Source organism: Lissotriton helveticus, chromosome 10 (genome assembly GCF_964261635.1).
Source record: "Lissotriton helveticus chromosome 10, aLisHel1.1, whole genome shotgun sequence".
Classification (NCBI taxonomy): Eukaryota; Metazoa; Chordata; class Amphibia; order Caudata; family Salamandridae; genus Lissotriton; species Lissotriton helveticus.
Genome location: NC_136071.1, coordinates 837,579,199 through 837,723,377, shown reverse-complemented (window position 1 = coordinate 837,723,377; position 144,179 = coordinate 837,579,199).

Genomic DNA, 144,179 nt, shown 5'->3' with positions numbered 1-144,179 from the left:
TTTATAATGGCAACTTGTAGTGGCAAGGTCAGTGACTGGAGGAGCTCATTAACTAGCTGACCATGTTGTATCTTTGCACCATGTGACGTAAGAAACCCACGTTCACGCCACAATCTCCCAAAACTGTGAGCCACACAAAAGGCGTATTGGCTGTCAGTGTACACATTCACTCGCTTTCCTTTCGCTAACACACATGCTCTGGTAAGCGCAATTAGCTCTGCAGCTTGTGCAGAATTATGGGAAATGCGCGCAGTCTCTATAATGGTGTGTAATGTCGTTACGGCATATGCTGCAGTCGTATCACCATTCGGCAGCTTGAAACATGAACCATCAACCCATAAAGTATCATTGCATTCAGGAAGGGGAGTGTCCTACTCTCCCTTTTGTCTCTTCTTCTGTCCTAAAGCAGCAGTCATGTTTATCAATCTCGTCTGTTCCTGTCGGAATGGGTAATAACGTTGCGGGATTCAGTGTATCGCACCTCTTTATGTGGATGTGACTTGCTTGCAGCGTAAGTTCGTAACTGGATAGTCGAGCGCTAGTAAGGTGTTGTGTCTTCGTCCTGTTTAGTAAAATGTCTACTGCATGCGGAACCATAACGATCAGAGTATTATTCATGACTAATCCAGCGGACTGTCGGATGCAGACAGCTGCTGCGGCGGTAGCCCTCAGACAACTTGGTAGGGCTTTAGCCACAGGGTCTAGAGTTGCCGAAAAATACGCGCATGGGCGCTGTCTGTCCCCAAAATGTTGTGTTAAAACTGATAATGCACAACCTTCCTTCTCGTGGACATATAATGTAAAAGGCTTACTGTAGTTGGGGTTTCCCAACACAGGAGCCGAACATAATGCATCACGCAACTTGTGAAAACTCGTCTGGCAATCTTCAGACCAAAGCATAGGATTTGGCGTGTCTTTACAGAGTAGTGCCAGCAAGGGTTTAGCTAGTAGTGAGAAATTCGGTATCCATTGTCTACAGTACGATGTAATGCCCAAGAAGGCTCGAACCTCTCTCTGTGTCCTTGGGGCACTTAGTTCTGCGATTGCCTGTATTCTTTCTGGTGTCAGTCTCCTTCCCTCCTTCGACAAGATGTGACCTAAGTAGGTTACTTCTTGTCGGCAAAATTGTAATTTGGAAAGAGAGACTTTGTGCTTCATGTCACATAAGTGATGCAATAATGATAACGTAGCTTTCTTGCTAATCTCTTCAGTGTCTGCAGCGATCAGTAGATCGTCTACATACTGAATCAGAGTTGAACCATTTGGTAAAACAATCGTGTCTAGTTGTGTTTTCAGGGCCTGACTGAATATTGATGGGCTTTCGCAGTAGCCTTGAGGAGCGCACTTGAAGCGGAAACTTCGTCCTCCTAAATTAAATCCGAAAATATCTCTACTCTCCTCAGCAATCGGGATACTGAAGAAAGCGTTCTTCAGGTCAATCACCGAGAACCAATTTGCTGAAGCTGGAACCATCGTCAATAAAGCAGTAATGTCGGGGACAACTGGAAACTGTGGGATAACTATCTTGTTCACTTCTCTGAGGTCGATCACGAACCTATACACAGGGGGTTGTGAAGGATCAGTACGTTTTAAGACGGGCAAAACTGGACTGTTACAAACATTTCCTGTTGTTTCTTCGATGACGTCTTTATCAATCAGGTCATAAACGATCGTCAATAACGCCTTTTCACATTCGCTAGATATTTTGTATTGGGGAATACGTTGCAACCTAATGTTGGCTTTCAACGTTATGACATACGGTGCTATCTCCAAACGACCTACATCATTAGAACCACTTGCCCAGAGTGCATCAGGAAGACACGACAATTCAGTTGCAATATTTTCTTTCGACACATACATTGGAGAAATGACTTTCTTACCGAAAGTAAGTTGTACTCCTAATGGTGAACAGTACAAAGTCAGATATAACCTTTTCAGCAAATCCAATCCTAACAAATTTTCACCACAACCTGTTGTAAGAATGAGGGGTGCCTCTAATTCGCATGGGCCAATAGAAAGAGATACAGGACTGGAGATCGGGTTTCTAACAGGGGCGCCAGAGAAACCTACTGAGACATTCATTTCGCCAGACAAAGGTGCGCCAGGAAGTTTCGAGTGCATGATAGAACTTTTTGTAGCACCAGTATCCAGCAGAAATGGCTCTGACACTCCTGAGGCTATTACCTCGACATAAGGTCCATTCTGATCTACTGGAACTGAAACAACTCCCTCTCTTTGTCCATGGCTGTCCTAGCAATCATTACCCTCGTACTCGTATTCATGTTCGGTGTAATAGTCGTCGGCATAGTACTGAGCTGACCTGGTCGACGCATTATTCTGTTGGTCGAAGCTGTTCATCGAATTCTGAGGTGTAAAAGAAGTTGTATTCTGCGTGGAATTTCCACGGCCCCTACCTCTAGGGGCATGTTGAACACCTCTTCCCCTTACACCCGAAGCACCGCTCAAACGTCGCGCAAGAGCCGGACAATTACTTTTAAAGTGACCCTCTTCCTTGCAATATGCACATTGATTTGGGCCATAAGCAATACGCTGGTGGGAAAACTCGTTTCCTTGCGCGTTTCTCGAATACTGATGTTGCGGTTGATAACTGGGCTGACTAGCCGTGCGAGGCGGATAGGCTTGCTGGAGAAGAACTTTAGTTTTTAAATCTTTTGTCTTTCTGTCTACTTTATCTAGCTCGTCTTTGCGCCTATTTTCATAGTACTGGGCCGTAGCTAAAATTTGAGCTGACGTAGAGACAGCCCAAGCACTCTCTGAATCTTTCAATTTATTACATAGTTCAGGGATTAAATTATGTACGAACTTGTCTACAAACAATCTTTGACCACCCTCGGTAGCCATATCCTGACCACTATGATCGGTGAAAGTCTCCTCAAATCTTGTGAAAAAGTCAGACACATTCTCATCTTTCTTCTGCTTGCACGCAGATAGCTTGTCCCAGTTCACGCGTACTTCAGGCATTATTGTTTTCATGTATGCAATAATTCTACCGGGAAGTTCAGCTATTAACGGCTCAGGTTTAGAACCACCAATTTGTCTAGCATCTATAACGGCAATGTTCGCCCATGAGTCACCCAGTTCTTGGGCATGGTTCGTATGGCGTATTTTGCTCCATAGAGGATGTGGGACAACGTTCCCAAACAGCATGTCTATGTCCGCTAAATTCATTATACATGAGCTTGCAGTTTGCGATAACTCCTTATAATACCCAGTCGGGTTTTTACGAGGATCAGGCAATGTCTGCTTGAGCGCCAAGACTTCGGATCGTTTCCAGGGGACATGTACCCATACACGCTGGAAATGAGGCAGAATTGGCGGTACTACATTTGCATCGCCTTCCCTCCAAACCGGAGGAACCTCTCTCATGGGGTACTGTCTCGCTCTTTTCCTATCTGATACGTCGTCTTCGTATAAAGATCTAGAGACGTTTCCTTTACTCCTATAAGAGAGTAATAACTCTATCGCTTTCTCAACATCTCTGCCTGTAATCATGCCTTCGTGGAACTTAAAGCGTGTACGCCATAGTTCGTTCATTGTGTATGTGGGATCATTTGTCTCCAAATCTTCGCCCAGATATACACACATTTCTTTGAATACGTATCTCTGAGTGGGTGCATTCCATTGACGGAAAACTTCCATAACAGACTGAACATCATATCTAACAGTATCCGTAATCCATTTACGGGCTAGTTCATTTAGCACTTTTCTTTCCTCGTAATCAGGCAGTTGACTACGTAACTGTCTATCTTCTGTTTTTGGGGTCGTCTTAGGCGACCCGAAGAAAGGTGAAAGCAGACCAGTGACGGTACCTGTCACTCTTTGTCTAATAGAAGGAGAAGCTTGCGGAGGAGCAAGTACATCGGAAAAAACAGGCTGAGGCAAAGAAGAAGTAGAGGCAATAGTAGAGGAAGTTGAAGTAGTAGCAGACGTGGTATCATAGACAATAGCTGGAGCTGTAGGCAAAGTCGTAGAAGTAGATGGGGTAGGTAGCAAAGATGGCGGCCCTAGAGAGGGCTGCGCCGGAGAAGTAGGAACCAGCTGAACAGTAGCTGGCGTGTGTGCAAAAGCTGTGTTTCGTGCGCCGGGGCGTGGTATAGAAAAACGCTTTGGCGTTGTAGTAGCGTCTAACGCATACGGTGGAGGTGAGCTTAATAAGTGGGACATTAATGGATCTTTCTCGGATCTTTCCTCTTCACCTTGTCCCTTATTTGGTAACATCGGGTAGCATTTATCTACTGCTAGTTTCTTGCTCCTAAGTATTTGTTCGCTTTCTTGCTCTTCCTCGTTATCCCTGTATGCAACGGCAGCTTGCACCATCGACATACCTCTTTTATTCTTTTTCGCTAACTTTATTTCTTTCTGTTTGGCTTCTTTGCGCCATAAGCGAAAAGAATCAAACATCGCCGGCCGGGCTTTTGTCTTAAATAACTTGACCTCTAGGTTATCTAATATTTCTGAGTCGAAACTACCATATTGGGGCCATTTTAAAACACCATCCTTGCGGGTGTATTTTATCCACACTTCATTATATGTGATAGGGCCTACGCCGTGCTTTACGTAGAGCTCATATGTTGGAGTTCCAATCGGAGGAACCGGACAGGAATCCTCTAATCGGGAGTCCTTACTATAACCAAGACAAAACAAGTTTCCAAGTCTGCTAAAACCAGGCATCTTTGCTCACTAGTCTAGCTTCAAACTTCAAAGGATTATCTGTTACGATATTTCTCGTGAATTCACAAGTCCTTCGGCTTTGGGGCTTGCAAGTACCAAATCAAGGCGTATCTCAAGGATACCAAAAAACTAAGGACAAACTAAGGACTGGGAGACGCTCCACTTATACTTAACTGAAGTATTTGAAGATCGGTGACGTCGCTAGAAGACTCGTCTATTGTTTCGCTCTACCAAGGATCACTGGGTCCAAAACAAGGCGATAGTCAGGGCAGCAGTCCTTCGTAGCCGTCGGGACGCGGGGAACCTCGCAGCAAAGACCTTCGGAACCACGTCGACATACAGGGGTCGCTGAAGTGGCTGGCCGTCCTCCGGAATTTTCACACGAAGCTCCTCACGAACATCTGGCTTGGACCGTCGCCGCTTGATATCGCCCCGAGTTGGGCGCCAACTGAGGTAACGGGTTTTTAGGAACCCGTTTGGTGCCAGGGGATAACACCCGAAGACCTCTGAGTTCTCCCTGTTCCGGACCACAGAAACACGGAGTCTTCTAGTCGAGTCAGAGATCGAGTTTTATTGATAGCTACCAAGTAACAGGTGTCCTAGAAGCACGACAAACACGGGTCATGCGTTCTCAGGAGACTGTTCGTTTTTACAGAACCAGCCTTCTCCTTATATACAGAAATAATAGCTGCGAGCGAGAATTCTTGAGTTTATGATATGGCTATACACATATTTCTACAATAATACAAAAGAGCGAAGTCATGTAGGCAAGCCCGTATTTTAGATGTCCAATGTGTGATAGATTACTCTGCCAAGCCCGGAACTCCCATCAGATATCGATGAAACCCTAATAAAGGAAGGCACCTCCTAGTCATAAAACTGGCCATAAACAGGGAACAGGACAGGTGTGTGTTTGTAGAAAGCATGGTTTGTATGTAGTGAATGGTTTGGGGAATGTTATGTATCGATGCTATCGCATTTGGCCACTGGGCGAAGGGCTGCCCAGACAGGTTTGGCTAAAGGCAATGGAGTCGGTTGGGATAGGTCAGGGGGAAGTCAGGGAAGGAGGACGTGTCCTTTTAGATCAAGCTCGACCTTTAATTGACTTATCATGAGGGCAAGACGTAAGATGGATGCTGTTCACAAAATGGAGTCTAAGGGGTTGGGACGGAAACTACGATTTGGGGGTGTTGCCGACCCTCGATTATGACGCAAATGCATGGGAATGATGCCCTAATCATTATCGGTTCGCTGACACCAAATTCGTCATGGTACGTTGATATTTTGTGACACGGGTATTGGACCTCGATATCGGGATGACAACAGGGTCCAGATTTTCAGAACCACAACCCCCCAGGATGTGTTCAGCTATGTGCTGGCCATCCGCAACCAGACAAAGCGCTTCAGGAAGCTCGCTCAAGAGAACCTGGAGGCTAGCCAGAAGGAAATGAAAAGATGGTACGACCAGAACACCACTCTGGTTGAGTTCCACCCTGGTCAGAAAGTGTGGGTGATGGCGCCGGTAGAGCCTTGTGCGCTCCGTGACTAGTGGACCGGGCCATATGAGGTGGTAGAGCGCAAGAGCGAAGTTACCTATCTGGTTAACATGAAGACTCCCAGGCAGCCCCTGAGAGTGTTGCACGTGAACCGCCTCAAACCCCACTTTGAGAGGTCTGAGGTGACTATGCTCATGGCTACAGATGCTGGAGGGGAAGAGGATAGTGATCCTCTCCCTGACCTCCTGGCAACCAAGGAGCAAGACGGGTCAGTGGATGGTGTGGTCCTCTCGCCCACCCTGACCCCAGAACAGCAGAGGGACTGTCGCCAGGTCTTGGGTCAGTTCGCCCCCCTGTTCTCCCTGACCCCAGGTGTCACCAACTGGTGCGTCCACGATGTGGACACTGGAGATAGTCTGCCGGTGAAAGAAAAGTTTTACAGGGTGGCTGACAAGGTCAGAGCTAGCATCAAGGAAGAAGTTTCCAAGATGTTGGCTCTAGGGGTAATTGAGCCCTCCAGCAGCCCCTGGGCTAGTCCAGTGGTCTTAGTTCCTAAGAAAGCTGCTATGCCTGGTGGCCCCCCAGAACTCCGTTTCTGCGTGGACTACCGTGGGCTCAATGCGGTCACCAAGACTGACGCACACCCCATCCCCAGAGCTGATGAGCTTGTGGATCGGTTGGGAGCTGCCCAGTACCTGAGCACCTTTGATTTGACTTCAGGGTACTGGCAGATTGCCTTAACTGAGGCGGCCAAGGAGAGGTCAGCATTTTCAACGCCAGAGGGGCACTTCCAGTTTCGTGTCATGCCCTTTGGGTTGAAAAATTCCCCAGCCACATTCCAGAGACTGGTCAACCAGGTATTAGCAGGGCTGGAGGAATTCAGCGCAGCATATCTGGATGACATTGCTGTGTTCAGCTCCACTTGGGAGGAACACCTGCAACACCTGTTTGAAGTGTTGAAGACTCTGCAGAAGGCAGGCCTCACTATCAAGGCCAGTAAGTGCCAGATAGGGCAGGGATCAGTGGTGTACTTGGGACACCAGGTGGGGAGCGGCCAGGTGGCGCCCCTACAGGCAAAGATTGATACCATTCTGGCTTGGGAACCCCCAAGACCCAGACTGAGGTGAGAGCCTTTCTAGGTCTCACCGGGTATTACAGACGGTTTGTCAAAGGATATGGCACCATTGTGGCCCCTTTGACAGAACTGACATCTAGAAATCAGCCCAGGAAAGTGATTTGGACCGAGGCCTGTCAAACTGCTTTTGATGCCCTCAAAACTGCCATGTGCACAGCACCGGTGCTTAAGGCACCTGACTTTTCCAGTGAGTTCATTATGCAAACTGACGCTTCAGAGCAAGGCGTGGGAGCAGTACTCTCACAAATCAACGATGAGGGCGGAGACCAACCAGTGGCTTTTATTAGTAGGAGGCTACTCCCCAGGGAACAGAGATGGAGTGCAATTGAAAGGGAAGCTTTTGCTGTGGTCTGGGCTCTGAAGAAGCTGAGGCCCTACCTGTTTGGGACTCACTTCCGTGTTCAGACAGACCACAGGCCCAGATGGTTAATGCAGATGAGGGGTGAGAACCCAAAACTGTTGAGGTGGTCCATCTCCCTACAGGGAATGGACTTTACGGTGGAGCACCGCCCTGGTACAGAACACGCCAACGCTAATGGTCTGTCCAGATTCTTCCGCCTTAGTGATGAGGACTCCCAAGAGGTTGGGTAGTTCTCCCCACTTTCAGCTAGAGGGGACACGTGTTAGACCTGACACCCTTGGCGTGGTTTTCCCCAATCTTTTTGCCTCTGCCTCCTGTATTTTTGATGCTGTGCTGGATTTCGTTTTTGCTGGTTTAGATGCTTTGGACACTCTGCCACTGCTGATCAGTGCCAGAGTGTAAGTGTTCCCTATGTAAATTGTCATATTGATTGGGTATACCTGATTGGCATATTTGTATCACCATGAAGTCCCTAGTAAAGTGCACTGTGTGTGCCAGGGTTGGTGATGATAGATGCTACTAGTGGGCCTGCTGCGCTGAATGCGCCACCCACATCAGTAGCCCTAAAATGGTGTCTCAGGCATGCCACAGCAGTGTCTGTGTGCAGTCAGTGAACTGCCATGTCCTCCTGGCCAGTGTCCCCACTGGCTGGGCCTAACCCTTCCCTTTATGTACACATTTGTCACCCCTATGGAAGGCTCAAGGTACCCCCCTGGGCAGGGTGCAGTGTATAGGAAAGGTAGAGCATGTACTAGTGCAGGTAACATGCTCTGGTAGTGAGCAGCAGCCATTTTGTGTGCTCACTGCTGCAAGGTTATCTTGCTCTATAGACTAACATGGGGGAGGCTGGTCCCAATGGATACCAGCCTATCTTCTCATAGGAACAAGATGGGACATAAGTGATTGATATCCCTGAACTCAGAATTTAATAACACATCTTTTAGGAAAGGTTGTTTTTAAATTCTGTGTTTGAGAACAGTACTTTTAGAAAGTTGCTGTTCTCTTGTCTAACCCTTCTGTGTGCCTGGGTCTGCTTGTGGATTGACTGTCTGGTTTGAGGGTGACAGGGGCTGGGGAGCCCCCAGAAGGTTGTCTGAGTCAGCCCGTGCTTGAATGACTGCATCTGCAACTAGGGAAGTGGGCGGAGATAGCACCTGGGAGTGAATAGGGCTGTGCCTGCCTGTCACAATGCTGGCTCCACCTCCTGCTGGGCGACTGTCACCTCTGCCCCTCACACTGAAAGGAAGAAGGAAGCCAGGAAAGCCCCAGTGCTCCAGCAACACCCAGAACTGGTTTAGGCCGGGCTCAGGGCCCACTTGCACAAAGACTTCAAAGAACTTCAAAGACTTTTAGGGGTATAAGAGAAGGACCCCTGACAAAAGAAAATTAGATTCTACAATCAAGAGGAACCTCTGCTGGAAGAAGGACCGCTGAAGAACTAAAGGAAGATTGCCTTGCTGTGTGCTCTAAGGGCTGACCTATTCTGCTGACAAACTGAAGCTGAGGAGAAGAGGGACTTTGCTGTGTGCTGTGACCCTGCTTGCTTGATCTCCAGAGACTTTGCTGTGTGCTGTGTCTCCTAACTGAATCTCCAAGGGCCTAAGAAGAGATGGCCTCCTGTTTTGGAACCCAGGGTTAAAAGGTTCCTAAGCATTGCCAAATTGCTGAGGAGATCGTGTGGTGTTTTGCCCCAACGCGTGTTTCTGATTGCCAGCTGTGGGAAAAGATCGCTGTGCTCATCGGCACAGATTCAGGGGCGAGCGGAGGCCCGTGGTACCTCCCTGCGTCCAGAATCCCCCCTGACTATCTGCTGGCTGGAAACGGTCCAGCCGCGACCTGTGGCCCCCAAAATCTCTTGCCGCCAAATCACCGCCGTGGCCCGGGGCCAGAAACACCCTCCAAAGTTGCCGTCCTTGACCGTAGCTGCGGTAGTGAAGATCGAAGCCGCCGCGCTCCCATTGGCCCAGAAGAATGAGCCCCCTCAGTGATCGCCGCGCTAGGATTGGCCTAGCGCCGCCGCGTCATCACTGAGGCTGCATCCCGATTGGCCGATTGTGCTTGTGTCAGGAAGGGCCTGTCCCGGGAGCCGCACTGCTATTGGCTGACTCCCGGGCGTCTGAGGAGGCTCGTCGTGAAGGCCGCAACAGGATTGGTCCACGTGACCGGGACCCCAGAGGCAGCCGCCGAGAGCCGTGTTGCGAGCGCCAAAGCCGGGGAAGACGGACCCGACCTCGCCGAGGGAGCAACGTGAGTGCCTTCTGCCCCTGGCCTGTTTGTCCCTGCTCGGAGCGCCGAGCTAGTTCCCCGCCACTCCCCGAGGATCTGAGAGCGGGCGGAGGGCTGCTGGGACCGGCCGGGGCTGGGAGCGAGTCTGTTCTGCTCGGCACGGCGGTACCTGAATAACCAACGGTGATACGCGCTAGCATTGCTCGGGCCCATTAAATCGATGGGCTCATCATTGAGGAGATAAACACGCTGGCATTGCTTTGTTTAACCATTGAAGGGCTGAATTGAGAATAAATCAGTATTATTAGTTTTAACACTGATTTAAGAGAGACTTGAGACTATATTTTATATTAGGACATTCCTGACAAGAATAAGTGCAACCATCAAGACTACATGCAACCGTGAGAAAGAGCTATCATCGTATAATTGCTGATTTTTACTGCATAAACTAGATAAAGTTATATTTTTATAAATATACTTACCTGTGTGTTCTCAGTTTGTGGTGGATTGGGGATCATTGTTTGTGTTAAGTGCATTTATTATACACATTGCCTTGGGGATAAGCCTGTCTGCTCGAGCCAATCTACCAGAGGGTGAGCAGGGGTTATCTACTGTGTGTATTCCTTCACCCTGACTAGAAGCAAGGGTCCCTACTTGGTCTAAGGTACTTACCTCTGCTAATTAGAGACCCCCAGATCTAACAGTATGTTTTATCTTTATTGATCAATTGTGTACTACTCTTATTGATTGTTAGCATATGCCACTTTATTGCGAACTTTGCACATGCATTATAAAGGTAAATCGTACTCTACTATGTGTATTTTGCCTAAGAAGGAGTACTACTTGTCTGTACTTGGCATCTGATGACTTAGGATTTGATGTTGATTCTGTTGGGCTAAATACTTTTTCCCCATCTTGGATTTATTTTGTACACGTAATGTTATGTTTTATGTCTTGTAATTTTGTTGCTACATGGTCATATATTTATATACCGAATAAAGCATTTTGAATGACTTTTGTTTTCAATTTCTTCCAACACAACATATACCCATTCTGGAGCTGTGTACTTTTTGTTTGGAAATCTTATTCTTCTTGTTTTCCATACTGATTCTTTTTCAGAGTCACTTTGTTCTGTTTGACTTGATATTTCATTTATTTGCTCTGGACTTTTCTCTTTTAGTGTGTATTTCAGTCTTTTCACTCCTTTTGGCCACTTATCACCTTTTCTTGCTTTCTTAACTTGAACTGCTTCTTCACCTTCATTGTCAAGTTTGCAAGTTCTCTTATTCAGTTCTTTTCTTTGTTGTATTTGCTCTTGATTTTCTTCAGTCACTTTCTCTTTTTCCTTCTCAACATCAGTATTTTGAGACCCAACATCTGGTGCCCACTTTATTCAACTTGTGCTTGGTTCTTCTTCAGCTTTTTCTGAATCTGCAACCTAGATTCTATAGCTTTATGAACTTCAACTTCTAATTCTTTTCTTTTCTTTACTAGTTGCTTCTCTTCTTCTTGTCTTTCAGCGGACTTGGGACTCTTCTTGTATGACTCGCATATATCCAGTTTGGCAAGCCACCACACTTTACTGCTGTCATTGTCACCAGTATAATCTGGTATGGTCCATGTCATCTGGGCTCCACACATGACTTCCTCACGTGTTTCTTCACCAGAACCCACTCGCCTGGACTCAAATCATGTACTTGTTCAGGCTGAGTAGTTGTTGCAATTTCTCCAACCTGATGAGACACAAAACGCACCACATCAGCCAATCCTTTGCAATAATGAAGCACTAAGTCATCAGTAATATTCATCAGTTTGTTTGGTGGTACAATTGCTTGTCTCATTGCTCTCCCCATTAAAACTTCATGAGGACTCAATCAAGTCTTTTTATCAGGAATGCTTCTAAGACTCATCAATACCAAGGGTAAAGCATCTGGCCATTTCAGTGTTGTGGACGCACACACTTTGATAGTGTGGATTCAATAGTGCCGTTAATTTGCTTAACCATGCCTGATGCTTCTGGTCGATAGGCACAATGCAGCTTTTGCTCAATTTGTAATACTGCACAAATCATCAAAATTATTTCATTATTGAAGTGTGTTCCCCTATCTGCTTCTAAAGAGACTGGAAATCCGAACAGTGGAATTATCTCTTTTAAAAGCAATTTAGCAACAGTTCAACTGTCATGCCTTCTTTTTGGATAAGCCTCTTCCCAACGAGAAACAAACAAACAACAACCAACACATATTTTAGTCCATTACAAGAGGGAAGCTCAATAAAAATCTAGCTGCAACCTGGTAAATGGTCCTGCTGCTTTTCCAATTCAACCCCAACTAACAATTGTCTTTCTACCAGGATTTTGCTGCTGGTTCACTACCCATCTCTTTCATAGGCTCTCTGCAATGAACCGGAATTTCGGGTTAAACTATGAGTGATTGAAGAGTTTAATCTTAGCATTTCTTCCAATATGTGCAATTCCATGGTACATCCTTGCCATCTGGGAGAATAAACAATCTGGAATTACTGGTCTCCCATCAACATACACCCACACTTCATCTTCTGCCCTTTTTTCACAACCTGATTTTATCCAAATTTGTTTTTCTGCCTCATTTGCTTCATCCTGTAACTGTCTAATCTCATGCCATGTTTCCAAAGAGGAAAACATCAAGTGGCAATTTGTATCTTTCTTCTACACCCCTCTGTTAATTGCAATTCAATTTTGTGCGCAGAAACGAGCCACTTGGTCAGCATATCTATTCCAATTTGTCACATAGTCATTTTCTGACTTGTGTGCTGAACATTTTACCACTGCAATCCTTTTGGACAATTGTAATGCATTCAAGAAATCTGTCACATTTTTACTATTCCTGACTTGGGATCCTGAAGAAGTCATTAATGAGAATTTGCCTAGCTTTAGCGCTGGTAAGTTCCAATTCTATTAAGGACTCGGAGGCGAGGATTATGCCTTGCTTTCTTCACTTTATTTCCACAGCAGCAAGAAAAAACATATAAAACTACTTTTCCCATGAACACTTGGGAAAAAACAGGAAACTGAACCATAAGTCCTTCGTTAGTCTCTACACTCCTGCAGCACCCATCATGCTTTGCAGCTGCCTCCTCTTCCTCTTTCTTCGCGCGAAGCCCATGTTCCGGCAGTCTCACGCATCCTGTTTTGGACCATCATTCCCTGCAAGAAAACTCACAGTCAGACTCCGACCGTCTTGAGAATAACAAGGTACGTAACAGCGAATGCATACAGATCAATAGCATTTGCAACATCAAGAATTCCGTGAACAGGCTACTTACATTCCGTACGGGGAGGGTCCACTTCGAGGAAGTCATTGGGGGGGATAATCCTCGCCTCCGAGTCCTTAATAGAATTGGAACTTACCAGCGCTAAAGCTAGGCAAATTCTCATTCTATGGCAGGACCGGAGGCTTCGGATTATGCCAGTTCAAAGCTTATCGACAACCAGCCGAGCCACTTCCGTTACTGGCTTAAAATAGAACCTCTTGAACGTGGAGTCCGCGGACCAATCTGCGGCCCTCATCAGGTCCTCCAACCGAGCCCCTAGGGCAAAAGCCTTCGAGGCCATAGCTCCTCTTGCTGAGTGAGCACCAAATTTCTTTGTATCAATCCCCGCCTCCTGCATCACCCAACGCGCGAAGCCCATGTTCCGGCAGTCTCACGCATCCTGTTTTGGACCATCATTCCCTGCAAGAAAACTCACAGTCAGACTCCGACCGTCTTGAGAATAACAAGGTACGTAACAGCGAATGCATACAGATCAATAGCATTTGCAACATCAAGAATTCCGTGAACAGGTTACTTACATTCCGTACGGGGAGGGTCCACTTCGAGGAAGTCATTGGGGGGGGGGGTAATCCTCGCCTCCGAGTCCTTAATAGAATTGGAACTTACCAGCGCTAAAGCTAGGCAAATTCTCATTCTATGGCAGGACCGGAGGCTTCGGATTATGCCAGTTCAAAGCTTATCGACAACCAGCCGAGCCACTTCCGTTACTGGCTTAAAATAGAACCTCTTGAACGTGGAGTCCGTGGACCAATCTGCGGCCCTCATCAGGTCCTCCAACCGAGCCCCTAGGGCAAAAGCCTTCGAGGCCATAGCTCCTCTTTCTGAGTGAGCACCAAATTTCTTTGTATCAATCCCCGCTTCCTGCATCACCCAATGGACCCATCTGGCGATTGTTGGGGAAGAAACAGCCTTGTACGGTTTTCGTAGGGCAATAAGAAGTTGTCTCTCACCCGGAGGGCGAGTATCATCAGTCATCTCTTCATATGCACGGAGGCACTGCACTACACACAGCTTGGGGGATTCTGGGAAAGCCGGATATGAAATAACCCTCGTGAGAGTCTTAGTTCTCCTGCTCACTGTAAAGGACACCCCTTCCGGGGAAAACAACCTGGCCGTAACATCAAGCGCTCGTACATCCGAGACCCGCCTGCAGGAAATCAAACACAGTAGCATCGCTAACTTAGCAGTAAGCTCTTTGCGAGACAAAAACCTGTTTGGCTGCCAGGAAAGAAACAAATTCAGAACCCTGTTCACGTCCCACAGGATGGAATACCGCGGCTCGGGCAGCAGCGAGAGGCGAATCCCCCTCAAAAGTCTGCAAACCAAAGGGTGCTCTCCAATCGGAGAACCCTGCACCGGGTCATGCCCCGCCGAGATGGCCGAACGGAAGGTATTGATTGACCTATAGCCTAATCCTTCTTCCACCAAGGTGGCCAGGAAGTTTAGGACATGGACTACATCTGCCTTCACGGGATTGAAACTCCGTCGCATACACCAGCGATGCCACCTATGCCACGCTGAACGGTATCTCCTGGTGGTGCTATCCGCCCAGGCCTTACAGAGCAGGTCCTCTGCCTTTCCCGAAAGGCCTGGGAGAGACCAGCGACGCCAGAGATCCTCCATACCATCAGTCTCAATGAGCCCTCCTGAACCAACCGGTGGGGATTCCCGTCCGGATTGAGGAGAATATGAGGAGAGTGGGGGAGTAGGATTGGAAAATCCCAGGAAAGTTCCAGAAGAACTGGAAACCAAACTTGAGACCTCCACCACGGCGTGATCAGCACCACCTGCGCCGATTGGCGGCGCAGCAACGCTGATACCCGCGTTATCATTAAAAATGGAGGAAACGCATAACCCTGCTCGCCCGACCAGTCCTGGAGGAACGCATCCATCGCCTCCGCCGATGGGACTGGGCGCCAACTGAAATACCTCGGTAACTGGTGGTCCAGCCGCGATGCGAACAGGTCCACTGAAAACGGACCTCAACGGTCCATCAGCTGGGAGAACACCAGCGGATCCAGCTTCCATACGCTGGCATCCAGTAGGTGCCGGGAGTGCCAGTCGGCCACCTCGTTCTGACGGCCCGGCAAATACTCCGCCGTGACTGAAACTTGCCGTTCCAGGCAGAAGTGGAAAAAGTCCCTCGCGAGATCCGCCAGCATCTTGGATCTGGTGCCACCCAGATGGTTGATGTATCGGACCGCGGACACGTTGTCCATCCGCAGGAGGACACACGATTGGACACGATCCTTGGTCCAACATTGGACCACAAAGGAACCCGCCATCAACTCCAAGCAGTTGATATGTAACGACTGCTCGAGGGCAAACCAGGCGCCGCCCGGGGAGAACTCTCCTCACCTGGCTCCCCAACCCGAACGATTGGCGTCCGACTCTATCACGATGTCTGGGGCGGAGCCAAATATCGCACGACCATTCCAGGCCTCCATGTGCGTCAGCCACCATCGCATCTCGTCCCTCACGTCTTCCGACAGCAGAATCAGCTGAGAGTATGTCAGACCTTTCCTGAGATGATACGCTTTTAAGCGTTGCATGGCCCGGTAGTGTAGCGGGCCTGGGAAGATGGCCTGAATCGAGGATGACAACAGGCCTACTAACCTCGCTAGATGACGCAGCGATATCAGCGGTTTTGCCAGAGTCTGGCGCAACTCGTGTCGAATTTTCGATATCTTCCTGGCGGGAAAACTTAACGAGGCCAAAACCGAGTCGATGTTGAACCCGAGAAAGGTTGCGCACTGGGTCAGGAGTAGGAGAGACTTTTTCTTGTTGATAACGAATCCTAGACCCTGCAACAGGTTCACCGCGAACTGCATCTGGGACGCTAGCCATTTCGGACAGTGGTCCATGAAGAGCATATCGTCCAAGTACACTATCATTCGGACCCCGCGCGACCGCAAAGCCTCCACCACCGGGCGCAGCACTTTTGTGAAACACCACGGCACTGAGGAGAGCCCGAAGGGCAGCGTGGTCAATTCATAGACCTGTCCGTCCCACCTGAACTGGAGGAAACGACGGTGTGGAGGGAAGATCAGGATCGCCAGATAGGTGTCTTTTAAGTCGAGCCTGGCCATCCAGTCGGACGGCCGCAGCACATCCCTCAGGAGGTGAATCCCCTCCATTTTGAAATGGCGGTAAACCAGCCACTCGTTGAACTCCTTCAGATTGATAACCGGACGGCGGCCTCCGTCGACTTTGTCGACCAAAAAGATATTGCTGAGGAAGCCGTCCAGATGCTTGCATGCGCAACAAATCGCCCCTTTGTGAAGGAGGGCGGAAACCTCTTTGCGCACCAATTCTGCATCGCGCTGAGAGAACATAATGGGGCAAGGACGCTGGGGCTGCTGCGGACAGCCATGGAACTCCAGCTGGAAGCCCTGAACCGTCTGTAGTACCCAGGAGTCGTTGGTAAGGGAAACCCATGCTGGGAGAAACTGCGCCAGGTGCCCCCCTACCCTCAAACTCGCAGAGAGAAGCACACTCATCTCGTCCACCCTCTTGTTGACCTCTGTGCCCCCCACGGCCTCGGAACTTCTGACCTCTCGTGGGGTAGAAATTATTGAAGCGGGAGTTATCCTGTCCTTGCCCGCATCCGGAGCCTTGACCTCTGTCTGAGGGACTGCCTCGACCGAACGAGCAGCCCCTGCCTCGTCCGGCCCTCTCAAAAACCCGAGGGGCAAAAACTTTCTTAATATTGGACTGGGCCCGGTCCAGAGACGTGAAGGGAGCCACAAATTTACCGAGCTCCTTAATAAAGGGATCCCCGAATAAACCTCCCTGCGCCACCGCGCCAGCCTCCGAAGAGGTCACCCAATTTAGGATCAATTTTAATTAACAGTGACCTCCTTCTCTCTGTGGAGAGGGCACAGTTGGCATTGCCTAGGAATATAATGGCGCGCTGCGCCCAGTTAGACAAGACTTCCGGAGAAATTAGGTCCCCCGATACCTTGGCCTCCTCTGCCATGTCAAGTATTTTGGTCATGGGGCCCACTGCGTCCAGAAGTTTGTCCTGGCAAGAATGCCAGGACCTGTCTATACCCTTCCGGGGATCTTTAACAAACTTAGCTAGGAAAGTGACCATTTTTAGGTCAATGTCCGGGGTCATCGCCACCTTCCCTTCCAGGGAGGGGCGGGGGCACTCTGCCCTAAGGCGGCTACGCGCGTCCTTGTCCACCGGTCTCCGCAGACGGTTCGCCACATAGAGGGCCACCTTATCCCCTGGAACCCGTTCTGAGGACCGGGGATGGACAATGTTATCCGGGTCCAACATGTCCGAAGGACCCACGGAGGGGGACGGTTGGGATGGAAGCCACGACCTAGAAGAGCAGGCCTCTTCCTCTGAGTCCAGGGAGTCGTCATCCTGCAGTGGCTCCGGGGACATAGTGCGAGGAGTAGGAGGTGGGACTTCCCCAGGGAGGGCGGGAGTGGGTAGGGGTTCTTCAGTCACCCTAAAGGCGTGCCTAACCCTATCAAAGGCCACCGGGTCAATCCCCTCAGTACATGGTTTCTTAGGTGGGGGGGGGGACCGCTGACGGGGAAGGATCCGGTGCCGGGGCAGGCGCTGGAATGAGGGCCGCGATCTTTGCGTACGCCTCCTCCAAACGCGCCGAGAGGCATTGCTCCAGGGGCGCTATCGCCTGATCCACCGCCTTGTAGATAGAATCATCGACCGCCTGGTAGAAGTCGTCATCCCAGGAGGCATAATGTAGAGGGTCCTCCTCCGTATACTGGCCTGACTCCCCCTGCATACTGAGGTAAGTTGGGCTCTACAGGTAAGGGAGGTACGGCACAGCCGCTTGCAAAAACCCCTGGGGGTACACTGTGGGACTGGGGCAACCCAGGAGATATGGTGGCACAAAGGTACTAATGTCGGGACTAGCCCAGGGGATGCAGCAGCCCTCTATGTACCAGGGCACCACCCAGTCAAGCGTCCCCTTGCGCCACACACCAGCGCTTTTTTCGACCCCTCAGGGTGTTCGTCCACACAATACAACCCACTCTGGGCGTCACAGAAAATATGGGGAAACCTAATTTATCCGGTGCCGGGGCAGGCGCTGGAATGAGGGCCGCGATCTTTGCGTACGCCTCCTCCAAACGCGCCGAGAGGCATTGCTCCAGGGGCGCTATCGCCTGATCCACCGCCTTGTAGATAGAATCATCGACCGCCTGGTAGAAGTCGTCATCCCAGGAGGCATAATGTAGAGGGTCCTCCTCCGTATACTGGCCTGACTCCCCCTGCATACTGAGGTAAGTTGGGCTCTACAGGTAAGGGAGGTACGGCACAGCCGCTTGCAAAAACCCCTGGGGGTACACTGTGGGACTGGGGCAACCCAGGAGATATGGTGGCACAAAGGTACTAATGTCGGGACTAGCCCAGGGGATGCAGCAGCCCTCTATGTACCAGGGCACCACCCAGTCAAGCGTCCCCTTGCGCCACACACCAGCGCTTTTTTCGACCCCTCAGGGTGTTCGTCCACACAATACAACCCACTCTGGGCGTCACAGAAAATATGGGGAAACCTAATTTACGACCCCGTAGGGTGTCAACACCGGGTGGCCAGGGTCAGTGTCAAAACCTGCGCAAACGCGGTAAAAAAACGCGTTTAAAACGCGAATTCCAGAGCACTTACAAGCAGAGAGAACACTGCCCCCTTGTGGCGCCAGAGGCACACCGCACTCTGCTGGGCCAAAAATCGCGTTAGGATCGCAAAAGCATCCCGCGATTACCAGGGGAACCTGTAGGGGTTCAAAATCACCAGCGCTAATCAAAAAAGACAAACGCTACCCACAGACACCCCCAAAACACAGGAGAGAATGGAAAAAACACTTAACTTGCTGCTGAGCAGCAAAGAAAGAGGAAGAGGAGGCAGCTGCAAAGCATGATGGGTGCTGCAGGAGCATAGAGACTAACGAAGGACTTATGGTTCAGTTTCCTGTTTTTTCCCAAGTGTTCATGGGAAAAGTAGTTTTATATGTTTTTTCTTGCTGCTAAGGAAATAAAGTGAAGAAAGCAAGGCATAATCCGAAGCCTCCGGTCCTGCCATAGAATCCATGTTACATCCACACCCTTCCAAAATTGTAAACCACCATAAAACCATATTGACTATCAGTGAATATGGTCACTCTCATATTTTTGCCAATTATACATGCTCGAGTCAGAGAAATTAGTTCAGAAGTTTGAGTACAAGTTATCCCCTTTAGGCAGGATGCTTCAAGAACCATAGCCACTGTGCATACAGAATAAGCAGCACTCAATGCTCCTTTTTCATCTCTCAAACAAGATCCCTCCACAAACATCACACTGTCTGACTCTTCTAGAGGAGTATCTTTAATGTCAGGTCTCGGCTTTGTGCACAATTCTATCACATCCAAACAATCCTGATCTGCTTCATCTTTCCCCTCTTCACAACTTGAACTCAACAACAAAGTTGCTGGATTCAATGTTGTACATCTTGTCACTGTCACATTTTCAGCACACAAAATCACTCTTTTATATCTAGTCAATCTGCTGTACATCATATACTGTGTCTGAGTTCTTGTTAACAGGATCTCAACAGAGTGTGGCAGAAATACTTTCACTAGATGTCCTGTAACAATTGTTTCACTCTGCTCAAGACTCACACAAGTAGCAGCCACTGCTTTTAAACAGCCTGGTAATGCTGCGGCCACTGAATCCTAAGTAGCAGAAAAATATGCCACTGGACAATGTGCCATTCCATCTCACAACAGAACAATGTATAATATGGCATTCCTAATGCAGGTGCTCGACAAAGACTGTCTCGCAAATCAATAAAAGCTTTCATACACTATTTGTCCAACTCAATTGGATCAACCACATCTTTATGAGTCATCCTATGTAGAGGTTTTGCAATCTGTGAAAACCCATTGACCATTTTCTGCAGTATCCAACCAAACCCAAAAACATTTGAACTTCTTTTTGAGTCTTAGGAGGACCCATTTGCAAAATCACATTAATTCAGTCTTGTGTTACCTTTTTAACTCCTTTGTCAATTTTGTGTCCCACATATTGAACTTCTTTTTTTACAAAATTGTAACTTTGCTGGTGACACTTTGTGCCCACCTTATGCCAAATGATTTACTAAGGCAATTGTATCTGTCACACTGGCCTCTCGTGTTTTTGATGCCACAAGGAGGTCATCAATGTACTGCACTAACACTGAATTCTCTGGCATGATCAACGACTCCAAACACTTTTTCAATATCCGATTAAAAATCAAAGAACTCTCTGTATACACTTGAGGAACTCAGCACCATGCCAAAACACGGTCTCCGAACCAGAAGGCAAATAAATATTGGCTATCCAGATGTAAAGGTACCAAGCAAAATCAAGAAAGATCAAATACTGTGTTCCGTTCCGCATCACAAGGAATTTGATATAGAATCACTGCTAGGTTTGGCTCTATTGGGCAGCAAGGTACTACAATCTTATTCATTTTCCTCAAATCTTGCACTATTCTATATTTTCCGCTTGGTTTCTTATTCCCCATAATAGGTAAATTACAAGGAATACTTAGTATTTCTTTTAAAATACCTTGCTCAATCATGTTATCAATTACAGGAATTACTCCTGCAGTGCTCTCAGGACTCATCCTGTACTGAGGCTGTTTGGATATATGACACCTGGTTTAACTGTAACTTGTATAGGATCCACAACCTTCATCAGACCAATGTCTTTTCCTGTAAAATCCCACACATCAGCTCTTACTACATTTCTCAACTCTGCAGGTAAATCTTCTGCTGTAAGTAATGAATACATGTCATTCACTTCTGTCCCTTGCTTGGCTAACATCATTTTAAAAACAAAATCCTCATCTGGTGTTCGAAAAGCAATTTCATCTGGTGTACAATAAATGGTGCAGTTCATTTTACACAAGTCCCAACCTAAAAGGTTCACTGGACTCGTATCACATACCACAAATCAATGCATGTCTCTGAATTTTCCAATATGAACTTCTATTGGTTTTGTGATTGGAGTCTTTATATATTTATTTGAAACTCCCACAACTTGGATAGTTTTTCCTGAGAGTGGTAGGTTTGGAATTTCTGCTGCTCTCACAGTAGAATTGATAGCACCAGTGTCCACAGGAATATAATATCATTACCTTCCACTTTCCCTTCAACAAAAGGACCGGATTGAAATACTTCTGGAGATGCACCAAGCATGTACTCTTCCTCCCCCCTCAGGCACCGTCAATGAGATGAGTCTGAGTCATTCTCTGAAAATTGCAACAAATATTGTGTAACCACTTGCACATTTTGATTCTTACCAACTTGTTCACTCGCGTGAAATCCAGTATTCGCACTGTATCACTGTACTTGAGCTTTCACATTATTTGGCATAGGAGCTTGAGGCACCTGTACTTGTTGTGTCTGTGGTGTAACTACCTGCTGCTGTTGTTGCTTCACAACCACCTCATTCTGCATCTGTAGATAGAAATTTTGATGTATTCCATTATTTTTCAGTAAAGAGCTACACTCGTTCCACCCATGTCCAAACTTTCCACACGTATAACACGGATATTTCTTTTTCAAATCATCTCTACTCATCTTATCCCTACCTCTAGCTCCATTTGGTACTTGACCATTCTGATTTTGTCCTTTCATCTGAAAATCTGTTTGAGAACCATTGTTTCCATCTTTCTGCTCTGCCACTTTCACCTGTGCCCACATCATTTTCTCTTTCAACTTTTTATGCCTTGTTTCAATATCCATAATCGCCGACTGTGCTGTGTGAGACTGGTGAAGAAATCCTTTAGCTATCAACTAACAGATTCAATTCAATTCAATTCAATATCAACTTTATTCGGTAGTTTTGTAAAACACCATAAAAGTTCAGAAAAGCTAAAAACACAATTACAATTTTGTCAGAAAAAATTAAAAAATTGTTGGATGTACATTTTGTTAAAAAGAATACATAAAAGTGACAAGTGCATCTCAGTTTCATTAGCGCAAATTTTTACCACATGTGCAAAGACGTACAGTTTTTCTGTTATCTCAGTCCCTTCGTTAATATGTAAGAGCGATGTCGTTCGAAGTTATAAATTTGTGCGATGACGTATACAAAATTTAAGGTAAGATACAATCGCTTTGGCATAATTTTCATTTTCAAGGTACTGTAGTGCCAGATACGCTGGGCGACATTGACGAAAACCCCAGAACTTCAAAATGGGGAGTATCCAGCGCTTCCGGGGCTCAGTAAAGAATTTGCAGAATAGCATTGTGTGTATCGTTGATTGGGGGGACACCAAATCACAAGGGCACATAGATGCGGTAGATGTCCTGACATTTTGCTCAGGAAATGCAACTAATAAATGGAACAGGTCGAGTCTAAAGCGGGTAAGCAGCATTCTTTCAAACTGTGTTATTTTAAAATTCAGGTAGAGTTCAGCAGAGAACACAGTTTGGACTAGCAAGGAGTGTTGGACTGATGGCTTATGGACCTCGGATAGTAAGCGTAGCTGACGTAGGTGAATTAAACACTCCCTTTTTAAGTTCTTTTTTGGGATTTCCTCTATCAGCGATGGGTGGTCAAAGTACTTCCTATATCCAAGATCTGTTAATAACGCTTTGACGTATGACAGCCATTTGATTTTCTTAGCGTGGTCTAGCGTTAAAATGTCTTGAATAATCGTCCTAGTCAGATGACATTGCTCGGTAGCCCATATTCTGCGCCACAACATTATTGGTTGTAGTTTTATAATGTCTGTGATGTAATCAATGCCCAGCTCAATGTGGCAGGCATAGGTGGAACAGGTTTTGGGCACCGCCAGCAAATATCTCAGGAAAGAGTTCTCTATTGTTTGTATTGAGTCCACATTTATAAAACCCCAGATCCCCGCCCCGTATGTTGCAGTACTTACACATTTTGCATTATATATTTGCACTAGTTCTTTAATTGGTCTCTGCCCCAATCTCTGCGAGAAGGTTTTTAGCGAAGATGTCTCTCGGAGGAAAACCAGTTTTCTTGCATTAATGGCTGGGGTCCATTTGAATTTTTCGTCAATGACGATCCCTAAATAGGGATAGGTTTTAGTCCTATCCAGGCGTTCGCCCTGCACCATTATCTTCCTATATCTTGCATTTCTTTTCTCCCCTGCGTGCATAGTATACGTTTTTTTTGCGTTTAGTTTCAGGTTTAGACTTGCCATAAAATCACAGTATCTGTTCAGGGCCCTTTGTAATTCATTTGGTGTTCTTGCTAAAATAACAGCATCGTCGGCATATAAGAGTGCTGGTATCTGCCGACGAGCTGTTAACGGGAGGTCCTTGCTGCCTTGTAGCATGGCAGCCTCTAAGCCATTCGTATAGAGGGTGAATAGAAAGGGGGCCAGTACGCACCCCTGCCTGACCCCCTTTTCCACCCTAAAAGAGTTAGTGAGCTCACCCTTTGTCCCGAATCTTACCCTGCCTGTGGTACCTGTATATAGTTCACGGAGGAAATCCACAATTGGCGTAGGAACACCCATTTTCAAGATTGTAATCCACAGCGTTGAGTGTACCACGCAGTCAAATGCTGCGGAAAGATCGACATAGGCCATATGAAATGAGGACCCTTTGGCATCCAGATATTTGCTCGCCAGTAGGGACAGGTTTAGGGCCTGATCAACTGTTCCTAGTCCCTCCCGGAAGCCATATTGTAGGTCTGAAATAATTTTGTGGTCGGTGGCCCATTCCTGGAGGCGGTCAAGGAGTATTCGTCCTGCCATTTTGCCTAGTGAGTCCAGGAGGGAGATCGGCCTGTAGCATGTTGGACTATTTCGATCTCCTTTCTTAAAAATAGGTACCAGCGTTGATGTTTTCCAAGACTCCAAAATGCCTGCTTCGATGGTAGCATTCAGGACGTTGGTTAGTAACGGGGTCCAGAGATCTGGGAGATGTTTAAAAACGTCAACCGGAACGCCGTCCGGTCCTGGTGCTTTCGCTGATTTTGAGGAATTTAGAGCTTTTTGGACCTCTTCGTGGGAAAAGTGAAGATTTAACGGATAGGCAATGTGTGGCAGGAGTTCAAGCTGGTCTGTGTCTTCAGTCGGATCTTTTGCAAAGACTTTAGTAAAATGGCTCACCCATTCATGTTGACTTATGGCTACATCAATTGATGGAGAGTTGGCTTTCTCTGTTAGGAAAGGGGAACGAACTATCTGCCAGAACAAGGCACTGTTATTTAGCTCCGAGCTTTGGGTCAGTTTTGACCATAGTTCAGCTTTTACTTCCTTTTTCCTGTTGTTTATGGCGGCTGTATACTCCTTTTTGAGTCTGATGATTTCGACTCTGTCCCTGTGATCACTATTCAGAGCTTCCTTTAGGCGTGTAGATGCTTTGGTGCATGCTGAATCAAACCATCCTTTCTTTGGTTGGGGCCTTTGTTTGTGCTTTTTGGTTAGTTCTTTTTGTATGGTTGTTGTAATTGAGAGGAAGCTTACTATAGTTTCACTAGGGTGGATGGTGGGGTCCAAGCAATTTATAATATCCGTTTGGTTATTTGTGACTATTTTTTTTGTTATTATTTCTTTGTCAATATTGCCCCACTTCAATGTAAAGCCGTTCAAAGAGCCTAGTTCTAGATCACTTTGATTTAGAGCGGTCAAAATGTCATATGGTTTATTCTTAGTTATTTCAGCAAGAACCATAGTAATGGGAGAGTGGTCACTTAGAGGATTGTTAAGGACCTTGAAATCTTCTACGGTAAATCCTATGGGTGATGAGATCAGTATGAAGTCAATTAGGCTTGTTAGACCTCTTCCGTTAAATGTGGGCTGAAATTGAACAGGTGGATTCTTTATTTCGTTAGCGAAACTTAGTTTTAGTTCAGCCATGATTTCATTCATTATTTCCCCCCCATTAGAATGTGTGAAATGCGTGAGATTTGTATCGGGCTCGTCACTAATACCGCATTTATTGTTATCACTATTGCTGCATAGATGTAGATTGAAATCTCCGCCCCAGATTGTTGTGCATGTCTTTTTGATGTGATTAGTTCGTTGCTCTTGTATTATTGCGGAGATCTCTGGGAGTAGCGTACTCATATCGGAGTTGGAGAGATTGTTATAAAAGTTTGTAATAAAGTATAATCTTTGTTTAGTGACCTTTACCGCTATGATCTGAAAATTTGTATCTAGAGTTATGGGGATTATCTCCTCCACCGGAAGGGTATTTTTGATGTAGGTAACTAAGCCTCCGCTATTTCTGCCAGAGGTTGATTTCGTCGCAGGTGACCAAAAAGTTTTAAAGCCTAGTATGTGTATAGGCCTTATGGCCCACGTCTCCTGAAGACAGGTACACCCGCTCAAGTTGATCTGGCCTAGGAAATCAGGGTCAGTCGTCTTTGCGGAAAGACCTGCGATGTTCCAGAAAGTAAAATGAATCTGCAAAATTTCTGAGATAGAGTCAACAGGATTGCCTTTATTAGCCCTCCGTTCAATGATTTCCTGATTGGTTTGGGTCGCTGTTATAGTTGTGATGACTTCATGATTGATTTTTGGACACTCGGGTTTACTAGGAGAAAGAGGGAGATGCGTTGGAGTTGTTACAAGGATAGGATATGAGTTAAGTGATGAGGTTGGGTCCGTTTTGGGTGATTGTGAGAGTTCCCTGGTGGTATAGGGATTGGGAAGTCAATCGTTAAAATCTAAGCCTGAAAAGGCATTAAATCTGTTATATGTTGGAATGTTAAAAGGAGTAGCTAGCGGGGGAACTGGTTGTCTCCATCGATTGTCTCCATTCTCTTGACAGGGGGTTTCAGAAAGATAAGGATGGGTGGGTGGCGGTATGGGCGTTTGGCTCTGATGCCACTGTACCGAGCCTGTTGGGTATAGGAACTTAGTGTTCTGGTAGGGGATGGAAGGATAAGAGATAGTAGGATAAGGTCTTTCTGAGAAAAGATTCGTAGGGGCAGGCGGGATGTTGGAAGTTGTATTTAATAGATGTCTATAGAAATAGCCTAACGGGAGAAGGGTTGTGTTAAATTCCCATGTAGAGGGTGGTGGTGCCTTAGCTAATGTCTTTTCGGCCCACTGGGGGTTTCTGAAAGTGATAGCTACACAATCCCCCTCAAATTTTTTACGTAAGGGGCCTATCCAACCTACTCTTTGCGTGTGGGAAATTTCCCCTGCACATTCTATTGGGAAGTTAGAATTCAGGCTCAACCAATGAAGTACCTTGTTTTTCAGAGATGTTGTTGTTTCACTCTGATCTTGTTTAAGTGTTGGGACGTTTACCAATACAAGGACGTAGGCTCCGCATTCGGGTGGAAGGGTGATGCGTGCCGGTATCTGTCTAAACTTATATGGTTGTTCGTATGGTATCTTTGGTTGCTGAGATTTTGCGTTAGGCTGATTGAGTTGTGTGGGTTTTTGTAATGATTTCTGTGATCCTTTCTGAGATGGTTTGCGGGTGCTCACCGGTTGTTGGTTAGTTGATTGGGTGTTTATGTTAGTAGTAGGTGATGTAGTATTGGGCGTGGAAGGTTTGCTTGCAGCGGTTGTACTGTTGCTGTGGGGATTTTGTTTCGGGAGAGTTATTGGCGTCGGTATAGATTTCTTGACTGTGGCTGTCTTAGAATGGGTGGCAGTCGTGGGAGCCAAAGGAGCTAAGGTGGTAGTGGGTGGTGTAAGATGACTAGTATTGTTGATTAGTCTTGCCATCTGTTTTTCGATGTTGTTTAGGGTTCGCTCTATTGGTGTTAATTGAGTTTTTATAAGGTCCTTAATTATATCTAGTACTTGTGAGTTAAGCTCAAGATAGTTTGAGTTGGTAGCGCCATGACCCCTGTGATCGTCATCAGACGGTACAGCTGCAACAGAGGGGTCGTCCGCGTTTACCGATGATGAGTAGCTTGCATTATTCCGGAAATTATTACGGGGCGTCTTTTTGGACCTTGTGCGCCTTGGTATATTTTTTTGCTTAATCTTGTTCTTAACTGCTGGTCTTGTACTATCTTGATTAAGAAAAGGACCCTCCCTTATCTCCTTATCAATTATTGTTGGAGGAGCTGCTATTAGAAGTAAGGACTGGGTTAAGGATTGTGACCCGGTCGGGGTTAGTAGGGGAGTTTGGGTTATTTGGGTGGGACTAATCACCAAAGTTGGTGTTTTTTCAAGATCGTCCAGGGTATCTTCTCCAAGTGATATATGGGTGACAGATAGGTCAACGCTTGTTGGTATAGTGTGGAGTTCTGCACGGATTTCGCGCAATAATGGAACGTTTGTTTCCTGTTGAGTGGGTGTTTTAGCTAGGGCAAAAAGGCCCATTGAAGATCTACGTGCTGCTGCGAGGTCCTGGGAGACGCGTCTCTCTAGGAGCACTATCCCCTGATTGATCGCGTCATTAGCTTTATTGATGAATTGGTCAATCGGCCCAATTATGGGACCCGCTCCTTGTGCTGTTTTATTCCTCATTGCCCTAGTTGTCATAGTGGCACTATAGCACAGATGTAGTTGTAGGTATTATGATCTAACCGGGACCAAGTTACAAGATGGATAGCGGTGTGTAAGTGGGGGTGTAAATGGGTTGGCCCAGACCAGACTTTCCCAGGCTTGAACGGGCCCGCCCTTGGCCCGGGCTTAGCTCCGCGCTCAGCCCCGCGCGCGTCCTGCGTTGCGCGTCTCTGATGTTGCTGAAATACTCCCGGTTATAGAGGGGGCGTGGCACTGGGAGGGGGCGCGGCTCGCCAGGGAAGAGGACACAGCTGAGGTTGTTAGAAGCTGCTCCTCGCAGTCCCGGGGCCGCGCCTCTCGCCTCCTCTGCGGCCTCGCGCTGGTAACTCCTTTCACCGGCTGATGGCTCCTAATGAAAACTGGTAACTGCTACTCCGGTAGCACAGGCAGGATTTGGGCAATGCAAACAGACTCCTCTCGGCGAGTGGCACCCGCGAAGCGGGGGCCACGAGGAGTAAAGAACTCTTCGGTGGGGGCGGGCACTGGGAGGGGGCGCGGCTCGCCAGGGAAGAGGACACAGCTGAGGTTGTTAGAAGCTGCTCCTCGCAGTCCCGGGGCCGCGCCTCTCGCCTCCTCTGCGGCCTCGCGCTGGTAACTCCTTTCACCGGCTGATGGCTCCTAATGAAAACTGGTAACTGCTACTCCGGTAGCACAGGCAGGATTTGGGCAATGCAAACAGACTCCTCTCGGCGAGTGGCACCTAACTAACAGATTCATTACTGGTTCCTATACTGAGAGATCATAAAGAGCGTTGCTGATTCTCTATTCAAGTGACTGTAAATAACTGTTCCCTCCTTTCGACATATACACATTTTTAAAACTGGATTTATCCAACCACTTAAATACCATTGCTGCAGTTGTCGAGCATTAATAAGATCTTCACTTAATTAATAGGGTTTTTTTAAACAACGTTCTCCATGTCCTGAAGATGGTCTAGTGGACAAGAGCCAGAATTAGACCGAAAAGTCGACTTTGACACCTATTCTCTACTCAAACAAAAGAGAAGCAATAGTAGTTTTGTATACATTGCGTAGATTGCCTGAGAAAGATTTCTATGAAAAAGTATTCATAATTGTGACTGTGAAAGATTTTTACAGTTTATGCCAACACTACTTCTAGTTACATTGAGCTGTTTTTTTTATATGTACCCTACACAAATGAATTTTGAAATGATACTAAACTTTGTTTGAATATACACACCCGTGTTTCTTCCCTTTTTTTCTTTTCTAATTTTATGTCGTTTTGATGTTTGATTCATCGATAAATATACGTCATTTTTTGTGATTGATTTCTTTGATTGCTCTTGTTGTAAGATGCTTGAATAAGAGGACCTAGAGAGAGCAAGTGCATTAAGGGAAACTAAAAGCTTTTGGGAGATAATAAATCGGCCCCTGTTCTCTGAGGACTCAAGGGCTATGGATATTTTAATACCAAGATTTATGTGGGAATCCCATTACACTAAAATATTTAACCCGAATGGCATTACTAATCTGGAAACAAGTCAGGAGGTCCCATTTAACAAATTATCTGCTGAACTTCTGAGCACCTCGCTCCTTGAGAACAAGGTGGAGGAGGCCCTCAAAAAAGGCATATCCCTAAAAGCCCCAGGCCCGGATGGGGTGCCACTTGATTTATTTAAGAGCGACCTTCAACTTTAGGCACCCCTTCTGACTAATGTCTTCAGAGCAGTAATAACTGTCTCAATCCCAGGATCATGGAAAGAGGCCATAGTGGTCCCAGTGTGTAAACAGGGAAATAAGGAAGATCCTGCCTGTTATAGGTCCATTTCTTTAATTGACTCCATGGTCAAGGTGTTGGGGAGGGTGATCTTAGCGCGCCTTGACACATGGGCAGACTCTGAAGGAATGATATCTCAAACCCAATATGGATTTTGAAGAGGCATGGGGACAAATAAACAGTCCCTAAACATTGCACTGATCATGGGCAAGTACATGAAGACAAGGAAGGGGTCCTTACACCTTGCCTTCATGGACTTGTCCAATGCTTTTGACACTGTCAATAGGGGTAAACTGTGGGCCATGATGGGGGACATGGGCTTTGAGGAACCCCTGGTCACTTTATTACGTAGGCTGCATGCATCCACCACGGTGTCCATACGATATGGTCCAGGGGGTGAAAGAACAAGGCCCATTGTCTCCACGGAGGGAGTACGTCAGGGGTGTATGTTGCCCCCTTTCTTTTTTTTTTTTAGTTTCTTTATTCGTGACTGTGACAAGTATTACATTGTACGTTCAATCAATGTACATTCTATCAGTCTTTTCACTTTTACTTAACTTTAACTGTCGGCGTAGTAACATTCATACATTTTCATTTCATCTCGTCTATTATCTACCAAATTATCTGTCTGCTTCAACATTTATCATTTGCATTCAAATTACGGTATCGCCAGTGTATTAAACTGTCCCCCAACCTCTTCCCTCCCCCTCCCTGTCTCCTGGCCTTACCCTGCGTACACTCTGCATTCTCGGTATATTGACTTTATTCTGTTCATAGAATTTTCAGTCTCTTGGCTTGGTTGACCTGTGCATCTTGCATTTGCCTCTACATGCGCTATCATTCTGCCTTCCGTGTGAGCGATCATGTGTTGTTTCCCTGTGACATCCCTAGGTCTACACCCTCCACCTCTATCAATATTCGGTCCCATTCTAGCGCTACAGGGTATTTACGGAGTCCCTTCTCCTCTTCCCTACGCAGGGCCGCAGATTCCGCTTTGCCCCATTTTACCAAGTCAGAGCGCCATATTTCTACATTCGGGGGTCTGGCCGATTTCCACCTCATAGTTATAACCCTGAGTGCCAACAAGAGGGCTAAATCTAATAGTTTCAGTTGTGCTTTACAGGCCTTGGGTCTCTTCCTGTGTCCTATCAGGCAGGGTAGTGCCCTCTCAGGGATCTGCATGGCTGTGACAGTGTGTAGTGTGTTTCTGATCGTCACCCAGTAATTGCGTATTCTCGGGCACGTCCACATCATATGGAGGATGCCAGCTTCGTCCTCCTGACATCTAGGGCAGTTGTGGGGGGAGTCAGGGAACATCCTGTGGAGTCTTTGGGGGGTGAGATACGCCCTGTGTAAGATCATGGCCTGTATGAATTTGAATTTAATGTTTCTGGACACTCTCCTGTGGTGTCCTAGGACAGTCTTCCATTCCCCGTCCGTTATGGCCTCCCCTGTGTCCATAGCCCAGGCCTCCCTGAGTGTGGTGAGGGGCAAAGCTGCGTGTTCCCTAATGCCCACATAGAGCCATCTTACTAGGTGTCCCCCCGTCCCCATATAGTGGAGGAGGTGTACCAGTTCATGTTGTTCTGGCTTGGTGCGTTGTGGAGCCCACGTACATCGTACATAGTGGGTCACCGAGGCGTGTGGAAGGTACATTCGTAGTGGGGCTCCCGTGGACTGTGCAAAGGAGACATGATCCAGTAGAGTATCGTCCCCGAACAGGTCACCCACTCTATCCACCCCGGCGTCCGTCCAGGGTTGTAACCTGCGTTGTGTCAGACTTCCCTGCAGTGTTGGGAGCCCCAGGAGGGGAATGTTGTCTGCGTAGGGAATGGACCCTGCTGTGTACGCCAATGCCTTTCGCCAGCACCGCAAAGCAGAGAGTAACAGGGGGTGGCAATCTCTGGGGATCTTGGCAGCGGGCAACAGAAGGGAGTGTAGTTCTCCGCGCGCCAGTCTGTCTGTCGTGAAAGCGATCTCGTGTAGGTTCCTACCTGCCACCCAGCGTGTCAGCCATTGGAGTTGGCTTGCATAATAATAACCTCGTAAGTCTGGCACGCCTAGGCCTTCCTGTCTGGTATTCAACTGTAGTTTCTTGAGGCTTATGCGGCGTCTTCCCGAACCCCATATGAGGGTGACTAATAACGTGTTCAGTGTGGCAAAAATTTGCTGTGGAGTAGAACCGGTAAGTTTATAAAGTAGTACAGTATCCGGGGAAGTAGGACCATCTTTGAAATCGCCACCCTTCCCATGACAGACAGAGGCAGGGATGTCCAGAAGTTCACACTACCTCGAAGACCATTGATCATCCTCCGTACGTTACCCTCAATCTGGTCTTCCTGACTTCGGTATACATTAATGCCCAGGTATTTAAATGTGGTCGGCGCTATTTGGATCTCATAGGTACCAAACTGTACATGGGAAGGTCTTTGTCCTTCCCGGAAGTAGAAGCCCAGGGACTTCACCGGGTTTATGGCCAAGCCAGAGATATTCTCAAACCGTTCAAATATAGTTGCTAAATGCGAATGATCTCCATGCAGATCTAGGAGGAATACTAATATATCGTCGGCATATATGGAGATCAAATTATGGGTTCCTCCAACTGATATGCCCGCCTCCGCCGCTCTAGCTCGGAGTGCAATTGCCAGAGGCTCAAGTGTGAGCACGAATAGTAACGGCGACAGCGGGCAACCCTGCCGGGTGCCCCTATGGACATCATAGCTGTCCGAGGTACACCTGCCCATGCGTGCTCTAGCTGTTGGGTTCGTATACAGCAAACGAATCCACTTTACCCGGGCATCCGGGAAGCCGAAGCGCCGTAGGGCTTCAAAAATAAAGTCCCATGTCAGGGAGTCAAATGCTTGCCGGAGGTTCAGGGCAATGCAACCGGCGTGTGGTAGATCCTGTGGCGTGGCCGACATGAGGGCGTGGAGTTGTCTCGTATACTGGGAGGTGCTCCTCTCTGGGAGAAAGCCACATTGGTCTGTATGAATCAAGCCTGGAAGATGGGCTTGTATACGCAGGGCGATAACTTTGCTAAGGATTTTGTACTCCGTGGGGAGCATGGAGAGGGGTCTATAGTTACTTACATCAAGGGCGTCCCTGCCGGGTTTCGGAATGGATATTACCAAAGCCTGCATGGTCGTGACCGGTAGATGACCGACTTCATAAGCAGTTTTGTATATTTTCTCTAGGATGGGTGCTAGTGTTTCAGAGTAAGTTTGGTAAAATTCCCCAGGCAGTCCGTCCATGCCAGGAGTCTTGCCCCGGTTAAGTGTGTGGATAGCCACTTTTATTTCCTGCTGCGTTATGGGACTGGCTAGGGCAGTCTGTACCTCCCGGGTCAGGGTAGGAATTGTCAGTCCCCGTAGAAATTCCATCATATCATCCTCAGCGCTCTCGGGGGGGGGGCATATAGCCGCTCCAGATGAACCTTAAACACAGTGTTGATTTCCAGTTGTGTGTTTACCTCCCTGCCTGTTACATCTCGGATACTCGTAATTACGGGGCTATCAGGAGTGTCCCGGATCAGGCGAGCTAGTAGGGCTCCAGACCTATCCGCTTCCGCCTGCTGGCGTCACAGATAGTCTCCATAATCCATAACCCTCAAGTTTTCCAGGAGTTCTGCGTGTTCAATATTACATAATTGTAAGTCTCCTTTGCGCCCACGGTCTATTCCTGCCTCCGTCTCTAGCTCCTTCAGGCGGTTCTCCACCTCGCAGAGTTTTCCATGAATTTCTTGCCGGGCCCCCACCAATCGGCCAATTGTGTCTCCCCTTATCACAGCCTTCATAGCATCCCACTCTATCAGATTCGAGGACGTGGAGTCCCAGTTTTCCCTGAAATAGTTATTTAGCGCGTCAGCAAGGTGTGTGCGGAATGGACCATCTTCTAGTAGTGAGGGGTTGAGCCTCCAGGTGGGCACTGGTTAGGGTATCTTTCCCCAGTGTAGATCAAGTGTTAGAGGTCTATGGTCCGAAAATGTTTTAGCGAGATAGTCTGAGGACGTACACTTGGCCGTTAAGGAGTTAGTACAAATAAATCTGTCTAGGCGGGTGTGTAGGTTATGCATTGGGGAGTAGTATGAATACTCTTTATGTGTTGGGTGTAATGCACGCCATACATCTGTCATTCCCCATCCCTGAAGCCACGTCCCAAATGAGTCAGACATTTTGTGTACCCCTGTCGCCTGGAGGGGAGGGTGCGATCTGTCTAGGTCCACATCCAGTATCATGTTCCAATCTCCCCCCAATATCCAGGGGACGTCTATCCAGTCCGTCAGAGCCCGTCCTATGGTTGCAAGGAACCTGTCCTGATCAAAGTTCGGGGCGTAGATACTACCCAAGACTATCGGTGTACCGTCTCGTGTGCCCCTCACCAGGATATAACGTCCTTGGTCGTCCACCCTCCTCTCCAGTTCCACGAAAGGGGTACCATATCGCACCCATATTGTGCTATCTGGAGAAGGCGGAGTACGTTGTGGAGAATACAGTTCCTCTCCATCTTTTCCGCAGTGTGTGTATCTCGGACTGTGTTAGGTGAGATTCCTGTAGGAATACTATGTGCGCTTGTTGCCGAATCAAAAAGGCGTGTATTCTGTGACGTTTTTGTACTGCCCCTAGCCCACGTACATTCCAGGTAACCAGCCTATATTCCCTTTCTTGTCAGCCATATCCAAATACAGGTGTCACAATGGGTATCTTTTCATGGTGCAACGTGTATATTATCTGTGCTAGCCAGGAGACGGCTCCCACTCCTTCCCAAACACGAACTCTAGAGGCGCAGCCTCGGAACTGTGCTGTGCCGAACAATAAAATGCAAAACGTAACCAAACAATCTACGGTGCATACGCTTTTGGGGGGTCGGCTAAGCATGAGTCGTGTCCAAAGAGCCATACTCGCCTGCGCTGCCGGCTCAACGGTACCGCCGGGAGAGTTAGTATATAATCATCCATTACAAGTAGCAGTTTATTTTGGGGGGGGGGGGCCTTTCCCTGCCCCCACGATATTGTGCCTCTGTGCTTCGCAGGAGTGTGGGGTGTGAAGACCCACACCCGCCGTCAGTACACAGCAAACATAATGTGGGTACATCGAGCCTCAGCATACCAATATTTAAACACGTTCGTTTACCCCCTCTATGGGTCCCCCCACCCCCTCCAGGCCCCGGCTGCTCATTCATTATAGAATAGAAAGGATATCAATATATCTTGAAGTCTCAGGTCTCATCCATTTCCGGAGTTATTCCTGGGCATTGTCTAGAATTTCATCTGCCGCTCTAGGTGTTACTGTCGGGAACAATACTATACTGTGTTCCGAGTCCGAATGCACTGTGCTGTCTTTAGTGTCCGTATTGATTGTCCCATGTTCCTCTCTAAAAGAGCCCACCATTGCGACTGCATCTTCTTGTCCTTTCTTCTGTTGGTAGGCATTAGGTTTACGCCGGTTAGGTTCCGTACTCCGTGCACTGGACATGTCCCCCATGTGATCTGATCCATCCTTGGATCTGTTGACCGATGAGCCTTGGGTCGGTTCCGGGGTCTCTTCGATGTCCATCACTTCCAACCACTGCTCCACGTCCGTGGGGCTCTCAAAGAAGTGAGTTTTATTGTCATGAATCACCTTGAGGCGGGCAGGAAATAACAGGGCGTAGCGGAGTTTGGCTCTCTGTAGTCTCTTTTTAACCTCATAGTAGGAGGACCTCTGTTTCTGCACCAGGTTGGTATAGTCGGGGTACAATGAGATACGTTTGTTTTCATACTCGATGAGGGATTTTATTCGGGCCTGTCGAAGCAGCACGTCTCTGTCGCGATACTTGAGAATTTAAACAATCACCGGCCGTGGTGGTTGCCCCGGTCTCGGTTGGCCAGTGGGGATCCTGTGTGCTCTCTCCACACAGAAGAACGGAGACAGGCCCTCCGTGGCTACGTTGTCTCGGAACCACTGCTCCATGAATTCCGTCGCATGGGTCCCCTCACTGCGTTCCGGAAGTCCAATGACGCGGATGTTATTGCGTCGATTGCGGCCTTCGGCATCCTCTACCTGTTCCATAAGAGATTTTACTTGGTGTTGAATTTGTTGGATGGAGTCGGTGTGTTCCGCCACCGTCGGGGCGAGGTCCGTCAGCGTTGTCCCGTACTCTTGAACTTTGTCCACCAGTTTGTCGTGGTCGGCTTTTAACAGTGAGAGATTAGTGGTAAGGGTGCCCACTTGTGTCTCCATCGCGGTCCTGGAGTCCCTGATTTCCTTGAGTATCAGATCCAATTTGTCCATTTGCTGTGCAACAGAGAGTGTAGAGTTCAGTGGCAGTGGTGTGGATCCTCCCGGGCCTATATCCAGAGAAGGTCCCGCAGTTGTCCCCTCCTTGCCGTCCACAGCTTTCATGCCCTTTCGGACCATGGTTCTTGTCTGTAGGCCCACACAGTGTCCAGGACTATGGCGCAGGGCAGGCGCCCGTCACCTCCTATGCCACTTCCACTCGAGTCCTGTCTCAGCACTGCGTTCCCTCAAGTCTTCGGCGGGTAAACAGCCCCTCTACAGGGGTCCAGTCAGGCCTCCACTCCGCGTGAGCTCGCAGGCCGCACTCACCACCCTCCACCTCAATAGCGCACCAGGAACCAGCCCGTGGGGTGTGTAGCCAACCTTCACCGTCTCCTCATTTCCAGGTTGGGCGGTTGTGTGCTTCCTGCCCAGGGCGGCAATGGCGATCTTCTTCGCGCCTGGGCCCGCCACTTAGGCCCGTTCACGTGTCCACGCTAGGTTTGACTCCGGTCATCCCTGTCTCTTACCCCTGGTGTGGCGCCACTCAGGGCTGGCGGCCTCTGTTCCTTCTTTCGCCCAGGGTAGTGTCAGTGGCCTTCCCCGCACCCTTGCCCACCACTCAGGCCGTCGTCACTTGTCCAGCTATGCCGTCTCAGCCTCTATTTTCAGCAGTGTCAGTGGGGAGGAGGGAAGGCGGAGGGGGCCAGGTCCTTTCCCTCCACCGCGTCGCCGTGCTTCTCCCACCCGCCGCCGCTCCACCGGGTCTCCGGTCAGGAATGCAGGCGCGGCCCCGGGGCCTCCCTCAGCCGGAGCTCACCTCATCAGGCCAGATCGTCCTCCGGAGCGTCCGCTCCCAGGCTAGCGAGATCCCTTCGCCGGAGTGCAGGATGATTCCGTCTCGTACACTCTCGTCTCCGACTGCGGCAGGGTAGCAAGTCAGGCAAGTGCGCCGTAGCAGCCTCCTGGCACCGCGCCGGACAGCGTCCAGCAATCCGGATATGGTCCGCACTCAAGGCCCCGGCTTGCAGCTTGGGTTAGGCCTCGGGCGTCTCCTCTCCGTACGCCGTGTAACCCCGACACCTGGGACCCTCAAACTTTCGCAGAGTCGACCGGAGCACCACAGCAACAGATTCCGACCTTTAATCGGCACAGAGCAATCCCCTATCACGGCTGTCAGGGTGTCTTCTCCCCCGGCGGCACCGGAGCTCTAGCAGACTCCGTCCGCCATGTTGGCCTGCTAGCCACGCCCCCTCATGTTGCCCCCTTTCTCTTCCTCTTATACACCAACGTCCTTGAATCTGCCCTGAAAGATCAGGAGTTAGATCTGCCAAGAATAGGGAGGAAACCAATCCCGCTGTTGTCATATGCGGATAACACGGTTTCAATAGCCTTAACTGCTAACAGCCTGCAGAAGTCACTGAATGTTTTTAATGAATTTATGTCAGCTCTGGACCTAAAGGTAAATTTGAATAAATCTAATATTATGGTATGTGGCCCTAATCAGACCAAATCAAGAAAGTTTATGGTAAACAATAAGAAAATTTACAAGGTTTTAAATTTTAAATATTTGGATAATGTTTTTAATGACAAATTGAATTGGGAACAGCTCATTACATCCAGGGTGCAGAACACTAGCCGTGCAGTGGAGGGCCTCTTCAGCTTTGCGAGTTAATTGGGCCATAAGCCGGTAGTGGAACTGATAACTTTATATAGATCAAAATGGTTGTCTATTGCCACTTATGTGGCGGGAGTATGGGGACACTACAAAAGTTTGAAACTCCAAATATTAGAGAATAAGTTTCTAAGGAGACTACTAATGACTCCCCAAAGCGCACCTTCAGTATTCTGTCACACTGAGGTAAGGGTTGATTTCATTGCGAATCAGATTAACATTGCCCCTCTAATACTCTGGGCAAAAGTTTGGCTGTCGGAAGATTTAATGTTAACAAAAGAGATTGTCAGGGAATGCATGATGTTGGATAATGCTGAGGCTATCCCATGGCTCAGTTATGTAAAAGGAAAATTCAGAGAAATAGGCCTTTGGAATTACTATGACAATCCAGATAACGTAGACCCAAACGTGAAACAAATCATTAAAAATGCATATCGTAATGAGCATGATAAACACTGGAGGATAGTAGGGCTGCAACCCTACATCAACCAGCGCTCTTTGCATCCCTAATTTTACCTGTCTTTCACCATCAACGCACATTTTAGATTTTTTCTGACCAGATTCCAGCTTAGCACTTTGCACTTTTTAATGGCCTTCCCTAAGCATGCCGGTTGGTGCAATAACCTCTCTCCCTGCAGTGTGACAATTCAACAAAACAAAGCACCTTGCACCTTATTCTATTTTGTGCACTGTATAGGGAACCAAGGACCCGGTTCCTGATTCCTTTTTTAAAAAAAAGCTTGTCTGTGCGACTATCAGGAGGGTTTTAATCTTTTATTATCCTTATCGAATGAAGCAATTTGTACTGTAGTTATACATTTTATTAGGAATGCTTTCGTAATAAGGAAATGGTATGAATCATAAACAAAACTGACGTCTCCTGCTTAAATTTGTAGACTTTTAGAGTTTTGTATTTTTTTTAACTTTATTTAGCATTTCCACATACATTTATCAATTCCATTAACCAAGTTTCAGTATGTAGATACATCTCAATATGTAAGTTACAGTTTAGGTAGAAGGCAATTCAATACAAGCAGTCATGATAGGACATTAAAGAGAAAAAAAAGAAAACACAATATAACATTTTTCATATCGTACCCCCACCGTATCTTCAGAGCATGCAATGGATCCATAGATATGTCGAACTCAACCAGTATTTCATGCATATACCTCAAATCAAACCCATTCTCCAACTCGCATACATTGCACTGCAAATAGCAGGGAAGGCATGTGTAGAGTTTTGTATTTTAAAGATTTTATGAGAAATTGTGGTTTATTTGAGTCAAATGACATTTTATTGCATTAAGTCAAGACAAAATATCTACATATATTGTATATGATTGTTCTACTGTAATGGTTTATTTAATCAAATAAAGTTATTTGATGATGATGAACTTACCTTTATATTACATAGAAGAATTGAGTAATTTTTTTAATTAATCCCTTGTAGGCATATGTACCTGCGTATTGTTTCAATATCATCACTACAATATTTAGCATATCTCAGAATCTCATCAACTGTTTTACTCTGCCTACAAATCAAATGTTGCTGAATCATGTTACTAATTTCAGGTTTTAATCCAAACGCAAACTTATATACAAAATGTCCCATAACTTTGTCACTTATGCTTTCAAAACCACTATACTGTTTAAACACCTGTAACAACCTTTCATAATAGGCATGTACTGATTCTTTAGGTTTTTGTTTTGTCCTGTCAATTTTAACCTAATCTGTTTCTTTTGGAGAAATCTCACTCTTCAAGTAAGTCATTTCTTGATTATATTTTTTCATCACTTCCTCTGAAGGTGCGCCTGTTTTCACATCCTTGGATATTCTTCTTTTGGCCAATCAACAGTAATTTTACCCTCAGTCCATAAATCAGCTGGAACTAAAATCTCAAACAAACAATCTAACTCTTTCACCAAAACGTTTGAAACTTTTACAAACCTCTCTACCTGTTTGTATCACTCGACAGGTTTCTCCTTCAACGTAGGAAAACCATTTGTAAAGGATAATATATCCTGCCTTGTCCAAGGAACTTGAACATATCCACCACCTGGAACTTCTCTCATTGCACATACTTTTTCAGCCTGTCCTGTTTCCCTTAAGGGAAATAAAGACACATTTTTACCACTTGCAAGCATTTCTTCCTTCTTTGTCTCCCATTTACCTTCCCATTGATCAAGATCACCCCATTTCTTCAAGATATTCATTAATTCTTTTATTTGTAATCGTTTGCCAGACATATTCAAACTCTCTAAATCTTTGTCAGTAAAATCTTTGCTTTCCATGTAATATTTTTACATAAAAACAACAACTCTTCATATCGATACTTACTCAACCTTTCTGGACTGATTGTACCAATGATAATTTTTCCAGATCCACTCTCAGTCTAGCTATATCTATTCTCGATTGAGACATATTATTTTCCATTCCTCTTATCCAGTCATCTAACTCCTCTGGCGATGGACCCACTGAACTCCCTGATACTGGAATCATTACTCTATCATTCTGCACTATCTTCTTTGGATCCATCTGTACACTTCTCTTGGGTGTTTTAGTTATCTTCTTACCCACTGGAAGATCTATCAATTAAGTATTCATCTCAACTTGTTCTGATCCACTTACATTCCTAACATTATTCACAGGAAATGTCAATGCATGTACTCTCGATATATTCTGACTCTCACCATACAATGGAACTATAGGACCAATTGTCACTGGTACTGATAATGCTTCTGCATTCAGACTCATTTGACTAATTATCTGAGTTAATTCTTCTCTTGCTTTATTCAACATATCAATCTCACTCCCTTGCAACACTCGAGTACCTGATGAAACTTGTGAAGCTACTGGAACTTGTGTAACTTGTGAAATTTGTGGAGCTTGTAGAGTTTGTGGAACCTGTATTTCAATTAGTGGTGCATTTGGAATTGTTTCCCCTGAACACTCTTGATATGGTGAAGGTCTTTTCAATAATATTTCATCCATTAACTCCTCACCAATCTCATTTGAGTCTATTTCTAATTCTGAAGTCTCTGTGTTATTCTTTTTCTCTTTACATTTCCCCACTGCCTTATCTTCAGCAACTATTACTGGATATAATTCATCTGCACTCACATCTCTCCCCCATCTTTTCTTACGTTCATCCCATCTAGCCTCAGAATACATAAATATTATATTTCTATATTTTAAACCATCCCTGTCTCTCTCTCGTTTGTATTCCTCATGTTCCCATTCCTTAACTGCTTCATACTGCAGAGGTGTAGGATTTGGTTTTAACGAATTCATTCATCCTCTCAAGTTCTCAAAAATCCTTACATTAAATGTACCATGCTCTGAAAATGCTAAAACTCCATCATCTTCCGTATAACTCGACCATTTCTCTTACCATTTACAAGTATGATACCCACGTTCAAACATCATAACAGAAGCAGGTGTTCTTGGAGGAGGAATAGGAAGTCACTCTGACCTCACTATTAGCTTGACCTTTTTGAAAAAATCTTGTATCTTTTTTATCGTACTCATTTTTCAACTCTTTTACGCTAAAATATCACAGTAAACTAAATAAAATTCTTCCGTAATTCTGCTTATTCTATTTGCTAGCAGTCGACCAATACCAGCGCGTCTCACAACTAATCCACCAGTCAGAGCTCACTACATATCTACTATTCTAATCAATAGTAACACAGCTCCAGTAGCTTCACAAGTTTCATCAGGTACTCGAGTGTTGCAAGGGAATGAGATTGATATGTTGAATAAAGCAAGAGAAGAATTAACTCAGAGAATTAGTTAAATGAGTCTGAATGCAGAAGCTTTATCAGTACCAGTAACAATTGGTCCTATAGTTGCATTGTATGGTGAGAGTCAGAATATATCAAGAGTACATGCATTGACATTTCCTGTGAATAATGTTAGGAATGTAAGTGGATCAGAACAAGTTGAGATGAATACTTAATTGATAGATCTTCCAGTGGGTGAGAAGATAACTGAAACACCTAAGAGAAGTGTACAGATGGATCCTAAGAAGATAGTGCAGAATGATAGAGGAATGACTCCAGTATCAGGGAGTTCAGTGGGTCCATCGCCAGCGGAGTTAGATGACTGGATAAGAGGAATAGAAAATAATATGTCTCAATCGAGAATAGATGTAGCTAGACTGAGAGTGGATCTGGAAGAAATTATCATTGGTACAATCAGTCCAGAAAGGTTGAGTAAGTATCGATATGAAGAGTTGTTGTTTTTATGTAAAAATATTACATGGAAAGCAAAGATTCTACATGAGAAGTTGGCATAACTGCACAAGAATACGGAGATGACATTTGAAATCTAAGGTTTTGCAGAAAATGTATAGACTGGATTTTACTGACAAAGATTTAGAGAGTTTGAATATGTCTGGCAAACGATTGCAAATAAAAGAATTAATGAATACCTTGAAGAAATGGGGTGATCTAGATCGATGGAAAGGTAGATGGGCCAGAAAGAAGGAAGAAATGCTTGCAAGTAGTAAAAATGTGTCTTTATTTCCCTTAAGGGAAACAGGACAGGCTGAAAGAGTATGTCCAATGAGAGAAGTTCCAGGTGGTGGATATGTTCGCGTTCCTTGGACAAGGCAGGATATATTATCCTTTACAAATGGTTTTCCTAGGTTGAGGGAGAAACCTGTTGAGTGGTACAAACAGGTAGAGAGGTTTGTAAAAGTTTCAAAAGTTTTGTTGAAACATTTAGATGGTTTGTTTGAGATTGTGGTGTAAAATTACTGTTGATAGGCCAAAAGGAGAATATCTCAGAGATGTGAAAACAGGGGCACCTTCAGGAGAAGTGATGAAAAAATATGATCAAGAAATGACTCACTTGAAGAGTAGGATTTCTCCAAAAGAAACAGATTGGGTTAAAGTTGACAGGGCAACACAAGAACCTAAAGAATCAGTACATGCCTATTATGAAAGGTTGTTACAGGTGTTTAAACAGTATAGTGGTTTTGAAAGCATAACTGACAAAGATATTGGACATTTTGTATATAGCTTTGTTTCTGGATTAAAACCTGAAATTAGTAACATGATTCAGCAACATTTGATTTGTTGGCAGAGTAAAACAGTTGATGAGATTCTGAGATATGCTAAATATTGTAGTGATGACATTGAATCAAGGCATAAAAAGTTGAAAGATAAAATGATGTGGGCACAGGTGAAAGTGGCAGAGCTGAAATATGGAAACAATGGTACTTAAACAGATTTTCAGCTGAAAGGACAACATCAGAATGGTCAAGTACCAAATGGAGTTAGAGGTAGGGGTAAGATGAGTAGAGATGATTTGAAAAAGAAATATCCTTGTCATGCGTGCGGAAAGTTTGGACATTGGAGGAATGAGTGTAGATCGTTACTGAAAAAATAATGGAATAAATCAAAATGTCAATCCGCAGAGGAATAATGAGGTGGTTGTGAAGCAACAACAGCAAGTAGTTACACCATAGACACAACAAGTACAGGTACCTCAAGCTCCTATGCCAAATAATGTGAAAGCTCAAGTACAGAGATACAGTGTGAATACTGGATTTCACGCGAGTGAACAAGTTGGTAAGAATCAAAATGTGCAAGTGGTTTCACAATATTTGTTGCAATGTTCAGAGAATTACTCAGACTCATCTCAATGACGGTGCCCGAAGGGTGAGGAAGAGTGCGTGCTTGGCGCATCTCTAGAGGTAGATCAATTAGGTCCTTTTGTTGAAGGGAAAGTGGAAGGTAATGATATTACATTTCTTGTGGACACTGGTGCTACCCATTCGACTGTGAGAGCAGCAGAAATTCCAAAGCCACCCCTCTCGGGAGAAACTATCCAAGTTGAGGGATTTATAAATAAATATATAAAGACTCCTATCACAAAACTAATAGAAGTTCATATTGGAAAATTCAGAGACATGCATCGATTTGTCCAGTGAATCTTTTGGTTGAGACTTGTTGTGTAAAATAAACTGCAACATTTATTGTACACCAGATGGAATTGCTTTTCAAACACCAGATGAGGATTTTGTTTTTAAAATGATGTTAGCGAAGCAAGGGACAGAAGTGAATGACCTATATTCATTACTTACAGAAGAAGATTTACCTGCAGAGTTAAGAAATGTAGTAAGATCTGATGTGTGGGATTTTACAGAAAAAGACATTGGTCTGATGAAGGATGTGGATCCTATACAAGTTACAGTTAAACCAGGTGCCATATATCAAAACACACCTCATGAGTCCTGACATCACAGCAGGAGTAATTCCTGTAATTGATCAAATGAGTGAGTAAGGTATTTTAAAAGAAATGCTAAGTAGTCCTTGTAATTCCCTTATTATGGGGATTAAGAAACCTAGCGAAAAATATAGAATAGTGCAAGATTTGAGAAAAATTAATAAGAGTGTATTACCTTCCTGCCCAATAGTGCCAAATGTAGCAGTGATTCCTTGTCAAATTCCTTGTGATGCGGAATGGTACGCAGTAATTGAAATGTGTCAAGCATTTTTCTCAATACCTTTACATCCGGATAGCCAATATTTATTTGCCTTCCGCTTCGGAGACCGTGTTTTGGCATGGTGCTGAGTTCCTCAAGGGTATACAGAGAGTTCTTCGATTTTTAATCCGATATTGAAAAAGTGTTTGGAGTCGTTGATCATGCCAGAGAATTCAGTGTTAGTGCAGTACATTGATGACCTGCTTGTGGCATCAAAAACACGAGAGGTCAGTGTGACAGATACAATTGCCGTAGTAAATTATTTGGCATAAGGTTGGCACAAAATGTCACCAGCAAAGTTACAATTTTGTAAAAAAAGAAGTTCAATATTTGGGACACAAAGTTGAGAAAGGAGTTATGAAGGTAACACAAGACCGCATTAATGTGATTTTGCAAATGGGTCCTCCTAAGACTCAAAAGAAAGTTTGAATGTTTTTGGGTATGGTTGGATACTTCAGACAATGGATCAATGGGTTTTTACTGATTGCAAAACCTCTACAGAGGTTGACTCATAAAGATGTGGTTGATCCAATTGAGTTGGACGAAGAGTATATAAAAGCTTTTATTGAATTGCGAGACAGTCTTTGTCAAGCACCTGCATTAGGAATGCCATATTATACAAAAGATTTTGCATTGTTCTGTCGTGAGAGAGATGGGTGTGCATTATCAGTCCTAACACAAAGACATGGAATGGCACGTCATCCAGTGGCATATTTTTCTGCTACTTTGAATTCAGTGGCCGCAGCATTAGCATACTGTTTAAAAGCAGTGGCTGCTACTTCTGTGAGTCTTGAGCAGAGTGAAACAATTGTTATGGGACATCCAGTGAAAGTATTTTTGCCACACTGTGTTGATAATCTGTTAACAAGAACTCGGGCTCAGCATATGACGTACAGCAGATAGACTAGATATGAAAGAGTGATTTGGGTGCTGAAAATGTGACACTGACAGATGTACAACATTGAATCCGGCAACTTCGTTGCTGAGTTCAAGTTGTGAAAAGGTGAAAGATTAAGCAGATCATAATTATTTGGATGTGACAGAATTATTCATGAATCCTAGACCTGACATTAAAGATACTCCACTAGAAGAGTCAGGCAGTGTGATGATTGTGGATGGATCTTGTTTGAGAGACGAAAAAGGATCATTAAATGCTGCTTATTCAGTATGCACAGCGGCTATGGTTCTTGAAGCATCTTGCCTAAAGGTGATAAATTCTGCTCAAATTTCTGACTAATTGCTCTGACTCGAGCATGTGTAATTGGCAAAAATGTGAGAGTAACCATATTCACTGATAGTCCATATGGTTTTGGGATTGTTCATGATTTTGGACAGTTGTGGATGCAACATGGATTTCTGACTTCTTCAGGATTCCCAATCAGGAATAGTAAAAATGTGACAGATTTACTGAATGCATTACAATTGCCCAAAAGGATTGCAGTGGTAAAATGTTCAGCAGACAAGTCGGGAAATGACTATGTGACAAATGGAAATAGATATGCTGACCAAGTGGCTCATTTCTGTGCACAAAATTCAATTGCAATCAACAGAGGGGTGGAGAAGAACGATACAAATTGCCACTTGATGTTTTCCTCTTTGGAAACATGGTATGAGATTAGACAGTTAGAGAAAGTAGCAAATGAGGAAGAAAAACAAATTTGGATAAAATCAGGTTGTGAAAAGAGGGCAGGAGATGAAGTGTGGGTGTATGATGATGGGAGACCAGTCATGCCAGATTGTTTACTCTCCCAGATGGCAAGGATGTACCATGGAATTGCACATATTGGAAGAGATGCTATGATTAGACTTTTCAAGCAATCATGGTTTAACCCAAAATTCTGGGTCATTGCAGAGAGTCTATGCCAGAGATGTGTAGTGTGCCAGCAGCAAAAACATGGTAGAAAGACAGTTGTTAGTTGGTGTCGAATTGGAAAAGCAGCAGAACCATTTACCAGGTGCAGCTAGATTTTTATTGAGCTTCCCCCTTGTAATGTACTAAAATATTTGTTGGTTGTTGTTTGTTCGTTTTTTCATTGGGTAAAGGCTTATCCAACAAGAAGGAATGACAGTTTAACTGTTGTTAAATTGCTTTTAGGAGAGATCATTTCACGGTTTGGATTTCCAGTCTCTTTAGAAACAGATAGAGGAACACACTTCAATAATGAAATAATTCGGATGATTTGCGTATCATTACAAATTGAGCAAAAGCTGCATTGTGCCTATCGACCAGAAGCATCAGATGTGGTCGAGCAACGTTAATGCACTATTAACTCCAGACTATCAAAAATGTGAGCGTCTACAACACTGAAATGGTCAGATGCTTTACCCTTGGAATTGATGAGTCTTAGAACCATTCCTGATAAAAAAAAGACTGGATTGAGTCCTCATGAAGTTTTAACCGCATGCGTGCGGGCGGAATTCCGCTCGTACGCTGAGATATGCGAAACCGCATGTTACGTGACGAGCTGGGCTCGTCATCAGCGTAGCAGGAGGCTACCTCATGACGAGCCCAGCTCGTCATCAGCGTCGAAGGGGTTAATAGGGAGAGCAATGAGACAAGCAATTGAACCAGCAAACAAACTGATGAATATTACTGATGACCTAGTGCTTGATTGTTGCAAAGGGTTGGCTGACTGGTGCATTCTGTGTATCATCAGGTTGGAGAAATTGCAAACAACTCAGCCAGAACAAGCACATGATTTGAGTCCAGCTGAGTGGGATCTGGTGAAGAAACACGTGAGGAAGTCGTGTTTGGAGCCCAGATGGCATAGACCATACCAGATTATACTGGTGACAATGACAGCTGTAAAGTGTGGTGGCTTGCCGAACTGGATACATGCGAGTCATACAAGAAGAGTCCCAAGTCTGCTTGAAAGACAAGAAGAAGAGCAGCAACTGGTAAAGAATAGAAAAGAACTAGAAGTTGAAGTTGAAGTTGAAGTTAATGAAGCTATAGAATCAAGGTTGTAGATTCAGAAAAAGCTGAAAAAGAACCAAGCACAAGTCGAATAAAGTGGCCACCAGTTATTGCATCTCAAAAGACTGCTGTTGAGAAAGGAAAAAGAGAATGTGACTGAAGAAAATCAAGATCAAGTGCAACAACGAAAATAACTGAATAAGAGAACTTGCAAACTTGACAATGAAGGTGAAGAAGCAGTTCAAGTTAAGAAAGCAAGATAAGGTGATAAGTAGCCAAAAGGAGTGAAAAGACTGAAATACACTCTAAAGAAAAAAGGCCAGAGCAAATAAATGAAATATCAAGTCAAACAGAACAAAGTGACTCAGAAGAAGAATCAGTATGGAAAACAAAAAGAATAAGATTTCCAAACAAAAAGTACACAGCTCCAGAATGGACATAAGTTGTGGTGGAAGAAATTGAAAACAAAAGTCAAAAAGAAATAGAAGCTGGTGCAGATCAGAATGATCAAAGCAAACAAAAAAAAAACCTTAAAAAAGAATTGTGAAAAATAAGGTGTTACAAATTCTGTGAAGATTATTTTGAAAGTTTTCCAAAAGATTTGAAAAAAGAAGATATATATATATATATATATATATATATATATATATATTACCTACTGGCGGTCGCCAGTAGGTATATATAGTTAGGATTTTTTCTCTATGGGTTTTTTGAAAATTCTATGTCTAATAACTTTGGCGTTTGTGGACGGAATTGGCTGAAATTTTCAGGAAAATGGCACATTTTGTTTCTGAGCAGCCCTTGAAAATTTGGGGGGGGTTCGTCCAGTGGGGGCCGAGAAAAAAGGGGGGTCCCAAAACGTGTTTTTAACATTGAGTTTTCCATAGGGCGGTTGGCCTCACTTTTAGCCCGAACGGCTGAATGGATTTGCACGAAACTTGGCAAAATTGTAGGGACTGGTAGCCCGATGTGCCTTTTGTAGGTCTCAATATATGTGCTCCAGTGGATTTTGAGAAATTAACGTTTAAAAAAAGATATATATCTGTAACAGCGGACCGGGCAGCGTCCCAGGACGCGTACTTTTCGCGCAACGGAGCTTTGTGAAGCGAAGCTGATTGGTTCTCCGGCGTCTGTCAACATTCCAAACAGTCCGTAGCGGCCGCCATCTTGTCTCTCGGTAGGATCGAGAGACAAGAGGAGGCGAAAGCGAAGGGGCAAATGACCATAAGGGGGAATAGTAGATCCTCGCTGACCCCCTAGGTTTGATGTGGAGGTTTTAAAAGGGCCCCGCGGGGCAAAAAAAAATAATAATAATAATAATCGAACGGCTGAATGGATTTGCACGAAACTTGGTAAAATATTAGGGACTGGTAGCCCGATGTGCCTTTGCTAGGTCTCAATATATGTGCTCCAGTGGATTTTGAGAAATTAACGTTCAAAAAAAGATATATATCTGTAACAGCGCTCCGCTTCGCGTACTTTTCGCGTTACGGAGCTTTGCGAAGCTGATTGGTTCTCCGGCGTCTGTCAACATTCCAAACAGTCCGTAGCGGCCGCCATCTTGTCTCTCGGTAGGATTGAGAGACAAGAGGAGGCCAAAGCGAAGGGGGAAATGACCATAAGGGGGCATAGTAGATCCTTCCTGACCTCTTAGGTTTGATGTACCATTTTGCCAAGTTTGGTGTAATTCCGTTCAGCCATTCAGGCTGTAGACGTATGTAAATGTCCTATGGAAAATTGCATGGGGAAAACACATTTGAAAGTGTTGAAATTTAGAACCAATTAAAATGTTACTTTGGTTTTGTATTTGTGTGTGATGAAAGTTAATTGGTTATGTATATATGTCAAATGAGAGGAAACCACAGCCATTTTGTGATACTACTGTCTGAGGTACATTTGTGAGGAATTTTTGGTGGTGAATTTCTGGTGTTTGATTTACACAGTACTAACACTTTTCCTACTTTTAAAAAGGTGAGTTGTTAATTTGTAAGGGGAACTATGTTGTACACTTGAAGATAATTTGAAAAATGTTTTCTGTTATTTATTTGCAGTCCTTCTGTTATACTAAATACTTGATAAAGTTAGTTTTATATTATGTATTACTAAAAACGATAAATGAAAGTGATTATTTTTTTCTGCAATTTACAGCAAGCAATTTCAAAATAAAATGGCTCACAATGAAGAGACCGTGGCAATTTCTTTTGAATTGTCCACTACATTGATTGAAATTGAGAGCACCAATAATGAAATATTGTCACAAGGAGGACATGACTTGTATGATTCCATTAGATTGATTGAAATGGACAGCACCAAGAATGAAATATTGTCACAAGGAGATGACTTGAATGATTCCACTACATTGATTGAAATTGAGAGCACCAATAATGAAATATTGTCACAAGGAGGAGATGGCTTGTATGATTCCATTAGATTGATTGAAATGGACAGCACCAATAATGAAATATTGTCACAAGGAGGAGATGACTTGAATGATTCCACTACATTGATTGAAATTGAGAGCACCAATAATGAAATATTGTCACGAGGAGATGACTTGAATGATTCCACTACATTGATTGAAATTGACAGCACCAATAATGAAATATTGTCAGAAGGAGGAGATGACTTGAATGATTTTTTTGATCAATCTCTTGATGGCGAATTTATCGAGTGTTTGGAGACCATAGAGTTGCAAGAATCATCATTGCAGACTTTTAATGAGGAGATTCCAGATGAGATGATTGAAGAGGAAATTACTGATGAGGACATGTTAGTAGTTGTTTCAAATTTAGAAAATTCTGAAGAATAAATTTATATTTAGAAATCAAAAATTGTTTGAGACATTATTTATTTTTATTTTTAATTTATGAGGTTGTAGCGAAGTGATTGTAGTATAAAATGAGACTTATAGTATAGAGTGCAACATTTTTATGTTACATGGTAAGTTTACTCATATTTACTTCCCTTCTGCCACTATATTATCTCCAATGTGTATTTGACATGTCTTCTTCATCTCCGGCCTCCTTTCTCTCACTGTGTGTCTCCGATGTATCTTATCGCTGGTATTTTAAGTAATTACAGAAGAGAGTAAAATAAAATAGTTCGGAACGTGAAAAGGGGGCAAAGTAGAGTACTCCTCACCCCCTAGGCCTTTTTAGGCGGTCCCAAAAGGATCAGTTTCTGCTTTCCTGAGAGATTATGGTATGAGTTCCATATACCACAATAACTTGCATTACAACATGCAAGATATCTATCTCCTATTACCAACTTTTGGAGATATTCGCGCTAAGCGCGAATATCTCCAAAAAGTAACACCTGCCCTGAGCAGTTCTTAGCCATGTTATCCAATGGGAGGTGGATAACATGGCTAAGAGCATTAGCTCGGTAATGTATGAATATCGCTGAGTTTTTAGCGATATTCATGCATTGCGGCCGTTTATTATCGCATTTGTGATAAACCTTGATAATAGCAAGGTTTATCTTCGATAATTTCTGACGATGCTTAGCGGTAAAAAATTCGTTGGTAAGCATCGTTAGCGATAAATATCGCTTAACTTTGGTAATATGCCCCAACGTCTGTTAACGTTCGATTCGAAGGAAATGAGGAAGTGTTGAAAAACATTGTCTGCGCCATCTTGCCTTTTTTGAAATGCCACACTTTTGTCGTGCACGGCAGCCATTTTAGATGTCTTGACCAGACCCACTCTCTGCACGCTGTCGATTCGTAGCATGGCTCCTCACCCTCGCAAGCATCTTCCCCAGGCACTGGTCACCCCCGCTCTCTGTCTTATGCATGGGCAATAAACCTCCCCCCATCTGCGCTGCTCTTCCCTGAGAATCACACTGTGCCCGCCCGACACCTCCCTTTCGCCCTATTCACTACCGCACCCTCTGACACTCCTTTTCCTCTGTGTCCGATTGTGCAGGCCGGTCCTAGGCTATCAGCTAGCCCTGCAGATGTAGTTTATGGCCCCAGCTGTAAAGAATCACCCCTCTTCAAAGGAGTTATAGTAGATCAAGGCCCACACCCGATGAGATCCGTCACACCACACGTGTTCCTACTATCTGAAAACTATCCTGTATTGTGATTGGGGAGGGGACCAAGCCTGAAGCGGAAGATTCCAGGAATGACTCTTTGTACATCAAAGTTTTTACAATTATGTGTCACATAATAAATATATAGCACTCCAACAAAGTAGTAGGAATATAAAACTTTAATAACATATAAATATATACAACAAAACAAAAACAGTAAAAACATTTAAACAACGAAGAGACCGTGGCAATTTCTTTTGAATTATCCAATAGATTTATTGAAATTGACAGCACCAATAATGAAATATTCTTGTCAGTAGCGGTCTGTTGTGCGAATAGTTCCAAGGCAGCAGAACGCGCTGAAATCTGGATGTCACGAAGGTGATGTCTAGCAAGTTGCCGCCCAGCAAATAACGGCGTGGGGCGCCGCGGGGGTGAGTGAGTCCAGTAGGCACCACAGCTATTCTTACCGGCATTGCAGAATTACTGCTGGGGACAATGCCTGTGCTGGAGCAGGGTCACAGCAGAAACAAAAAGGATTCTGTTGAAGATGTTGTTGGTTTTCAATTTGAAAACAGTTCTGGTGTCAACTGCTATGCTAATGTAGTGGTTAATGTTTTGTTTTCTCTAGAAAATGTAAAAGAGGGGGAGGCAGTCCAAAGTTCCGTTAAAAGGGCAAAGGAAAGGATCGGTGGTTTGAACTATCAGTCAAAAAGGGGAGGGGGTGCAACAATTTTTCCTACCGGGTCACACTGTGCTTTCACCGGAAGTGAGGTCTGCAGGATTCTAGTAATTCAAAGTGAGGCTGGCGCCGACGTCCCGCGGATACAGTTTCGTCACTCCACGGGTGATCATGGCAGTCATTCCCCATCGGGGGTCGGAGACTCCCGCGGCTCCTCTAGAATCTTCAAGGTCGTGGAGGACTACGGTGGTGGAGTCAACCAGTGACCGGGCCATTTCTTTATGCTGGGCCCGCTCTTGCCAGGTCGACCGCCATTTTGAGAGTTCGGTAGCTACTGGCGATCGCGGGGTCAAATGAGCGGACGGGCTCCACCCTGCCGGGCGAGACGTTGCAGCATGGCCACAGTGGAAGAACTCTTTTCCGGGCGCCTGGACCGCTGAGGGTGCAGCTGGGAAGCCTCCACTGGGGAGGCGGGAGAGGCCTGTTCGCACCGTCTCTCCCTCCCAGTGCACCCCACGGCGTCTCGCTTGAGATTTGTTATGGCCGGACCAGGCGATGAGGACGAGGGGGGGGGGTCGGAGGCATGTGCAAGACATCCCCCCCCAGGGTTGTTGCAGCAATTATACAAGAAAGAAGAAGTGTCCCGTCCGTCTTCGGGCCGGGCTTCCGGTAGATGTCGGCCGGACGCCCCTGGCTCTGGCCCCATGAACGGGTTTCTTGGTTTATCGGCTGCAGCCGGATTCCGTCGGCCTCGGCCCCCCGACCGTTGGTGGCCGGACCGGAAGAGCATGTGGCGGGACTACCTGCAACTCTCAAGGGCCACCGCGGCCGGACTGGGAGAGAGAGGGGAGGGTCGAGGAGACATTCCCCCCCCCTGCAACTGTTCAGCGTTGTAAAGGCAATCCCCTGGCCGGGTCCCGTTGGTCTCGGCCTCTCCTCCGGCTACACCCTACGTTAGGATCTCCTGGCCGAGGCGTGGCAGCAGGACCTGCCTTATATGGGCTGCTCCCGGCTGGGCGTAGCCGGAACCCTGCCCCACCTTGGAAGTTTCCAGAGTGGGGGCGGATGTTCTACTGACTTGCATTTTCCCTAGTCTATCGATTTTTTTGGCGTGGCAGGCGGTGGGACAGCGAGGGGTGATTTGGTTTCTCTTACTGTTTTTCTGGTCTCTCACCACTGGCATATTTTAACGTTTTCTTGTTTCTAGGACATTAATAGGTTTTATCATTACGTTATGTTATCGTTTCTTTGTTCGTTGTTTAATAAAAGTTCATGTTCATCAGTGGCCTACTGATTTTCGTTTTCCTATTCTTTTCTTTCCAGGTTGTTTCATGCTAAAGTTTCTGTTAACAGGATACAGTGATCACTTCGTTATTATTGCATATGTCCTTTTCACTAGGGGTGCTCTCTGGTCGGGCCAGATGACGTATGTCTAGTAAATGGTCCGGGTGAAACAGGTGCATCAATCAGTGGGGAGTAGATAGGCATGACAGATTACAACGGGGGAGAAAGGTCCGCATTACGTACCCTTTCACTACTTGCAAAGATTTTCCTACGTTTATTTGCAAACAGGGAATACCTCCAAAAAGAACTAATTCCCAAACAGTCAATGTTCGGACAATCAATCAATCAATGAGGAATGAAATAGGTACGACGTGTTAAAGGCTTGCGTTACCTACCCTTCACTATCTGCAAAGGGAGAGAGAATATTCCTATTCTTCCTCGTTTGCAGGTAGAGAAGATCCTTAAGAGAATTAACATCGAACAATTCAATGCTCGATTGAAACAATCAACAAGGGGTACTGTGAACACAAATGAACGCCGCTTATGTACATACGCATTGCTATTTTCAACAGGTTGTTCCTAATGTTTCTATTTTAGCGAGGTCAAAAAGAGATCCCATTAGTGGCCTACTGATTTTGCTCGATTCCTTTTGTTTTTTTACACGATTTTTCGCTATCTGCAAAGACTAAACAGAGTATTGCGACTCTGTGCTTGTTTGTAAATAGAGAATGAACCAAAGAGAACAATCAATCAAATGGAGAGAGAAGCAGGCACGACGGATTACAAAGGGGGCAAAGGGCTGCGTTAACTACCCTTCACTATCTGCAAAGAGAGAGTACTCCTAATAGAAATGAGGGGTGGGGGGCAGCATTCAAAGCAGATCAGTGTGCATAAACACGAAAATGTTTTTACTTACCACGTACTTGACATTCGACAGCTTATGATATTTGCTATTAAAAAACCATTGAAATTCACTGAAAAAACCATAGGTTATAGACCATATATAGTTAGGAATTAGCATTTACAAAACCTTGAAAATTCACTGAAAAAACCATAGGTTATAGACCATATATAGTTAGGAATTAGCATTTAAAAAACCTTATTTTACTCACACAAAACCATTGAAATTCCATATATAGTTAGTTGCACTAACTATATATCGCGCACCCGCAATCCACTGCTGATCATGTCACATATTACATCATTCATGACATGGTCAGTGACATCACTGATGACATCACTGATGACATCTCAAATGACATCACTGATGACATCACTGATGACATCTCATTTGACATCATTCTTGTGCTAATACGATAAACCTCTTCAGACTCTAATATAACCTTAGATACACTCAGTGTATACAGACACTCACACACTGCCACTCATCCATGGAGTTACTCACACACCCAGTCAGTCATGCAAAGAAACAATCTCACCTCCATTTCTTCAACTATACAGTTAAACACACCTTACTTATTGAAACATATACTAACACATATTTACTCTCTTATACAATCCCTGATACAAGTTCACAATGATCGATACAACCACTCACTCATTCAGTGGCTCTCATGCACAGTTATTTATATATGCCAACTCTCACATGTACTGTGTTTTACATATGTACTTACTATGACATGTAGCATTGAGATATCCATTCACTCATCAATACACTCATGCACACAGTCAACTGCCCATGTAGCTGTTTCCACATGCACTCTTGAACTCATACACCTAGTGAATAAACTGCTCACACATCTATGCATAGAGTCTCACACCTTCCAGCCACCCCCACACAAACTCAATCTCCCATAGAAATACTTGGGCAACCAATTAATAACACATATAGCCTCTCGTATAGCTAATGATCAACACATGCAGCAGTTTACAGAACAACAGACATAATGATGCACAAATTAAGACAGTTTAGTCACTAACCCATGCATTCAGTGAGACACATTTAATCACTCACTCATACAGTCAGTCATGCACCTACTAAATCCTTCATCCAGACACTTATACATCCACTCAAGACATATTTTAACTTTACAGAAAAATACAGTCACTGGATGTTGTCATCAGTGATGTCATCAGTGATGTCATTTGAGATGTCATCAGTGATGTCATCAGTGATGTCACTGACCATGTCATGAATGATGTAATATGTGACATGATCAGCAGTGGATTGCGGGTGCGCGATATATAGTTAGTGCAACTAACTATATATGGAATTTCAATGGTTTTGTGTGAGTAAAATAAGGTTTTTTAAATGCTAATTCCTAACTATATATGGTCTATAACCTATGGTTTTTTCAGTGAATTTTCAAGGTTTTGTAAATGCTAATTCCTAACTATATATGGTCTATAACCTATGGTTTTTTCAGTGAATATATATATATATATATATATATATATATATATATATATATATATATATAGGATGCACTACTCTAGATGGTTTTTGGATAAGCTTTTTTCCACTTTTTAGAATATTTAAGTTTTTTTTCTTAGATTTTTTTATATAGCAACGACTACAGAGACTGGATATCAAAATCATAGTTTTAAAGGTAATTGTATCAATGCTTGCCTATGTAGTGTCTTATTACTAACATTGGTGTGGTTAACACTGATTGTTATTGTGCCTCGTCTAATGGTAACTAATCACAAAAATAATACTGATAATATTGTAAGTGATAGAGTGATAGAGTAGATTCTGTTACTAAATAACAATTAAACTCTTATATACAAAAGATAGAGGATGATAGTATCTATCATCATGATAAATCAATTAATGATTTCTTGTTAAATATTTCTACTAAATTGTTATACGAGTATGTTAACACAATGGATGCGAGAAAATGTTATGTGTGTATGCAATTACCATCATCTGTCTCAGAGGGGTGACATATTATCACCTATCTTTAACCTTTGGTGTTTCTTGTAGTGTCTTAACCAGTCTGTTTTATGAGAGGGAAGGTTTGGAGTATTACTACTCTAATTTTGATTTAATATTGTCAGAAATTCCAATCAGGAGAAATTTGAAAGTTGTTTATGGATCTATTTAGGCTGCATACATAGGAGATTGTTTCATTAGTAATAAACCAATAGATACAATAGAATTACGGCATGAAGAGATTGAGTTTATGAATCTGGTAGAAGATAGAAGACGAGATTTCAAAAAGAAAGCTGCTGAGCAAAAGTCACATGTACCTCCATGGGCCTTCAGAGAGGGTGATTATAAAAAGGTTGAGACTTACGCTGCCATGACTCTATATTTCCAGCATAGAGAAAAGCTTTGTGTGTTTAGAAAACAGACTAAATTAAATAGTTATTTTATTGGTTCTAGTGAATATGAGCATACTTTCTTGATAAAAGGAAGTTGGGGATTGAAAGGGGGAACTGATCCCATTTATCCGGGAATTTATAATCTGTGTGGTAAGAATGCCTACTATAGGTTACCAGAAGGTTGGTATGGGTGTTGTTATTTAGGCATAGTGTTCCCGAAAGTGTATCAAGTAGATCAGGATATTAAAATTAATTAAATAAAACAAGGACTAACACGTAATAAGAGAGGAGCAAGTTATTCTGAAATAATTGGGGATATTTGTGGAGCACTGAAACCTTCAGTTGGAGTTATTCTGAATGCACATAAAGTTAGGAAATTGTCCCCAGTGGTTGATCCTTTATCAACAGATACTGTGGTGGGTTTTAATGAGTAGTACTGAAATGGTTGCAATTAGATCAATGCTTTTGCAAAATTGACTTGCCCTGTAAAGATTATTGGCAAAAGATGGTGGAGTCTGTAGCATGTTGAAAATACAACAATGCTGTACTTATCTCCCTGACAAAAGTAAGAATCTTGAGAGGTATGTTACAAATGTTACTGAACTTTATGAAGATTTGACTCAACCACAAGTTGATGGTGTTTGGGAGAAACTTAGTAAGAGTTTTTCCTAAGTGGGAAAATGGTTTTCTACTTTTGGAAGAAGCTTATTAGGCAAAATATTAATATCTATTACTTTAGTGATTGCACTTATATTAACGATTTTTATGATTTATAAATGTAAGTGTAGAAAGAAAGAGACAGATCTTAAACGTAGAGCTAGAAAGAGGAAGAGATAAGAAATAGACTTATAAGACATGAGAGGAAATTACTATGAGATCATGAAAGGCTTAGATGAAAGAATGAGTAAATGTGACAGGAGTACAGTATTTTTAAAAAGTGTCAAATTCTATCTTGTTAGGTATGTTTGTGATGACTCAAACGCCATCAAAGGGGGGGATTGATGGAGCAGGGTTTTGCGTAAATAAAACCTGCTCAGATTTAACCCTCAGTAACATACATTAACAGTGTGCTGTGAAGATTTTATTAATAAATGCTAAAAGATGGGGAAATGCTTTTGCGCATGTGTAAAACAAACCGTGTGTACTAATGCATTTATTTATTTATTTATTTATTCATTTAAACAGTTTTATATAGCGCTGGCTAGACTCAGAGGTATCAGAGGGCTTGAAGTCGAAACTGATTACAGTATTATATTATTACAAAAAGAAAAAGGGCGTAAAAGACAATATAATCAGAATTCAAATAACAGTAAATACATTATTATTATTATTATGTAATTAGTTTTGTAACGTGCGCAGCTACCCAAAAAAGGGTTTCCCGGCGCCTAGCACACAAATTGCTTGAAAAGGAGCAGTCAAGAACCATTTGCTACTAAAAGAGCCAGGTTTTAAGATTTCTTCTAAAGCTGAAATAGGACGGGTCATTCTTCAAGGACACCGGAAGAGAATTCCAGATTTTGGGGCCAAGATAAGAAAAGGAACGGCCTCCCATTCTTGCAAGTTTAAATCTGGGAATCACGAAGTGTCCGTGGGCTGTAGAGCGCAGGGGACGAGAAGGAATGTAAGGCTGGATGAGCTCCTGCAGATACGCTGGTGCCACACCTTGTTTGATTTTAAAGATGTACCACAGGATTTTAAATGTAATTCTTTGATCAATTCGAAGCCAGTGAAGGTCACGTAAATACGGCATGATGGAAGCCTGTCTAGGAACTTGACAAAAAAGGCGTACTGCAGAGTTCTGAACCACCTGTAGCTTTCTCAGGTAGTTCAGGTAGCAGTGACAGGTAGCTCAAAAGTACTGGAAGTCCATCCCTATGATTTGGATAATTGTGCAAGCGTAGGTTGCAAGGGATGATGGGGGAAAAGTCTGAGGGTAGGGCAGAACCTGGGTGGTACACAGCATAAAGGAATAGGTGGAGGTAGTATGAGGGTTAGTAGTAGGAGGGTGGGAGTATATGTGAGGAAGAGAGGTGGGAGGACGTAAGTCAAGTATAATGTGGAGAGCAGTGTAGCACTCTAATGGGCAGGTGGAGAGACCATGTAAGGTGGCGGGATTAAGGACCCCAGAATTTCTGGAGAAGATGTTGTTTGAGGCCTTTTTTGAAGCTGAAGTAGGAGGGGTTGCAACGAAGATCTTTGGGGAGTGAGTTCCAGATAGTAGGTGCGTTTCCGGAGAAAGCGTGAGATTGGGTTGACTTCTTGTTAACCAAGTGAGGTACCAGCATGAGAGAATTAGTGCCCCTCAATTCTCTGTCACAGTCCGCTTTGTGGAGTTTTTGTGAGAGATACAGTGGGGTTTGAAGATGCAAGGCTTTAAGTGTAATGCACGCATTCTTGTAAAGGGATGTGCCATCAATAGGGAGCCATTTGAGATATTTGAGGACAGGAGAGATGTGATCAAACCTCTTGCAATCAGAGATAAGCCTAGCCGCGAGATTAAGGACTGAAGTCGTCAACAGGAATGAAGGGTTTGATTTTCTTCAGGTGATGAAGAGAAAAGAGAGCGCCTTTCACTGCATCTTTTATGTGGGGCGAGAGGCTGATGTTTTGATCAATACTTATTCCGAGAGATTTAACTGAGCTGGAGGTGGACAAGGAGCAGTTAAGGTCTTTAAGATCAGAGATCCAATGATGTATTGGAAGTTGGTTATTTTTAGGAGCAATGCATGAAAACTAGGACGCATTTTGCTTATGGCTTTGAATAAAATTAAAAGACTAATGCTGTTTGCTTTTGTGCATGTTAATAATATTCTGCAAGGAATAACACAGGTTTTGCATGGGTTAGTGCAAAGCTGGGATGGTGTGCAAAGAAATTAAATTTCATGAAAAAAATAAATGTTCTGTTTGATTCTTGTAGAAAAGCAAGCATGGGCCTATTTTCCTGCATGCTAGTTTGGGGTTAACTTTGTCGAATGACAAATAAAATAAATCAAATTGGGCTCTGAATGAGGAGAGAAAGCAAAGTATGACATTTGTCCTTCATGGTGTGCTGACTGACTGCCAAGCTTCGGAAGACATTTAGATAAGCAAGTGGAAGTGATGCAACTTCCTTATGAGATGGCAGAAACAAACAAAGAGAGTGTGAACGACTTGATACATTTGATACATGTATTACTCTTCAGAAAATATGTGCTGTGTTTGTCTTCAAAATTGTTTCCTGGGTAGAAACTAACGTAATGTTAAATGTTCAGGACAATGGTCATTTGATAAACTGGTCATGATGAAAGTGGTGTGGCAGAGACACCCCCGTTCTTAGCCAATGAGGGTTGGAGATTTTACAAATACTGAAACGAATGTAGGTTGGACATTTAGATTTAGGGTATAATTGAGGTGCCCCGGTGGGTGTAGTTGGAGTACGAGTTGGTCAGCTAGTGAGAGATCGTCGCGGTCGTCAGTTTGCTGTTTCCAGAAAGAGGCCTACCTGTTCATATTTTCTGACTTAATGTTTGCTGCTCGGTTCTTCTCGAGTTGTGTACTGCCCTTAGGCCTGAGGATAGACTTTCCTGTCTCCTTACTTGTGTTAGTATGGATAATCACCTGAATTTGCATAATCATTTACAAATGTATTTTGTCTGATCGCTGGATCACTGTACTGCATCAGGAAATCCACTGGAACGTGGCCATCTTGATCCGCGGTCAAGGCGCGCTCCCCCTGAAATATATCTTTATATTGCAATTCAAAAGACCCACAGAGGGCTGCTGTGCCTTGACCTACTAGGATGTGTAGTAGCTTGTGGCTCTCCTTTTCTTTCTTAAAGTGATCAGTTTCCCAGTCAAAATAAAATGGTTATAGCAAGACATCAGAATTTGAAAACGTATACTTTTTTCCTAAATGTATAAAATAACACTTAGTTTGATATTGTGATGTAAACCTGTGGCAGAATAGAATTGCCATTAAAATCTTCCAATTGTTTCAGGTGCTCTAAATGTGGAGAGAAGATCCAAACCTTCTCCTGTGTTAAAGCGGCAGAGATGAACCGGTGAGGTGATCTAGAACTCAAATCACTTGCCCAACAGCGAAATCCAGTGACAATCTTCTCCACATAGTCTGGAAAATACTAGTTTGAGGGCTTATCGGATAATTCCAAAGTCTGTTTCATGTTAGCCCTAGATAAGTGGGAATACTCAGATAATTGGATCTAGCTATACCCTAATTAGGAGAACTTAGGATGGGGAGAGAAGCATGGAGTGCCAATGCGGAATTTAGCTGGGCTTAAACAACAATTAATTGCTCCTCAAACCTGATACTGCCACTCAAACGAAATCTCTCATCTTAATTGTTCTCTGAGAACGTTTCAGAAGTGCATAAATGAAAAAGTTGGTAAAGAGTATCCGAGCTTGCCGCCTTTAGCTCCCAATAACTGCTGTCTCATATCTCATGCGCACTGCTAATCCCTTCCTCTCACTGACCAGTAAGATAATTCATACTTTTTTATCCTTTCTCCGTGAGACATGATATTATTATCCTCTGTTAAAGCAATCTACAACTGATCTACAGGAGCCATATATTTTCCGTCTCATTTCTAAACATCCCCTTTTAGCCACACTGATTGAGAAGGCTATTGCATCTTAATTTTAAGACCATATGAAATCCACAAAACTTGTAAGAACTTTCAATCCGTTTTTAAATCTGGTGACTGGGCAAAGATGGCTTTTCCCAACATTTAGAGTAATGCCATTGGTAAATGATGCATGCAAAACTTTGCTTAATTTCCCACCTATACAAATCAATAAAATAAGGTTAGTGTTCACTTTGGGACACATTTGCTGTTTGATAATAAATCACACTATGCAATTAATAAATGGAAACACACTTTTGCAAATGCCACCTGTTAACCTAAATGGTTACATGCATTAAAAATTAGCTATTCTAGGTTTTTGTTTGTATATGTGGGCAGTGGCTAATGATTTTAGTAGCAGAAATTACACTTAAATTAAGCACATTTATTCAAAGGGGTCTCACAGAAAGGAAAATTCTTACAGGTTTTCTCTAGATAGGCCTCCTTGTCTGCTATGCAATGTTTGAGCAGGTCTGTACCAATGAACAATTCATCCCATGATTGAGGGTCAAGTTCAAATGTGGTGGATATTGCTAGGTTTTCCTTTCTATGGTGGAATGCATTTTGCAAAGAATAGCATTTGATTCACGACTCACCCAACCTGGGAAACAATTAAGTAGATGGAAGCTTCCTTTTGTCAGGGAATAGATACAGAGAATGTTTTTTGATTATCCTTCTTGAGTGCCACAGGAATGGTGACACATCTCAGTAGCTATATTGACACACTACATGGAATAATTTACTTGGAAAGTGTTGTGTCTCCTTAAGAGGGTCCCCGTTAGGAAGGAAAGCTTTAAAGGGTAAAAAAGACCTCAGTCTGCAGACTTGTTGTTTGTGACTGGAGATGAAGACAACCATGAAGTATTCAGCAAGCCACCAAACTCCTTCTGATGCCAGGATGAAGAAGAGAGCCAGGGAATACCAGGAGTACAATCCAGAATAAAACCATTGAAACTGCTAAAAGCAGGGACAACCGGCAAAGAAATGCACTGCAGTGCATCTTCCTCTTGTCATGCTTTAAACAGTAATGAGCATCACAGAAAAAGACTGTGCTGTAACTTGGATTTGGATCCTCAGACAAACATCCAATGGATTGAAGAGCATCTTGGAAGGGGCTGTTTAAAATTTGTGTTCTTGCTTTATTTCAAAGTAAACACAAGGAGATGATGGACGGAGTGCTGAAACTTTTCAGACACTCGCCCCAGTCACATGGGTTGAATCCATCATAGTTCTTTAGCTCACTTCGCCAACCCAGTTCAGACCAAGCCATATGCAAATCAGTCTTGAACCTGTGCCTCATGGAAACAGTCCAGACCAAACTACCAAGCCAGGTCTTCCCAGAACCGGAAACAAGCATCCTGGGACCAGTTTTGGGGTCACACATAGCTTGAATCCAGTGGCAAAGTGAGCTAGGGACCCACGTTTGGGCGTCCCCTGCCAACTTAGGGCAAACAAAGCAAATACAAGGAGATGATGGACGGGGTGCTAAAACTTTTCAGACACTCACCCCCAGTCACAGATCTGGGTTGAATCCATCATCGTTCTTTAGCTCACTTCGCCACCCCAACTCAAACCCAGCCCTATGCAAATCAGTCTGGAACCTGTGCCTCATGGGAACAGTCCAGACGGAACTGCCATACCAGGTCTTCCATGGACTGGAAACAAGCATCTTTGGGCGATTTTCAGGGTCAGACCCCTCATCTGCCAGGCTAGCTTGAATCCAGTGGTAAAGTGAGCAAGGGGCCCACGTCTGGGCATACCTTGTCAACTTAGGGCAAACAGAGCAAACACAAGGAGATGATGGACAGAGAGCTGAAACTTTTCAGGCACTCACCTTCAGTCACAGATCTGGGTTGAATCCATGATCGTTCTTTAGCTCAGTTCACCAACCCAATTCAGACCCAACCATATACAAATCAGTCTTGACCCTGTGCCTCCTGGGAGCAGACCAGACTGAACTGCCAAGCCAGGTCTTCCCTGGACCTGGGACGTCCCAGGATGTCCCAGGTCGTCCTGGGACTGGTTACGGAGTCACACCCCTCATCAGCCAGGCTGCAGCTTGCTCACACCTGTTCTGAGTTCCAATCACCCTTTATTGCTGTGTGCTAGGAGGAGGGATTTAAGACTGGCTTGTATATTCAGAATGTGTAGTTCAACTGCTGTTACTGGGAGTGCCTGCTTTCTTCTTCAGTTACCTGTACTGCTGAACCCTTGAAATCCTAAGAGGAGTCCTAATTCCTGCTTATGTGGTGTCCTGCTTTCCTGCAGCTGCCATGTGCAGCATTGTGCTTTGTGTTTTTCTTGCTTTACAGTCTCCCAGTTCTTTCTGCCCATCCTTTCTATCCTGATATCCTGATTGTCTGTGAATTTGCTGTTGGGCTTTTGTGCACGTCTTCACTGAGTTGGCAGTGGTTCTTTTTACTTCCTTGTTCTGATTTTCTGTTCCAATCTGTTCTCATCTTGTTCTGAATTCCTGTGTTATTCCAAGCACAAGCAAGTCATTCCTTGTTCTAGTGCCTGTTCGGTACATCCTTGTATTTCTTGTTCTGATTCCTAGTTACAGTTTCCCTGTACCAACAGGGCATTGGTTGTCCCAGTGCCTATTGTGTACAGCCTGGTCTTGAAATCTGTATTCCTGATCTTGATTTCTGAAGTCCTCTTCATAATTCCTTGTCTTGGTTTTCGCCCTTGCTGTCCTGTATTCTGGTAATTCATTCCACTCTGGTTTTCTGTTCCATTCCACATTCGGACCACTGTCTGTTGCAGTCCATATCCATTTGCAGTGTGACATCTGGCGTGGTCTAAATTCCGATCAGATAAGGGAACCCCAGGTCCTTTGGAGTCCCCGTCAGTGTTTTTGCAAATCTCAGTACACCTTGCACTGAGTACAACAGCCTCTATCACAGCAGGCCCAACTATGTCTTTGCTGTTTTTTTATAATAATTTTGTATTTGGATATTACATTTTATAATCTTTACAAAAACAATGTACATTTTGAGTAACATTTTATATTTGTAATAAATATTTTTTACATATGAATTGATTCTTATATGAAAATAGCATTTTAAATGTGTTTGGATAGAGTTTGATGATGTTTAAGTCATGTATTTTCTGTGATTTTAAATTAAACTTTGTATTGTGTATGTATTTGTTATGAAATGCTTGTTAGTTCTGAATGTTTCTACATTTTCTATTACTGTCTTCATGGCATTGATTTATTTGTTAATTATATATTCAATCATTTGTAGTTATCAGTCATTGTATTTTATTTTAGTTTTACTATAGACTGATTCATAAAGGTAATTTAAATAATATTGATACATCAATTTATGTTTGTATGTATGTTGGTTCCTGTTGGATTTTAGTGTTAGTTGAATTTTTAAAGGGTTTATAATAGTGTTTTTGCTATGCCTTCTAGGTCGGGTAGTCCTTTGTTATTTATAAAGGTTTTTAATTTGCATTATAGCATAATGTACAATTCTTTTTTTTGTTGTTGAAATTTTAAGTTTAATTTGGGTTGTAGATTGTCCAATTCTATGTTCATTTATTTATTTATTTATTTAGGTGCTTGTATAGCGCAGGACTCGACCCCCGTAGGGGTATCTCCGCTCTTGGTTCATCTAATATGCATCAAAACAGAGCTTTAGGAAGGCATATGAACTATGCTGTCAGGAACAGATGTGTCTTAAGTGTTCTCCTAAATTTAAGATAGTCGGTAGTTTGTCTCAGGCCAGGGGGAAGTTTATTACAAAGGGTAGGGCCCATATAAGATAGGGCTCGACCGCCCTGCCGTACCTTTCTAACCGGAGGGATCTGTAGCAATAGTTGGCCGCTGGAACGAAGGAGACGTTCCGGGTTGTAGATGTTAAATTTTTCAGCCAAATATTGAGGGCCTGAGCCAAACAAACTTTTATGTATGCCACAGCAGTTCTTAAACTTAACCCATTGGCGAATGGGCAGCCAGTGGAGTCTTTCAAGAAGGGGGCGAGAAGGCGTTCTAGGGGGAACATTTAAAACCAATCTCGCCGCGGTGTTCTGGGCCACTTGCAGTCTGCTGAGTACCTCTTCATTAGCAGATAAGAAGAGGCCATTACAGTAATCTAACCTGCTGACTACAAGGGCCTGGACAAGGGTCTTTCTAAAAATGTCCGACAAGAATGGAAATACACGCCTCAGAAGTCCTATCATCCGAAAACAGGACCCTGTCACCTGGTTTGCATGCTCTTTTAACAGTAGTCCCTGGTCCACTCATACACCTAAGTTCTTCACGGTCTGTTTAGGGCAGGGAACAGGTCCTAAGTCGGGTGGCCACCAATCCGGAGACCAAAGCCTTCCCGAAAAGCATGACCTCTGTCTTGCCCACATTACATTGTAGGCAGTTAGAGGCCATCAAGTCAGACACTGCTCTCATTCCCTCCGCGAAAGAATGTTTGATTGCGGGAGTGAGGGTCTGGAATGGAAACAGAAGCTGAGTGTCGTCAGCATACGACACTGGCGTGAATCCATGTATTCTCACAATGTCAGCTAAAGGGGCCACATACAGATTAAATAGTGTGGGGCTTAGACATGAGCCCTGTGGAACCCCCTTGATGAGCTCCCTAGAGGTGGAGTGATAGGAGCCCAAGCTGACACTTTGTGAGCGGCCTGAGAGGAAACTCTCAAACCAGGACAGGACCAAACCTCCAATCCCCGCCTTCTGCAAGCGGCCGAGGAGAATATCATGCGAGACCGTGTCGAAGGCTGCGGACAGATCCAACAGCACCAGAATCATTGAGCCCCCTCTTTCCTGTGCCATCCTGATGTTATCTGTCACAGAGAGGAGCGCTGATTCGGTGCTGTAGTTGAGTCTGAAACCTGATTGTGTATGGTCAAGCCCTCCTGATGCCTCGATGAATTTGGACAACTGGGTATTCACATGTTTCTCGGTCAGCTTGCTTAAATATGGCAGAAGGGAAATTGGGCGGAGGTTGGATAAGTCTGTCCATGGTGAGGCCAAGTTCTTATAAATAGGGTTAACTACTGCTCTTTTCCATTCTTGGGGTACCCGACCCTCCCTAAGAGAAAGGTTTATTATTGATTGAATCATAGGGCCAAGTAGGTTGCATAAAGAGGCAACCATTTTGGCAGGCAGGAGATCCAAAGGAGACCCTGTTTTAATATGACTTGTCAACGAATTGATGTCATCTAAACCTATCTCCGGGAAGACAGTGAATGTAGGTATAGGTATATCACTGTTGTGTGAACTTGATGGTGGAGAAGTACTAGCAGCGTTACCCTTACAATTAGTTACTTTAAAAAAAATCATAAATCAGCTCTATTTTATTTTCAAAGAATAGGGAAATATAAACATGTAGACCACACAGGACGCAGGAGATCATAATCCGCACTCCAGCACGTCCGACTGCCTTTTAGTTGCTAACAGGTGCCCAGTGATTAAAGTTTATCTATTTACCCTCGGGTACTGGGACCCACTGTATAGCTTTTAAACCTTCACTTACTCACTCATCACACCGCACACTCAGCAATCATACCAGCTCCGCAGTAATTCTGGCGTTGAAGCACACCCGGGACACATTCGGTGTCACTGTGGTGGGCCCGATGATGAAGCATGCCACCAACTAGGTTGGTGGGTGAGGGCTTCATGAACAAACCAAATGGTTTGCTTGCACACGTATCTAATTGAGTCTTCCTCTCACTACCTAGCTAGTCCTTATTGATATCTACCTATAATCCTGGGGATCCGGACTAGCTTACCTAGTCCTCTCTCTCTCCTTTGATTTGGCGGTATTAATAATGCGCCAGTGTTTCTGGATGGTTTTTTTCATGGCATTGGATGCCGAACTATAAGTTGTGACGCATGTCAAAGGAATCTCACCCTGGACCTTCGGGATTTCTTCAAGAAGGGCTTCCCAAGGTTGGTTTCTAGCTCTTTTCTAGCCCTTAGTGAGGATTTTGTCTGGATAACCCCTATCTTGAAGTTTTGATGTGAGATGATTTGATTGTTCTCGAAAATCATCAAGATGGGTACAGTTTCTCCTCAGACAGAGATATTGTCCATATGGGAGATTTTCACGTAGAGCCCTAGGGTGGAAGCTCGTGAATTCCAACAGATTATTCCTGGCTGTTGGTTTGTAATGTGTTTTTGTTATGAATTGTCCATTTTGTTTTGATATTAGTACATCAAGAAAAATAACCTCGTGCTCATCAACTGTGTTGGTGAATTTAAGATTTGTGTCTAAGGTTTTCAGCCACTGGAGAAACAATCTCAGTGCCTCTCCTGATCCTTGCCAGACCACCAGCACATCATCAATATATCTCCTCCATAAGCCTATGGAGGAGAAAAAAGGGTTGTTATGTGTCTGGATATACTTTTGTTTGAAAGCATGGACATAAAGCCCCGCCCCACTGGGGGCAAATGTACTGCCCATCGAAGTACCAGTACACTGGAGGAAAAGTTTTCCTTTAAATTCAAAGAAATTATTTTTAAGCGCCAAAGTTGCGCATTGCAAAATGAATTCCTTTGGGGTGTTAAAATCTCACGCAATAGTGTTAAGAGCCTCCCCCAGGACTTTGATGGTATCGTCCTGGGAGATACTGGTATAGAGACTCTCGATGTCCAGTGTAACCAGTATGGTATGTCGCATGTCACATTGTAAAGTGTTCAACAAGTTTAAGAGACTCTTGGTGTCTTTCAGGTATGTTTGGGTCTGTTGCACTATAGGTTTGAGGAAGTGATCACAGAAACGTGAAAGGGGCTCAAGGAGGGAGCCGATGCCAGAGACAATCGGGCGGCCTGGTGGTGGGATCCTGCCTTTATGTATTTTTGGCAATATATAAAAATATGGTATAATGCCTTCTCCCTCTGTTAGAAACGCAGCCTCATTTTTAGAAATATGGCCATTACTTTCAGCATCCTCACCCATATCAGTGATCAGACTTCTCAAGTCAGATGATGGATCATGCTGCTGTAACAGCGAGATATGCCACAGATAGTGTGAACGCAGCTTCGGAATCTGACATGGGCACTGACGCTGTTGGACAGCGCGGCAGAGCATAGTACGAGAGGTGCTGCGTCCATTACCTAAAGGTGACAGTGATTGACACCTTTGTTGTAGTAGAGACAGCTGACACTAGAGTGGCTCCCTCTGAAAGACAGACTTTATGACATTGTCCCTATAATTAAAGGTGACATAGAACGTACCAAAAAAGTTTTTTAGGGGAAAATCTGACTACTAACTATGATATTTTGTTGGTGGAGGTCGACTGGCCCACACCCTTTGCCTTAGCTGCTCCGCAAGGGGAGGAGGTAATCCTCCCTAGTGTCGCGCACACAGTGCAGAAGGAGCAGGCCATGCATTTTGCAGAAGATTGGGCTACGGCACTTGCGCCGGCTTTGTACTGTACTCATTGTGGGTGGGACAAATTTTCCCCCAGACATGAGATTCCTTTACGGTCTTTGCCACAGCCTCAACCCCAATACCCCATGCCGCGTGAAGCGAAAGCTCCCGTTGCAGAGATCCTTGAACAATTGGAATATCAAGGTGTAATTGAAACATGTGTGTCTCCGATGAATAACCCTCTTTTTACTGTGACTAAGCCTGACGGCTCGTACCGTGTGGTACTGGATTACCGCCACTTAAACACCCATTGTTGTACGTGTGTGGTACAGAATACTCACAGTTCTGCTCTTGTGGATAGTCTTGTGCGCAAATGGTTCAAAACCACACTTGACATATCCAATGGCTTTTCTGGTCACAAACTGTCCCGTATTAGTAGTCAATGGACAGCTTTTACAAGTGGTGGCAAACAACGCCAATTCAGGCATTTGGCTATGGGCTATAAAACAGTCCTGGCGTCTTTGCCACCCGCATAGTCTCTCTTTTGGAGGGACTCGACCCAGATGCATGTCCGTATGTGGATGACATTTATCTCACAGACGACGAATTATGGGTGCATCTGTGTCATGTAGACCGCATTATTTGCCGTTTTGCGGATTTTGGCTATAAATTCAGTTTTGTGAAATCTCACATTGCAGAGTATACAGTGTTGTTCCTGGGCTACGAGCTCAACAATAAAGGTCGAGGTTTAGCACCTCACTTCTTGGCAAAATGCGCACAACTGCGCGCTCCTACAACACTAAAAAAGCTACAATCCTTGCTGGGCTTTTTGAATTTCTGGCGTACTTGCATTCCCGATTATGACCAGCATATCAAGCCTCTTTACGCTTTGATACAACCTCCTTTCTCCAATTCTTGCTGGCTGCCTGAACATTCAGCCATCTTGCAATCTTTGTGGGCTGATCTTCTAGAATCTAAATTCTTGTTGACCCGTGATAACCACACCAACCTGGTGATAAGAATCGTACCAGGGGCGGTGAGTTTCACGTACCTCACTTTTAATAAGGGTGACGCAGTCCCTATCGCTTACAAGTCAGACTTGTACACTTCGGCTGAGTTGCGGTTTTCCAAAGTGGAAAAAGTTTTGACAGCAGTGCAAATGGCGATTCTTAAGGAACGTGCACTGTCGCAGGGAAAACGCATTTTGGTTGTTACTCTGTATCCTGCCTTAGAGGCAGTGACGAAAGCCAGTGTACCAAATTCAAAAGCTTTGCACCCACGGTGGATACATAGGGCCACGTCCTTGACATCTCCGGATGCCACGTTCATTTCTGATTCCTCACTGCAGACTCAGGAGTTTTTGCAGCATGAATACGTTCATCCTGCTGCTCTGACCATGCGCCCACTTGAGGATTTTCATTGTATCATTTACACTAACGGAAGTGTGCAAGCGTCTACGGGTTCAAAGCACGCATATTCTTCGGTCTGCGCAATAGTGGTTGGTACTATGGTATATTCAAGTCCGATGTCATGCATAAAAAGACATTAGGGGGCTGTACCCCCAATTGGCAGAGCTTCGTGCTCTGATGCTTGCATTGGAGTACTCAGATCCCAGTGTGACTACTCTTATCGTAAGTGACTCTTACTACTGTGTTCAATCATACAATGACAATTTATCCTTTTGGACTCAAAATGACTATCGTGACTCCAAAGGTCGCATAATCAAACATAAAATGATCTGGGTTCGAGTGGCTGAGCTTAAAGAACAGCTATCACTCGTCTTTGTAATTCATACTCTGGGTCACCAGCGTGTCGGAGTTCACGCTGTTGGCAATGGTATTGCCGATGAAGCGCCAAGACAGCAGTTGCAACATATTCAGTAGCAGCAGTTACACGTTCCAAAATTAAGATTGATGATGACATCTTGGCAGCTATTGCCACAACAGAGAAGGGAGGTAATTACCCGAAAGGTTTTCTTCTAAATACTCTTATCATTTAAGTCCGGATAAGGTTCCTTATGTGATAATTAACGACGTTGGTGACAGATTGATTCCCAATGCAGACCTCATACAGACTTTGATTACAACGGCTCACGAGGGTATGGCCTCAGCGCATGCCGGTATGTCAGCTACTGTATCTCTCCTACAACAGCTTTACTGGTGGCGCGGTTTGTACAAACAGACACATGATTATTTCCTTCAATGTGAACCTACAAAAGACCAGAGACAGTCATGCAAAGGAACATTTGCCCTCCACATCTGATGTTGCATTGCATATTCCGGTAGTTGGCTAGCTACCCCGAATTGGAGAACTGGTCCGAGAGAAGGTCGAGAACAAGAAGGAATCTGGCCCCTCCTATCGAGCTCCAGTTCCTGTGCTTGGCGTGCAAGGTACAAGAACAGTCATTTTACCTCCTCTTCCTGGACGAAAGGGGTACAGGCACATCTCCATTGACAATGTCAAACTACACAGAGTGGCCGATTCTTCTTAGTATGACACCTGCAGTCTCTTGTCCAGCAATGCTGCGAAACTCTGTTTTGGCCCCAGATCCTACCATCAGGCCTGATGTTGCCATTGAGATGAATACAGTTACAAATCCTTTATTGAATCCACCAGCTGGTGATCCTCTTAATGAAACTGAAAATACTTACCCCACTGACCTGTCTATGCCTGATTTGGAGACCTGTATGGCTAATCAATCACGTTTTTCATTTGACACTGGCTCTACCACATCAAAGTCCCCTTCAAATGTTTCGATTTTTGCTGCTTGGTTTAAAAAACATTTTTGATTCCCCCTTAGACTTACATTTGGCTGGTGCTTTTTTCAATTTTTTTGTTCATTTCCATTGGATTTGTGGTGTATTTTTTCCGTTGGTCAACAGACACTATGTAAAGGAAAGATCTACGATTATACTAATTGATGGAACTTTGGCATCCCACTCCTCATCACACAGAATGAAGAGGGACCAGACATATGTGAACATAACTGCTTGACCCGTCTTAGATGGGATTGTATGGGATGCTGTAAAGTTCCAGATTCATCCACAGAGGTTATTAATGTCCCTAATGTACATTGTGTTTCTATGGGGGATGTGGTTAAACAAATTATTCGCTCTGATGATTGGGACGTCCAGGCCGTAGAGGCTCTATTTTCTGATTTGAAATATCATGCTGCCTTTGATGCTGAAGATTTGTATCTAGATTCTGCTAATTATGCTGATTTATTCTGTTACCAGCACTATGGAAGTTACTTTCTGCACAAAGCAAACACGTTTAGAAATGTGGTTAATTACACTCAATGGGAACATTGTCCCACACCTGTTGAAGGCCGCTCTAAAACTCTTTTAAAGAAGTTTTCTTACTTTACTGATTTTAATCAATCCAACCCTGATGCATTTTATTTTAGGATGACTGAGAAGTCCTCTTCCAAGGTTAGACTTACCCACACAAAATTACTGTATTCAAAGTCCTTTATTGACCAGTTGGCTGTTGGGGGCTATGAGCTGTGGAAAGATACAGTTGATCTAAATCTGTTTGGGGTTCTAAAAGTTGGTAAGTGCAAGGCAACGAGGCTTTGCATCATGCATGTCTCATCCCGAACCATATGTTGTTTCTGAATGCTACTATTTCACAAACCACCTGCTTTGGATTAGCTATGTCTAAAAAATTAAATGCTCCTTCATTTCCTGATTTGGGTGAATACCCCCAATGGAATAACTACACCAGTATTTCCCTTAGGGCTAGATGCAGGTAATTTTAATTTACCAATTCGAAAATACTGAATATTACCGATTCGGTATTTTCGAATCGGTAAATGCAATGTAGATAATCAATCGGTAAAAAATACTGAATCGTTAAGATTCGGTATTTACCAAATCGGTAATTACCGATTCAGTATTTGCCATTCATTCCTATGGGCCTGAAGGCCCATAGGAATGAATGTCAACTACCGAGTCGGTAAATACCGATTCTATAAAATTGGGAAAAAGTCAAGGGTGGCAGGGTGTCACTTTGACACCCTGCTGCACCCCTGATTAGTGCTTGTGTGCACATGTGGCACACATACATGCCCTAAGGGCATGTATGTATGTCACATGGCACAGGTGTAAATGCACATATTTGCATTTACATGAGAATTCGTTATTTACCACCAACTAATAGTTGGTGGAAAATAACGAATCCTTAAAGCCCATAAGCACTGTTTACAGTGCTTCCTACATCTCATTTACCGATTCGGTAAATACCGATTCGTTATTTACCGAGTCGGTAAAAAAGCCTCCTACATGGAAAAGTTTATTACCAGTCGGTAACGGCCGAATTCGGCCGTTACCGACCGGTAATAGCCTACCTACACCTGGCCCTTAGTGATTTACAAGCCCTGTTGCAAAACTCCACTTTTAATGTTTCCAGCATGAATCCCAAAGGTTGACTGCTGTGGCAAAAAAGTGCAAATTCGTGCCAGCACCATTTTCTGGGTCTGATCCCTGGCTGTACAAAGGTTAGAATAGATCCCCGATTTCAGAGTCAACATTCAGTCACCACCTATTCTGTAGGCATGTTGTGTCAGAGTTGGCTCAAACACTCTACCTTAGCGTCAGTGAAATTACATTTATCTAAACTAACTGACACCGTTGATTTGAATGATTTTGTGAAAGGTCCTGCATTTGGCAGGTCGAAAAGATGGATATATGCTGTTTACGACGAGGTTTGAAAACTATCCTAAATTGAAGCTGCTTCTAGGCCCCGGGCTATTGATCAGGCCAATTTAGAAAAAGTGCTTGCAGTTGTAGATAATAGCATTAACACCCTTTCTTCCCATATTTACACTTTAGATAACATTATTTCATCTGTCATTGATATTGTACAAGAAGACGTTGCAGTTCGGTACCATGATCAAAATCAATTACGTTATATTATGCATTTACAAGAATACCCTATGCACACAACAGAGAAATCTCATACAGTCGTGTCTGTATAGAAACACATTAACAAATGAACAAAGCCAACAGAAACAAACAAGAATATCCTGCGCGGTATCGTCACAGTTCAGTTCTTTAATTTTTTCCGAAACAGCCAGCCGACACGTGTTTCATCGCTTTTGGAAAGATATTTCTCGAATCCTCAGGGCTGAAAAATAGATTGCTTAAAATAAAGGAGGTCACTTCACCGGTGATAATTCCGACCCGGCAGGGCCCGTGACCTAATGTGTGCAATCCTCGAAGTAACAAGCTGCCCAATACGTGTAGAAATCAATGAGTGTGTTTCCAAGTCATATGTATCGTCGGTGGGTGACCAGATTAAGCCATGGAAACGGATTTCCGATCAGTGTAACTCCCGGGTCGCCGTGTTCCAAGTTGTGTCCACAACTTGGAACACTGATCGGACATCAGTTTCACAACTAGAAATTAAAGACTATCTAGGAGTTATCCGCTCCTGAGTGAACGCTGAGTTCTCTGCTCCTGGGATCACAGCCCCTATGACAACGCTTAGGGCGCATTCTTCTCCACAAAGATTCTCCTTGACAAGGATACCATGGCTTAGTCTGGTCACCCACCGACGATACACATGACTTGGAAACATACTCATTGATTTCTACTCGTATTGGGCAGCTTGTTACTTCCAGGATTGCACACATTAGGTCATGGGCCCTGCCGGGTCTGAATTATGACCGGTGGAGCGACCTCCTTTCTTTTACGCAATCTATTTTTCAGCCCTGAGGATTTGCGGAAATATCTTTCCAAAAGCGATGAAACACGTGTCGGCTGGCTGTTTCGGAAAAAATTAAAGAACTGAACTGTGACAATACCGCGCAGGATATTCTTCTTTGTTTCTGTTGGCTTTGTTCATTTGTTAATGTGTGTCTATACAGACACGACTGTATGAGATTTCTCTGTTGTGTGCATAGGGTATTCTTGTAAATACTTGTTGGTTTGTCAGTACTTTCCTGACATACTTCGGAGTGGTTAGAGGTTTTTTTTTCCGCTCACCCAGTTTCACCACTTCACTTTGTTATCTAAACACTTGTTGTGTCCACTGCTGGCAGAGCGCCTAGTTGCTTCTCTGAGACAAAAAAAACCCTTCTCCTTGGAGCATACATTCTATTATGCAGTTTGCCTGGACTCTTCAAACGTTAAAGGCTGGGAAGGTGCCTTGGGATTACATGAACATGACTTCACTATTTTTGCCTTTTAATTTGACTGCTAAACAACAATTTATGTCAATGAAAGATGCCACGTTTTCTCTGTTGCATGTCGAGAAATTGGAGCCATTACCGTTTTCTGTGGCCGAATCGAATTCAGCAGTTTGGCTTATCCATGGGTTGATAACTCTCCCTTTCCCTCTGTTTAAATTTGAAGCATGCCTGAAACACTATGCCATAGGCAGATTTGAGCCTTTAGGTAGTGCTTTCTCCATGAAGTGTGGAATCTCCCATTTACATATAGGTGCTTGAGGGAAGGAAAATAAGTTTATTTAAAGGGTGAAGACTGCACTTCCACTCCAGATCACTCATTAATCTGTTGGAATTTGCAATTACACTGTTCGTGTAATATGACAGCACAAAATCTTGTGTGTGTTTTGAAGGGCACCCCCGCCCCGGCTATTACACCCACTTTCACGTTGTTAGCAAACGATAGTTATTTGTTATTAAATAATGAAGATTGCTGTGGTATGCTTGAGGGAATTCCGTACATCGTTACTGTTTCCCAACGTGTTTTTTGCTGTAAGAATGTTCTGTTTCCTTCTCCACATGGGAGGCTCGATGTTTCCATCTGGCCTTCTATTCCGACCTTGAAAGCAGAGTTCAACAAGATGAGTCGAATAAGGGCTCTTTTGTCCCAGAAAGAAGTCTCCCTTACATCTGCGCGTGAAACATTCGTCCTTAACGTTACTAACATTCGTACTGAGGTACAAGCCTTATTAAATATGGATCTGCCCCTGCATTTTGGTGCTTTGATTCACACAATATTCAATGCCTCTTCCACCACGGGCCTGGCACACTTCTTTAAAGTAGTAAGCTCTGCCCTTGTGACCTCATTCCAAACTATATTTGGTGTGATACTGGTATTTTTTCATTCTATTTTTTCTAGTGTCTTGGCGGTTTCCCATTAATTCTCGCTTTGGGTGGTGCCGTCGTACTGCTGTTAATGTGCTTACTCCAAAATGGTAGCACATTCTGTGCCCCACGACGGTCTGCCCCGGCTGCTCCAGCTTCGTAACCGGATGCTTGAATACTATGGATCGCTACCTTTGGCGACTCTGAGTGTGGCGTATGGTTTATCTTTCCGGTTCTCTTACTTTACCTGCCTTGCAGCCAGTTTTCCACTGCCTGGATTGCAGATTTGAATGGGCTCTGGATTTGTGTCTCTTCAACACAATGTCTCCTGACCCGATTATGATCTACTTATGAGTCCCTTAGTTGCTCATGAAATAGATTGTTCTGGTATCGGAAATATGGCCTGCGCAGCGGCTAATGGGGTCCTGGGCAATTGGAACATTTGGACTGCAGCCCATTAGCCTGCGCAGCGGCTAATGGGGTCCTGGGCAATTGGAACATTTGGATTGCAGCCCATGACTTTCTGGCACACAGTTATCTAGAAGAAAGTCCAAGTTGTCCTCTGATGGTGCTAGAGGCTCCGGCTATTGAAGAACATGTATGTTCCTTTCCATACTGAATTGGATGGCTGAAATGTTCATGGATGATAACGACTTAACGTACAGGAGTCGTAATTTTTTCTCTGATGCATTATTTTTTCTACATTTATTTTGAGGTCTTCTTCACACCATGGCCACCCATGAATGTTTTGATATATTGGATAATTATTAATTCAGATTTTTACTCCCAATTATCATGTTTGGCACAATTTCTGAACTTGGTACTGTCTCATTCGAACTTGAACTCTGCATTCTACAAATATTGCCCCCTTTATTGTGCGTTCGCCGATCAAGGGAGGGAGTAGTGTGGGCTAGGCCTGGTTTGCACACATGTTATGTTAGCATGGCTTATTAGAAGTTTAAACGCCATTTTACCTTTTGCTGCTTTTGCACACAACACTGGGCTGCGCGAATGTCTTCACATGAGAAAAGCTTGTTTTCGACATCCCTAGACTTACATAGTGACCCTAGTCTGCACAGTGAGTGCTGAAGCCATCAAGGTTATTATAACATGGTAGCTGTTGTTCGAACTGATCGGCTAATGCTTTTTAGACACAACAAATGGCAGCTGTGAGCCTACTGAGATTCTGGTGCCTTTATTATTGAACAGTTGCCATGATTTCACACACTTGGAAGATTTTCCGTTTCCAGGGATGCAGAGAGCTTTTGCTGATCCTGATGTGATTCACTCTTGCTGAGCTGAGAGGTAATGGGGTCCCTGTACAACCCTAAGAGACCGTCTATAGTTTATAAACATAGTTCCTAGATAGGGAGGGTGTTATAACTAGGCGCTATAAGACCTGTTTTCACCATCATTGTAATATGTTTTCTCCCTTTGTCTTTTATGGAATTGTAACAATGCTGATCATATTATTTCTAATCATATGTCTGCTTATGTTGGCAAAGATACTGCACCTGAGAGTACGTCGTTAAAATAAATATTTTAACCCTACCCGTGTCTCTTATTTACTCCTGTTGTGGACTGGGATGAGAGTATAACAAAAGAGTGTTCTCACCTCCCACCATTCTTGAGTTGGTCCTAAGTTGCATGTTCTAGGTTGTCTAACCATTGGTTACTTTGCTATAGGACAAAGAGCTAATGTGACACTGATGCTAGCTGGTTGGGGTTTTCTAGGTACTGAGGTGAGTTTCTGGTACACCACATTTCACTTATGTCCTGGGTCTCTGTGCACAGTTCTGTGTAGGAGCAGGATCCTTGCTACAGGTTATTCTTTTCAAGTCCCCATGTGACTTACGGAGAGACTACTCTTCGTGCTGGGGGGGGAGACTGCGCTTCTCCAGCAGCTCCCCCAGCACCTTTTTCACAAATGAGGGTGACCCCCTTCCTCTGGGGCCCACCAGGCACCAAAAACTATGATTTCCGCATGCCTTGCAAGGCATCATGGGGCGCTTCAGGCTCCTTTCCTGAATATTGGATGAGCGGCTCTCCCGCTGTGCTAAGGACAGCCGCGCTGGAGTGCTGGTGGTCCTCCGCTGCGTCCTCGCCTCGGAGGGGGGCCTGGTCCCAAGCAGACCCCCAGGTAATGTCCTGCGGCTCGGGGAGCGGCTACTCTCGCTGATTTTCTAGGGCCCGGTACCATGCCTCTTTGCTGGGGCCCTGGTCCGACCCAGGGACCCCATCTGGCCTCATCATTGGAGAGCCGCTCATGGACCCCACCCCCGGCGGCTCCCGCCTGCTCCCCGACTGGCTAGCACCTTTGCGTGCCACCGCGGGATCCGGCATTTGTTTTCTGGTCTGCCCGCTCCGGCGGGCAGATGCGAGACTGCCTCCTTACTTCGGGGGTGTGCGACGGCACTCCATCCCACCTCTTCCGCACTTAGGTGCCCGGGGATAGGATCCAGGGCCCCCCACCGCTTTGGGGCCTGGAGATGGGGTCCCGGGCCCCTCCTCACCTTTGCGGGGAGAGCGCCAGTGCTCCCCATCTTGCCCGTCTTTGCCGGGGGCCAGGGTGGGCTCCTGGCTCTCCATGGGGAAAACTTCATGGGGAGCGTGACGGCTCTCTACGGCTTTGCTTCGGGACAAGGCCTCCTCCAAGGGGGACACGATGGTGCTCCGCTGCTCCAGTTTCAGTGGGGGCCAGGGTGAGCTCCTGGCCCCCATGACATTTTTCATGGGGAGCACGACGGCGCTCCTCGGCTTCCCTTCTGCTGGGGCAGCCCCCGGAGACCTGACCCACCCCTGGGGCATAGTTGGGACAGGCGGCGGAACCCCATGCACTTCGTCGTCGGTCGACTGAGGGGTCAAAGGTCTCCTTCTGGGGGGCATATCTTGGTGCCCAGGTGAATGAATCTCACGATTTCCATCTCTTCTTGCGCCTCTTGGCCAGCCCCAGCCACTGGAAACACTCTCCCTCACCCTCCTAGTCTAAAGAAGGGTGGATTCAGCAGGGAGCTGTCTTTACTGGCTCCCTGCACCAGCCTTTCACCTTCTCTCCTCCTGGACCTCTCTTCTCCCTGCGCAGAGGGCCCTGCTTCTGGGAACTGGACCTGGATCTTCTCCTGGTGCTGTTCAGGATTTTGGGGGCAGTCAGGGGGTTCCTCCTTCCAATTGCTCATTGTGCCTGGCTCCAGCGCCTTCTGCCTCAGCAGACCGCACCCCAGAGAGATCTTCTCTTCCGGTGCAAGCACTTTTTAAAGTTGAGTAGGGGGCTGGCAGGAAGTCGCTGTTTGTCCAATCAAACAGCAACACATCACTTCACTGCGCCTGCTCCCTCCTTCCTGCCCAGCCTCTGGGTTTGTTCAAAATGGCGTCATCCAGGGTCTCTTGCCACCTAGTCTCTGAAAAAGCCCCTTCCCACCTCGCTGACTTCCCTCCTTGGTACAGCCTGGTGCCTGGCACCCAGTGATAGCTGCTGATGGATGAGCCTGTAGCCTCACCCATCTTCCCTTCATGGAGAGGAGGCCTTAGCTAGTGGAAGAAAGGTTATCAATCCATCCTGTTGAGGTCAGCCCTCAGCCAGGGCCTGGTTATGGCTGACTCAGAGAAATGTGACATTTCTGGATGACCCGAAAGCAGTACAAATATGACTTTGGACTCTGCAGAAAATTCCTTTCACTTCCGTTACAGTGATCTTTAGTGCCTGTCTGGAATCTGTAGGCCTTATGAAACTTATTCTAGCCCAGGGGCTCCACACCCCCATAGGGGAATAATGAAGAGAAAAACAGTAAAACACACTGACTTTTCCTGGCATGTTCCTTCCCAGTGTATAAAGCCTATTCCATCTCACCACCTCATTCTGCATAAGTCCTGCCACACCATTCACTTTGTAGCTGCTCCTGGACTGCGCACGCCTGGAATATCCCCTGTGCAGCCCTTACACGTGTGCACACGCATGTACACCTGTGTCTGCATGTAACCAGCCCGGTGTCCCTTACTCCAGCTGCTGTGCAGTGGCCTGGTCAAGCCAGAGGGACACCAGTAAAATCCCCATGCAGTCTCTTTCATTATGAGTTTACTGTGGGTGAGACCCAACTTATGAGGCTCCCCCACAGTAAAAACTCAACAATTAGGTGCTCAAAAAGCGAAAAATCTGGGTGGTCCATAGTATCAGAACCACCTTCTAACAATCTTAAACAGTACTTTCCCAAGGTTGCTATTGTTCAAGTGGTGGTCATCATTTTTAAGGATGCAAAATTTGACTGTATGTAACAGTATTTATATATATATATATATATATATATATATATATATATATATATATATATATATATATATATATATATTACCTACTGGCGGTCGCCAGTAGGTATATATAGTTAGGATTTTTTCTCTATGGGATTTTTGAAAATTCTATGTCTAATAACTTTGGCGTTTGTGGACGGAATTGGCTGAAATTTTCAGGAAAATGGCACATTTTGTTTCTGAGCAGCCCTTAAAAATTTGGGGGGGGTTCGTCAAGGGGGGGCCGAGAAAAAAGGGGGGTCCCAAAACGTGTTTTTAACATTGAGTTTTCCACAGGGCGGTTGGCCTCACTTTTAGCCCGAACGGCTGAATGGATTTGCACGAAACTTGGCAAAATTGTAGGGACTGGTAGCCCAATGTGCCTTTTGTAGGTCTCAATATATGTGCTCCAGTGGATTTTGAGAAATTAACGTTTAAAAAAAGATATATATCTGTAACAGCGGACCTGGCAGCGTCCCAGGACGCGTACTTTACGCGCAACGGAGCTTTGTGAAGCGAAGCTGATTGGTTCTCCGGCGTCTGTCAACATTCCAAAAAGTCCGTAGCGGCCGCCATCTTGTCTCTCGGTAGGATCGAGAGACAAGAGGAGGTCAAAACAAAGGGGGAAATAACTATAAGGGGGCATAGTAGATCCTCGCTGACCCCCTAGGTTTGATGTGGAGGTTTTAAAAGGGCCCCGCGGGGCAAAAAAAAATAATAATAATAATAATCGAACGGCTGAATGGATTTGCACGAAATTTGGCAAAATATTAGGGACTGGTAGCCCGATGTGCCTTTGCTAGGTCTCAATATATGTGCTCCAGTGGATTTTGAGAAATTAACGTTCAAAAAAAGATATATATCTGTAACAGCGCTCCGCTTCGCGTAACGGAGGTTTGCGAAGCTGATTGGTCATTCTGTCACTGGGCTATAGTTGGGCTACATCTGGCTGATATTTGGGCTACATTTGTTTTTTTGTGTGTCTGGTGGCCATCTTTGGGCTACATTGGGCTACATTGGGCTTCATTGGGCTACATTGGGCTACATTTGGGCTCCAACATATATATAGGCCAATGTAGCCCAATATATATTTTTCAAAGTTAATTTTCGTAAAAACCACTGGAGCATATATCTTGAGACATAGCAAAGGCACATCGGGCTACCAGTCCCTACAATTTTGCCAAGTTTCGTGGAAATCCATTCAGCCGTTCGAGCTAAAAGTGAGTCCAACCGCCCTATGGAAATGAAGGAAATGAATGGGTAATTTGTAATTAGCAAATAGCTAATCTCAAACTAGAAATGGTAAAGAATCGCTATTTATTCCTTAAAGTTCGCTATTTAGGAAATGCAAAAAACTTTGATGATACATATGGCGGTTCATCTCTAACAAGATAAGAAGCATAGGGATACATTTATGATGACTGGCGCATCACCAGGGATGTGTTAGTCATTCTGTGCCGCTGTTCCGTCACCTATGGTGTGCTGCATTTACAATGCGGCGCATCATGGGGCAAAAACAGCACAGATGCGTGATGTATCTGTGCCGTAAAGGTGGCGCATTGCTGGAGTTGTATCGCAAGTGTGATGAAGCTCCAGCAAGGGTCGGGGGTGCCCCTGTCGCAGGGTTTCTGTTCTCACACAGAACTGTGGACAGAGGATTGGAACCTCGGCGAATTAGGGTGTCCCAAAACTCACGTTAGTAATCAAAAACTCCTTAGCAAGCTAGGTACAGTGTCACATTGGATATAACAAACTCTCAATGTTTAGACAATCCAGAATATGAACTTATTATACCTCAGGATACGTGGAACTCATGAACAGTCGGTCGTTATATATTTCTTAGAAACCAGAACATGGAGTTAAGAAGAACACATGTGTATTTGAAATGTTTATTTACTAATGCCGTCTTCTCAGGCGTAGTATCTTAGATAATAGAAGTACACATATTATCAGTAGCAAAATTACCAGCATAGTTACTAGTACATAAAAAGCGAATGGTGACAGTATGTTAACATGCTGTAAATGAATAAGAGTTAGCAACACTTATAAGCAGCCGCGGGCCGTGGAGGGAGTTACGGTGGGGCAGGGAGGCGGGGAGGGGGAGGGTCAAGGTAGAGAGGGCTCCACCCTGCTTCTCCCCCTCCCCGCCTCCCTGCCTCACCGTAACTCCCTCCACGGCCCGCGGCTGCTTATATCTCACCCTCCCTAATACACATATTATATTATTTGCTAAGAAGGTCTCTTTGTGTTGGTTTAGGGCGTGCCCATACTTTAGTGTCTTAGATTTGAAGGAATCACATCAGCATACACCAGCTCTCTCTTCATGTGAACCGCATCAACTGTTGTGTATGTGTGTTCGGCAAAGCAATATAAAACCCGCCTCATGCCCAGAATTGGCAGAAGTTGCACTTATGTTATGAGTATGAAGTCGTGGAGATCAGACCTCATAACAATTCTGTATCGTGTTGTTCTTGAAACTTTAGCACTCGCTGTACAGATATAGTTTAACAAGCAAAGCAGATAGTAGAGCAATAACATATTATTCTCATGTAAACCACGATGAACTACTAGGTGGAAAGCTAAAGCAACAACTAAGTGTCGTGTGCAGAAGTTGCAAAAAAGGAAAAATGGCGTTTAAACCGGTAATGAGCCCATGCTAACTTAACACGGTGTAAAGATATCCAGGACCTAGATGACACCTCCCCATGATCCGGAAACGAACTGAATAAGATAATAGAAGTGCCATCTCATGAGAGCAGATTGCAAGTTTATATGTGGACGGTCCGCAAGGTAAAGCATTAAAAACTAGGAAAATTTAATGCTAAAGAAAAATAAAACAGCCAAGTACTTTATCGAGTCTTAAGCCAATAGGCAAGGTAAATAATAAAAACTTGACAAATAAGTCAATGAATTGTCAATGAAATGCTAGTACTCAGCATATCAAACATGAAAAAGGTCTATGACATAACTGTGTATGCAAAATAAGCTGCAACAGCCTCCAATAGGAAGTCACCGTCTTCATCCGAAAACAGTTCAGCCATCCAATTTAAAAGCGGAAAAGAACATACGTGCTCTCCCAGCACCGGATCCTCTATCACCATCAGAGGACAGCTCGGTGGGTTTTCAAGAAAGCTCTGTTCCAAGAAAGACTGTGCTGCCGCCAGTAAATTCCAGGGACCAAGTAGTCCATGCATCAATGCCACAGCCATAATCCTTTCGCCAGGACAAACCAACTCGTGAGTAATGATAGGAGTCATCAGCTGATTAAAGTCGACGTCAGGAGAAACCGGTCCGCAGAGACACAAATCAATGGCCCAATCGAAATCACAGGTCAGGCAGTGAAATACAGGCTGGACACAGGTGAAGTAGGAGAAACGAAAAGATAATCCATATGCCGTGCTTAATATCGCCAACGGCATTGTGCCATAATATTCTAGCATGCGATTGCGGAACAGTGTCAGCAGCTGCAGGGTGGGAGGTTGCATAGGAGGGACATCCATATTTAAAAATGTAAAAAAGCACAAGAGCGTCCGCTGGTAATGCAAGTAAAAATGCCAATCCACGAACCAGAGTGGAGAAAATAGAATGAAAGGAAGCAGGGATGACTCCAAAGATTTTCTCAAATGAAGTCACGAGACCACTGGTAACAACTTTAAAAAAGTGCGCCAGGGTCTTTGTGGAGGATGCGTTAAAGATAGTCGGAACCATCTTGCTGAAATTGAAAGGCAAATCTGAATTAAAAGTATTCCTTTTATCGTAACAGTAAGTGAACGGGTTATTTGCTGCAGAAATGTTCTATTTCCTCCCACACATGAACATAGGGAGTTTTCAATCTGGCCACAAATACCAACCTTGGGACAGATTTCAACGGCATGGCAAGAATAAGAGCTCTTTTGTCTCAGAGAGAGGTGGCCTTGAGTTCGGCCCGTGAAACTTTCGTGCTTCACATAGCGAACACCCGTACAGAGGTGCAGACCCTTTTCAATTAACTCAGAACAATCTTCATTATTGAGCATCAAATAACTACCATTTTCCAACAACTTGAACGTGGGGATGATAGCAGGAACTGGCGTGCCTTGCAACACGCAAGCCATATTTGGTCGGTGTTTGTTGCATGAACCGTGTAACTGTATGTGCCTACACATTAGTGAATGATCTGGCGTCTCAGTGCATTCCTCTCCATTCAGATAAACTTCTTGATCATCTTTGAAACATCTGTATGTGTATGGAAGCGACCAGACCTCATGAAGAAAAGCACTACCTAAAGGTTCATAACGACCTATTGGTATATATTTCATACAATTTGAAAACTTATATAAAGCAAAAGGCAGCGTTATTAAACCGTGGATAAGGCACGTTGCCAAAAAACCCGCAATCCTCTGCTGATGATGTCACTGAGCATGTCATGAATGATGTAATATGTGACATCATCAGCAGTGGATTACGGGTAATAGTATCTCTAGTTTACTCCCCTATAGCTGTCTTTCTTTTAACATAAGTGTCTGTTTCCTTCCCTTATACTTACTGTTTTTGGTTCGCTTCTAGTTCGCGTACCGGCGAGCGAACTGGGAAGCGAACTAAGAGAAATAGAGGTTGGCACAGTTCCAAATATTGTACCAATTTTTTAATAACGGGGAGGTAGTTCTGAAAAGAACTTTTTTTTTATTGTTTTTGTTGTTTTATATTTTTTTTATTATGTTTCGGAACATTTTTTTACTTTTTTTGAATTTTTCTGAAGTTTTATATTTTTTTGGGTTTTTCTTGGAGGGGCAATGAAAACGATTCATTGTAAAGGGCTCAACAGGAGCAACAAAACAAAAAAAGAAGTATTTATTATTTTGGGCGTTTCGTACAAACTTGCATATGATAGTCAATAGCTCTGTTGATCAGAGTGATGCTTTTTTCTCCGTAGGAAATGAATCCATCGCAAAATACGCAGGTGTGTTTTACTTCACCAAATTTCATTTGTATATTTGGCACCATCTCCCTGCCCTCTGGTCCCGTTACTTCCGGTACAACAGATCTTCTGGCCATAATAGGGAGATTATCTAGGTCGTTCCGAAACTGTGCAGCACTGTAGTTGTTAGGATGCCACCTAGTCATATGGCGATGCATTGTGTAGTTTCCGAAACTGTATTTTTTCTCGGTTCCTCTGGACAGTCTATCTTGACATATAAGGCAAGTTACGTATCTTGCATTTACTTTTTTCTGACCTTTGGGAATTTTAAAAAATTGCCAAATGAAGTTTTCTTTCCGGTGAGACGTCCTGGGCTGCTCAGGCAAAAACTGCCTCTCTTCGTGCTCGTCGTCCTGTTCCTCTTCTTCTTCTTCTTGTTGAATTATAACTTGAGCAGGTGGTCCACTCTTCCTTGGATATGGTGGAGGTGGTGGGGAAGCACCAGCTGAAGCTACTAAAGAAGCCATTGCTCAGTGATCACAAAGGGTCTTTCTCTCACAATGATGAAAGTCAGAGTGAGGAAAGAAGGAGGGATTTTCATCATTTGGGAAAAACAAGAGTTCTCAACCAATCAAAAGTGTTCATTTTAGATTATATGACCTAGTCTTACATCATTAGGAAACCAAAAGTGAAATGAACCAATGAAAAGTGTTATTACCAAGTCACATGACTTGCTGTGTTTACGTTAAGCGCTTTGCAGGGCCTCCCGGTTTGCTTCCAGAAACCTGCGCTTTGCGACTCGCTTCGCGTACCAGTTCGCTAACGTAGCACGTCATATGACGTATCACGCGACAACGTGAAACGTCATGCGGACGGGAGGCGTCACGATGTTGTTTTCTAACGCGGCACTTGCGGTAAAGAAACGTTTACCGGCTCGCGGTCTATTTCGCGGCATCAAGGTCAGCTAACGGGAAGCTTCCCGATTCGCGAAGCGGGAACGAAGAAAAAAAAATATTTAAAAAAAAAATTATTCATAAACATATAAAATATATTTTTGGATTTAAAGAAGAATACATTTTACAGCTACAGATATTAGCTGTTAAAAAACCAATGAAATTCACAGAAAAAACCATAGGTTATAGACCATATATAGTTAGGAATTAGCATTTACAAAACCTTGAAAATTCACTGAAAAAACCATAGGTTATAGACCATATATAGTTAGGAATTAGCATTTAGAAAACCTTATTTTACTCACACAAAACCATTGAAATTCCATATATAGTTAGTTGCACTAACTATATATCGCGCATCCGCAATCCACTGCTGATGATGTCACATATTACATCATTCATGACATGGTCAGTGACATCACTGATGACATCACTGATGACATCTCAAATGACATCACTGATGACATCTCATTTGACATCAATGACCACATCACTGATGATATCATTCATGTGACAATACAATGCATCTCCTCACATTTTAATATAACCTCTGTTACAACCAGTGTTAAATACAGAGTATAATTTTTGAAACCATTGACACACCAATACTAGTTACTACATACGCACTCACTGATTCCTACGTCTACACACACATTCACTCATTCATCCATACAATCATTCATACATACAATCACTCATCTTTACAACACTATCATATGCACTCATACACCTATACAGACATTTACACTCTGTTGCTCATCCATGGAGTTACTCACACACCTAGTCAGTCATGCAAAGAATCAATCACACCTCCATTTTCTAATCTATACAGTTAAACATAGAGCACCTTACATTTTCAAACATATACTAACACATACTTACTCTCTTATACAATCACTGATACAAGTACACATTGATCTGCACAGAGTCACACACCTCCCAACCAGTCACACACACACTCAGTCTCCCATACAAATACTTGGCCAACCAATCAATAACCCATATAGCCACTCATATAGCTACTGATCAACACATGCAGCAGCTTGCACAACAACAGACATACTGATGCAAAGTTTCACACAGTTTAGTCACTAACCTATGCATTCAGTAGGACGCATTTAATCACTCACTCATACAGTCAACCACGCACCTACTAAAACCTTCATTCAGACACTTATACATCTACTCATTCTTCAATATGTAAAACATATTTTAACTTTACAGAAACATACAGTCACTGGATGTTGTCATCAGTGATGTCATTTGAGATGTCATCAGTGATGTCATCAGTGATGTCACTGACCATGTCATGAATGATGTAATATGTGACATCATCAGCAGTGGATTGCGGATGCGCGATATATAGTTAGTGCAACTAACTATATATGGAATTTCAATGGTTTTGTGTGAGTAAAATAAGGTTTTCTAAATGCTAATTCCTAACTATATATGGTCTATAACCTATGGTTTTTTCAGTGAATTTTCAAGGTTTTGTAAATGCTAATTCCTAACTATATATGGTCTATAACCTATGGTTTTTTCTGTGAATATATATATATATATATATATATATATATATATATATATATATATATATATATATATATTACCTACTGGCGGTCGCCAGTAGGTAGTTATAGTTAGGACCTAGTTTCCATAGGAAATCCGCAAGATTCTATTGAGAATAACTTTGGCGCCGGTGGACGAATCTTTGCGAATTTCTCAAAGAAGATGGCCTGCTCTGCTCCGCTCCTTCCCTGAAAGTTTGGGGGGGATTCGTCAAGTGGGGGCTGAGATAAAAGGGGGGTCCCAAAACGTGTTTCCCCATGTTATTTTCCATAGGACGTTTAGACACGGCTACAGCTCGAACGGCTGAATGGATTTATAAGAAATGTGGTAGAAAGGTAGAGTCCGGCTCGCAGATTACGCTTTTCTTTGAATGGTGTAAATATGTTCAGTAGTTGCTGAGAAAATTAACTTTGAAAAAATATATATTGGGCTACATTGGGCTATATATATGTTAGAGCCCAAATGTAGCCCAATGTAGCCCAATGTAGCCCAATGTAGACCAATGTAGCCCAAAGATGGCCACCAGAGACAAAAAAAAACAAATGTAGCCCAAATATCTGCCAGATGTAGCCCAACTATAGCCCAATGACAGAATGTCCCAGAGTGTTCTAAAGAACAACTAGAGCACTAACAGTCTTACTTATGACAAAAGTATGGCACACCTGAAGTCATCTTGATTGGAATAAAGTGTTAACACTTAAAACATTTAATTTGCAAAGGAACAAAATGAGGGGGTTCATTTTGCCATAGAAATTATGATTAGTGCTGAAGAAAGAAAAATTAGGGCACATTTTGATTGACTTCTCAAATCCTCTTATATTTCATTAAAAAAATTCTGATATGCAGTCTCCCAAGATGGCCACCAGAGACAAAAGAGCCCAAATGTAGCCCAAATATCAGCCAGATGTAGCCCAACTATAGCCCAATGACAGTAGTTACGACCTAGTTTCCATAGGAAATCCGCAACATTCTATTGAGAATAACTTTGGCGCCGGTGGATAAATCTTTGCGAATTTCTCAAAGAAGATGGCCTGCTCCGCTCCTTCCCTGAAAGTTTGGGGGGGATTCGTCAAGTGGGGGCTGAGATAAAAGGGGGGTCCTAAAACATGTTTTCCCCATGTTATTTTCCATAGGACGTTTAGACACGGCTACAGCTCGAACGGCTGAATGGATTTATAAGAAATTTGGTAGAAAGGTAGAGTCCGGCTCGCAGATTACGCTTTTCTTTGAATGGTGTAAATCTGTTCAGTAGTTACTGAGAAAATTAACTTTGAAAAAATATATATTGGGCTACATTGGGCTATATATATGTCAGAGCCCAAATGTAGCCCAATGTATCCCAAAGATGGCCACCAGAGACAAAAAAAAACAAATGTAGCCCAAATATCAGTCAGATGTAGCCCAACTATAGCCCAATTACAGAATGTCCCAGAGTGTTCTAAAGAACAACTAGAGCGCTAACAGTCTTACTTGTGACAAAAGTATGGCACACCTGAAGTCATCTTGATTGGAATAAAGTGCTAACACTTAAAACATTTAATTTGCAAAGGAACAAAATGAGGGGGTTCATTTTGCCATAGAAATTATGATTAGTGCTGAAGAAAGAAAAATTAGGGCACATTTTGAGTGACTTCTCAAATCCTCTTATGTTTCATTAAAAAAATTCTGATATGCAGTCTCCCAAGATGGCCACCAGAGACAAAAGAGCCCAAATGTAGCCCAAATATCAGCCAGATGTAGCCCAACTATAGCCCAATGACAGTAGTTACAACCTAGTTTCCATAGGAAATCCGCAACATTCTATTGAGAATAACTTTGGCGCCGGTGGACGAATCTTTGTGAATTTCTCAAAGAAGATGGCCTGCTCCGCTCCACTCCTTCCCTGAAAGTTTGGGGGGAATTTGTCAAGTGGGGGCTGAGATAAAAGGGGGGTCCCAAAACGTGTTTTCCCCATGTTATTTTCCATAGGACGTTTAGACACGGCTACAGCTCGAACGGCTGAATGGATTTATAAGAAATTTGGTAGAAAGGTAGAGTCCGGCTCGCAGATTACGCTTTTCTTTGAATGGTGTAAATCTGTTCAGTAGTTGCTGAGAAAATTAACTTTGAACAAATATATATTGGGCTACATTGGGCTATATATATGTTAGAGCCCAAATGTAGCCCAATGTAGCCCAATGTAGCCCAAAGATGGCCACCAGAGACAAAAAAAACAAATGTAGCCCAAATATCAGCCAAATGTAGCCCAACTATAGCCCAATGACAGAATGTCCCAGAGTGTTCTAAAGAACAACTAGAGCGCTAACAGTCTTACTTATGACAAAAGTATGGCACACCTGAAGTCATCTTGATTGGAATAAAGTGTAAACCCTTAAAACATTTAATTTGCAAAGGAACAAAATGAGGGGGTTCATTTTGCCATAGAAATTATGATTAGTGCTGAAGAAAGAAAAATTAGGGCACATATTGAGTGACTTCTCAAATCCTCTTATATTTCATTAAAAAAATTCTGATATGCAGTCTCCCAAGATGGCCACCAGAGACAAAAGAGCCCAAATGTAGCCCAAATATCGGCCAGATGTAGCCCAACTATAGCCCACTGACTGATGTCACTCACCATGTCATGAGTGATGTAATATGTGACGTCTTCAGCAGTGCATTGCAAGCGCAAGTTATAGTGAGTCCAACTAACTATAACGTGGGAATTTCATTGGTTTTATGCGAGTAAAATTTCCAGCTAACTATAACTGGTGCAAACCTATGGTTTTTTCAGTGAATATATATCTATATATATAAGCTGTGCTAATGCTACATTACTGTATGCTAACCAGCATTCAGATAATTATGTTAACAGGATTACTGATCATAAGAGTGATAGAGACAAAGAGAAAACAAATACAAAATGACCACCTGTATGGAAATTATCTTCTGTTGTATGTTATACAGCCCCCCAGGATATTGCTGCATTGAATTGTAGATTTTGTGGCACAAACATGTACATTTTGCAGCATTATTGTGTCCATGCTGTGAATCTTTGTGTGTGCCAAGTGGTTCAGTGCCATCTATCTTATTTCAAACAAAAAAAACAGCAGTAAGACACGGTTTCTGTCTTAATAACCTGCTACATTCATGCAGTCACGAAATGTTGCCACTCGCACGCCAGTGTTACCTTTGATTTGATAAACACGACATTTACTAATGCGGCATTTACTTGTGCCTTTTTAAATTAAGGATCACTACGAAATCACATAGAACCTCCTGCAATACCTTTGTAAATTAATTTAATAAGAATCCCTTATTTCTCTCCTGCTGCATTTTTTACCTACAGAGAGTGACAACAGGTTACCGTCTTTCCCCGGAGAAACCATGATGCAATGTTGAGGCATTTTTTATGTATGTTCTAATGTAGTATATACATGTTTGTTCTTATTTAAGTATGTGTGTGTGTTTTTCCAAAAGGCAGTGTCAAGGCTTTCCAGTTCATTAGAACTACACTAGATGTGCTCACTTTACAGTGTATATTTTCTTCTCTCACTTGGAGGTGCTCACAAAAATGAAATGACTATAATTGTCATAATATGTATATACTCATCACAAAACGCAACCTGGGGGTCTAGAAGGGAGCTAATTAGTGATCCCTAAATCCACTAAACTCATATACAAGTGAGCAAGTGTGTAAGGTACTAGAACAAACTTAATACCTAAAATAGAAATGGAAATACAAGCTCACAGTCTTATGATCCACTGCGATTGTTTGAACAGACCCATACAGAGCAAAATAGGATTTCCATCAACATAGTGTGAATTCCCTTTTACTATATGGAAGTCAGCATCCTAAAGCCCTTAGAGACAATTTGCCGTATGGGCAATTTCTCAGAGTGAGACGCAATTGCTCAGTAAAAGAAACTTTCTCAAAACATGCAGAAGTTTTAAGTCAACAGCTGATCCAAAGACATTATCCCAAACAGTTAGTTAAACGCTCGCTGAAACGAGCAACTAACAACAACCGCCTCGCATTACTTGACTTCCCAGTAGCCAAACCACCTTTGGAACGTATCACCTTTGTGAGCACATTCAACACAAGGTCAAATCACATACAACGTATTGTCAAACGTCACTGGAGAATTTTAAATGCGAGCAATGATAAAATCGAACTTACTTTGTTCGCCTTCAAGAGGGCTACTAACCTTAGGGACAGGTTGGTACATACCCATCCTAAGTATATCTAAAAGGCCCGTTGGTACCCTTTGGGACCTTCCAGCAGTGACAGGGCATCATCCTTGTGGGTCCTGTTCGGTCTGTCCTCAGACATCACGTACTTTAGAACTAGACATTGGGACGGATCGACTTTGGGTGCTTAAACAATTCACGAACTGTAATAGCACCAATCTGATTTATCAAATGACTTGCCCATGTGATAAGAAGTATGTGGGTATGATGACTCGAAAGGTTCGAACCAGAATGCAAGAACACAAGAGCCTGTTTAGGTGTAAGAAAACTGTGTCTAAGCTGACTAAACACTTTTTGGAATTTAACCATTCTGAGACAGACTTCGTCTGGACTGTCCTGGACAAACCCCATATTCCATCCCATGTGAGAGACATATCGCATTTCTTATTCTTGAAAGAACAGAAATGGATATTCAGACTGTCCACTGACACACTCGGATTGAATGATGAAATACCTTGGGTGGCCCTAAACTGAATAAATCAGCCTCTCTATTTCATTTTCTGTGAGGCATGAAGGTGTTCCCACTGTGTGGAAAGTGAATCATCTATTTTGATATGGGTATTTATCCTGTCCACTTATAGTACTGGGTGACAATCTGAGGGGAACCTCTTCTCTAGTTGTAATATTGAGGACCAGAGTTGGGACTTGTCTAATGAGGAAGCTACTGAGTAGAGGACTGTAATGACATCGTAAGGACTCTGATGGAGTTGTTTTAATACGAACTACCAAAATGGCTCCCAGTAAGGTATTTGATAAATACTACTATGTAGTACCATCTAAGATACCGGCTTGATGTAAGCCTGTATGCTGCTTGGTTGTTGACTCTTTGGATTCATTTTCGTTGTGTGCGTCAGGTACGTGCTAATAAACAGGGATCAAGCATTGTTCCCTCTATCTCGAAACCCGAGTTATTCTGCATTTCCCTTTGCTGATGGCTCAAATGATGACTGTACCTCATACAGTATCATAAATAAGCGTGGAACTACTATAATGGCGTTTTAACAGCAGGTGGGAATATACGCCAGCAAGACAACCCGAGGCATTGGCTGACCCTTAGTCTGTAGTGTGTCGAGGTTTATAAGGTTATATTTGGTTGTGAGTATACTAAAGGAGAAATAAAGAATAACATCTTTATTTCCGTTTTCCTTGTCCATAACATTATGAAGCATGTGCACACGAATGAGTATCCTGTGAGTTAGGGCTCTGTTGCTGTGCGGCAATTTGGCTTTGACGAGGGCAGTCTTTTGAACTACACGAATAGGACGGATAACGTCATTCGGTAGTCCCGGTGTTACATCTCGCGGGACTACGCTACCAAAAGAACTATGGTTAAGCGTGGCTCAGTGGTTAGAGGCGGCAGACCCGGAAGCTGAGATCGACCGTGGACCAGGGTTCGATTCCCCGCCTCGGCGGGTCTCGGGCTCAAAAATTCCACGGACTCGACAAATCTCGCTCTGGTGCCTACTCAACTCACGGGGTCACACTCTGCGACTCTGGGCAATAGCTTGCTTAATCTCCACTACGGCCCCTCGCGGTGGGATGCCTGGCTTTCACCTTGTGGACACCCTGCCGGGGTTTCTCACAGGGGAATACCAGGACAGGTTCCCTAAGCAAGCGCCGGGACGCTCACGGGCAGCCGTGCGCTTTACAAATCCAGCACATTTACATTTACATTTACAAGATTGAAACCTTAATACCGACCACTTTGGAAAGATGATACCGGCCTCGCTTTTACAATACTGGCAGCAGATTACATGACAGCATTACGTTATTGAAGGCGAAGCGGTCTCACAACATTCGACACCGATGTTGGTAGCTCCACCCACTTCCTGTTCTTTCCAGGATTTGTTCAGGAAGACACGAGTGGGCTTTGCCTCCCACTGAGCTCAGATGAGCGTAAAGGGGTCGCGACGGACAGGTCAGTCCACAGCACTAAGGGCTTTTTAATCAATTTTTAATCATTATTGAACTGGTAGTAATAGTATTAAGGGCTTTCTAATTATCACTGTACTGGTAGTAATAGTTATCCTTCCTCTCTAAAGGGTTGGGACCTTACTACTAAAACTGGTAGTTAATTTGGAAGAGGCACACTTGGTCACTCAGGTGGTCTTGGAACCTGGTCTGTCCCCTTTTTTCTGAGACTTTTTAACTGTCCTCCAAGAGGTTTGGATCAAGTGGGGGGGAGCGCACTTACACACCCCCCCTTACCTTTTGTAGAGCGGGACCTCCTTCTATTCCTGAGCTAGGTTTCCAGGAGAGGTGAGGCACACTCCCTGTACAACGCGGGTGAGTACGATTTATTTTTGAACTCACTGTTTTGAGGCTAGTTATGGTTTTACTTCCTCCGATATGATTCATTCTTTGTGTTGTTTGTTCCACACAGATGGACGATACACCAAGTTGATACAGAGGACAATTTATCTTTGTTTGCACACTGATATCCTTTTTTTGTTGCACTATTGACATGCAGTAGCGAGTATTTAGAACTGTGGCCATGGCGAAAGCCTTGGAATTAGTCCAGTTTGGTTGAAACATGTTGGCCTATTGATATGCAGCTATTTGGTTAAACTGCTTTACTTGCTTGGTTTTAATGAGGGAGAGAACAATGTCGATTAAAGTTTGTTCTTATTGTTTCTCTATCCTTTTTTAATCTACACCACTTTTTCCTTTTTGCACTGCACTATTTCCCATCTAGATCATAGCTCTATGGTCGTCACAGTGATTGAGGGCTTGACCCGGACGAGTATGAGGCATGGCATGGTCTTACTGATCAAGAGACACGCCAGCCAGATTAAGGATGACCAAATGATAAATATTTGATCTACACACTATGTTGATGGAAATCCTATTTTGCTCTGTATGGGTCTGTTCAAACAATCGCAGTGGATCATAGGACTGTGAGGTTGTATTTCCATTTCTATTTTAGGTATTAAGTTTGTTCTAGTACCTTACACACTTGCTCACTTTTATAGGAGTTTAGTGGATTTAGGGATCACTAATTAGCTCCTTTCTAGACCCCCAGGTTGCGTTTTGTGATGAGTTAGATTGTTTGGGGATCTCATCCTGGGTTGGTCTTTAAATAATTCCCAGTGACCCTTGTTTTCACCATATGTTATTTAATAATATGTATATAGCCACTGCCTGGAAACTCTCCATTTATGTTCCTACATACAAGCAGTTATTCAACACCTATTAGGTGGTAAATGTATATTTTTAAGTTTCTTGGCATGCAAATATTGTCTGTCCATTGAGAACAAATGTGATTAAAACCAGGGAAGTAGATTCCCTAGGTCCTGAAGAAAAGCCAATTAGGGGTAATGCTTGAAACATGTTGACCTGTAGGACATCATTCCCATAACCTACTCTTTTCCTAAATTCCTCCATATCTTTTTAACCAAGCCGACTGGAGGTAGAAATAAAATAGGATACACCTAGTAGCCAGGTATTTTGAAACTACACCACCACCACTACCTCCCCCCTCAAACACCATCTTTATCATTTAGAAGAAAAAAGTGCTCCCACGCAATCAGTCGGTTGCAGCACCTCCCGATCCGTACCAGAATGGGATGGACCCGATGATGAAGCATGCCACAAAGGGGTAACCCTGGTGGGTGGAGGTTTTTACACAAAAAACATAGTTTTTTTTTAGCAGAGAGATATTATTTTTCATGACTGATCTAGTTTCTTTTGTTTGAAATAAGTTACTTGTAGAGGAGGCTGAACCCAGTTTTCCTCTTCCTCCCCCTTTTTTTTATTAATACCAGATATGACAGTTTTGCCATCAATGCTTCTTCTAGTATATGCAGACACAGCAGCTCTTCGTCCTGGCAAATACATTAGCTGGGTCTGGCATGTAAGCGATGTTGATGCAACTGGACTGACATCTTTCTCAAATGTATTTCTCGCTGTATGTAACTTCGCTAAAATGTACGTGGTTAAAATGTACAATATAAATATATATTTTTAAAACAGTGCTTCTTCCATTCACCAGCACTGTGAATTGTGGGACCTGTTGTTTTGTTTTCACTCTCAGTGTGAGATTTAGAAACACCAGCATGCAAAGTGTTGTTAAGTAAAAAGCCAGATTGAGTAAGGATGCCACGTAGGGCATGGGTGCACTAAGTTTGCATGCTGGGATTTTTAACCCCATACCTATGAAAGAAGAACCAGTCATGTCAAAGAATGCAACATGTCATTGGCTTACCAGCCAGAACCAGCTGAAGGTGGCTCACATGACACAAAAAGGTGGTAGACAGTTTGTCCTCAAATAGTAATATGGCTCTGGTGATTGTATCACTACTTGAGCTACATAGGCATCCTAATTTGGAGGATATGATGCCCTCCAAGCAGCAGTGAATGCAACGGTGAAACCGGGCCACTGCGGTCCTTGGGCTCTTCAGGCAAGCTGGAGGCTGTGGAGGAGAAAGTTATAATGGTCGTACTATTTATATTATACGTTAAAAAAGTAAAGTTTGTTTTCAAATGTAAAGGTAGGAAAGTCATATGTAAACCACATTCACTGGGTGATGTCATCAGTGATGTCATCAGTGATGTAATTTGAGATGTCATGATGTCATCAGTGATGTCACTGACCATGTCATGAATGATGTAATATGTGACATCATCAGCAGTGGATTGCGGGCGCGCGAGTTATAGTGAGTACAACTAACTATAACGGGGGAATTTCAAAGGTTTTGTATGAGTTAAATGACCAGCTAACTATAACTGGTGTGAAACCTATGGTTTTTTCAGTGAATTTTCAAAGGTTTTTAAAATGCTAATTCCTAACTTTAACGTGTGTGAAACCTATGATTTTTTCAGTGAATTTCAATGGTTTTATAAATGATAATCTTTAAATGTATTGTTATATTTTTTCTACTGATTTACTACATTATTTTAAATTATTTATTTTTAGATATTTTATTTTTTAAATTACATTACACATTTTTAACATAAATTGAAAAAAATATGTTTTTACACCTCTCTGCAACGCAGCCCCCTGGCACGTTTGCAGAGGGGGAACTAATTCCCCTTGCATACTGGGGGGTCCCTGGGGGGCAACAAGCCCACCAGGATCCTCCAGTATGCACCAGGGGGCTGCATTGCAGAGAGGCGTAATGAGGCCACACCCTTTTTTACACCACTCTGCAGCGCAGCCCCCGGGCGCGTTTGCAGAGGGGAAACTAATTCCCCTTGCATACTAGGGGTCCCTGGGGGCCAACTAGCCCACCTGGAACCTCCAGTATGCACCAGGGGGCTGCATTGCAGAGAGGTGTAATGAGGCTATGCCCCTTTTTACACCTCTCTGCAATGCAGCCCCCTGGTGCGTTTGCAGAGGGGGAACTAATTCCCCTTGCATACTGGGGGTCCCTGGGGGCCAACTAGCCCACCTGGAACCACCAGTATGCGCCAGGGGGCTGCATTGCAGAGAGGTGTAATGAGGCTATGTCCCTTTTTACACCTCTCTGCAACGCAGCCCCCTGGCCCGTTTGCAGGGGGAACTAATTCCCCTTGCATACTGGGGGTCCCTGGGGGCCAACTAGCCCACCTGGAACCACCAGTATGCACCAGGGGGCTGCATTGCAGAGAGGTGTAATGAGGCTATGCCCCTTTTTACACCTCTCTGCAATGCAGCCCCCTGGTGCGTTTGCAGAGGGGGAACTAATTCCCCTTGCATACTGGGGGTCCCTGGGGGCCAACTAGCCCACCTGGAACCACCAGTATGCGCCAGGGGGCTGCATTGCAGAGAGGTGTAATGAGGCTATGTCCCTTTTTACACCTCTCTGCAACGCAGCCCCCTGGCCCGTTTGCAGGGGGAACTAATTCCCCTTGCATACTGGGGGTCCCTGGGGGCCAACTAGCCCACCAGGAGCCTCCAGTATGCGCCAGGGGGCTGCGTTGCTTTGCCCCGGGGGCGGCGGTTCCCGGGGCAGTGTGGGGGGGATTGGGCCCCCCCCCACACTTCTTTATCACTATGCCCCCGCAATTTGGTCCCACCGGGGGGTAATTTGAAAAAAACAGACCAGGTTTTTAAAAAAAAAATTTTGGGCCTTGGGGGTCCTTGTGGGACCACCTGGGCAGGCCTAGGGGGTCAGGGTGTTTCTACCCTGCCCCCATTTTGTGTTCTACATGTTTGTTTTTCTGATTTCTTGTGCCTCAGTCTACCGAGCACAAGATGGCTGCCAACACTTCCTGGTTTGAAGTGTTGAAAGCCTATGAGCATGCAGCTCGTGCTCGGAAAGGTTTAGAACTCAAAAAGGGGGCAGGGTAGATGCACCCTGACCCCCTAGGCCTGCTCAGGGGGTCCCACAAGGACCCCCAAGGCCCCCAAATCTTTTTTTTTTCTCAAAAATCGCAGGGTACACGTACCGTACGCGTAATGTGCGCGTACCCCACGATTTATGGAAAAAAAACATTTGGGGGGCTTGGGGGTCCTTGTGGGACTCCCTGAGCAGGCCTAGGGGGTCAGGGTGCTTCTACCCTGCCCCCTTTTTGAGTTCTACACGTTTGTTTTTCTGCTTTCTTGTGCCTCAGTCTACCGAGGCACAAGATGGCTGCCAACAATTTCTGTTTTGGAGTGTTGACAGACAGTGGCAGCCAATCAGCATGCAGCTCGTACACGCGAAGGTACGCGTACGGTGCGCGCACGGTGCACGCTTATAGATATATATATTTATTCTCTTTTGATTTTCTCAGGAACTACTGGAGGGATATACACCATTTAAGCAAAAGCGTGATCTGCAAATCAGACTCTACCATTTTGCCAAATTTCTTGTAATTCCGTTCATCCGTTCGGGCTGTAGCCGTGTCTAAATTTCCTATGGAAAATAACATGGGGAAAACACGTTTTGGGACTCCCCTTTTTTCTCAGCCCCCACTTGACGAATCCCCCCAAAACTTTTAGGGAAGGAGCGGAGCGGAGCGAAGCGGGCCATCTTCTTTGAGAAATTCGCGAAGATTCATCAACCGGCGCCAAAGTTATTCCCAATAGAATGTTGCGGATTGCCTATGGAAACTAGGTCCTAACTATAACTACCTACTGGCGACCGCCAGTAGGTAATATATATATATATATATATATATATATATATAAATATATATATATATACATATATATTACCTACTGGCGATAGCCAGTAGGTATATATAGTTAGGATTGGCTACCATAGGAAATCCGCAACATTCTATTGGGAATAACTTTTGCGCTGGTTGAGGAATTTGCGTGTCATTTTCCAAAATTTTGGCCAGCTGCGCTGCGCTCCTTCCCTTAAAGCTTCGGGGGGATTCGTGAAGTGGGGGCTGAGAAAAAAGGGGGGTCCCAAAACGTGTTTTCCCCATGTTAATTTCCATAGGACGTTCTGACAAGTCTACAGCCCGAACCGCTGAACGGAATTACACCAAACTTGGCAAAATTTTAGGGACTGGTACGCAGAAGTGCCTTTGCTATATTTGGTGAAAATTGCCCCAGTGGTTTTTATGAAAATCAACTTCAAAAACACATATATATCTGGGAGGAGCCTAACCACACATCTCATCGTGAAATCTGATTGGCTGTCAGCACTTCATCCAATAAGTGTTGGCAGCCATCTTGGGACCAATATACATGATAGGACCTCATTAAAAAACATTGTAGTTAATAGAGGGTTTTAGGACTTTAGTTACATTATAAATCATTTGTTGATGGTACCATACTCATTTTAGGAATTGTGGTGTGTTCTAAGGTGATTTTACCATGTGCAAAAGCCTTCTGCTGGGATATCATGAATCATGTTTGAAAGAAAACTATTATCTCATGCTTTTTCCACAGCTAAACTGAAAGCATATTTTCTGTAAATTCACATTATCTTTCTCAGTCATGTGAGAATGAAGTCTGACATTCTCAGTAAAACATGTACATCCAACAAGGACAGAGACTGTCAGTTGATTCCTTTGTGTTCTACTGCAGCCTCCTAGAGTGTTCTAAAGAACAACTAGAGTGCTAACAGTCCTACTTATTACAAAGGTATGGCACACCTGAAGCCATCTTGATTGGAATAAAGTGGTAACTCTTAAAACATTTAATTTAAAAAGGAACAAAATGAGGGGGTATATTTCGCCATAGAAAGTATGATTAGTGCTGCAGAAAGAAAAATTAGGGCACATTTTGAGTGACTTCTCAAATCCTCTTCAATTTCATTAAAGAATTCTGACATGCAGTCTCCCAAGATGGCCACCAGAGACAAAAGAGCCCAAATGTAGCACAAATATCACCCAGATGTAGCCCAAGTATAGCCCAATGACAGAATGTCCCAGAGTGTTCGAAAGAACAACTAGAGCGCTAACAGTCCTACTTACTACAAAGGTATGGCACACCTCAAGCCATCTTGATTGGAATAAAGTGGTAACTCTTAAAACATTTAATTTAAAAAGGAACAAAATGAGGAGGTTCATTTTGCCATAGAAAGTATGATTAGTGCTTCAAAAAGAAAAATTAGGGCACATTTTGAGTGACTTCTCAAATCCTCTTCTATTTCATTAAAAAATTCTGACATGCAGACTGAAACATGCACTTTGAATACCAGCAGCAGACTTCCCTGGTGAGCAGTAGCTTTAACACAGTGATCTAATGATCATCTAGAGTGCTAACATTCAGAATTTATGGCAAATGTGTGACACATCTGAATGCCTTCTTGATGGAACCAAAGTAAACAAGCATTGAAAATGCAATAGATCTTGCCCTCGTTTAAGTTAAAGCCATTCTGTTTGTAATTAGGTGGCTTTTTAGCTTTGCTTTTATTAGTGTTTTTAAAACTTTCATGAAAATAACATGCATATGTATGCATATATGTATATGTATGCATGCATTTATATTTGTATTTATATAGATATGCAGATTATATATGTATGTATATATATATATATATATATATATATATATATATATATATATTCACTGAAAAAAACATAGGTTTCAGGCCTTATATAGTTAGGAATTAGCATTTAAAAAACCTTTAAAATTCACTAAAAAAACTATAAGTTTTAGGGTTGTTATAGTTGGCTGGACATTTCACTCATACAAAACCATTGAAATTGCTCCTATATAGTAAGTTGTACTAACTATATTTCGCGCACCCGCAATCCACTGCTGATGATGTCACATATTACATCATTCATGACATGGTCAGTGACATCACTGATGATATCTCAAATATATATATACATTTATATATTATATATATATATATATATATATATATATATATATATATATATATATATATATATATATATATATATATATATATTCACTGAACAAACCATAGGTTTCAGGGAAGTTATAGTTAGTTGGACATTTCACTCATACAAAACCAGAGAAATTCGAACATTATATTTAGTAGAGCTAACTATAACTTGCGCCCCCGCAATGCACTGCTGATGATGTCACGTATTACATGGTCAGTGACATCACTAATGACATCACTGATGACATCACTGATGACATCATCCAGTGACTGTGTGTTTTTCTAAAGTTTAAATATATTTTATATATGGTAATGCCAAGGTGTATTGAAGAATAAGTTGGTGTATATGTGTCTGGGTGCAGGATTTAATACGTGTGTGACTGACTCTATAAGTGAGTGATTAATTGTGTCTTACTGAATGCATGGGTTAGTGACTAAACTGCGTGAATGTCTGTATCAGTCTCTCTGTTGTTGTGTAAGTAGCTGCATGGGTTGATTAGTAGGTACATGACTGTCTGTATGGGTTACTTATTGGTTGCATGAGTATCTATGGGTGCCTCGGTGTTTGTGCGGGTGAGGGGAGGTGTGACTTTCTGCCTACATGTGTGAGTGGATAGCTTACTGGGGGTATGGGTTCAATAGTGCATGTGGAAATAGTTGTATAGGTGAGTGAGTGTGTGTATCAGTGTGTTGCTGAGTAAATGTATAGGTATATACACCAACACTCACATATACTGCCATATACTGCCTTTCACATATGAGTGTTGGAGTATATAAATGACTATATGTGAGAGTGAGTAATTGTGCGAGTGGCTGTATAAATGAGTTTCTGCTTGTGTCCGTGATTGTATAACAGAGTAAGTATATGTTAGTATCTGTAAGACTAGGTTAGATAGTGAATGTTTAACTGTATAGGTGAGTAAATGGCATTGTTATTGATTTTTTACATGACTAGCTAGGTGTGTCAATAACTCTATGGATGAGTGACAGTGTATGAGTGTTTGTATAGGTGTATGAGTACATATAATAGTGCTGTATTAATGAGTGACTGAATGTATGAGTAACTGAATGCGTGAATGAATGAATGTGTGTGTATAGCTAGGAATTAGTCAGTGGGTATATAGTAACTGCTATTGGTTTGTCTATGGTTTCAAAAATGGTAGTCTGTATTTTAGAGTGGGTGTATCAAAGGTTATATTTTGCAGAGTCCTTCAATCTGTGGGGAGGGTGCATACTCCACCCTAAGATTTTACCTTTGTTTGTCTCACTTTCACGACTCGCAAGTCTTGACCCATTTCAAGTGAGGTTTCTTTTTCTTGTAGAACTCGGGTAACAGAGGGTTGGAGGGGGGGAGGGTAAATTGACGAGGCACTACGTGCCCGTGCTTTTTGTCATGTTAAGAAAAGATGCTTTAACCGTCCCAGGAGGGGGTTAATTCGTAGAGCTGAAATGTTTAACCGTCCCAGGAGGGGGTTAATTCCTAGAGCTGAAATGCTTCAGCTGCAGTGGGAGGCAGGAAGTCTCTCTCCTCTGCTAAAACCGAAAGCAAACTAACAGACAGTCCTGTTCCTTTGCGTTCGATTTCATAGCAGAGAAGACTCCTTCCCTCCCACAGCAGCTGAAGCATTTCAGCTCTACGAATTAATGAATGGTGTACAGTACAACACTGGAACAAATAGAATCAACATTAATATGTACTTATTACCTGTGTGACTAAAAAAGTGGGATAACTATTAATATGTGTCTTTAGTCTGTGTAGCTAAAAAGGAAGGATCATCTGTGGCATCAACTCGAGCATGGGTAGGGGTGAAAAAGAAGGAGTCATTGAGTTAAGAATGTTAATAAAGTCGCACAATACAGAGCACATGGGGCGCTAAATACAGTATGGATGTGTTCTGGAAAAACAATATGGGTTTTATATACTCAGTCAGGGTGGGTTCAACTTGAGCTATACAGATAAAGCAAAATCATGAGTTGCTTGCAGGTTTGGGGGTTGTACGTCTTCAGAAAACTAAATGGCTGCGTCAAGCCCTGTCTGTGAAAAGGGACTGAAATTTTATAGCAGGAGTTTCAAAGTTGATGCTGACCTTTCCAGACTTTAACTTTCTCTGTAGGAATGTTACACTGCAGCTGAAAAGAGTCAGTTTCTTGTTTTCAGTTTTAGCAGAGTAGACATCCTGCCTCCAGGGTTGGACTGGGAATGAAAATCGGCCCGGACACGCTACAAAAAAGTGGCCCACATTTGCATATTGCCTTCTGCAAAACACTGCTTCGGCTAAATTTTATTAATCTAGGGGTGGGGGAGAGGTTTAAAAAAAATGCACGGATTAGTTTACACTGGTGAAACACCTGAAAACAAGTGAGGACACTTTTGCTCAGGCCCCCTGTCTCGTTCAATATGCATGTAACGCAGGGCCGGCCCAGCGAGAGAAAGGGAGTGACACCTCTGCCGTTGATAAAAGGGGGGTAAAGTACACCCACTTACCTCCCAAAATGCCACTTAGCCACCCACTGGGCCACTGGCGGCATCGAACAATGCAAAAACCACCCAAATCGGCCCCCCAGGCTGCTAAAAAAAAGCAGCCCACAGCTGGGATTCGGATACCGGCCCCACGGGAATTTGCCCGAGTGCCCACGTTACCAATCCGACGCTGCCTGCCTCCCATTGTAGCTGAAGCATTTCAGCTTTACGAATTTAACCCCATCCTGGGAGGGTTAGGTCTTCCCAGAAAGGAGACAAAGTTTTTTTTTTAAATTACACAAGCAAACGCGCAATGCCCACCGGGCTAAAAGGGCTTCAAGTTGCCAAAAAAAGAATGCCAGCCATGAGTTTAAAAAGCCTGCAAATTGAGGAGCCAAGCTCGCGTCCGAGATGGCCGCGTTTTAGCTCGGCTCCGATCACTCTCCTGTCTGCAACAAATATCCTGTACTTTATCCTGCCCCGGGAAGTATTCCACGATGTGCAGTGGAACGACGATAACTCACAGGCACTTACCGTTTGCTCCGGTGATTCCTGGGTGTCACGGATCCTGAGTTACGCCCCTGTCTGCTTCGGGGCCTCCGGAGCGGCCGGGCCTGGCACTCCTTGGCGACGCCCGGGCTGGACGGGACGCGGTGGCCGGCCCTTGGTGGTGGTGTGGAGTCGGTCGGAGGGGCCGATGTGCTAATAGACCGATTGCGGCCTCCCGGGCCTGGTCCGGCGGTCCTGCGGCCTGGTGTTGGGGAGCTGACTTCCATGGACGGGGTTAACCGTACATCTGGCTCGTCTCCCCTTTGTTCTCCGGCCCGGCCATTTTGAGTTCCTCCGCCCGGACTCGGAGAACGGTGCCGGCGGCGTGTGGGGTGCCGGCGCATCGCCTTCTTCTGGTGGCTCCCCTTCCTGCCCTGGTGGCACTTCCGCTGGTGGTTGCCGGTGTCCTGTTTTGCCCCGCTGATATCCGGGCGGGGGTCGGTGTTCGCAGCGGCCCTGCCGGGCTTCTAAGATGGCGGCCGGCCCCATGATTCTCGGCCTTGCGGGGACCGGCGATGCGGGTCCGCCGCGCGGCACATTTGCTGAATACTGTAAAGGTGAGCCTACGCTTCGCGACATCCTCGCCGCCCTGCGCTCCTGGGGGGCACCCATGACCGCACCGACCACTATCCTGGAGGGGGGTCCCTTTGTTGGGCCTGCCGGACCCCCCTCGGTTTGTGCGGCTTCATCTCTGTTGTGTGCTGCTGGAACTTTCCTTGGGGTCGTGGACCTGAAGGCTGCTGTTGGTGTGGATGTACGGGGGTCCGCTGCCCTTCTTCGTCCTGTGCCTCCTTATGCTCCGGAGGTTCCCCGGCTGGATCCCGTCTGGACCGACCTCGATGGGTCTCCTTTTCCTCTTTTGCCTCACATGGCCGTACGAAGATCCTGTGACGGTGCCGCTGGACCGGCTTTCTCCGTATTCTCATCGGAACTTTGCCTGCTTTGCCTGAAGTGGTTACTGTACTTTCTGGATCATCCGGGTCACGATCGCTACAACTTGAGTGTATTTTTGATTCGACTCCCTGTTATTTACCTCCTGTTTTATGTGATCTGGTTCCTGGTGCGCTGGACGATTACAGTTTGCAAAAAACGAGGACAGGGTTGAGCTGATCTTGCCTCTGTGGACTGTTATTTTGTGGTATGGTTGGGTGATCCGTTCATAATTGTATGATTATGTTTGATACGTCTTTACGTTCCTGGAGCTTATCCGTGTGTTTATTATCTTCCCGTGGGCTCTGAGTATTTTCGGGCGGGGGGTGGGAGCTGAAGGGGTCTTGATTATGTGGCTCCTCTCCCGCTGTTTTTCCCTGTTTTCCCTTCCCCCCCTTTTTTAATCTAAGTGATTCTTTCTTTCTTATATTTCTCTATATTTCGGGTTCTAATTAGGGCGACAGGCACGCTGCTGGGGGGTAGGCCATAGCCTTCTGCAGGGGTGCAGGGTTGGCTGTGCGGGGTGGTGGGGGGGTCTGTTTATTGTATCTTTCCCTGTTCCTCTTTTTGGTTCTATGGCTCTTATGTATCCCCTACTTTCGTGGCGCGGTGTCGGCACGTAGCCCCCCGGGGTGTTTGTGCTGGCATGGCCCTTTTGGTATGTCTGCTGTCACGGTTTACTACGCATTCATTTCTCCTGTTGCCACTAGTTCCATGTGCCGAATTAGTATTGGGTGCTTTGTTAGCCGTGGGGGGCGTGCACTGACGCTGCGCCCTCACTTTCCCCCTCCCCTTTTTTTGATGTCCTCTTCCTCCCCTTTTTTCCCTTTCCCCACCCCATTTTCTTTTCCTCCCTTGGGTTGTTGTAACGGAGGGCTTTTAGTTTTGTAAGCGTATTTTTCGCTGTTTTATTATTATGTGCCCTGGTAGTGGTGGGTGGGTGCTGAGCAGCGATTGTGATTGTTCTTGATGTGGGACTCATGTTCTGCCTTTGCCAAAATGTATTGTTCTGTTGGTCTTTTCCTGTATTCGAGACTTCGGCTTGCTCACGGCCCGCCACGGCCCTCTGGACTTTACAGATTGTCATTATCCTGTGACACCCTTTTTTCTATTATAAAATTAACCTACTTTTATCCTGTCCGTGATGGCGACTCAAAGACTTGTTGCCTTTGCCTTTCATATGAGCTATTTAGAAATCCTGTTGTCTCTCCTGTATTGCCTCGTATGTCTCTTTATTGTGGTGGCCGGCCCGGTGGGTTGTAGGCCCGTATCTGTGCGCGCCTTCTGTACAATAAAGGTTTTAAAAAAAAAAAAAAAGCCTGCAAATTGCTTGTCTTGACATTAAATACGGTTATAAATAAAGAAGTATGTATTCATTAGTAATGTGACTTTTCTATCTTTGTTCCCTTTTATTATCAGTCATGGATCATTCAGACTGCCCTAGAACACAATTAAAAGTGCTTTCTCTTTATGTTTGCTGTTCAAAGTATGCACAGACAAGTGCTGACAATACAGCTTTAGGTGACTGCTTATATTTGTACCGCCTGGGACATCAAAACAATGAGCTGACAACACTAATCAAAAATCTGGAAGTTTGTTGAAATATCAGCACATTTATTTCCTCCACCCTTGATCCCTGGTTAATGCCGTAATAGCAATAGTTTAACATATCTGAAACCCTACACTGCCATCAATAACATGCTGAGTTACTTCAAGTGTCTGGAAATGCACCATGCATTCAGACAACTCGCTCCTCATTCTCGCCCTTCACTTTCATCCTCACCCTGCACTCACAGCGATCATAATGCACTCACACTGATCACCATGCACTCACATTGATCATCTGCTCACCCGGCACACACAGGGATCACTCTGCACTCACAATGCACTTGCGCTGTTCACCCTTTACCTCACCCTGCAGTCACACAAGCACACTGCTCACCCTGTACTCATGGGACACTTCACTCACCTGTCCCCCTCACTGCTCAATATGCAACTCACTCAAAAAAGCCCATCACTAACCATCCATTTATTTGTCCCGCTCTGCATTTACATCTGCACCCAATTTCATATGGTCAGCTCACGCACCCTGCAGTCACTCCTCTTACCCTACTCCCAAACTGTTGCATGGCTCACCGTGCACTCACATGGGCACTTCTGCCACCCACACAGCGCAAAAGTGTAATGTGCGTGCTACAAAGAACGTGTACCATGCAGATCAAAGAACTGAGTGTGCGTAAACAATGAGTAGTGCTATAAAAAATTATAATGTTTGCCAGATAGGTGCTATAGAGAGATGAGGTGTCTTGTTGGTGAGTGGTAGTGAAGAAATTCATGGAGAAGGAGGAAATAGGGGAGGGACACAAAAAAAGACTTGCACCTTGTGCGACCATGCTAGGACCAGCCCTGGCTGGAAGTGTTAACCCCCACCTGAAGTTCAGGTCTAGTTGCGTTACTGTACTAATTACAAAAGTACACATTTACATGCACTGCAATTCAGCCTTTCAGGGGGCCCCTTGATAGAGACAGCTCTGTTTTTGCCCTGATGGCCTGGAATAATTCTAAATAGATTCTTGTATATACTGTTTTGTTTCCTTTCTATTTTATGTGATTGATGTGAGAGAGTCTATTACTATTTGCAGAGAATTGTGTTTGTTTCATGCACCAACCTTAAAAAAGTTCATTTTAGATCAAAACGGGTCCTCACATATGAGAAATTAGAGGACATCACAGATATTATTCGCTGTAAAATTTGTGGGCTGCTGCTTTGTTACAACAGTGAAAACACACATCACTATCTATGAATATTAGATGTAAACACTTCTAGAATTTCGACCATAGTGCTTGTGCACCGTTAGTAGCCTAGCTAAAGAGGGTATGGCAAAGCTGAAAGTGAATCATTTAAACTCAAAGCTGTTCTGAACGAGAGGCCCCCAAAAAATGTTTTGACCCAGGGCAACCAAAAATCCTTAACATGTCCCTGCCACCACAAAGTCTGTCAGACAAGATTGCTCTGAAGTAAACTAGGCAACATCCTTAATTTATTATTAGTTCTATTTTTTTTAAAACATAAGCCCGACGTATACTAAACTCCCACTGCTTCAGGCAAGCAACTTATTGTACCATTAAGGAATTCTCAATTAGGGTTGCTCTCGGTGCCCTCTCTGTGGATTTTCACCTTTGTCTGGTTGGTGGGAAATTATCCCATTATAATGATGTTTAAAATGTTTGTTAATGATTTCTAGAGAAGAATTGTTTCTCGTGTACGAGCTCTGATCTAGGGAGTGCTCGAAAAATCTGATAACACGGTCTCTCTTACAGTTACTGTTTTGGCTGAAAATTTCTGCAGAATATTCAGCTTTGAGAGAAACTGCGATCAAAACTCTCTTGCCTTTTAGCTCGTCCTATGTATGTGAGATTGGGTTCTCCGAACTTGCGGTATTAAAGACTAAGTACCGTTCAAAACTGGATGTGGAGCACAACCTGAGGTTGGAAGTAGCAAAAATCCATCCACAGATGGCGAAAAACAGGCACACCCGTCACATTTATTGGGGGTGTTATTATCAATCAATGCCATGTGTAAAGCGAAGCATCCTAGTAAAAATAACTTGTGCACATTTTATCTTGGAAAATTATGTTTTGAGCTGTGTAATAAGCCTCTGTCATTTCACCAAACCCACTCAAAAACCTGCAGTTTACTAAACACCCTTATTGTGTTGAACATTATTTGCCAGATATTGCCTGGGATATGCACGTGGCGGTCGATTATGTTGTGTACCAGATTCCAGAAATTTCTGTCAGGTGGTGGGGGTCCCAACATCTAATAAAATTCAGCTGGGGGGCTCAACCTACAAAAGTTTGAAGACCTCTGTATTAGGGTGTGAGGAGGGGCATTAGATTATCACGTGGATGATGTCATCAGTGATGTCATTGGAGATGTCACCAGTGATGTCACTGACCATGTCATCAGTGATGTAATATGTGACGTCATCAGCAGTGCACTGCGGGGGCGCGAGTTATAGTTAGCTCTACTAACTATAACGTTAGAATTTCTCTGGTTTTGTACGAGTGAAATGTCCAACTAACTATAACGCCCCTGAAACATATGTTTTTTCAGTGAATTTCTATGATTTTTAAATGCTAATTTCTAACTATAACATCCCTGAAACCTATGGTTTTTTCAGTGAATTTCAAAGGGTTTTTTTATGCTAATTTCAAATTATAATGTTCATTAAACCTATATTTTTTTCAGTGATTTTAAATTATCATTCCATTCTCAACCTGGTGACAACAGCCAATATCGCCAGTTTTCCAGCAATAGCTTCCGCAAAAAAATCACCACTAATGAGAGCAACAACTAACGCTAATAATATGCAGAGTAGGCGCTCCCGGGCAAAAATAACACAAAAACACCACTTTCCGATATTTTCAACGAGCAGCCAAATCTGCGGTGCGATCCAAAAACAGGCGATAAGCCGCATTAGCAGTAGGAATCTAACATTTGCCTTTTACTGGTGTAAAGCAGAACCACTATCTAGTGTGAAAGGGAGCCCAGCCCAGAATCACATCTGAAGAACGACACATTTCATAGAGCTACTGATCATGCACCTCCGACACCCAAGAAGGCCACAACACCCACAGCCACCACCCTCTGGACCTCCCCCGGACCATCCCCCTCCCTACTACCACCGAGTCAGCGCAGATCATGACAGCGGACCTTCTAAAAATGGCATGGTCCATCAAGCACACAATAGCTGAATGTTGGGAGATGTGGCAACAAAGTATGTGTGAAGGACGCAAGTCACCCATCAATAATATTACACACAATACCAAGTGTAGCAGTGATGTGCTGGAAAGACCTCACTATGCAGAGCACAAACCTCTCCATGTAGACATATACTGCTGGTACTTGTAGTGTTGTGCACAGTGGACACAACCATGTTACCTCAGGCAGTTGGGAAGATCTCGGTCATGTAGCTGTGTTGTCCCCCCCTGGAAACGGAAGCGGAGTGGGCTGGTCCAACGTTCATCCACTCCAGCTTAGGAGTATGAATAAATAGGCTGTGGCTCTGGGTGTGGTTCACTTGCGGGAAGGCCAAAGCGTCTGCCAGGGTGGTGGCCCTCACCCTGCCACAAGGCCCCGCCATGACCGCTGGCCTCCTCAACACCGACCCCCTGCAAACCCAGCAGCATTGCACCGCAGACTTATGTCTGTAAAGACTACTGCCTTCAATCTATACTGCGGACAGCAGGGTTCACAATTCAGATGGAGTGGCGATTGCAGATGACGCAGTCCAGTAGGCAAAACACACTACACCCAGTGTGGCTGGCCCGGACATGCATCATCGCAGGCTGAGCACACGCTAAGCGCCAGAGGTACCACTAACTAAGTGCACCACAAGTCAACACCACGTGGCCTTAATAAGGCAGAATTGATTAGACAAAAGACATTGCCACCAGTACGGCCCGCCCTGACCACGCATCAATGCAGGGTGCGCACACGCTGAGTGCTTCAGGTGCCACTAACTCACTGCACCACAAGTCATCGCACGTAGCCTTATTAAGGCAGAAATCAGGAGGCAAAAGACATTGCTACCAGTGCGGCCCGCCCGGACCATGCATCATCACAGGCTCCGCACATGCTGGTTGCTTCAGGTGCCACTAACTGTGCAGCGCAACTCATTGCCAAGTGGCTGTGGGCCCTACCTGACTGCTGCCTGCGGCCTACACTGTGGTCAGTAGAGCTCACAATTAAAATTGAGTCTTGATTCATTCATTACTGAGTCCTGTAGGCAACTAACTACAACGTCGCTAAAACCTACATAATATCCTTTTAGTATCCTTACTTCAAGAACTTGTTTTATATCAATTATAGCTTTACTACAATGACCATATTCATCTTGCAAGTCCAAACGAACACTGAATGACAGTCTACACTGAGGACAGCAGAGCTCACAATTTGAACTATAACGTCCCTGAAACCTACATATTTCGACAATGTATTCCATACATATTTCATGTTTTCTTCCATACGCCTACACTGCGTTCAGCCAAGCTCATAATTTGAATTCAGTCTTGTTTTATTAATTGCAGAGAGAATTGTGCTCTATGTCCTCGGATTTCGTTAAGAGGATGTGACAAAATGCATTCCTTGATGTCTATGCTGACTACTGCCTTCGATCTACACTGCGGATAGAAGGGCGCACAATTCACATTGAGTCGCAATTGTCGATGACACAGTCCAGTAGGCAACAGACATTACTCCCAGTGGGGCTCGCCCGCACTACGCATCATCGCTAGCTACGCACACGCTAAATGCTTCTGATGCCCATATCTCAATGCAGCACAATTCATGGACTTTATGATACAATGTTTTGTGTATAATTTCACATCTGTTGCCCTTGCCTCAGTGTACCACAAGTCATGGACCCTTTACAATAGAATCTTTTGTGTACTATTTCACTATTTTAGTGCAGCATACATCATTAACCCTTTATGATTGCATCTCTGTGTCTGATCCAATGATTACTGTTGTACTTGTTACCAGCACCACCCATTCCTGGAGGGCTGGCTTACACCCACCCCACACGCATCGAGCACATATGTCACTGGACATGTGATCCTGGTAATAAAAAGAAGTCAAGCGCAAGTGCCCATACCCAGTTCCACTATCTATCTGTGTCCGTGTGTTCATTATGTGTGTTCATTATGTATGTAAGATACTGACCCTGGGCCCTACCACATTACATTGTGCTGTGGACAGCGTATGCAACCATGTTACCTTTGGCAGCGGGGGAAAACTTTGGTTATGTAACTTTGTCTCAGCCATTGTACAAGTACGTACGTAGAGACTGGATCATTAGAGTACTGCAAGGAGAGTGATTGTATAACTACATATGTTGGCACAGCCTAACCCCGAACACGAGCTTGGCTCTAATTGGCTGCCCTCCATGTGTCAAAAACTGAAACTTGAACTTTTCATGGCCCTGTATTGCTACTGCTGCAACACTCCACTGAATGTGCAATAAAAATTCATATCCACACATATGTGTCATGTCCACCCACGTTCATGTGTGGAACTATGGATGAATGTAGAGTCAGTGATTCCCCGTACCTTCCATGTTGGCCATGTTGTGGGACTTGGCTCACAGAGTGACACATTGGCGCTTGCGACCCGGGTGACGGCAGCACTACAACACGGACACCCGTTTCAGTGGATTCTTCATATAACTTACAATGGAGCCACGCCCATAGCTCCGGAGTCATTCTTTACAGCGTCACACAGGACTGGCGTACGCCAGGCCAGCCCACTCTGCTTACGCTTACAGGGAAGGACAACAACGCTACATGACCCAGGTTTTCATTGCAGTGATCTGCTGGTCACGGGCCTAGTTGTCAGTACGCCACAGCCACTCCCTCACGGCTGGTATACACCCACACCACACCCATCCAGCACAGACGTCACAGGACATGTGACCCTGCCAATAAAAAAGACTGGGCGCACGTGCTCTACGCCATTTTCGAGTTGCCCGTACCGATGCACTGTGGCTGGCACAGGCACACCGGCACAGGCACACCGGCACGGGACAGTGACTTTCGGTCTACCGAGGTACAGTTACAGTAACTGCTGAGCGGGTGTGCAGCCTGGGGTGATGGCCCGTTCCGACGGTCTGGAAAGCTCAGGTTTTGTGCGCCCTTCTGGATCTGGTGGCCTATGGAGCAGGGCAGCATGTTATGCAGGGTGCCCTGTCCGCAGGCCCCGGGTTTGGCGCTTGCAGGGGCACATGGTAGGCCCTCTTCTTTTCTACACGCAGGTTGCGAAAGGTGAGCAGAGAGGCTTGTTTGCACAGCATCAACCAGTCACCTCCGGGCAGTGGGAGTGGATGGGGTACAGCAGCCTGGCTGCACAGCGGCGGGCAGTCACCTCCCGGTAGTGGAAGTGCATGGGGTGCAGCAGCCTGGGTGCATAGCAGCGGGCAGTAACCTCCTGGTAGTGGTAGTGCATGGGGTGCAGCAGCCTGGGTGCACAGCAGCGGGCAGTCACCTTTGAGCAGTAGGAGTAGATGGGGTGTAGCAGCCTGGGTGTGCAGCAGCGGGCAGACACCTCTGGGCAGTGAAAGTGGAAGTGGATGGGGTGCAGCAGGCTGGGTGCGCAGCAGCGGGACAGGTATTTAGGCGTGTGCAGTTGTATGTACTCTGCCATTAATGATTCGATACTAAGTTTCAGATGAGTAAGCTTGAGGGCTCCACTATGGCCCGGCATGTGGTTGGAGACACACCGGTGGCGGAAAGGTGAGCTGTGAGGGTTTAGTCCACAGTGTGGGCTCTCACTGTCCCTCTACATCTCATCCTTTCTCTCCCTCACACTCTTTCTCTCTCTCTTCTTCTCTCTCATACTCTATCTCTTCCTCTCTCTCACACTCTTTGCCTCTTTCTCTCTCTCTTCCTCTCTCTTTCTCTCTCTTTCTCTTTCTCTCACTCTTCCTCTGTTTCTCTCTTTCTCACACTGTTTCTCTCTTTCTCTCTCTCTTCCTCTCTCTTACTGTTTGTCTCTCTCTTCCTCTCTCTCTCACTCTTTCTCTGTCTTCCTCTCACTTTTTCTTTCTTTCTTTCTTTCTTTCTTTCTTTCTTTCTTTCTTTCTTTCTTTCTTTCTTTCTTTCTTTCTTTCTTTCTTTCTTCCTCTCTCTCACTCTTTCTTCCTCTCTCGCTTTCTCTCTCTCACTCTTTCTTTCTCTCTCTCTCTCTCTCCTTTGAATGACAATCTTATCTTACTTTTTGTCTAGCAGGCCTGCGATGATGCATGGCCATCCTGCAATCAACACTCACCCTAAATTGTGAGCTCGGCTTCACCGCATGTACACAATGGGTGAGGAGGTTGCTTCAGCACATGGTGGACCCTCTTCAACACACTCCGGTCGTGGAAGGTGAGCAGATAGGCTTGTTTGCACAGCGGGGGCAGTCACCTCCGGGTAGTGGGAGTGGATGGGGTGCAGCAGCCTGGGTGCACAGCGGTGGGCAGTCACCTCTGGGCAGTGGGAGTGCATGGGGTGCAGCAGCCTGGGTGCACAGCTGCTGTCATACACCTCTGGGCAGTGGGAGTGGATGGGATGCAGCACCCTGGGTGCACAGCGGCGGGCAAACACTTATGGACAGTGGCAGTGGATGGGGTGCAGTAGCCTGGGTGTACAGCAGCGTGCAGACACCTCTGAGCAGTGGAAGTGGATGGGATGCAGCAACCTGGGTGCACAGCGGTGGACAGACACCTTTGGGCAGTGGAAGTGGATGGGGTACACTAGCCTGGATACACAAAGGCAGGACAGCGATTTAGGCGTGCGCAGTTGTATGTACTCTTCCATTACTGGTTCCATACTATGTTTCAGATGACTTAGCTTGAGGGCGGCCCTATATCCTGGCATGTGGTTGGAGACACACTGGTGGCAGAAAGGTGAGTGTGAGGATTTCCTCCACAGTGCCAACACTCACTCTTCCTCTCCATCTCTTCCTTTCTGTCACTTACACTCTTTCTTTCTCTCTCCGTCTCTATCTCTTCCTTTCTCTCTCACACACTCTTTCTATCTTTCTCTGTCTCTTCCTCTCTCTCTCATTTTTTCTCTTTCTCTCTCTCGTCCTCTCTGTCTCACTCTGTCACTCTCTCTCTTCCTCTCTCTCACACTGGTTCTCTCTTTCTCTCTCTCTTCCTTGTATCTCATGCTTTCTCTCTTTTCTCTCTTTCTTCCTCTCTCTCTCACTCTTTCTCTCTTTCTCTGTCTTCCTCTCTCTCCTCCTCTATTTTCTATCTCTCTCTCTTCCTCTCTCCCACTCTTTCTCTCTTTCTCTCCCTCTCTCTCTTTCCTTTGATGGACGCATGACACACAATCTTATTTTGCTTTTTGCCTTGCAGGCTGTGATTCACAAATGGTCCACGGATAACAGGCCATTGTTATACATAGTTTTATTTGTTGTTGTTTTGTTTAAATAAAATGTTTTATATGTAAATCCATACATGACTGATTCTTATTTGTCCAACCTCACATGCATCTTCTTAATTATAATTGTGCAACATCAGCCAACTTGTTACATTCCAGATTTCCTAAGGTTGCTGTCACATTTGTTTGTGTAGGGGGGTGAGGTGGGGATGGACGACAAAGGGGCTGGTGGTGGGGGTAGGGGTGTCGGGCAGTGTTTTAGGATTTAGGTGAGTGCACTAGTGTTTGGGTAGTGTAGGGGATCATGCTCAGGATAGTGTGTTAGGGATTAGGGTAGTACAGTGGTATTTGGGTAGTGTAGGGGGTCATGTTGGGGATACTGTTTTAGGGTTTAGGATAGTGCAGTGGTGTTTGTGTAGTGTAGGGGGTCCAGCTGCATTGTCATTAGAGTTTATGACAATGCAGTGGTGTCTGGGTAGTGTAGGGGGTCATGCTGGGAGTAGTGTTTTAGTGTTTAGGGTAGTGCAGTGGAGTTTGGGTAGTGTAGGGGGTCATGCCGGGGTAGTGTTTTAAGATTTAGGGTAGTGTAGTGGTGTTTGATCAATGTAGGGGATTGTGCTGGGGGTCGTGTTTTAGGATTTAGAGTAGTGAAGTGGTGTTTGTGTAATGTTCGGAACTTTGTGTTGGGAAAAGTGTTTTAGGGTTTATAGTAGCGCAGTTGTGTTTGTGTAGTGTAGGAAGTCATGCTGGGAGTAGTGTTTTAGGATAGTGCAGTGGTGTAGGAGGTTGTGCTGGGAGTCATTTTAGTGTTTAGGGTAGTGCAGTGGTATTTGGGTAGTGTAGGGGGTCATGCTGACGGACTGACTCACAGAGCTCCAAGCCGACGGACTGGCTTCTAAAGGCATAGCCACGACCTGGTGATGTGGGGAGAGGCAGCGTGAAAGGGGTATCTCACACAGACACACATGCGGAATATGTTCAGTGTGGCCTCGCACAGGTAGAACTAGAACCCGATGGCTTGTAGAAGGAGAGATGCAAGCTCCCAGACTGAGTCACAAAATGTCTGACAGCTTGCAGACCCAGAGCTGTGACCCGACGCACTGGCTTCTAAAACCATAACCACAAACTGGTGATGTGGGGTGAGGAACCATAAAGGGAGTATCTCGCGGAGACAGAGCTGCGGTATATTTTCAGTGTTGCCTCACAGAGGTAGAACTATGGACCCAATGGCTTGTAGAGGAAGTAATGCAAGCTGACGGACTAAATCACAAAATGCCTGCCAACACTTCCTAGTTTCAACAGTTTACAGCCAATGAGCCGCAAGCTCGTGCTCATAACTCCCCAGCCAATCAGATGTCAGAATTCTCAAATATCAATATCTATAACATTTCTCAAAAACTACTGAACAGATTTACACCATTTAAACAAAAGCATGCTTTCTGGACCAAGACCTTTCTCCCTGCCAAATTTGGCGTAATTCCGTTAAGCAGTTTGACCTGTAGCCTTGTCTAAAGTTTCCAATGGAAATTGCATTGACAAAACACGTTTTGGGACCCCCTTTTTTTCTCAGCCCCCTCTTGACCAATCACCCCCAAACATTCAAGATAGCAGCTGCACAAAAAAGAGAAACTTTTTGGAAAATTTAGTCAAACTACGCCAAAGTTATGAGCACATGGAAGGCTCTAGGTGGAGGACTGCGCAACCCCCCTCCCAACACGAGCAAAGCCCCAGGGCTGCATGGGCCCAAGCAACCACTGGGCCCCCAAGCAGGCCCCCGCAACCCCAGCGAGCCCCCGCTAATATTTTTTCAAAAATGCCCCCGGAACCTTGCCCACCCAGGGGCCTCATTAAAATAAAACGTGGGAATTGCGCCAAATTTTGTTTAAAAAAAATACTTTTTCTGGCCCTGGGGGTCTTTCCGGGACCCCCTGAGCAGGCCTGGAGGGTCAGGGTGTTTAGACCCTGCCCCCTTCTCTTGTTTTATATCTTTGTTTCTCTGTTTTCTTGTGACTCGCTTCTACCGAGTCACAAGATGGCTGCCAACACTTCCTGGCTTGGAGTGTTGGCAGCCAATCACAGTGAAGCTTGTGCTCTGGACTTAGGCTCCGCCCAGATATCGAAACTTTTATTTTTCTAATTTCTCAGCAACTACTGAACAGATTAACACCATTTAAAAAAAAGGTCGCTTTCTGATCCAAGCACTGCCTTTTTGCCAAATTTGGGGTAATTCCGTTTTGTAGTTTTGGCTGTAGCCTTGCCCAACGTTTCCTATGGGAAATTGATTTTTTTACTCCTTTTTTTTAATTCCTTAAAAACTAGTGAATGGATTTACACCATTTAAAAAAACGTTTGCTTTCTGAACCAAGCTCTACCTTTTTGCCAAATTTGGGGCAATTCCATTCAGTAGTTCGAGCTGTAGCCCGTTGCAAAATTCCCAATAGAAATTAACATGGAGAAAAGGTGTTTGGGACAATTCCATTCAGTAGTTCGAGCTGTAGCCCGGTGCAAAATTCCCAATAGAAATTAACATGGAGAAAAGGTGTTTGGGACCCCCTTTTTTCTCAGCTCCCCGCTTGATGAATCACTTTTTTGGGGGGAGAATTTTGCGAAGATTCGTCAAACGGCACCAAAGTTATTAGCAAGTCAAAAAATGCTTTTTCTATGGAAACCAGGTTCTAACTATAACTACCTACTGCCAGTAGGTTATACATATATATATATATATATATATATATATATATATATATATATATGTTGCAAAACAACTCGTCAGATCCCCGCAGAGCATCCACAGCACAAAGAGGTCCACAGCATGGCAGTTGCCTTCAAGGTATCTTTATTATTTTTTCTTCTCTACACCATGTGCAAAACAAAAGGACGGTCGGCGCGTTTCAGCTGATGCCTTCAACTGGTCCAATATATATATAGGGAGAGATGAAAATGACCCATACACTGCAGACGTAGCACTATGGCTGCGTTTTATTGACGATCACTTTTTGTTATGGAGGGGATCCAAACAGAAACTTGTTGAATACATAGCAGTGTTAAATCAGAATGACATTGGTTTAACCCCTTCGCTGCTAGGCCTTTTCCCCTGATGTGCTAAGCATTTTTTTGGCGATTTGGGGAAGTGCGCGCCTAGGCCCCTGTAACTTTTTGACCACATAAGGTATCTACGCCAAATTTGCGTCCTTTTCTTCCAACATCATGTGGATTCTAAAGGTGCCCAGGGTTTCTGGATTCCCTTGGAGGGGTCCCAGAAATTAACCAAAATACAGTGAAATTTTAGTTTTTTTTCAGAAAAATGCGAAAAACGGGCTGCCTCTGGGGTTTTCCCTGCAAATGTTATCAAAAAAGGGTTTGTGGGGCTGAAATCTCAATTTTCTCAGCTTTTAGGTAATTACAGTCTTTTGTCAGAGAACCAACATTTTTCTCACAGTTTTGGCATATTTTTGGGACATAGCCTATTTTTGCTATTTTTAGAGCTTTCCACCTTCTTCCAGTTAATGGTAGAAATGAGTTTGAAAGCAATAATGGATCCTGGAAAGCTATACATTTTCAGAAAGTAGACAATATTCTGAATTCAGAAAGGGGTCATTTGTCTAAATCCATGAAGGTTTCTTTATAGAAACTAACAGTTAAATATTGGAATAATTGAAAATTTGTTGACAAAAACAGCCTTTTGTCTCAACGTTTTCACCTATAACTTTTTGAAATTTTGACAACTCTTGGAAAGCAATAGACCGTTACATCCGTTAAACCTTCCTGGTTGTGAGGATATATAGGACTTGTAGTTTCACCAAGAACCCGACGAACCCAGATCCAAAAACTGAGCAGCAACTTGCAATGGTATTTTTTTATTTACTGGGTATAGAGCACTTTTTCTTGGAAAATGTATACATGGAAAAATCTGTATGAAAGACACCTATGTATTTCTGAATTGGGTACAAATTATAGAGTTTAGAAACAGTATATAATTGCAGATTTTCAAAATTGGGAATACTCATACTAGCATGTGAATTATTGGTCATTTTTTAAAAAGATTTTTTTTACACAATGTCTTTCATTGGGAAGGGAGAAATGCATGAAAACTCAATTGGTAATAACAGTTGATTTACAAATCTGAATTACCCTAAGTCTCCCGATAAAAACGGTACCTCACTTGTGTGGGTCGACCTTGTGCCTGCGACAGGAAACGGCGCAAAATGCAACGTGGTCACACCTCAATTTTGCAGTTACAAATTGACCCTTTTATGGCAAAGTGCCTAGCTGTAGTTTTTGCACCCTAGCTCTGCCGGCCCCTAGGGAAACCTAGCAAACCTATACATTTTTCAAAACTAGACACCCAGGGGAATTCAGGATGGGGTGACTCGACTGCCTACCACCAGGTTCTGTTACCCAGAATCCCTTTCAAAGCTAAGAAATTGACAAAAAAAAGCGCATTTTCCTCACATTTCTGTAGTGGAAAGTTCTGGAATCTGCGTGGATCAACAAATTTCCACCCACCCAGCGTTCCCCCGCGTCTCCCAAAAAAAATGCTACCTCACTTGCCTGGGTCTGCCTAGTGCCTGCGACAGGAAACAGCGCAAAACGCAACGTGGTCGCACCTCAATTTCGCAGTGAAATCGTGCCCTTTTTGGGGAAAGAGACTACCTTTTGTTTTTGAACCCTAGCTCTGCCGGCACCTAGGGAAACCTAGCAAACCTATACATTTTTGAAAAGTAGACACCCAGGGAAATTCAGGTTGGGGTGACTCGACTGCCTACCACCAGGTTCTGTTACCCAGAATCCCTTTCAAAGCTAAGAAATTGACAATAAACGCATTTTCCTCACATTTCTGAAGTGGAAAGTTCTGGAATCTGCGTGGATCAACAAATTTCCACCCACCCAGCGTTCCCCCGGGTCTCCCCAAAAAAATGGTACCTCACTTGCCTGGGTCTGCCTAGTGCCTGGGACAGGAAACAGCGCAAAACGCAACGTGGTCGCACCTCAATTTTGCAGTGAAATCGTGCCCTTTTTGGGGAAAGAGACTACCTTTTGTTTTTGAACCCTAGCTCTGCCGACACCTAGGGAAACCTAGCAAACCTATACATTTTTGAAAACTAGACACCAAGGGAAATTCAGGATGGGGTGACTCGACTGCCTACCACCAGGTTCTGTTACCCAGAATCCCTTTCAAAGCTACGAAATTGACAAAAAACGCATTTTCCTCACATTTCTGAAGTGGAAAGTTCTGGAATCTGCGTGGATCAACAAATTTCCACCCACCCAGCGTTCCCCCGGGTCTCCCAAAAAAAATGCTACCACACTTGCCTGGGTCTGCCTAGTGCCTGCGACAGGAAACAGCGCAAAACGCAACATGGTCGCACCTCAATTTCGCAGTGAAATCGTGCCCTTTTTGGGGAAAGAGACTACCTTTTGTTTTTGAACCCTAGCTCTGCCGGCACCTAGGGAAACCTAGCAAACCTATACATTTTTGAAAACTAGACACACAGGGGAATTCAGGTTGGGGTGACCCGACTGCCTACCACCAGGTTCTGTTACCCAGAATCCCTTGCAAACCTAAGAAATTGATAAAAAAAAACGCATTTTCCTCACATTTCTGTGGTGGAAGTTCTGGAATCTGCGTGAATCAACAAATTTCCACACACCCAGCATTCCCCCGGGTCTCTCGAAAAAAATGGTACCTCACTTGCCTGGGTCTGCCTAGTGCCTGCGACAGGAAACAGCGCAAAACGCAACGTGGTCGCACCTCAATTTTGCAGTGAAATCGTGCCCTTTTTGGGGAAAGAGACTACCTTTTGTTTTTGAACCCTAGCTCTGCCGGCACCTAGGAAAACCTAGCAAACCTATACATTTTTGAAAACTAGACACCCAGGGGAATTCAGGATGAGGTGACTCGACTGCCTACCACCAGGTTCTGTTACCCAGAATCCCTTGCAAAGTTAAGAAATTGACAAAACAAAACGCATTTTCTTCACATTTCTGTGGTGGAAAGTTCTGGAATCTGCGTGGATCAACAAATTTCCACCCACCCAGCGATCCCCTGGGTCTCCTGGAAAAAATGGTACCTCACTTGACTGGGTCTGCCTAGTGCCTGCGACTGGAAACAGCGCAAAACGCAAGGTGGTCGCACCTCAATTTCGCAGTGAAATCGTGCCCTTTTTGGGGAAAGAGACTACTTTTTGTTTTTGAACCCTAGCTCTGCCGTCACCTAGGGAAACCTAGCAAACCTATACATTTTTTAAAACTAGACACCCAGGGGAATTTAGTATGGGGTGACTCAACTGCCTACCACCAGGTTCTGTTACCCAGAATCCCTTGCAAAGGTAAGAAATTGACAAAACAAACATATTTTCCTCACATTTCTGTGGTGGAAAGTTCTGGAATCTGCGTGGATCAACAAATTTCCACCCACCCAGCGTTCCCCCGGGTCTCCCGAAAATAATGGTACCTCACTTGCCTGAGTCTGCCTAGTGCCTGTGACAGGAAACAGTGCAAAACACAACGTGGTCGCACCTCAATTTCCCAGTGAAATCGTGCCCTTTTTGGGCAAAGAGACTACCTTTTGTTTTTGAACCCTAGCTCTGCCGGCACCTAAGGAAACCTAGCAAATCTATACATTTTTGAAAACTAGACACCCAGGGGAATTCAGGATGGGGTGACTCGACTGCCTACCACCAGGTTCTGTTACCCAAAATCCCTTGCAAAGTTAAGAAATTGACAAAAAAAACACATTTTCCTCACATTTCTGTGGTGGAAAGTTCTGGAATCTGCGTGGATCAACAAATTTCCACCCACCCAGCGTTCCCCCGGGTCTCCCGAAAAAAATGATACCTCACTTGCCTGGGTCTGCCTAGTGCCTGCGACAGGAAACAGCGCAAAACGCAGCGTGGTCGCACCTCAATTTCCCAGTGAAATCGTGCCCTTTTTAGACAAAGAGACTACCTTTTGTTTTTTAACCCTAGCTCTGCTGGCACCTGAGGAAACCTAGCAAACCTATACATTTCTGAAAACTAGACACCCAGGGGAATTCAGGATGGGGTGACTAGACTGCCTTTCAACAACAGGTTCTGTTACCCAGAATCCCTTGCAAAGCTAAGAAATTGACAAAAAAACACATTTTCCTCACATTTCTGTGGTGGAAAGTTCTGGAATCTGCCTGGATCAACAAATTTCCACCTACCCAGCGTTCCCTCGGGTCTCCCGAAAAAAATGGTACCTCATTTGCCTGGGTCTGCCTAGTGCCTGCGACAGGAAACAGCGCAAAACGCAACGTGGTCGCACCTCAATTTCCCAGTGAAATCGTGCCCTTTTTGGACAAAGAGACTATCTTTTGTTTTTTAACCCTAGTTCTGCCGGCACCTAGGGAAACCTAGCAAACCTATACATTTTTGAAAACTAAACACCCAGGGAAATTCAGGATGGGGTGACTCGACTGCCTACCACCAGGTTCTGTTACCCAGAATCCCTTGCAAAGCTAAGAACTTGATTAAAAAAATGCACTTTCCTCACATTTCTGTGGTGGAAAGTTCTGGAATCTGCGTTGATCAACAAATTTCCACGCACCCAGCGTACCCCCGCGTCTCCCGAAAAAAATGGTACCTCACTTGCCTGGGTCTGCCTAGTGCCTGCGACAGGAAACAGCGCAAAACACAACGTGGTCGCACCTCAATTTCGCAGTGAAATCGTGCCCTTTTTTGGCAAAGAGACTACCTTTTGTTTTTTAACCCTAGCTCTGCCGGCACCTAGGGAAACCTAGCAAACCTATACATGTTTAAAAACTAGACACCCAGGGGAATTCAGGATGGGGTGACTCAACTGCCTACCACCAGGTTCTGTTACCCAGAATCCCTTGCAAAGCTAAGAAATTGAAAACAAATGCATTTTCCTCACATTTCTGTGGTGGAAAGTTCTGGAATCTGCGTGGATCAACAAATTTCCACCCACCCAGTGTTTCCCAAGGTCTCCCGATAAAAATGGTACCTCACTTACCTGGGTCTGCCTAGTGCCTAAAACTGGAAACAGTGCAAAACGCAACGTGGTCGTACCTCAATTTCGCAGTGAAATCGTGCCCTTTTTGGGGAAAGAGACTACCTTTTGTTTTTGAACCCTAGCTCTGCCGTCACCTAGGGAAACCTAGCAAACCTATACATTTTTTAAAACTAGACACCCAGGGGAATTTAGTATGGGGTGACTCGACTGCCTACCACCAGGTTCTGTTACCCAGAATCCCTTGCAAAGGTAAGAAATTGACAAAACAAACATATTTTCCTCACATTTCTGTGGTGGAAAGTTCTGGAATCTGCGTGGATCAACAAATTTCCACCCACCCAGCGTTCCCCCGGGTCTCCCGAAAATAATGGTACCTCACTTGCCTGGGTCTGCCTAGTGCCTGTGACAGGAAACAGTGCAAAACGCAACGTGGTCGCACCTCAATTTCCCAGTGAAATCGTGCCCTTTTTGGGCAAAGAGACTACCTTTTGTTTTTGAACCCTAGCTCTGCCGGCACCTAGGGAAACCTAGCAAATCTATACATTTTTGAAAACTAGACACCCAGGGGAATTCAGGATGGGGTGACTCGACTGCCTACCACCAGGTTCTGTTACCCAAAATCCCTTGCAAAGTTAAGAAATTGACAAAAAAAACACATTTTCCTCACATTTCTGTGGTGGAAAGTTCTGGAATCTGCGTGGATCAACAAATTTCCACCCACCCAGCGTTCCCCCGGGTCTCCCGAAAAAAATGATACCTCACTTGCCTGGGTCTGCCTAGTGCCTGCGACAGGAAACAGCGCAAAACGCAGCGTGGTCGCACCTCAATTTCCCAGTGAAATCGTGCCCTTTTTGGACAAAGAGACTACCTTTTGTTTTTGAACCCTAGCTCTGCTGGCACCTGAGGAGACCTAGCAAACCTATACATTTCTGAAAACTAGACACCCAGGGGAATTCAGGATGGGGTGACTAGACTGCCTTTCAACAACAGGTTCTGTTACCCAGAATCCCTTGCAAAGCTAAGAAATTGACAAAAAAACACATTTTCCTCACATTTCTGTGGTGGAAAGTTCTGGAATCTGCCTGGATCAACAAATTTCCACCTACCCAGCGTTCCCCCGGGTCTCCCGAAAAAAATGGTACCTCATTTGATTGGGTCTGCCTAGTGCCTGGGACAGGAAACAGCGCAAAACGCAACGTGGTCGCACCTCAATTTCCCAGTGAAATCGTGCCCTTTTTGGACAAAGAGACTACATTTTGTTTTTTAACCCTAGTTCTGCCGGCACCTAGGGAAACCTAGCAAACCTATACATTTTTGAAAACTAAACACCCAGGGAAATTCAGGATGGGGTGACTCGACTGCCTACCACCAGGTTCTGTTACCCAGAATCCCTTGCAAAGCTAAGAACTTGATTAAAAAAATGCACTTTCCTCACATTTCTGTGGTGGAAAGTTCTGGAATCTGCGTTGATCAACAAATTTCCACGCACCCAGCGTACACCGGCGTCTCCCGAAAAAAATGGTACCTCACTTGCCAGGGTCTGCCTAGTGCCTGCGACAGGAAACAGCGCAAAACGCAACGTGGTCGCACCTCAATTTCGCAGTGAAATCGTGCCCTTTTTTGGCAAAGAGACTACCTTTTGTTTTTTAACCCTAGCTCTGCCGGCACCTAGGGAAACCTAGCAAACCTATACATGTTTGAAAACTAGACACCCAGGAGAATTCAGGATGGGGTGAATCAACTGCCTACCACCAGGTTCTGTTACCCAGAATCCCTTGCAAAGCTAAGAAATTGAAAACAAATGCATTTTCCTCACATTTCTGTGGTGGAAAGTTCTGGAATCTGCGTGGATCAACAAATTTCCACCCACCCAGTGTTTCCCAAGGTCTCCCGATAAAAATGGTACCTCACTTACCTGGGTCTGCCTAGTGCCTGCAACTGGAAACAGTGCAAAACGCAACGTGGTCGTACCTCAATTTCGCAGTGAAATCGTGCCCTTTTTGGGGAAAGAGACTACCTTTTGTTTTTGAACCCTAGCTCTGCCGGCACCTAGGGCAACCTAGCAAACCTATACATTTTTGAAAACTAGATACTCAGGGGAATTCAGGATGGGGTGACTCGACTGCCTTCCACCAGGTTCTGTTACCCAGAATCCCTTGCAAAGCTAATAAATTGACAAAAAAAAAACATTTTCCTCACATTTCTGTGGTGGAAAGTTCTGGAATCTGCGTGGATCAACAAATTTCCACCCACCCAGCGTTCCCCCGTGTCTCCCCAAAAAAGGTACCTCACTTGACTGGGTCTGCCTAGTGCCTGCGACAGGAAACAGCGCAAAACGCAACGTGGTCGCACCTCAATTTCCCAGTGAAATTGTGCCCTTTTTGGGCAAAGAGACTACCTTTTGTTTTTGAACCCTAGCTCTGCCGGCACCCAGGGAAACCTAGCAAACCTATACATTTTTGAAAACTAGACACCCAGGGAAATTCAGGATGGGGTGACTCGACTGCCTACCACCAGGTTCTGTTACCCAGAATCCCTTGCAAAGCTAAGAACTTGATTAAAAAAATGCACTTTCCTCACATTTCTGTGGTGGAAAGTTCTGGAATCTGCGTTGATCAACAAATTTCCACGCACCCAGCGTACCCCCGCGTCTCCCGAAAAAAATGGTACCTCACTTGCCTGGGTCTGCCTAGTGCCTGCGACAGGAAACAGCGCAAAACGCAACGTGGTCGCACCTCAATTTCGCAGTGAAATCGTGCCCTTTTTTGGCAAAGAGACTACCTTTTGTTTTTTAACCCTAGCTCTGCCGGCACCTAGGGAAACCTAGCAAACCTATACATGTTTGAAAACTAGACACCTAGGGGAATTCAGGATGGGGTGACTCAACTGCCTACCACCAGGTTCTGTTACCCAGAATCCCTTGCAAAGCTAAGAAATTGAAAACAAATGCATTTTCCTCACATTTCTGTGGTGGAAAGTTCTGGAATCTGCCTGGATCAACAAATTTCCACCTACCCAGCGTTCCCCCGGGTCTCCCGAAAAAAATGGTACCTCATTTGATTGGGTCTGCCTAGTGCCTGGGACAGGAAACAGCGCAAAACGCAACGTGGTCGCACCTCAATTTCCCAGTGAAATCGTGCCCTTTTTGGACAAAGAGACTACATTTTGTTTTTTAACCCTAGTTCTGCCGGCACCTAGGGAAACCTAGCAAACCTATACATTTTTGAAAACTAAACACCCAGGGAAATTCAGGATGGGGTGACTCGACTGCCTACCACCAGGTTCTGTTACCCAGAATCCCTTGCAAAGCTAAGAACTTGATTAAAAAAATGCACTTTCCTCACATTTCTGTGGTGGAAAGTTCTGGAATCTGCGTTGATCAACAAATTTCCACGCACCCAGCGTACACCGGCGTCTCCCGAAAAAAATGGTACCTCACTTGCCAGGGTCTGCCTAGTGCCTGCGACAGGAAACAGCGCAAAACGCAACGTGGTCGCACCTCAATTTCGCAGTGAAATCGTGCCCTTTTTTGGCAAAGAGACTACCTTTTGTTTTTTAACCCTAGCTCTGCCGGCACCTAGGGAAACCTAGCAAACCTATACATGTTTGAAAACTAGACACGCAGGAGAATTCAGGATGGGGTGAATCAACTGCCTACCACCAGGTTCTGTTACCCAGAATCCCTTGCAAAGCTAAGAAATTGAAAACAAATGCATTTTCCTCACATTTCTGTGGTGGAAAGTTCTGGAATCTGCGTGGATCAACAAATTTCCACCCACCCAGTGTTTCCCAAGGTCTCCCGATAAAAATGGTACCTCACTTACCTGGGTCTGCCTAGTGCCTGCAACTGGAAACAGTGCAAAACGCAACGTGGTCGTACCTCAATTTCGCAGTGAAATCGTGCCCTTTTTGGGGAAAGAGACTACCTTTTGTTTTTGAACCCTAGCTCTGCCGGCACCTAGGGCAACCTAGCAAACCTATACATTTTTGAAAACTAGATACTCAGGGGAATTCAGGATGGGGTGACTCGACTGCCTTCCACCAGGTTCTGTTACCCAGAATCCCTTGCAAAGCTAATAAATTGACAAAAAAAAAACATTTTCCTCACATTTCTGTGGTGGAAAGTTCTGGAATCTGCGTGGATCAACAAATTTCCACCCACCCAGCGTTCCCCCGTGTCTCCCCAAAAAAGGTACCTCACTTGACTGGGTCTGCCTAGTGCCTGCGACAGGAAACAGCGCAAAACGCAACGTGGTCGCACCTCAATTTCCCAGTGAAATTGTGCCCTTTTTGGGCAAAGAGACTACCTTTTGTTTTTGAACCCTAGCTCTGCCGGCACCCAGGGAAACCTAGCAAACCTATACATTTTTGAAAACTAGACTCTCAGGGAAATTCAGAATGGGGTGACTCGACTGCCTACCACCAGGTTCTGTTACCCAGAATCCTTTGCAAAGTTAAGAAATTGACCAAAAAAACGCATTTTCCTCACATTTCCGTGGTGGAAAGTTCTGGAATCTGTTTGGATCAACAAATTTCCACCCACCCAGCGTTCCCCCGTGTCTCCCGAAAAAAAGGTACCTCACTTGCCTGGGTCTGCCTAGTGCCTGCGACAGGAAACAGCGCAAAACGCAACGTGGTCGCACCTCAATTTCCCAGTGAAATTGTGCCCTTTTTGAGCAAAGAGACTACCTTTTGTTTTTGAACCCTAGCTCTGCCGGCACCCAGGGAAACCTAGCAAACCTATACATTTTTGAAAACTAGACACCCAGGGAAATTCAGGATGGGGTGACTCGACTGCCTACCACCAGGTTCTGTTACCCAGAATCCCTTGCAAAGCTAAGAACTTGATTAAAAAAATGCACTTTCCTCACATTTCTGTGGTGGAAAGTTCTGGAATCTGCGTTGATCAACAAATTTTCACGCACCCAGCGTACCCCCGCGTCTCCCGAAAAAAATGGTACCTCACTTGCCAGGGTCTGCCTAGTGCCTGCGACAGGAAACAGCGCAAAACGCAACGTGGTCGCACCTCAATTTCGCAGTGCAATCGTGCCCTTTTTTGGCAAAGAGACTACCTTTTGTTTTTTAACCCTAGCTCTGCCGGCACCTAGGGAAACCTAGCAAACCTATACATGTTTGAAAACTAGACACCTAGGGGAATTCAGGATGGGGTGACTCAACTGCCTACCACCAGGTTCTGTTACCCAGAATCCCTTGCAAAGCTAAGAAATTGAAAACAAATGCATTTTCCTCACATTTCTGTGGTGGAAAGTTCTGGAATCTGCGTGGATCAACAAATTTCCACCCACCCAGTGTTTCCCAAGGTCTCCCGATAAAAATGGTACCTCACTTACCTGGGTCTGCCTAGTGCCTGCAACTGGAAACAGTGCAAAACGCAACGTGGTCGTACCTCAATTTCGCAGTGAAATCGTGCCCTTTATGGGGAAAGAGACTACCTTTTGTTTTTGAACCCTAGCTCTGCCGTCACCTAGGGAAACCTAGCAAACCTATACATTTTTTAAAACTAGACACCCAGGGGAATTTAGTATGGGGTGACTCGACTGCCTACCACCAGGTTCTATTACCCAGAATCCCTTGCAAAGGTAAGAAATTGACAAAACAAACATATTTTCTTCACATTTTTGTGGTGGAAAGTTCTGGAATCTGCGTGAATCAACAAATTTCCACCCACCCAGCGTTCCCCCGGGTCTCCCGAAAATAATGGTACCTCACTTGCCTGGGTCTGCCTAGTGCCTGTGACAGGAAACAGTGCAAAACGCAACGTGGTCGCACCTCAATTTCTCAGTGAAATCGTGCCCTTTTTGGGCAAAGAGACTACCTTTTGTTTTTGAACCCTAGCTCTGCCGGCACCTAGGGAAACCTAGCAAATCTATACATTTTTGAAAACTACACACCCAGGGGAATTCAGGATGGGGTGACTCGACTGCCTACCACCAGGTTCTGTTACCCAAAATCCCTTGCAAAGTTAAGAAATTGACAAAAAAAAACCATTTTCCTCACATTTCTGTGGTGGAAAGTTCTGGAATCTGCGTGGATCAACAAATTTCCACCCACCCAGCGTTCCCCCGGGTCTCCCGAAAAAAATGATACCTCACTTGCCTGGGTCTGCCTAGTGCCTGCGACAGGAAACAGCGCAAAACGCAGCGTGGTCGCACCTCAATTTCCCAATGAAATCGTGCCCTTTTTGGACAAAGAGACTACCTTTTGTTTTTGAACCCTACCTCTGCTGGCACCTGAGGAAACCTAGCAAACCTATACATTTCTGAAAACTAGACACCCAGGGGAATTCAGGATGGGGTGACTAGACTGCCTTTCAACAACAGGTTCTGTTACCCAGAATCCCTTGCAAAGCTAAGAAATTGACAAAAAAACACATTTTCCTCACATTTCTGTGATGGAAAGTTCTGGAATCTGCCTGGATCAACAAATTTCCACCTACCCATCGTTCCCCCGGGTCTCCCGAAAAAAATGGTACCTCATTTGCCTGGGTCTGCCTAGTGCCTGCGACAGGAAACAGCGCAAAACGCAACGTGGTCGCACCTCAATTTCCCAGTGAAATCGTGCCCTTTTTGGACAAAGAGACTACCTTTTGTTTTTTAACCCTAGTTCTGCCGGCACCTAGGGAAACCTAGCAAACCTATACATTTTTGAAAACTAAACACCCAGGGAAATTCAGGATGGGGTGACTCGACTGCCTACCACCAGGTTCTGTTACCCAGAGTCCCCTGCAAATTTAAGAAATTGATTAAAAAAATGCACTTTCCTCACATTTCCGTGGTGGAAAGTTCTGGAATCTGTTTGGATCAACAAATTTCCATGCACCCAGCGTACCCCCGCGTCTCCCGAAAAAAATGGTACCTCACTTGCCTGGGTCTGCCTAGTGCCTGCGACAGGAAACAGCGCAAAACGCAACGTGGTCGCACCTCAATTTCACAGTGAAATCGTGCCCTTTTTTGGCAAAGAGACTACCTTTTGTTTTTTAACCCTAGCTCTGCCGGCACCTAGGGAAACCTAGCAAACCTATACATGTTTGAAAACTAGACACCCAGGGGAATTCAGGATGGGGTGACTCAACTGCCTACCACCAGGTTCTGTTACCCAGAATCCCTTGCAAAGCTAAGAAATTGAAAACAAATGCATTTTCCTCACATTTCTGTGGTGGAAAGTTCTGGAATCTGCGTGGATCAACAAATTTCCACCCACCCAGTGTTTCCCAAGGTCTCCCGATAAAAATGGTACCTCACTTACCTGGGTCTGCCTAGTGCCTGCAACTGGAAACAGTGCAAAACGCAACGTGGTCGTACCTCAATTTCGCAGTGAAATCGTGCCCTTTTTGGGGAAAGAGACTACCTTTTGTTTTTGAACCCTAGCTCTGCCGGCACCTAGGGCAACCTAGCAAACCTATACATTTTTGAAAACTAGATACTCAGGGGAATTCAGGATGGGGTGACTCGACTGCCTTCCACCAGGTTCTGTTACCCAGAATCCCTTGCAAAGCTAATAAATTGACAAAAAAAAACATTTTCCTCACATTTCTGTGGTGGAAAGTTCTGGAATCTGCGTGGATCAACAAATTTCCACCCACCCAGCGTTCCCCCGTGTCTCCCCAAAAAAGGTACCTCACTTGCCTGGGTCTGCCTAGTGCCTGCGACAGGAAACAGCGCAAAACGCAACGTGGTCGCACCTCAATTTCCCAGTGAAATTGTGCCCTTTTTGGGCAAAGAGACTACCTTTTGTTTTTGAACCCTAGCTCTGCCGGCACCCAGGGAAACCTAGCAAACCTATACATTTTTGAAAACTAGACTCTCAGGGAAATTCAGAATGGGGTGACTCGACTGCCTACCACCAGGTTCTGTTACCCAGAATCCTTTGCAAAGTTAAGAAATTGACCAAAAAAACGCATTTTCCTCACATTTCCGTGGTGGAAAGTTCTGGAATCTGCGTGGATCAACAAATTTCCACCCACCCAGCGTTCCCCCGTGTCTCCCCAAAAAAGGTACCTCACTTGCCTGGGTCTGCCTAGTGCCTGCGACAGGAAACAGCGCAAAACGCAACGTGGTCGCACCTCAATTTCCCAGTGAAATTGTGCCCTTTTTGGGGAAAGAGACTACCTTTTGTTTTTGAACCCTAGCTCTGCCGGCACCTAGGGCAACCTAGCAAACCTATACATTTTTGAAAACTAGACACCCAGGGAAATTTAGTATGGGGCGACTCGACTGCCTTCCACCAGGTTCTGTTACCCAGAATCCCTTGCAAAGGTAAGAAATTGACAAAACAAACATATTTTCCTCACATTTCTGTGGTGGAAAGTTCTGGAATCTGCGTGGATCAACAAATTTCCACCCACCCAGCGTTCCCCCGGGTCTCCCGAAAATAATGGTACCTCACTTGCCTGGGTCTGCCTAGTGCCTGTGACAGGAAACAGTGCAAAACGCAACGTGGTCGCACCTCAATTTCCCAGTGAAATCGTGCCCTTTTTGGGCAAAGAGACTACCTTTTGTTTTTGAACCCTAGCTCTGCCGGCACCTAGGGAAACCTAGCAAATCTATACATTTTTGAAAACTAGACACCCAGGGGAATTCAGGATGGGGTGACTCGACTGCCTACCACCAGGTTCTGTTACCCAAAATCCCTTGCAAAGTTAAGAAATTGACAAAAAAAACACATTTTCCTCACATTTCTGTGGTGGAAAGTTCTGGAATCTGCGTGGATCAACAAATTTCCACCCGCCCAGCGTTCCCCCGGGTCTCCCGAAAAAAATGATACCTCACTTGCCTGGGTCTGCCTAGTGCCTGCGACAGGAAACAGCGCAAAATGCAGCGTGGTCGCACCTCAATTTCCCAGTGAAATCGTGCCCTTTTTGGACAAAGAGACTACCTTTTGTTTTTGAACCCTAGCTCTGCTGGCACCTGAGGAAACCTAGCAAACCTATACATTTCTGAAAACTAGACACCCAGGGGAATTCAGGATGGGGTGACTAGACTGCCTTTCAACAACAGGTTCTGTTACCCAGAATCCCTTGCAAAGCTAAGAAATTGACAAAAAAACACATTTTCCTCACATTTCTGTGGTGGAAAGTTCTGGAATCTGCCTGGATCAACAAATTTCCACCTACCCAGCGTTCCCCCGGGTCTCCCGAAAAAAATGGTACCTCATTTGCCTGGGTCTGCCTAGTGCCTGGCACGGGAAACAGCGCAAAACGCAACGTGGTCGCACCTCAATTTCCCAGTGAAATCGTGCCCTTTTTGGACAAAGAGACTACCTTTTGTTTTTTAACCCTAGTTCTGCCGGCACCTAGGGAAACCTAGCAAACCTATACATTTTTGAAAACTAAACACCCAGGGAAATTCAGGATGGGGTGACTCGACTGCCTACCACCAGGTTCTGTTACCCAGAATCCCTTGCAAAGCTAAGAACTTGATTAAAAAAATGCACTTTCCTCACATTTCTGTGGTGGAAAGTTCTGGAATCTGCGTTGATCAACAAATTTCCACGCACCCAGCGTACACCGGCGTCTCCCGAAAAAAATGGTACCTCACTTGCCTGGGTCTGCCTAGTGCCTGCGACAGGAAACAGCGCAAAACGCAACGTGGTCGCACCTCAATTTCGCAGTGAAATCGTGCCCTTTTTTGGCAAAGAGACTACCTTTTGTTTTTTAACCCTAGCTCTGCCGGCACCTAGGGAAACCTAGCAAACCTATACATGTTTGAAAACTAGACACCCAGGAGAATTCAGGATGGGGTGACTCAACTGCCTACCACCAGGTTCTGTTACCCAGAATCCCTTGCAAAGCTAAGAAATTGAAAACAAATGCATTTTCCTCACATTTCTGTGGTGGAAAGTTCTGGAATCTGCGTGGATCAACAAATTTCCACCCACCCAGTGTTTCCCAAGGTCTCCCGATAAAAATGGTACCTCACTTACCTGGGTCTGCCTAGTGCCTGCAACTGGAAACAGTGCAAAACGCAACGTGGTCGTACCTCAATTTCGCAGTGAAATCGTGCCCTTTTTGGGGAAAGAGACTACCTTTTGTTTTTGAACCCTAGCTCTGCCGGCACCTAGGGCAACCTAGCAAACCTATACATTTTTGAAAACTAGATACTCAGGGGAATTCAGGATGGGGTGACTCGACTGCCTTCCACCAGGTTCTGTTACCCAGAATCCCTTGCAAAGCTAATAAATTGACAAAAAAAAACATTTTCCTCACATTTCTGTGGTGGAAAGTTCTGGAATCTGCGTGGATCAACAAATTTCCACCCACCCAGCGTTCCCCCGTGTCTCCCCAAAAAAGGTACCTCACTTGCCTGGGTCTGCCTAGTGCCTGCGACAGGAAACAGCGCAAAACGCAACGTGGTCGCACCTCAATTTCCCAGTGAAATTGTGCCCTTTTTGGGCAAAGAGACTACCTTTTGTTTTTGAACCCTAGCTCTGCCGGCACCCAGGGAAACCTAGCAAACCTATACATTTTTGAAAACTAGACTCTCAGGGAAATTCAGAATGGGGTGACTCGACTGCCTACCACCAGGTTCTGTTACCCAGAATCCTTTGCAAAGTTAAGAAATTGACCAAAAAAACGCATTTTCCTCACATTTCCGTGGTGGAAAGTTCTGGAATCTGTTTGGATCAACAAATTTCCACCCACCCAGCGTTCCCCCGTGTCTCCCGAAAAAAAGGTACCTCACTTGCCTGGGTCTGCCTAGTGCCTGCGACAGGAAACAGCGCAAAACGCAACGTGGTCGCACCTCAATTTCCCAGTGAAATTGTGCCCTTTTTGGGCAAAGAGACTACCTTTTGTTTTTTAACCCAAGCTCTGCCGGCACCCAGGGAAACCTAGCAAACCTATACATTTTTGAAAACTAGACACCCAGGGAAATTCAGGATGGGGTGACTCGACTGCCTACCACCAGGTTCTGTTACCCAGAATCCCTTGCAAAGCTAAGAACTTGATTAAAAAAATGCACTTTCCTCACATTTCTGTGGTGGAAAGTTCTGGAATCTGCGTTGATCAACAAATTTCCACGCACCCAGCGTACCCCCGCGTCTCCCGAAAAAAATGGTACCTCACTTGCCTGGGTCTGCCTAGTGCCTGCGACAGGAAACAGCGCAAAACGCAACGTGGTCGCACCTCAATTTCGCAGTGAAATCGTGCCCTTTTTTGGCAAAGAGACTACCTTTTGTTTTTTAACCCTAGCTCTGCCGGCACCTAGGGAAACCTAGCAAACCTATACATGTTTGAAAATTAGACACCCAGGGGATTTCAGGATGGGGTGACTCAACTGCCTACCACCAGGTTCTGTTACCCAGAATCCCTTGCAAAGCTAAGAAATTGAAAACAAATGCATTTTCCTCACATTTCTGTGGTGGAAAGTTCTGGAATCTGCATGGATCAACAAATTTCCACCCACCCAGTGTTTCCCAAGGTCTCCCGATAAAAATGGTACCTCACTTACCTGGGTCTGCCTAGTGCCTGCAACTGGAAACAGTGCAAAACGCAACGTGGTCGTACCTCAATTTCGCAGTGAAATCGTGCCCTTTATGGGGAAAGAGACTACCTTTTGTTTTTGAACCCTAGCTCTGCCGTCACCTAGGGAAACCTAGCAAACCTATACATTTTTTAAAACTAGACACCCAGGGGAATTTAGTATGGGGTGACTCGACTGCCTACCACCAGGTTCTGTTACCCAGAATCCCTTGCAAAGGTAAGAAATTGACAAAACAAACATATTTTCTTCACATTTTTGTGGTGGAAAGTTCTGGAATCTGCGTGGATCAACAAATTTCCACCCACCCAGCGTTCCCCCGGGTCTCCCGAAAATAATGGTACCTCACTTGCCTGGGTCTGCCTAGTGCCTGTGACAGGAAACAGTGCAAAACGCAACGTGGTCGCACCTCAATTTCTCAGTGAAATCGTGCCCTTTTTGGGCAAAGAGACTACCTTTTGTTTTTGAACCCTAGCTCTGCCGGCACCTAGGGAAACCTAGCAAATCTATACATTTTTGAAATCTACACACCCAGGGGAATTCAGGATGGGGTGACTCGACTGCCTACCACCAGGTTCTGTTACCCAAAATCCCTTGCAAAGTTAAGAAATTGACAAAAAAAAACCATTTTCCTCACATTTCTGTGGTGGAAAGTTCTGGAATCTGCGTGGATCAACAAATTTCCACCCACCCAGCGTTCCCCCGGGTCTCCCGAAAAAAATGATACCTCACTTGCCTGGGTCTGCCTAGTGCCTGCGACAGGAAACAGCGCAAAACGCAGCGTGGTCGCACCTCAATTTCCCAGTGAAATTGTGCCCTTTTTGGACAAAGAGACTACCTTTTGTTTTTTAACCCTAGCTCTGCCGGCACCTAGGGAAACCTAGCAAACCTATACATGTTTGAAAACTAGACACCCAGGGGAATTCAGGATGGGGTGACTCAACTGCCTACCACCAGGTTCTGTTACCCAGAATCCCTTGCAAAGCTAAGAAATTGAAAACAAATGCATTTTCCTCACATTTCTGTGGTGGAAAGTTCTGGAATCTGTTTGGATCAACAAATTTCCACGCACCCAGCGTACCCCCGCGTCTCCCGAAAAAAATGGTACCTCACTTGCCTGGGTCTGCCTAGTGCCTGCGACAGGAAACAGCGCAAAACGCAACGTGGTCGCACCTCAATTTCACAGTGAAATCGTGCCCTTTTTTGGCAAAGAGACTACCTTTTGTTTTTTAACCCTAGCTCTGCCGGCACCTAGGGAAACCTAGCAAACCTATACATGTTTGAAAACTAGACACCCAGGGGAATTCAGGATGGGGTGACTCAACTGCCTACCACCAGGTTCTGTTACCCAGAATCCCTTGCAAAGCTAAGAAATTGAAAACAAATGCATTTTCCTCACATTTCTGTGGTGGAAAGTTCTGGAATCTGCGTGGATCAACAAATTTCCACCCACCCAGTGTTTCCCAAGGTCTCCCGATAAAAATGGTACCTCACTTACCTGGGTCTGCCTAGTGCTTGCAACTGGAAACAGTGCAAAACGCAACATGGTCGTACCTCAATTTCGCAGTGAAATCGTGCCCTTTTTGGGGAAAGAGACTACCTTTTGTTTTTGAACCCTAGCTCTGCCGGCACCTAGGGCAACCTAGCAAACCTATACATTTTTGAAAACTAGATACTCAGGAGAATTCAGGATGGGGTGACTCGACTGCCTTCCACCAGGTTCTGTTACCCAGAATCCCTTGCAAAGCTAATAAATTGACAAAAAAAACCATTTTCCTCACATTTCTGTGGTGGAAAGTTCTGGAATCTGCGTGGATCAACACATTTCCACCCACCCAGCGTTCCCCCGTGTCTCCCAAAAAAAAGGTACCTCACTTGCCTGGGTCTGCCTAGTGCCTGCGACAGGAAACAGCGCAAAACGCAGCGTGGTCGCACCTCAATTTCCCAATGAAATCGTGCCCTTTTTGGACAAAGAGACTACCTTTTGTTTTTGAACCCTACCTCTGCTGGCACCTGAGGAAACCTAGCAAACCTATACATTTCTGAAAACTAGACACCCAGGGGAATTCAGGATGGGGTGACTAGACTGCCTTTCAACAACAGGTTCTGTTACCCAGAATCCCTTGCAAAGCTAAGAAATTGACAAAAAAACACATTTTCCTCACATTTCTGTGATGGAAAGTTCTGGAATCTGCCTGGATCAACAAATTTCCACCTACCCATCGTTCCCCCGGGTCTCCCGAAAAAAATGGTACCTCATTTGCCTGGGTCTGCCTAGTGCCTGCGACAGGAAACAGCGCAAAACGCAACGTGGTCGCACCTCAATTTCCCAGTGAAATCGTGCCCTTTTTGGACAAAGAGACTACCTTTTGTTTTTTAACCCTAGTTCTGCCGGCACCTAGGGAAACCTAGCAAACCTATACATTTTTGAAAACTAAACACCCAGGGAAATTCAGGATGGGGTGACTCGACTGCCTACCACCAGGTTCTGTTACCCAGAGTCCCCTGCAAATTTAAGAAATTGATTAAAAAAATGCACTTTCCTCACATTTCCGTGGTGGAAAGTTCTGGAATCTGTTTGGATCAACAAATTTCCATGCACCCAGCGTACCCCCGCGTCTCCCGAAAAAAATGGTACCTCACTTGCCTGGGTCTGCCTAGTGCCTGCGACAGGAAACAGCGCAAAACGCAACGTGGTCGCACCTCAATTTCACAGTGAAATCGTGCCCTTTTTTGGCAAAGAGACTACCTTTTGTTTTTTAACCCTAGCTCTGCCGGCACCTAGGGAAACCTAGCAAACCTATACATGTTTGAAAACTAGACACCCAGGGGAATTCAGGATGGGGTGACTCAACTGCCTACCACCAGGTTCTGTTACCCAGAATCCCTTGCAAAGCTAAGAAATTGAAAACAAATGCATTTTCCTCACATTTCTGTGGTGGAAAGTTCTGGAATCTGCGTGGATCAACAAATTTCCACCCACCCAGTGTTTCCCAAGGTCTCCCGATAAAAATGGTACCTCACTTACCTGGGTCTGCCTAGTGCCTGCAACTGGAAACAGTGCAAAACGCAACGTGGTCGTACCTCAATTTCGCAGTGAAATCGTGCCCTTTTTGGGGAAAGAGACTACCTTTTGTTTTTGAACCCTAGCTCTGCCGGCACCTAGGGCAACCTAGCAAACCTATACATTTTTGAAAACTAGATACTCAGGGGAATTCAGGATGGGGTGACTCGACTGCCTTCCACCAGGTTCTGTTACCCAGAATCCCTTGCAAAGCTAATAAATTGACAAAAAAAAACATTTTCCTCACATTTCTGTGGTGGAAAGTTCTGGAATCTGCGTGGATCAACAAATTTCCACCCACCCAGCGTTCCCCCGTGTCTCCCCAAAAAAGGTACCTCACTTGCCTGGGTCTGCCTAGTGCCTGCGACAGGAAACAGCGCAAAACGCAACGTGGTCGCACCTCAATTTCCCAGTGAAATTGTGCCCTTTTTGGGCAAAGAGACTACCTTTTGTTTTTGAACCCTAGCTCTGCCGGCACCCAGGGAAACCTAGCAAACCTATACATTTTTGAAAACTAGACTCTCAGGGAAATTCAGAATGGGGTGACTCGACTGCCTACCACCAGGTTCTGTTACCCAGAATCCTTTGCAAAGTTAAGAAATTGACCAAAAAAACGCATTTTCCTCACATTTCCGTGGTGGAAAGTTCTGGAATCTGCGTGGATCAACAAATTTCCACCCACCCAGCGTTCCCCCGTGTCTCCCCAAAAAAGGTACCTCACTTGCCTGGGTCTGCCTAGTGCCTGCGACAGGAAACAGCGCAAAACGCAACGTGGTCGCACCTCAATTTCCCAGTGAAATTGTGCCCTTTTTGGGGAAAGAGACTACCTTTTGTTTTTGAACCCTAGCTCTGCCGGCACCTAGGGCAACCTAGCAAACCTATACATTTTTGAAAACTAGACACCCAGGGAAATTTAGTATGGGGCGACTCGACTGCCTTCCACCAGGTTCTGTTACCCAGAATCCCTTGCAAAGGTAAGAAATTGACAAAACAAACATATTTTCCTCACATTTCTGTGGTGGAAAGTTCTGGAATCTGCGTGGATCAACAAATTTCCACCCACCCAGCGTTCCCCCGGGTCTCCCGAAAATAATGGTACCTCACTTGCCTGGGTCTGCCTAGTGCCTGTGACAGGAAACAGTGCAAAACGCAACGTGGTCGCACCTCAATTTCCCAGTGAAATCGTGCCCTTTTTGGGCAAAGAGACTACCTTTTGTTTTTGAACCCTAGCTCTGCCGGCACCTAGGGAAACCTAGCAAATCTATACATTTTTGAAAACTAGACACCCAGGGGAATTCAGGATGGGGTGACTCGACTGCCTACCACCAGGTTCTGTTACCCAAAATCCCTTGCAAAGTTAAGAAATTGACAAAAAAAACACATTTTCCTCACATTTCTGTGGTGGAAAGTTCTGGAATCTGCGTGGATCAACAAATTTCCACCCGCCCAGCGTTCCCCCGGGTCTCCCGAAAAAAATGATACCTCACTTGCCTGGGTCTGCCTAGTGCCTGCGACAGGAAACAGCGCAAAATGCAGCGTGGTCGCACCTCAATTTCCCAGTGAAATCGTGCCCTTTTTGGACAAAGAGACTACCTTTTGTTTTTGAACCCTAGCTCTGCTGGCACCTGAGGAAACCTAGCAAACCTATACATTTCTGAAAACTAGACACCCAGGGGAATTCAGGATGGGGTGACTAGACTGCCTTTCAACAACAGGTTCTGTTACCCAGAATCCCTTGCAAAGCTAAGAAATTGACAAAAAAACACATTTTCCTCACATTTCTGTGGTGGAAAGTTCTGGAATCTGCCTGGATCAACAAATTTCCACCTACCCAGCGTTCCCCCGGGTCTCCCGAAAAAAATGGTACCTCATTTGCCTGGGTCTGCCTAGTGCCTGGCACGGGAAACAGCGCAAAACGCAACGTGGTCGCACCTCAATTTCCCAGTGAAATCGTGCCCTTTTTGGACAAAGAGACTACCTTTTGTTTTTTAACCCTAGTTCTGCCGGCACCTAGGGAAACCTAGCAAACCTATACATTTTTGAAAACTAAACACCCAGGGAAATTCAGGATGGGGTGACTCGACTGCCTACCACCAGGTTCTGTTACCCAGAATCCCTTGCAAAGCTAAGAACTTGATTAAAAAAATGCACTTTCCTCACATTTCTGTGGTGGAAAGTTCTGGAATCTGCGTTGATCAACAAATTTCCACGCACCCAGCGTACACCGGCGTCTCCCGAAAAAAATGGTACCTCACTTGCCTGGGTCTGCCTAGTGCCTGCGACAGGAAACAGCGCAAAACGCAACGTGGTCGCACCTCAATTTCGCAGTGAAATCGTGCCCTTTTTTGGCAAAGAGACTACCTTTTGTTTTTTAACCCTAGCTCTGCCGGCACCTAGGGAAACCTAGCAAACCTATACATGTTTGAAAACTAGACACCCAGGAGAATTCAGGATGGGGTGACTCAACTGCCTACCACCAGGTTCTGTTACCCAGAATCCCTTGCAAAGCTAAGAAATTGAAAACAAATGCATTTTCCTCACATTTCTGTGGTGGAAAGTTCTGGAATCTGCGTGGATCAACAAATTTCCACCCACCCAGTGTTTCCCAAGGTCTCCCGATAAAAATGGTACCTCACTTACCTGGGTCTGCCTAGTGCCTGCAACTGGAAACAGTGCAAAACGCAACGTGGTCGTACCTCAATTTCGCAGTGAAATCGTGCCCTTTTTGGGGAAAGAGACTACCTTTTGTTTTTGAACCCTAGCTCTGCCGGCACCTAGGGCAACCTAGCAAACCTATACATTTTTGAAAACTAGATACTCAGGGGAATTCAGGATGGGGTGACTCGACTGCCTTCCACCAGGTTCTGTTACCCAGAATCCCTTGCAAAGCTAATAAATTGACAAAAAAAAACATTTTCCTCACATTTCTGTGGTGGAAAGTTCTGGAATCTGCGTGGATCAACAAATTTCCACCCACCCAGCGTTCCCCCGTGTCTCCCCAAAAAAGGTACCTCACTTGCCTGGGTCTGCCTAGTGCCTGCGACAGGAAACAGCGCAAAACGCAACGTGGTCGCACCTCAATTTCCCAGTGAAATTGTGCCCTTTTTGGGCAAAGAGACTACCTTTTGTTTTTGAACCCTAGCTCTGCCGGCACCCAGGGAAACCTAGCAAACCTATACATTTTTGAAAACTAGACTCTCAGGGAAATTCAGAATGGGGTGACTCGACTGCCTACCACCAGGTTCTGTTACCCAGAATCCTTTGCAAAGTTAAGAAATTGACCAAAAAAACGCATTTTCCTCACATTTCCGTGGTGGAAAGTTCTGGAATCTGTTTGGATCAACAAATTTCCACCCACCCAGCGTTCCCCCGTGTCTCCCGAAAAAAAGGTACCTCACTTGCCTGGGTCTGCCTAGTGCCTGCGACAGGAAACAGCGCAAAACGCAACGTGGTCGCACCTCAATTTCCCAGTGAAATTGTGCCCTTTTTGGGCAAAGAGACTACCTTTTGTTTTTTAACCCAAGCTCTGCCGGCACCCAGGGAAACCTAGCAAACCTATACATTTTTGAAAACTAGACACCCAGGGAAATTCAGGATGGGGTGACTCGACTGCCTACCACCAGGTTCTGTTACCCAGAATCCCTTGCAAAGCTAAGAACTTGATTAAAAAAATGCACTTTCCTCACATTTCTGTGGTGGAAAGTTCTGGAATCTGCGTTGATCAACAAATTTCCACGCACCCAGCGTACCCCCGCGTCTCCCGAAAAAAATGGTACCTCACTTGCCTGGGTCTGCCTAGTGCCTGCGACAGGAAACAGCGCAAAACGCAACGTGGTCGCACCTCAATTTCGCAGTGAAATCGTGCCCTTTTTTGGCAAAGAGACTACCTTTTGTTTTTTAACCCTAGCTCTGCCGGCACCTAGGGAAACCTAGCAAACCTATACATGTTTGAAAATTAGACACCCAGGGGATTTCAGGATGGGGTGACTCAACTGCCTACCACCAGGTTCTGTTACCCAGAATCCCTTGCAAAGCTAAGAAATTGAAAACAAATGCATTTTCCTCACATTTCTGTGGTGGAAAGTTCTGGAATCTGCATGGATCAACAAATTTCCACCCACCCAGTGTTTCCCAAGGTCTCCCGATAAAAATGGTACCTCACTTACCTGGGTCTGCCTAGTGCCTGCAACTGGAAACAGTGCAAAACGCAACGTGGTCGTACCTCAATTTCGCAGTGAAATCGTGCCCTTTATGGGGAAAGAGACTACCTTTTGTTTTTGAACCCTAGCTCTGCCGTCACCTAGGGAAACCTAGCAAACCTATACATTTTTTAAAACTAGACACCCAGGGGAATTTAGTATGGGGTGACTCGACTGCCTACCACCAGGTTCTGTTACCCAGAATCCCTTGCAAAGGTAAGAAATTGACAAAACAAACATATTTTCTTCACATTTTTGTGGTGGAAAGTTCTGGAATCTGCGTGGATCAACAAATTTCCACCCACCCAGCGTTCCCCCGGGTCTCCCGAAAATAATGGTACCTCACTTGCCTGGGTCTGCCTAGTGCCTGTGACAGGAAACAGTGCAAAACGCAACGTGGTCGCACCTCAATTTCTCAGTGAAATCGTGCCCTTTTTGGGCAAAGAGACTACCTTTTGTTTTTGAACCCTAGCTCTGCCGGCACCTAGGGAAACCTAGCAAATCTATACATTTTTGAAAACTACACACCCAGGGGAATTCAGGATGGGGTGACTCGACTGCCTACCACCAGGTTCTGTTACCCAAAATCCCTTGCAAAGTTAAGAAATTGACAAAAAAAAACCATTTTCCTCACATTTCTGTGGTGGAAAGTTCTGGAATCTGCGTGGATCAACAAATTTCCACCCACCCAGCGTTCCCCCGGGTCTCCCGAAAAAAATGATACCTCACTTGCCTGGGTCTGCCTAGTGCCTGCGACAGGAAACAGCGCAAAACGCAACGTGGTCGCACCTCAATTTCGCAGTGAAATCGTGCCCTTTTTTGGCAAAGAGACTACCTTTTGTTTTTTAACCCTAGCTCTGCCGGCACCTAGGGAAACCTAGCAAACCTATACATGTTTGAAAATTAGACACCCAGGGGATTTCAGGATGGGGTGACTCAACTGCCTACCACCAGGTTCTGTTACCCAGAATCCCTTGCAAAGCTAAGAAATTGAAAACAAATGCATTTTCCTCACATTTCTGTGGTGGAAAGTTCTGGAATCTGCATGGATCAACAAATTTCCACCCACCCAGTGTTTCCCAAGGTCTCCCGATAAAAATGGTACCTCACTTACCTGGGTCTGCCTAGTGCCTGCAACTGGAAACAGTGCAAAACGCAACGTGGTCGTACCTCAATTTCGCAGTGAAATCGTGCCCTTTATGGGGAAAGAGACTACCTTTTGTTTTTGAACCCTAGCTCTGCCGTCACCTAGGGAAACCTAGCAAACCTATACATTTTTTAAAACTAGACACCCAGGGGAATTTAGTATGGGGTGACTCGACTGCCTACCACCAGGTTCTGTTACCCAGAATCCCTTGCAAAGGTAAGAAATTGACAAAACAAACATATTTTCTTCACATTTTTGTGGTGGAAAGTTCTGGAATCTGCGTGGATCAACAAATTTCCACCCACCCAGCGTTCCCCCGGGTCTCCCGAAAATAATGGTACCTCACTTGCCTGGGTCTGCCTAGTGCCTGTGACAGGAAACAGTGCAAAACGCAACGTGGTCGCACCTCAATTTCTCAGTGAAATCGTGCCCTTTTTGGGCAAAGAGACTACCTTTTGTTTTTGAACCCTAGCTCTGCCGGCACCTAGGGAAACCTAGCAAATCTATACATTTTTGAAAACTACACACCCAGGGGAATTCAGGATGGGGTGACTCGACTGCCTACCACCAGGTTCTGTTACCCAAAATCCCTTGCAAAGTTAAGAAATTGACAAAAAAAAACCATTTTCCTCACATTTCTGTGGTGGAAAGTTCTGGAATCTGCGTGGATCAACAAATTTCCACCCACCCAGCGTTCCCCCGGGTCTCCCGAAAAAAATGATACCTCACTTGCCTGGGTCTGCCTAGTGCCTGCGACAGGAAACAGCGCAAAACGCAGCGTGGTCGCACCTCAATTTCCCAGTGAAATTGTGCCCTTTTTGGACAAAGAGACTACCTTTTGTTTTTTAACCCTAGCTCTGCCGGCACCTAGGGAAACCTAGCAAACCTATACATGTTTGAAAACTAGACACCCAGGGGAATTCAGGATGGGGTGACTCAACTGCCTACCACCAGGTTCTGTTACCCAGAATCCCTTGCAAAGCTAAGAAATTGAAAACAAATGCATTTTCCTCACATTTCTGTGGTGGAAAGTTCTGGAATCTGTTTGGATCAACAAATTTCCACGCACCCAGCGTACCCCCGCGTCTCCCGAAAAAAATGGTACCTCACTTGCCTGGGTCTGCCTAGTGCCTGCGACAGGAAACAGCGCAAAACGCAACGTGGTCGCACCTCAATTTCACAGTGAAATCGTGCCCTTTTTTGGCAAAGAGACTACCTTTTGTTTTTTAACCCTAGCTCTGCCGGCACCTAGGGAAACCTAGCAAACCTATACATGTTTGAAAACTAGACACCCAGGGGAATTCAGGATGGGGTGACTCAACTGCCTACCACCAGGTTCTGTTACCCAGAATCCCTTGCAAAGCTAAGAAATTGAAAACAAATGCATTTTCCTCACATTTCTGTGGTGGAAAGTTCTGGAATCTGCGTGGATCAACAAATTTCCACCCACCCAGTGTTTCCCAAGGTCTCCCGATAAAAATGGTACCTCACTTACCTGGGTCTGCCTAGTGCTTGCAACTGGAAACAGTGCAAAACGCAACATGGTCGTACCTCAATTTCGCAGTGAAATCGTGCCCTTTTTGGGGAAAGAGACTACCTTTTGTTTTTGAACCCTAGCTCTGCCGGCACCTAGGGCAACCTAGCAAACCTATACATTTTTGAAAACTAGATACTCAGGAGAATTCAGGATGGGGTGACTCGACTGCCTTCCACCAGGTTCTGTTACCCAGAATCCCTTGCAAAGCTAATAAATTGACAAAAAAAACCATTTTCCTCACATTTCTGTGGTGGAAAGTTCTGGAATCTGCGTGGATCAACACATTTCCACCCACCCAGCGTTCCCCCGTGTCTCCCAAAAAAAAGGTACCTCACTTGCCTGGGTCTGCCTAGTGCCTGCGACAGGAAACAGCGCAAAACGCAACGTGGTCGCACCTCAATTTCCCAGTGAAATTGTGCCCTTTTTGGGCAAAGAGACTACCTTTTGTTTTTGAACCCTAGCTCTGCCGGCACCCAGGGAAACCTAGCAAACCTATACATTTTTGAAAACTAGACTCTCAGGGAAATTCAGAATGGGGTGACTCGACTGCCTACCACCAGGTTCTGTTACCCAGAATCCTTTGCAAAGTTAAGAAATTGAACAAAAAAACGCATTTTCCTCACATTTCCGTGGTGGAAAGTTCTGGAATCTGTTT